The 140,763-nt window shown below is 50.0% G+C and overlaps 6 protein-coding genes across 7 annotated transcripts in view; all 6 read left to right on the top strand.

The window, feature by feature from the left end:
• LOC144274626 (uncharacterized) overlaps positions 1 to 19,713 on the top strand; it is a 223,107-nt gene extending 203,394 nt beyond the window's left edge. Inside the window, exons 2-3 of the mRNA XM_077833613.1 lie at positions 3,417 to 4,881; positions 17,876 to 19,713. Coding sequence (XP_077689739.1) covers positions 3,417 to 4,881; positions 17,876 to 18,985 — 2,575 coding nt within the window. The 3' untranslated portion in view covers positions 18,986 to 19,713. The remainder of the gene's footprint in view (positions 1 to 3,416; positions 4,882 to 17,875) is intronic.
• Positions 19,714 to 25,679: 5,966 nt separating this feature from the next.
• LOC144274151 (uncharacterized) lies at positions 25,680 to 31,236 on the top strand. The gene is made up of 2 exons (XM_077832795.1): positions 25,680 to 25,809; positions 30,338 to 31,236. Exons 1-2 carry the CDS (start codon positions 25,680 to 25,682, stop codon positions 31,234 to 31,236), a joined length of 1,029 nt encoding a protein of 342 aa, XP_077688921.1.
• Positions 31,237 to 45,926: 14,690 nt separating this feature from the next.
• LOC144274589 (uncharacterized) lies at positions 45,927 to 48,667 on the top strand. Its single transcript, XM_077833508.1, has 2 exons — positions 45,927 to 46,031; positions 46,338 to 48,667. Exon 2 carries the CDS (start codon positions 46,397 to 46,399, stop codon positions 48,200 to 48,202), a length of 1,806 nt encoding a protein of 601 aa, XP_077689634.1. The 5' UTR covers positions 45,927 to 46,031; positions 46,338 to 46,396; the 3' UTR covers positions 48,203 to 48,667.
• A 7,549-nt stretch (positions 48,668 to 56,216) lies between these two features.
• Positions 56,217 to 98,796, top strand: LOC144274769 (uncharacterized). The gene is made up of 7 exons (XM_077833853.1): positions 56,217 to 56,365; positions 63,826 to 63,913; positions 64,442 to 64,568; positions 68,236 to 68,349; positions 68,667 to 70,244; positions 87,299 to 88,625; positions 95,755 to 98,796. The coding sequence occupies exons 3-7, from the start codon at positions 64,442 to 64,444 to the stop codon at positions 97,736 to 97,738; spliced, it is 5,130 nt and encodes a 1,709-aa protein (XP_077689979.1). The 5' UTR covers positions 56,217 to 56,365; positions 63,826 to 63,913; the 3' UTR covers positions 97,739 to 98,796.
• Positions 98,797 to 114,989: 16,193 nt separating this feature from the next.
• On the top strand, positions 114,990 to 128,887 carry LOC144274498 (uncharacterized). Its single transcript, XM_077833354.1, has 7 exons — positions 114,990 to 115,013; positions 115,412 to 115,613; positions 116,166 to 116,279; positions 116,568 to 116,813; positions 117,057 to 117,459; positions 117,628 to 119,358; positions 128,151 to 128,887. Exons 1-7 carry the CDS (start codon positions 114,990 to 114,992, stop codon positions 128,542 to 128,544), a joined length of 3,114 nt encoding a protein of 1,037 aa, XP_077689480.1. The 3' UTR covers positions 128,545 to 128,887.
• On the top strand, positions 125,058 to 128,233 carry LOC144274499 (zinc finger protein 250-like). 2 transcript variants are annotated; one of them, XM_077833355.1, is made up of 5 exons: positions 125,058 to 125,068; positions 125,945 to 126,032; positions 126,564 to 126,690; positions 127,213 to 127,326; positions 127,641 to 128,233. In XM_077833355.1, exons 2-5 carry the CDS (start codon positions 126,009 to 126,011, stop codon positions 128,105 to 128,107), a joined length of 732 nt encoding a protein of 243 aa, XP_077689481.1. In that variant the 5' UTR covers positions 125,058 to 125,068; positions 125,945 to 126,008; the 3' UTR covers positions 128,108 to 128,233. The 2 variants fall into 2 exon arrangements, with proteins under 2 accessions (XP_077689481.1, XP_077689482.1); XM_077833356.1 differs by lacking the exon at positions 125,058 to 125,068 and adding an exon at positions 125,740 to 125,785.
• Positions 128,888 to 140,763: the final 11,876 nt, after the last annotated feature.

Genomic DNA, 140,763 nt, shown 5'->3' with positions numbered 1-140,763 from the left:
CTGTCCTTCATGCCCTGGGAGATTTTGACAAAGGTTTTGGCATTTCGAAAACTGGAACGTAGTTCTGACAGCACGGATTCCTCTCCCCATACAGCAATCAGATCCCGTACCTCCCGTTCGGTCCATGCTGGAGCTCTTTTGCGATTCTGGGACTCCATCATGGTCACCTCTGCTGATGAGCTCTGCACTCACCTGCAGCTTGCCACGCTGGCCAAACAGGAAATTGAAATTCAAAAGTTCACTGGCCTTTTCCTGTCTACCTGGCCAGTGCATCTGAGTTGAGAGTGCTGTCCAGAACGGTCACAATGGAGCACTCTGGGATAGCTCCTGGAGGCCAATACCATCTAATTGTGTCCACAGTACCCCAAATTCGACCCGGCAAGGCCAATTTCAGCACTAATCCCCTTGTCGGGGGTGGAGTAAGGAAATCGATTTTAAGAGCCCTTTAAGTCGTGAGGACGGGTGCAGGGTTGAATCGATTTAAATTAAATCGACCTCAACTCCTAGTGTAGACCAAGGGACAAAGACAGACTTTCTGCCTAATGGCTTGTGTTTACAAGGTATTCCCAAGACTGTCTAGAAAGCATTACACCCTTCACAGTGTTTTGTGTGCATTAAATGTTTGTTCACTATAGAATCATAGAATATCAGGCTTGGAAGGGACCTCAGGAGGTCATCTAGTCCAACCCCCTGCTCAAAGCAGAACCAATCCCCAATTTTTGCCCCAGATCCCCAAATGGCCCCCTCAAGGATTGAACTCACAACCCTGGGTTTAGCAGGCCAATGCTCAAACCACTGAGCAAATGCCCATGGGAACAGGACAGTAATCAGTTCTCCACGGCAGAGGGAAGGTGATAGAAACAGAGAGTGAACAGACTGGAAGGGGCAGCAGGAACAGTAAGTGGGGAGGGAGGTTCCCAGCTCCCAGCCCTGCCCAGATCCATTCCCTGCACACCCTGGGCAGACTGACTCTCCTGGAAACAAGGTGAGGAGCTGACAGAGCAAAAGCCACTTCCTGTCCCAGACGAGTCCCCGCACGGCTGGGGGGATGCGCTGCCCTCTGGGCCAATGTCAGGGGGATCCCCAAAATGGCTCCTTTGATTCTGCTCTTTTTCCAACATTCTGCTCAGAGATGCTGTTATGAGGAGGGTTTAATGGTGTCCTGGTGGGGTTAGTTCTGCTGGGAGGGGCCTTGCCTGGGTGGTAGTAAACTAACTGGGTTTCTTCCCAGCATGGCAAAGTCCAGAGAGTCTGTCTCCAGGGAGAGAGCCTTGGGGGAATCAGGCTGTGACATGGACTCAAGCCCCTTCTGAAACCTCCCCCATCGCGCCTCTCGCCCCAACAGGCTAAAGAATCACATCTACATTTCGCTCCAGATTGTCCTGTCTTCCGGGAGACGAGGAAGAGAAATGGCTGTGATGGAGCCAGCTCAGGTAGGGGATTTTCAGGGAGCTGCGGTGGGGAGGGGTGCTGCAGATGAGGAGGGGCAGGAAACACACAGGGTGAGGTAGGGAGGGGACAGGGTGTCATAAACCTGCCATGATACGTTCAACCCGGGACCTGATTTTCTGAACAGGCCCATTGGCGGGGGGGAACATTCCCCCATTTCTAAACCAGGAAATGCCACCCTGGGCAGGGCTGCGAAAACTGACCAGACTCCCAGTGCTGGAGCCTAAACCAACTTGGAAGAGGCTGCTGTGAAATACGAAGGGAAGCTTTTGGAGTTCCTGTCCCCGGCTCAGAGCTCTGCTTCCTGTATCAGCCTGTGTCTGGCAGGCGTGTGGTAAATGAGAAGACCGTGCCCTGCTCCATGTGCGGGGGGAACAAGGTGTCTGGCTGGTCTGAGACCTGGGGTGAGATTCTGTATCTCTGGCCTTTGTTGTTTCAGATGCCGGTGACCTTCGAGGAGGTGGCTGTGTATTTCACCCAGGGGCAGGGGGCTCTGCTGGACCCCGCTCAGAGAGCCCTCTACAGGGACGTCATGCAGGAGAACTATGAGACGGTGACCTCGCTCGGTAAGGGTTTCCTGTCCCCTCAGTTATTAGAAGATGCAGGGTCTGCATATCTGAATCTAGACAGGTTCTTCCCTGGTCAGTTAGATCGGAGGGGAATGGGCTCCATAATGCACAGCTGCTGTGTGAGAGAAACTTGCATCTCCGTGCCCTCTCCAATGGGACTAACTTAATGGACATGCTAAACCATCACCACCCCTCCAGCTTTCAAAGGGGCAGAAGCCGTGTATTGTCCTATCTATATTGTTTCTCATTTCCCCACAGAATCCCTGGTCACCTCCCTCCTTGGGAATAGCTCCAGCCATGGGGAATGCTCTGGGCTCTGCAGGTTTAGAAATAGGAATGGATTTAACATTAGAACTCTGTGTGTATCAGCAAGGCCCACAGAGTGCACAGATCCTGGAAACTCCTAGTGAGGGCATGACAATTCTCCTCACCTCCCCAGACATCTGCCTCTCCCAAGGGGGTTCTGTGACCATGTTCCCGTCCTCTTGAATTGCATGATCCCCCATCACAGACACAGGTTCAGCTCATGGAATGCCCTTTGTGTCAGAAAAAGAAAAGGAGGACTTGTGGCACCTTAGAGACTAACCAATTTATTTGAGCATAAGCTTTCGTGAGCTACAGCTCGCTTCATCGGATGCATTGTGTCAGACGCTCTCTCAATCCTCTATGCACCCTGATCTGGTCTGATTTCACCCCCTGTGCAGGATTTCCCATTCCCAAACCTGAGCTGATCGCCCAGCTGGAACGAGGCGAGGAGCCGTGGGTCCCAGATCTCCAGGCCTGCAAGGAAAGAGAGATCCTGAGAGGCACCCGCACAGGTGAGGACTGACACAGAAACCATCTGGGGAATAAAGGAAAAAGCTGAGCATCCCAAAATGTGGTGTGAGTGAGTGCCCCCAGTTCTTCCTCATCTCACCCAGGGCAGGGCTGTAGTCAGCAGATATCGCTCATGACTTGCTACCCATCCTGTTAGCTGCAGGAGTTTACTTCCCAACTTTTCTTCCCTGTGAGTGTTTGGGTGGGAAGTGGAGGCAGAATCCAATTGCTCAGTCTTCACAGCATTAGCATGTTGGGTTTTCCCTCTGTGCTATTCCTCTTTCTCCCCAGCACAATGACTCCTTTCTGGATTGTCTCTCTCCCAGCAGGTGATGAGCGAGGGAGTGAGAACGAGGAGGGGAATCATCATGAGGATGTTCCTAGGGAAGTGGAATCACAAGGGACCTTTGTGGGAAGATCTGAAGGGAATTTTTCCCAGTGCTTGGAACAGGGAGAAGCCTGGGGAAATTGGCACAGGTCAGAGAGGCTGCTGGGAAACCACCCAAGGAAAAAAGTGGATGAATCTATTATATGTGGGGGAGGAGACAAGGATCCCACAGCCCAGCAGACAAATCCCAAGGAAGAGAAACCCTACCACTGCCTGCAGTGTGGGAAAGGATTCATTCTGAGATCACAGCTTGTTACACATCAAACAATCCATAACAGCTCAGACTTTAATACCCATGGGAGAATCGACACAGGAGAGAGACGCTATCAATGCCTCAAGTGTGGCAAATGTTTTAATTGGACGTCAGCACTTATTACACATCAGGCAACCCACATGGGAGAGAGACCCCATAAGTGCTTGGAGTGTGGGAAAAGCTTCAGTAACAGCTCAAATCTTACTAAACATCGGAGAATCCACATGGGAGACAGACCCTATAAATGCCTCGAGTGTGGGAACTGCTTCAGTCAGAAGACCACCCTTATTATGCATCAGAAAACCCACACAGGAGAGAAACCCCATAAGTGCTTGGACTGTGGGAAAAGTTTCACACAGAGATCAGCCCTGAGTACACATCAAACAATCCACACAGGAGAGAGACCCTATAAATGCCTCGACTGTGGGAAAAGTTTCATTCAGCGCTCACACCTTCTTCGACATCTGAGAATTCATACTGGGAATAAACCTCATAAATGCCTCCACTGTGGGAAAAGTTTCATTCAGAGAACAAACCTTATTTCCCATCAGACAATCCACACAGGAGAGAAGCCCTATAAATGTTTGGACTGTGGGAAAAGCTTCAAGAACAACTCCTACCTCACTAAACATCGGACAATCCACACGGGAGACAGTCCCTATAAATGCCTCCTCTGTGGGAAAAGTTTTGTTCTCAGTTCTGACCTGATTGTGCATCAGAGAATTCACACAGGAGAGAAGCCCTACGTATGCTTGGACTGTGGGAAAAGCTTCAAGAACAACTCCTACCTTACTAAACATCGGAGAATGCACACAGGAGAGAGACCTTATAAATGCCTCGATTGTGGGAAATGTTTCAGTCAGAAGTCATCCCTTAGTACCCATCACACAATCCACACTGGAGAGAGACCCAATAAATGCTTGGACTGTGGGAAAAGTTTCACCCAGCGATCAGCCCTTGTTATACATCAGAGAATCCACACAGGAGAGAGACCCCATAACTGCTTGGACTGTGGGAAAAGTTTCACGCACAGATCAGCCCTCCTTAGACATCAGGCAATCCACACAGGAGAGAGACCCCATGAGTGCTTGGAATGTGGGAAACGTTTCATTCAGAGATCAACCCTTATTAGACATCAGGCAGTCCACACAGGAGAAAGACCCCATGGGTGCTTGGATTGTGGGAAATGTTTCACCAACAGATCATCCCTTATCAGGCATCAGGCAATCCACACAGGCGAGAGACCCCATAAGTGCTTGGACTGTGGGAACAGTTTCATTCAGAGATCGAACCTTATTATACATCAGAGAATCCACACGGGCTATAAACCTCATAAATGTCTGGCCTGTGGGAAAAGTTTCAGGAAGAGCTCGTACCTTACTAAACATCTAAGAACTCACAAAGGTGTGGGAGACCCCAGGAACAGCTTGATTGCGGAAAAAGATTCAATCCTAGCTCACACATCAGTGATCCACAAAACGGAGCGACCTTAAACATGGGGGAAGCTTCATTTGGTGCTCCCGGAGTATCAGACATCCGCGAATCCGCACAGGGAAGAAACCGCTGAGATGTTCTCAGTGTGGAAAATGCTCCAAGAGGAGCTAACACCACAGTGGACATCAGAGACGCCCCCACACAGCCAGGAAATTCTCTGAGTGCCCTGACTGGGGCTGGCCATGGAGACAAACCCATTTCCTCATTTCCCACACACATCAGGGACGTTTGGCTTCCAAGGATCCAGCAGCCCATTGCTGGGGTGAGGATCCAGCAGCAGCTGAGCATCAGCTGGTCAATGACCTTCTGGCTCTGCCTGGTCTAAGCAAACCCCAGGCAGAGGAGAAGCCCCCATCAGCCCCTCCTCCCTGCTGCAGCCTTGGCTGCTGAGCTGATGGGCCACAGGTGGGGGAAGGGAGAGAGAGAAACTCCTCCAGACACTCCCCCTGCCTGGCTGAAGTTCCCCCCGCTCCTTTCCCCTCCCAGACGGGATCCACCTGCCATGGCGATGAGGAGAAGGACACTTGGGCCAGGCCCTACCTTCACTCTAGACAGCTGTCCCCACCCCCCATCTTCCACCAGCCCCTGGGCTGGGCTCTCCCACTTACCTGGAGCTGTTCACTCCCCTGGGGGCTGGTAACGCCTCCCCTCCCCAAATCCCCCAGGGTGCTGGGTTCTGGGGGATCAAATATTGAGGGACCAGGGTGATGGATTCTGGGGTAGGAAACTGGGGATTGAATGGTTGGGGCTGGTGGAGCTGGGAAGCAGGGGGAGCTGGGTGCTGGGGTATTGAGTGTTTGGGTTTCATGGATAAGGGACGAGGGAGAGCACAGGGGTAGAGAGGTGCCTCTCCTCACAAGCCCCCTCTGCCCCTTCCCCCTGCCCCCTCTGCATTCAGACAGCGCCGCTGAGAGGGGCTGATTCCCACAGGGCCTTTTGTGGAAGGCCTCGAGATCCCACATCTGCCTCCGCAGCATCAGCCTCTGAGCGTCTGTCTATGGTAGAAAATGTGATCGGGATCAGCCAGAGTATCTCTATGACCCTGCACCAGATTTTGTGGTGTAAACTGTGTGACACTGGCCGACCAGATGCCAGCTCCTGCCAGAGCCCTAGGCCAATTCACTTGTGTATTAGGCTAGATTAAAGAGATGGTTAAATGTATGAGTGTATTTGGTGTTTAAACTTCATGAAAAGCAATGGGATGTTACTTGCATTGTTTTCACTTAACTATATCTTGTTATAATGTAGTAGTGAATATTTTGCATTGCGTATACCCCTGTAACGAAATAACCCATCAAATGCGGAAGAAGCCTTGTGGAATGCAAATGAACTTTAAAAGAAAAAAGCTAATTTCAACGCAAGTGGGCATTGTGTGTTATGACCGGAGATCAAAGACTCAAAATGCGTTCCTCACTCTCTGTCATCAGAGGAAGAGCCAACGTGGGTAGTGACCCTGTCAGCCTGTTTTTTGTGAGAAGAAGCTATAAGTATGGATTTAAAGAAAGATCCTGGATCTCTGGACTGTTTGGACTCTTACAGGGAAGTGTATCAGATACAAAGCTGAGACCCCAAGGGATAATCTGGATGCTCTGAAAAGACTTTTGGGAAACTGGCAGTTTATTACATCACTGCCACCCTTTGGAATAACAAAGTGTGACTCACCTGGGCATGCATCTTACCTGCTTTAACCTCTCCATAACTCTCACTTCCTTTTCTTAGCTAATGATCCTTTACTTAATTTACTATAGAACTGGCTACCAGCGTTGTCTTTGGTGTAAGATCTAGGATACCAATTGCTCTGGGGTAAGTGCCTGGTCTCTTGGGACTGGGAGCGACGTGATGTGATTTTTGGTGTAAGTGACCTTTCATCACAAAGTCCAGTTTCTCTGGGTGGCAAGACAGACTGGAGAGTCTAAGGGGACTGTCTGTGAGTCTAGGGTAAGACTGGGATAGTGATCCAGGAGTTCACATTTGTCACTGGCTTGGTGAAATCTAATTACAGGATGAACCAGCAGCTTGGGGGGGTGTCTGCCCGGTTTTCTGCCAGTCTGCCTGGAGGTCAGCATGCCCAGTTGTGAACCACTCCAGACAGTGTGACAAACTCACCTGGAGCATTTTATGTCTTCGGATCTCTCCCCCTCGCCCTCCCTCATTAGCAGTGATCATTAGTCCCTGAGTTTCCCCTGTGGGGCTGGATTGTCTCATTCCCAGATAGTCTCACATTACTCCAGGCCCTACTGAAAAGCATTTAGTGTTCGTACATTTTCTCCCTTATGGGCCAGAATTAAAAAACATGTTTAAAGAATGGGAGCAGGGACAGTGAAATGTGGTGTTTTAGCTTCTGTGCTATTTCAGGGTGATGGGGTGAGACTGAGGGATTCCCTCCTTCCCCCAGCACCGTCACACTCCACTCTCAACAGAGCAGCTTCTGTCCCAGCAATGGAGAGTTTTATCCTGTCCCAGTTCTACCCCTCCACCTCCTACGGTGTCATTTACCACCCTGTCCCTGGCTCTCCATGCCTTGGAATCACAGTTTTGATGTCTATGATCCTAAGTCAGATCCCTGAGGGCTGGAGAAAGAAGGGTCACAGACCTGGAAGGGAATCCAAATGAACCTCAAAGCACATTTTGACCTTTCTGATCTTATATCCCCATTTGCCTTTCTTGGTAAAATTGCTTCCAGTTTTTGTCTGGGCTAGTCCATATCATTTGTAGACGGGAAGCTGGTTTGTGAGGTTTTGGTCTATTAAGATGATGCAAAAACTTTTGTAACTAACATGACCAACTGTGGTCGTGGTCATGTGGTCATGAGGTGAGAAGTCAAGCAGGTTTAGCCCCTTTAGAAGAAAATGGGTTCACTTATTGTCTGGATTTTGAGTCTTCAGATTCTCTGGAACTTCACTTTCTCACCCTGTATTGTGGCTTTTTCTCTGTTCCCGAAGACCTTTTGGTCACATACAGTAACTCCTCCCTTAAAGTCGTTCCGGTTAACGTTGTTTCATTGCTGATTAATTAGGGAACATGGTCGTTTCAAGTGGCTCAAGGCTCCCTTATAAAGTTGTTCGGCAGCTGCCTACTTTGTCCACTGCTTGCAGAAAGAGCAGTCCGTTGGAGCGAGCTGGTGGGGGCTTGGAACCAGGGTGGACCAGCAGCCCCCCATCAGCTCCCCGCTCCCCTAAGTTCCCTGTGTGGCAGCCGTCCAGCAGGCTATCAATTACCTGGAGTTCAGCTGTCCCTCCCCACATTGCCATGTGCTGCTCCTGCCCTCAGCCTTGGAGCTGCTCCCGGAAGCCTCCTGCTTGCTGGGCGGGGAGGGGGTTGGGGAAGAGGGGGGCAAATGTCAGGTTGTCCCCCTCCCCCCTGTTCTTGCCCCCCGCTTACCACATCTCTACACAGCTGGGGCAGGGACACAACAGGGCTCAGGACGGAGGGAGCTTGCTGGCAGCAGTTGCTGTCTCAACTTGCTGATCTACTTAAAAAGGCAATGTACTTAGAGTGGGGTCAGTGTACTTAAAGGGGCAATGCTCATCTCTCACACACAGTGTGTGTCTCTGTCTGCCATGCTGTGTCTCTTTCCTCCACTTGTGCTGCCTTGTAGAGTGTGAGGCTACATTAACAACAATGTGTTAACCCTTGAGGGCTCAGCCGAGTGCTAGTTCATCATTTAGCAGTAAGGCATTCCCTGGGAAATATCCCACCCTCTTCCACCCTCTAACTTCACCACCTCAACCAAGCTTCACAATCATCGTTGCTGTGCATAATATTAAATGGTTTGTTTAAAACATATACTGTGTCTGTATGTGTGTGTATATATATATATATATATATATATATTATATTATATAAAATACAGTCTTTTGTCTGGTGAACAAATTTTCCCTGGAACCTAAGCCCCCCCCTCCCCCATTTACATTAATTCTTATGGGAAAATTGAATTAGCTTAACATCGTTTCGCTTAAAGTTGCATTTTTCAGGAACATAACTACAACATTAAGCAAGGAGTTACTGTATTTGGATATTCAGATTTGCTGAAGGCTTCATGGGGCAAATTTTCATTTGCCAGAACAGTCCTTTTCAATTTAATTTTGAACTTTTTCTACCCTTATCGTGTGATTTTTTTTCTTTGAACAATGACAGTGAACAAAGGCTGAGGGTGTGAGCTAGATTCACACTCCCAGAGGCAGACACTGAAATGGGGAAGCAAGTTACTGCCTGGTCCCTGCAGTGATGTGAGACACAGTCAGGAGGGGTAGAGGGTGGCAGATGGAGATGAACAGAGCTGAGAAACTGTTGGGTTTGTTCCTCAGAGCCAGGCAGCTGAGGCTGAGAACTGTGAACTTGCCGCATCAAAGCCAGAGAGAGACAGGAATTATCCTGCAAGTGTTGGGTCAAGCCCTACCTGAATTGTATAATGTTGTGAGTCCTGCCCAAGAGGAATGTTGTGTGGAGGGGGCAGCATCTCCTGATTGCTGAGAAGACAAGGCTGGGCCGAGACGAGAAGGCCAGGGATGTCAGGGGACCTGGGCAGCTTTGAAGCCAGGCAGACTCACATCGTGGAAGCCAGAGGGAGATGAGGAGCCATAGAGACCAGCTGCTCACCCCTCCCCATCTACCACTGTGCCCTGTGCGGGGACGATAGCAACTGTCTCTGCCCCACTCAGCTCACACTGCATCCCTCTAACTTGAGCTCTTTGGATTCCCTGCTTTCGGGGTGTTTGCTTTTGTGATGGGTTCTCATCATTCTTCATGGCTTCTCGGCACTTTTCTCCCCATGTGTAGATGTTGCTCGTGCATGGGGGAGTTGGGTGGAGCAGTGGGCTGGGCTGGGACTGAACTGGGCTGGGCTGGGGGTGGGGAAAGAATCTGTCTTTTGCTTGTCCGTTTAAATAATAAAGTAGAATTTAGTTTCTCCCACTCCCGGTCTCCGTTGTTTTGCATGAAATGGCTGCCAACTGCAGAGGTAAGGTGAAAGGTTAAAGCAATGCAGACGTGGTCTGGAATGGAAATGCACAGGGAGGTCACCCAGCCAACCTCATCCCTGCCTTGTCACAGGCTCCTCAAACTCCCCTTAGAGATAAAACTCTCTTAAGTCTTGTGCCCCTCTCCCTGACCCCAGTACAAATCAGGAACACTTTGACAGCTCATGGGCTCATCCCCTTCTCCCTCACCCAGGTGCTAGGCAGGAGTAATTCCACTAGGCCACATGACCTGTCTACACCAGTGTGAAGTTGTTGTGAGGGGAGAATCAGATACTGGCCTCTAGGTCTGTTTGCAGGAGACACACTCACACATTGTGCGATGATGATTCTGATCGCTGAGCTGGGCTTCAGCCCAGTGCCCCTGTTCTCACAACCTCACCACCTGCCTACTTCTAGCTCAGTCCCATTGCAATCACTGGGGCTAGGGGCTGAAAGACTGGAAATGGGAGGAAATGTTATAGCTGAAAACCACACACGTGTGTTTTGAAAGCTTAATGTTAATAGGATCTGCTTCACTCTCCTGCTTGGACATTTTCTCTGGAGATCCCAGGGACGTAAAGGAGCAAGCGTTACCATCTTGGCTGCGAATCCCCACTGTGACTATCTACACCAGTGGTTCTCAAACTATGGGGTGGGCCTCCCATGGGAGGCACGACCTGTGTCTCTGGTGGGGGTTTTTAAGAGCACCGGCTGTCCGCCCCGGGTGGCTGCGGCTCACGACGGAGGGCTATGCACATCTGGAAGGCGGGGATAAAAGGGACAGCTGGAGCTGTGCCACTCAGGCTCGGGCTCTCCTCCCTGCCCTATCCCTCACCTGGAGGAAGAGGGGCTCGGGCTGTCAGCTCCAGGTGGAGCAGCAGCAGAGAAATCAGGGTGGCAAGGGGGTGATAAGTCTGCTGTGAACAGCGATATTGAGGAATATCACTTTTCACGTGGCCACCCTTCCTTCTGTGCTGCTTCTGGCACTGGTGCTGCCTTCAGAGCTGGGCACCCGGCCAGCAGCCGCTGCTTTCCGCTCTGCCTTCAGAGCTGGGTGTCGGTATACGTACTTGGGAGGGTGGGGGCGTAATGTCCACGGACACAAAGAAGGGGGCCCGAGGAAATAAATTGGAGACCCACTGGTCTATGCTCTTATGGTCCCCGCTTTTACAAAATGATGATAAATCTTGCACAAAGTATGTCTTGTGAGGAGGGATAGTTCAGTGGTTTGAGCACTGGCCTGCTAAACCCAGGGTTGTGAGTTCAATCCCTGAGGGGGCCATTTAGGGATCTGGGGCAAAAATTGGGGACTGGTCCTGCTTCGAGCAGGGGGTTGGACTAGATGACCTCCTGAGGTCCCTTCCAACCCTGATATTCTATGATCCTCTGAAAAGTCATTGTCTGTTGAATATTATTGTCCTGTTAAAATGTGTGTGTCAATATTATGTATGGAGTTATGAGGTTTTGTTATATGTTTGTTACTGAAACATGCTGTAAACCAGGGGTCTCAAAGTCCCGGCTCGTGGGCCATCTGCGGCCCAAGAACCTCCCCACTGCGGCCCACAGAGGAGAGATGCCGGCAGACACGCGGCTGGCAATGTCTGCTGTAGGCACCGCCCCCTGCAGATCCCATTGGCTGCGGGAGAGGGACAGTGACACCATCACTCGTCACCGGGCAGAGTCAGCCATGGAGGCAGCATCACTTTTTCCCACAATGAATATAAACAGGTCCAAATATCAGACACAACTCTCTGATGCCCACCTCGCTGCAGTCCTGACAGCTTCAACGGCCCGGTCACCGAGGCCAAGCAGCCACAAACTGACAGAACTGAAGCGTTGCCAGGTGTCTTGAAAACACTACAAACTCCGGCATGCGAAGAACTGTATAAAGTTGTACGACAGTTTTATTATTTCTAAGAAATTTGAAATCAAAGCCACAATACAAACGTTGTCTTTTCTGAACACCATCTTCAGTGACATTATTGGCCCACTGGGAAGAGTTGAGGACTGGCCCTGGCCCTAAGGTAAATTGAGTTTCAGATCCCTGCTGTAAATCTTGAAAACGCCCACAGATTCGCTCCTGAGAGCCAGGTGTTCGGTGGGCATTAATTGCTTAGCCAGCCATTCACCAGTGGAGTAGGGGGAGTTGTGAACAAGAAATTTACAATTCACCTGAAGGATGGTTGGAAGCTCACATGTGACACAGACTGATTGTTGCCTGCCCCCTACATCTGGGGATGAACCTCAAAGAGAAGAGTGGTATAAAAGCACAAGGGAGAATTGCCTCCATTTTCACCTCTCCTCTCCCATCTTTACAGAAGGCAACAAGATGGCTTGAAAGACAAAAACAGGAGCATTGAACTGGGGAGGGCGGACCAAGGCTGGAAGGAAATCGGTCTGGGATTTAAGATGCGTGTTTACCTTTTATTTTTGCGGTAATCAATTCCAACCTTTTACGCCTTTGTCACTTGTAACCACTTAAAATCTACCTTTCTGGGGTTGATAAACTTGTTTTATCTAAACCAGTGTGTTTTCATCGAAGTGTTTGGGGAATTTCACTTCAGAGAACAAGGCTGTTGTCTGATCAGCATCCTTTGTGGAGATGACAAACTAACTAATGAGCTTGTACAGCACAGTGAAAGGACTGGACACTACGAGACTCATGTTTCTGTGGTGCAAGGCCGGAACTAGGGAACTGGCTGATGCTGCTCTGTAGTTTACTTCATGAGCGGCTGGCTAGTGGCACTCAGTCCTGTGTAGCTGGGAGTGACTTTGAAGGCTTGTGGCTGTGTGGGAGAAGAGCCTGGAGGGGTTTCTTGTTCACACAGGGAAGCAGTGTGAAAGATGCCCTGGGGTGGAGAAATCAGCAGTTCAACAGTCCCAATTGTACCCTGGGGTATGCCTGACACCTGCTGTCCCCTGGGACTCAGCATGACACCATTGGGCTCTCATCAGCCTGATGCTGAAAGACGACCTGAGCAAGGCTAACCAGAGAGGGGGAACCAGTGGACATCCTCAACTCCACCGACTTTGGCTAAATCCTGAACTTCCCCCTGGGATATGAGACTTGGGGGTCTGCTGTCACCCTTCCCCTCCCGCATCATTTCCCTTCCCCACCTTACTTCTCCTCTCTCTCCTTTTGCTTTCTGGCTCAGCCCGTCCAGTCAACGCCACCTTTTGCACCAGTGCTGGTGGCCTGTGACGGGAGAGGCAGCTCAAATAAAGCCTTAACCTGCCCAAAGCGAGAAGTTTTCCAAGTCTCACAGGGGCTGATCAGCTGGTGGCCTGTGCCCGGGTTTCTCCTGCAGGGAGGCTGCAAGTGAGACTGAGCCCTGGCAACAGAAGCCTCTGTGCAGGATGTCCCCTTAATGCTGAGAGAAGCTGGCCAAGCGCAGGCGAGGTGGGGGCCCCGGGAGGCAGGGTCTGGGGCAGGGGGCTGCAGCGCGGTGGGTTGATCGCTAGGACCCAGGAGCGGCTGGGGGGCGGCTCTGGGGGGAGGATCGTGGGGCTCAGCCCCGGCCCAGGAAGTGACTCGCAGCCGCTGCGGGGACTCTGGCTCCCGGCGAGATCCCCGAGCCCCGGCGGCTGGTGCTGGGAGCCCGGAGCCCGGGCTGCAGCCGGGAGAGGGGAACCTCCAGCCGGGCCCTGCCCGCTGCTCCCCGGGAGCCTCTCCCAGGGCAGAGCCCCCAGCCCGGCCAGGGCCCCTTCCCGGCCCGGCCCCTGCCCCGGGGGGGCCCCGCTCGGAGGGAAGGTAAGAGAGACCTGCCCCCGCCCCGGGAGCGGTGCTACCCGGGCTGCAGGGGGCGGTTTTGTCCCCAGGCTGCTCCCCGCGGAGCTGGCTGCGATTCCCTGCCCTGGTTCCGGGAAAGCTGCCGCCAGCTCCCGGTGTGTGCGGGGCGGGGGGAGCCAGCCCGCACCGTGCTGGGGGCTGGGACAGCGACATGTGTGGGGCAGAGGCGGGGGAGCCGGGAGGGGACGGGAGGGGGCGGGTGTGGGCAGAAGGGGATTGAGGGGGGAACAGGGATGCGTTAGGCGACAGAAGGTCCGGGATGGGGACGCAGGGGGTAGGCTGGGGGGCAGGGAGGATGGGGCGATGCAGGGGAATCGGGGGGAGGAGGGGATTATGGGGCTGAGGGGAACGAGGCTGGAAGAGAAGGAAAATGTGACTGGGGGGCACTGCGAGGGAAAGGGGGGAGGTGGGGAGGGGACGGTGAGAGCAACAGGAGACAGGCCTGGGGAGGGGAGCGCCCGGGGGCAGGGAGCAGGCAGACGGGTGGGGAGAAATACAAGGCAGCTCCCCGCCCCATGGGGTAGGACAGGGTGGGGGGCTGCCCCTCCCAGCAGCCAGACGGACATTTTTTCCTCTAAACTGGTCAAACTAACATTGTGCTGGGCGGGGGCAGGAGACTATCCTCTCACGGCTCAGAAACTACAGGGCAAATATCCAGCCTCCCCCCAGTTTGTTAAAGACACACCCGTGCTGGTGGGGTCTGTCTCCTGAGCGTTCGGGGCTGCCCAGGGCCCTGGTCTGATTTCCAGGCAGGATCCAGATCTCAACCACACCGGAGTCAGACCGGAGTCACTGCTGGCTCTGAGCATGGATGGGCCAATGGGATCTGCCTCCGCCTGCCTGTCCCTGGGGGCTGCAGGGGCAGGACAGGGAGGCTCAGGCATGAGCTGCTGCCACCAGAGGGCTCCGGGTCTGGCTGAGGGAGAGGAGGAGGCTGGCCTGTGGGTCTCTCTGCTCAGGATACAGCTCTGGAGTGGAGCTCCCTGGGTCAGAAGCTGCTGCCTCCTGCATTTAGACCTGAGAGCCCAGACTGAGACGCTGCTTGTTACCCAGCAGAGGAGAGACCTTTGTTAAAGCCCCTCTGTGCCCAGCCCAGGTGGGGAATTTCTCCGGTGGCTGGAACCAGGCCCTGGGGCAGCCCCGGGCTCTGACGATACCAGCCCCTGAGCTGCAGCCTGCAGGTGATGGGGAGACCCCGGGAACAGGGCTGAGGCCGGGCAGGAAAGTGACTCTGCACAAAGGGCCACTTTCCAGGACCTGCTGGTGAGTTTGGCCTTTGTGGGGAGGGGGCTCCCTGTGTGTCTGCGAGTCCCAGAGCTGCTGTGCCCATGGACACAGCCAGGTTCAAACCCCTGTTAGCCATGGCAGTGGCTGATCTGCCTAATGAGAGCAAAGGCACATGTCAATGGGGGAGTCATTTGTTCTCCCAGGGCGAGGGAAGATGATAAAAAGGGAGAAAGGAGAGACTGGAAGGGGCAGCAGGAGCAAGAAGTGGGGAGGGAGGTTCCCAGCCCTGCCCAGATCCATTCTCTGCATCCCCCTGGGAAGACAGACTCTCCTGGGAACAAGGCGAGGAGCTGAAGGAGGAAAACCAGTTCCTGACTCCGCTGAACACCACATGACTTGGGGGAAGAGTGGGAGTTAGAGGGGGTGACACGACAATGTCAGGGGGTGACATGAAAATGTCAGGAGAAATCCACCAAAGTAGCTCCTTTGAGTCTGCTCTTTTTCCAGAGTTTGGCTCAGAGATGCTGTTACGGGGAGAGTTTAAAAGTACCCCGATGGGTTTAGTTCTGCAGGGAGGGGCCTGGCCTGGGTGGTAATAAACTAGTTGGGTTTCTTCCCAGCGTGGCAGAGTCCAGAGTGCCTCGCTCCAGGGAAAGAGCCTGGGGGGAATCGGGGTGAGAAATGGACTCAAGCCCCTTCTGAAACCTCCCCCATCACCCCTCTTGCCCTGACAGGCTGAGGAATCACATCCACATTTCGCTCCGGATCGTCCCCGTCCCGTCATCTGGGAGACAGGAAAGGGAAATGTCTGTGATGGAGCCAGCTCAGGTAGGGGATTTTCAGGGAGCTGCTGGCAGCGGGAGGGAGAGGCAGGGAGGAGACAGGGTGTGAGAAACCAGCTGATTTTCTGAACAAGCCCATTGGCGGGGAACATTCCCCCATTTCTCAAACAGGAAACAAACCCCTGGGCAGGGCTGGGAACATTTCCAGTGCCAGAGCCTGGACCCACTAGCCAGAGGCTGCTGTGAAATACAAAGGGAAGCTGTCGGGATTCATGTCCCCTGCTCAGAGCTCTGCTACCTATATCAGCCTTTGGCTGGCAGGCATGTGGTAAATGAGAAGACTCTGCCCTCCTCTGTCTGCTGGGGAGGACAAGGAGCTCTCACCTTCTCCCCACCCCCTAAAGCCTCCTGGCTGCTTTGAGCAAGGTGTGGGTGAGATTCTGCTACTCTGGTCCTCCCAGAGCTTCCAAGATGTTTTTCTTTTTCTTTCTTCCTTTCCCATGTGACTAGCTGGATTGTGGCTGGGGCAGCAGGTGCTGAGAGGGGGACTCCTGTTGTTTCAGATGCTGATGACCTTCGAGGAGGTGGCTGTGTATTTCACCCAGGGGCAGGGGGCTCTGCTGGACCCCGCTCAGAGAGCCCTCTACAGGGACGTCATGCAGGAGAACTACGAGACGGTGACCTCGCTGGGTAAGGGATTCCCGTCCCCTCAGTTATTAGAAGCTGTGAGGTCTGCTTTTCTGACTCTGGTCAGGTTCTTCCCTGGTCAGTTAGATTGAAGGGGAATGGGTTCCATAATGCACAGCTGCCGTGTGAGAGAGACTTGCACCTCCATACCCTCTCCAACGGGACAAGGGTGTCAAAATCTAATGGACATGCTAAACCCTCCCCACCCGTCCAGCTTTCAATGGGGCAGAAGTTGTTCATCGTCCTCTCTGTATTGTTTCTTCTTCACACACAAAATCCCTCTTCACTTCCCTTCTTGAGAATAGCTCCAGCCCTGGGGAAGACTCTGGGCTCGGCAGGTTTAGAAATAGGCAGGGGTCTAACTCCAGAGCTGTGTGTGCATCAGCAAGGCCCCAGAGTGCACAGATCCTGGGAACTCCTTGTGAGGGCATAACAATTCCCCTCACCTCCCCAGACGTCTGCCTCTTCCAAGGGGGCTCAGGGACCATATTCCTGTCCTGATGGAGTCCATGTTCTCCCAGCAGAGCATGGCCACAGGTTCCACTCACGGAATGTCCTGTGTGACAGACACTCTCCCAATCCTCCATGCACCCTGATCTGGTCTGATTTCACCCCCTGGGCAGGATTTCCCATTCCCAAACCTGACCTGATTGCCCAGCTGGAACGAGGGGAAGAGCCGTGGGTGCCCGATCTCCAGGCCTGCAAGGAAAGAGAGATCACGAGAGGCACCCGCACAGGTGAGGACTGACACAGAAACCATCTGGCAAATGAAGGAAAAAGTTGAGAATCCCAAAAATATAGTGTAAGAGCCCTCAGTTCTTCCTCATCTCAGCCAGAGCAGGGCTGTAGTCAGAAGATATCATTCACACGATTCCACCCAGCCTGTTAGCTCCAGGAGTTTCCTTCCCATCTTTCCTTCCCTGTGAATGTTTGGGTGGGAAGTGGAGGCAGAATCCAATTGCTTAGTCTTCACAGCGTTAGCGTGTTGGGTTTTCCCTCTGTGCTATTCCTCTTTCTCCCCTGCACAGTGACTCCTGTCTGGATTGTCTCTCTCCCAGCAGGTGATGAGCGAGGGAGTGAGGAGGAGGAGGGCAATCATCATAAGGATGTTCCTGGGGAAGTGGAACCACAAGGGACCTTTATGGGAAGAGCTGAAGGAAATTCATCCCAGTGCTTGGAGCAGAGGGAAGCCTGGGGAAATTGGCACAGGTCAGAGAGGCTGCTGGGAAACCAACCAAGGGAGCAAGAGGAGGAATCTATTAAATGTAGGGGAGGAGATAAGGATCCCACAGCCCAGCAGACAAACCCCAAGGAGGAGAAACCCTACCACTGCCTCAAATGTGGGAAAGGATTCATTCTGAGACCACACCTTCTTACACTTCAGACAATCTATGCTGTAGAGAAACCACTTCAATTCTTGGACCATGGGGAAAGCTTTAATAACCATGGAAGAAGCCACAAGGGAGAGAAACCCTATCAATGCCTCGAGTGTGGGAACTGTTTGAATCAGAAGTCAGCACTGATTACACATCAGATAAGCAACACAGGAGGGAGACCCCATAAGTGCTTAGAATGTGCAAAAACTTTCATGCGGAGGTCAGACCTTGTTAGACATCAGGCAATCCACACAGGAGAGAGACCCCATAAGTGCTTAGACTGTGGGAAAAGTTTCATACGGAGGTCAGACCTTGTTAAACATCAGGCAATCCACACAGGAGAGAGACCCCATATGTGCTTGGACTGTGGGAAAAGTTTCACACGAAGCTCATCCCTTCTTCAACATCAGGGAATCCACACAGGAGACAACCCCCATAAGTGCTTAGACTGTGGAAAAAGTTTCATATGGAGGTCAGACCTTGTTAAACATCAGGTATTCCACACAGGAGCGAGACCCCATCTGTGCTTGGACTGTGGGAAAAGTTTCATTCAGAGGTCAGACCTTGTTAAACATCAGACAATCCACACAGGAGAGAGACCCCATAAGTGCCTGGATTGTGGGAAAAGTTTCATACGGAGGTCTGACCTTGTTAAACATGAGGCAATCCACACAGGAGAGAGACCCCATAAGTGCTTGGACTGTGTGAAAAGTTTCATATGGAGGTCAGACCTTGTTAATCATCAGGCAATCCACACAGGAGAGAGACCCCATAAGTGCTTGGACTGTGGGAAAAGTTTCATACGGAGATCAGCGCTTGTTAATCATCAGGCTACCCACACTGGAGACAGACCCCATAAGTGCTTGGACTGTGGAAAAAGTTTTATTCGGAGGTTTGACCTTGTTAAACATCAGTCATTCCACACAGGAGAGAGACCTCATAAGTGCTTGGACTGTGGGAAAAGTTTCATACAGAGGTCAGATCTTGTTAAACATCAGGCAATCCACACAGGAGAGAGACCCCATAAGTGCTTGGACTGTGGGAAAAGTTTCATACGGCGATCAGCCCTTGTTAGTCATCAGGCAATCCACACAGGAGAGAGACCCCATAAGTGCTTGGACTGTGGGAAAAGTTTCACACAGATATCACACCTCACTAAACATGAGAGAATCCACACAGGATCTAAACTTCTGTGACACATGGCTAGAAAGGGTTAAGAAACTTTCAGGCTAATTGACCCAGATTCAACCTTTAGAGACACATTCGAAAAGTGTGTAAATGGTATTGATGGCTATTCCACGTTAGATAGACTATAACTCTGAAATGTAAACTTGTATTGTTAAAGAATTGGAAGAAGATGGTAACTGTAGTAGTCTATATTTACCTATATCTTGTTAGAGATTAACAGTATAATCAAACGGTTCCTGTCTAGAGCTCTATTCTGTTAATTTAGAGATCAAAGGGAAATATTAACATTTAGATGAAATTTGTGTGTCGTAATGTCATTGCCTCTTTTTTTATTTCTGGTAAACTCTCTATGAACTGCTTTATGGATAAATGTCTTACGTTAATGCCTATAATTAATTACCGTTGATGTTTAGGAACTAGACAGTTACTTCAACAGTCTATCGTTCACCCAAGGGCTGCGTGCTGACCGGAGGCTGCAAAAATCTCTTGAAAAGCTTTTGGGACCTGATCCTTTTCTCTCAGATCTTTGTTAGCTTTATGTGGGGGGGTGGGGGGCGTTTGATTCGTAAGACTGAGATCTTCCGTCCCATCCTCACTGCCCTGATAGTGAACATTTGGACATTGGACTAGAACGTGATTAAATGATTCTGAGAAGGATTCTTTGCAATTCTAAAACACCATCTCTACTATGAAACGGCACTAAGGACTCTAGGCATGTCTGTATGTATAATGAGCTTTTAACCAATACATTCTCTCTTTTCTTCTTTTAATAAATCTTAGTTTAGTTAATGAGGATTGGCTGCAAGTGTGTATTTGGGTGAGAACTGAAGTATTCATTAACTTGGTGGGTGATGTGTCTGATCCTTTGGGATTTATAGAACTTTTTATCTGATGAACCAGATTTTCTGTAATCCCTATCATATTTCACTGGGCTGTCTGGGAGGGAACCCAAGGCGGGGTTGCTTTAAGGGAGCCGTGCTTTGGCCTCTGTGTAGCCGGTAAAGCGTTGTAGAAGCTGTTTTGTTGCTGGCTTGGTGAATTGAAGTATTGGAATATCCACCAATTTTGAGGATTGTCGGCCCCATTCTTTACAGTTTGCCTTAATTGGCTCCCAAGGATCCAGCTGTCTAAGCAAACCCCAGGCAGAGGAGGAAAAGCCCCGATCAGACTCTGCAGCCCTGGCTGCTGAAGTGATGGGCCACAGGTTGGGGAAGGGAGAGAGAGAAACTCCTCCAGCCCCTCCCTCTGCCTGGCTGAAGTTCCCCCCTCTCCCTTCCCTTCCCAGCCGGGATCCCCCTGCCATGGCCATGAGGAGAAGGACACTTGTGCCAGGCCCCACCTTCACTCTAGACACCTGATCCCAACCCCCATCTTCCACCAGCCCCTTGACTGGGCTCCCCCACTTACCTGGAGCTGTTCCCTGCAGGGGGAGTGTCCCTGGGGCTGGTAACTCCTCCCCTCCCCGAATCCCCCAGGGCGCTGGGCTCAGGGATTAAATGGGGGAGGTGATCAGCTGTTTCCTGCTGTCGAGGACTTGAACCCCAGTCGGCAGGGTTTGTTGTCTGACCGGAGAGAGACAGGCAACATCAGCAAGGTCTGAACTCAAAGCTCTTTATTGAAGAGTGCGCACAACAATAGAGAGCAGCCCGTCTCCGAAGAGAACCAGCCAGCCTCGAAGTAAAACTCATAGGTTTTTATAGACAGTCCCGTCGCGTCACAGATTTATTCATAAAGCAGCCCACCCCTCCCCATGTTAGTTGAAATTGGTAAAAATGCTAAAGAAAAAGAAGTTTTACTTTGAGGCTGGCTGGTTCTCTTTGGAGACGGGCTGCTCTCTGTTTTTGTGTACACTCTTCAATAAAGAGCTTCGAGTTCGGACCTTTCTGGTGTTGCCTGTCTCTCTCCGGTCAGACAACGAACCGTGCCGTCTTGGGTTCGAGTCCACAACAATTTGGCGACTCCGCCGGGACCCGTCTGACTCTCCGGCGTGGGGTCAGACTCTAAAGCAACGCAGCGCACATCTTCTGGTTTCGAGGAGCCTTGCCAGTGATCTGATCCCTGCATCGGCGATAAGGCGTGTTCTGTGAACCAGCAGGAGCCCATAGAAATCCAGCAACGTCCACCTACCGGTTGACTAGGCTCCAGATTCAGGTCTTCGGGGTTTGAGTCTCTGGAGGAGGTCTTCAGGGTTCGAGTCCCTGGAGAGGTAAGCGATCGCTTGATAATAAGAGTTGGGGATTGTGGGTTTGAGTCCCCTTTCCACCTAGGATGGGACAATTTGGCAGTAAATGCCAAGGGGACGTCCCGTTGTCTCTGATACTCAGAGATTGGAAGGGAATCTCTGGAACTACTGGTTTAACTAAATCAAAAATGAATAATTTATGTCAGGTTCAATGGCCAGCTTTCACCACTCATTTGTCCCTGACTAAAGATTGGCCAGCCTATGGAACTCTTTCCGCAGACAGGATGAATTCCTTAAGAGATATTTTGGTCGATCTTAGACCGGGACAAATGGATTATTTGTTTGTATGGTATAATTATAAGCCAAAAGAAGGACGTCCTCTTTCCTCCTCCTTTTCTTATTCATCTCAGGGGTTTCCAGCCCCGCTCTGTGCTATGCCTGCTTCTGCCCCTCCTCCGGCTTTCCCTCGGCTTTCTGACCTATGCCCAGGACCAGTTGCAAGCCTTAAGAAAGGACTTCCAGGCAGAAAAGGAATCACTGGCTAAGCAAGTACCAGTCCTTCAGAGACTTGTCAAAATTTAACCTTTTGTGCTCAGCATATGCTGTAACAACAGTGTGTCTGCCATAAGAGGAAATTATATAGTTAAACCGCCAATTGGCCGTGCATTCTGTCCAGGTGACAAGCCTCACGGGGGAGGACTCGGGTAGCCCTTTTGAGTGAGAATATTTAAAAGAAGAGACCAGGAGGGCTGGGGGCTAGTTAAGAAGCCCACCCTCCTTGTGAAATTAGTAGTGGAACAAAGCTGGTGCTCATGGAAGGGACAGTTCAGAGAGAAAAACAGGATCGGGCCCAAGCGGGCAGGCAACAGATAGAGAGATTGGAAAACAGGTTAGAAACTTGGAGGGCGTAGTGAAAAAAGAGGAGTAAATAATTACAGGAATGGGAAACGTAAATCCCAGAATAATACCTGGAATGGTAAAATCTGAGTTGATTGGGGTGTCGTTTTGGAAAATAAGCAAGTGATTTAAGGAAAGAAAGTGAGAAGTGAACTCTGTAGTTGCTGGAGGGAATTATGCTAAAGAAAAAGAATTTTTGGTTTCTTTGCAGCCATTCTGAAGGGAAAATGGGCCTTTTTTTCAAAGAAATGTCTGTAAATAAATCCAGGCAAAGAGACTATGTGATTGAAATCATTTGGCTCTGAAAAATTTAGTCAAATTAGCTAAAAGAACATAAGGGGTTTTATTGGAACTTAACCGCCCAAATGTACAAAGGAATGTAAATATATAGTGCTACTTAATTAAGATCCTATTAGACTTTAAGGGGCTACAATGGTTGGTGTTTTCCTTTTTAGAGTTGTGTGTTGTGAAAACAGGAGTTAAAAGTAAAAGGCAATCAAAAGTCTGGTAAAGTTTATTGTGCCCTTTTTAAAGTAAAAGTCTTTAAGCTGTGGATCCAAAAGCAAGCCGGAAAGCATTTGTTTTAATGTAAATTACCTAACTGATAAAGCCACTGAAACCTGGGCTGCCTATGAAACAAATACAAGAAAATATGGGTAATTCCTCTGTTTTGCCTGCAATTAACAAGGGTATTTGTATAAAAAGGAAATATTTTAAGCAATGACTGACTGCCCAAAAGGGGTAGATCTGTGTTCTTTTTGTCTTTCAGAAAATCAGAGAAAACTGATGCCAGCTGAAAAGCAATTCAACATCTCATGAATTTACAGGCACAATAGGAATTCTGTTCTGTGTTCTATGTCCTGTCTTGTGGTGTTTTGTCTTGTGGCCAGAATTGCTGTGTTTAATTTTTCATAGGACAGTTTAGTTTAAAACTAAACAGAAGGGTTAAATCAAAATGCAGATGCTTGTTTTATTCAACTTGGAATACAAAGTGTTTGGATAATATCAGGAAAGTGTGATATACTAAAGTTTAATACATTTGCTTAAGAAAGAAAAATAAATTTCATTGGCCAGATCTTTTAATTGAAAAAAATTGTTGTTAAAATTCACACACCAACAGTCTTTGGAAGCAAGGACATGAAAGTTTAACCCACTCCCCATATTATACATGGGATCCTTCTGGCTGCCTCAAATTTCTAGCCAGGCTGAGGAGGGAGGAAAGCTATTGGACACCAGAGGTTGTACCAAGTGGACTCCTCAAAAGTGGGTGTGCTTGTCCTGGCTTGTTGCTCCAAAGCTCCGTAATAAAGTCATTTTCCTCGAAGGGTGTATGTGGCATACATTGAACAGTAAGACGAAAGTGCTGTATAATGGGCAATGTATATGTGTTCATTTTTGAACAAAGGTGTGTGAGTGGAAAATGAAAGTTTCCTTTGCAGGTTAATAGAAGCCAAGAAGGGGAGAAGGAAAAGAACGGAAGACAAGCTAATTCAACGCTGTAGCTGGCAGGCTCGGTCCAAAGATAAGACGCTGGCCTGCCCAAGGACACCACTCACCGCTAGGATTTGGCTGACAGCCAAGAAAGAGGGGGGCTTGAATGTGCCCAAGCAGCTGTGAGATCTGCAAAACACTGCCAGACATTAATGAAATGTGTTAGGTCTCTGTAGTTACAGGTGAAAGAAGTCCTACTCCAAGGATCCTGAGCAAACCTGCCATTTGTTAAAACCGGGTGACTGAGTCTACATAAAGGTCCATCAATGAAAGACTATTCTGGCCCCGTGCTGGAAAGGCCCTTATTAAGTCCTGCTAACTACCAACACTGCTGTGAAGTGCCAAGGACTGACTGCCTGGACCCATGATTCTTACTGCAAAAAGACCCCTCCACCTCCAGATGACTTCACTTCGACTACTGGTCAGCCTGTCCCTCCTTCTGGGTTTTTTTCTTTCCTCCTTTTGGACAGCGGGGGAAAGGACAAGGTGAAGTGCTAGTAACCTCTCCCTTGTCCACTGACAGAGCTAACCTGTATTGCACCGCTAGGGAACCTGACCTGGAAAAAGGTTCCCCAGAAGCAGACGGCATCGGACTTCGAGGGAGCCACGCACGTTCACCCCACCGTGAACCGGGTGAATCAGAAGCAGACGACATCTGTGCTCAAGACAAATGGACTGCCACCCCTTTGGGCGACCTGAAGCTCCAGCTGCAGCTAAAAAAACCTTGAGTTGGTGGTGTCCTCTCAGGGAAAGATGGCCCCGTTCTCTAAGCTGTGTTTTTGTGTTTTTAATCTGTTTAGTATTTGTTACCTTTCTTTTCTGGTGGTACGGGGAGTTGAGACTATAGAATCACACAGTTCTAACACATTTATACGTCTTGCCCATGAAATGAAATCTCGTATGCCAGCCCTACAAAACACTTCATGCTGCATGTGCTCATTAATACCAGCAGACAGCCAAAAAGGTCTTCCCATGGTTCCTATTCCCTTTAGTGCAATGAATATGACCTAGACCCCGTCCTGAAAAAATTCTTCAGGTAATTGAAATATTACCTGTGCTGATACCGGCATCTCTGAAAGCAGGTATCTAATAGTTTGGAAACGAGTTGGTCAATGGTGCCTCTTGAAAGAAGGGAAAATAGCTTTGGGTAATAGTGAGTGCAAAGCCTACTTTAATGGCACTCATTTTGGGAGTAAGAGAGGTCCTAATATCTCTCTCCTGGATGGGGCAACCTCTTGTACCTCCGCGTGGCATAGTTTCACGGATGACAAGTGCAGTCTGCATGGGGAAGAACACTTTTTGTATAAAGGTCACAAATTGATTGAGCATTACGTTATAAATTGTACACTTGGGTATAACCTGCCAACTCATACTATGTGTTTATGTTCCTCGAATGCCTCCGTGGCTAAATTCTCCCTCCTCCCATCTTGGACCGGATGGTACGAACTTATTAATAATACCTGGTCCAAAGTCACTCCTACCCTTTTTGGAGTATACTGGGTGTGTGGTAACAAGGCATACCTAGCCCTCCCTCCTTCATGGAGTGGATCCTGCTATTTGGCTTGGTTAGAACCACCTGTAGTTTATCGCGCACATCTTCCTACAGGGAAAATCAGATATGTAAGAGGGGCTGAGGAAGATGTTATGGACTCTCGCCCCCTTACTTGGCGTGCCCTAAATGATTGGATGGGTGCTTGTGCGGGATTCGTCTTTGCCTGTGGAGGTGCCATCTGGTGTATTGGAGAAGGAGTCATGAGACTTCAGGGAGTGTTGGAGATGATGGCAAATACTATTGCCAATGCCTTGGTAGATTTGGCAACGAAACAAAAAAAACTAAGGCAGATGGTTCTCCAGAACCGCTTGGCTTTAGATATTTTGCTGGCCTCTCAGGGAGAAACATGTGCATTAATTGGACAAGAATGCTGTGTATATGTTCTGGATGTTTATAACGCCACCTGGGAAAGAGCAAACCACCTTATACAAGTTGCAAAAGACCATGGAGGAGAGCGGGTTGACTCGTGGTGGAGCAATTTGTTCAATTGGGTTCCAGACATAGGTGGCTGGCTACATAACTTGCTTCGCAGTGCTGTTGTAATTGTTTGTGGCCTAATAGTTTTGTATGTTATGCTAAGATGTGGCTGTTGGATGGGTACCAAGTTGTGCCCTACCAAGCAGTGAATATTTCTAACTCACTACTCACAGTGGCCAGTGTGTCTCAAGAGTTCCCTTACAGCACTCTGGGGACAAAGTTGGGACTGTTAGGTGAGAATAATTAAACATGAAGCAGTTATGCCAACCTAACCAAAGACAGGCCAATAAAGGTTGCTGGGAAAGTCCCTGAACGAGATAAGTAGAATGAAAGAATACTTGTTTAAGTTGCAGGGAGTGAGATAAGGGGAGACCTGCATTCCTGCATTTTTGTACCAGATGTTCTGAGAAAGGTTTGTTTAGATAAGGAGACACACTGTTTCCACTCACTGTTTCTGTTCTATGTCTGTTCTTAACTCCTCGTCTCCTGTTTGACAACCATACTGATAAGAAAGTTTGGTGAGGCATTATGACTTGCTAAAAGCTATATACAATAGGGGGATAGGTATGCATGCATAATAGAGAAAGAGAACTTTTAACTAACATGGGGGGGGTGCTTAATGAATAATCTGTGACGCGAGGGAACTGCCTATAAAAACCTACTAGTTTTACCTAAAGAGGCAGCCGGTTCTCATTGGAGACGGGCCACTCTCTATTGAGTAGTGCACGCAACAATAATGAGCTTGTGTTTGGACCTTGCTCTCTGCGGTCAGACAACGAACCGTGCCGTCTGGGGTTCGAGTCCTCGACACTCCCAAGATATTATTTGGTTGGTTTTTTTCCTCAAGACAGACTCATGGTCTGGGGGCTCTGATTCTTGAGTGTTGGGGGCTGCCCAAGCCCCGGTCTGATTTCCATGCAGGATTCAGATCTCAGCCACACCGGAGACACTGCTGGCTCTGAGCCTGGCAGGGGGTGAATGTGGATAGGCCAATGAGATCATAGAATCATCATAGAATATCAGGGTTAGAAGGGACCTCAGGAGGTCATCTAGTCCAGCCTCCTGCTCAAAGCAAGACCAGTCCCCAATTTCTGCCCCAGATCCCTAAATAGCCCCCTCAAGGATTGAACTCACAACCCTGGGTTTAGCTCAATGCTCAAACCACTGAGCTATCTGGCCCCCCAGGGATCCTCTTCTATATTTTCCAAGCCGTTCAGTCCTTGTTGAAAAAGAGTATAATGAAGCCAGTCTTTTTTCGTACTTTTCCAACCTATTATACTTTCAGGTACAAGTATTTTATCATTGTATATGCTTTTAAAGTGTGTATTAATGTTGCAATTTCAATTCAACTTTCCAACCAATGACTAAATTGGCAACACTGCATATAACTAGTTGACCACTGTGTGTGGGGGGGAGGGGAGAGAACTTGGGGGTGTCTGTGTAGGGAAGTCCCTATTTCACTGAATTAAGTCTCCTGCAGCACCTTAGTACGTTACATCAGACAGAGAGGAGCTGTAGTGACTTGTCATTGGGATGCCCGTGCCTTTGAGAACCCAGCCCTGGGAAGCCCATGCTGAGAGGCGCTGTCTGTGAGAGGAGAAATAAAAAAGCCCCTCTCCTCTCCCCCCCCCCCCCACCACCCTATTTTGCAAAAACTACCAGCAGGACAGTGGGGTGGGGGGAGGTATTGTTTCATATTCTCTGTGTATATATAAAGTCTGCTGCAGTTTCCACGGTATGCATCTGATGAAGTGAGCTGTAGCTCAGGAAAGCTCATGCTCAAATAAATTGGTTAGTCTCTAAGGTGCCACAAGTACTCCTTTTCTTTTTGCGAATACAGACTAACACGGCTGTTACTCTGAAATCAGTCCACCAGGGTAACTGTTCCCCCTCTGACCCTGCCTGTGCCAGGGTTTTACCCTCTGGCAGGGCCTCACCCCTCAGCTTAATCCCAGCTCCTTCCCCCGCAGATTTTGCCCTTCAGCCGCTATCCTAACGCTGCTTCCAGCTGCTTGACACCCCCCCGCCCCGACCAATGAGTTTTTGCCCCCTGCTCAGAATCTGGCCAACACACACACACCCTGATTTGCCCCCCTTTTTAAGCCCTGTAAAAAGCAGTCTGCAGAATCTTATGGCTAGTAAAGGCTGGGTGAAGGGCAGTGACTTCAGCAGATGTTACTGAGCATGCTCGGTTCTTGTGAACACACTCAGTACACCCTAAGTAGCAAAATCCTACAGGGAGCAGCTTCTCCTACTACATATGGCAGGAAAGTGACTCTGCACAAAGGGCCCCTTTCAGGAACCTGCTGCTGAATTTGGCTTTTGTAGGGAGGGGCTCCCCGTGTGTCTGTGAGTCCCAGAGCTGCTGCCCCCATGGATACAGCCAGGTTCAAATCCCTGTTAGCAGTGGCAGGATCTGCCTAATGAGAGCAAATGCCCACTCAATGGGGCAGTCACCAGTTCTCCCAGGGAGAAGGAAGATGATAAAAAGGGAGAGTAGAGAGACTGAACAGGGTAGCAGGAACAGTAAGTGGGGAAGAGAAGTCCCCAGACCTGCCCAGATCCATTCCCTGCATTATCCTGGGCAGACTGACACTCCTGGGAACAAGGGGAGGAGCTGAGAGAGGAAAAGCCAGTTGCTGACTATCTTGAATCACTGCGCTGCTTATAGAGTTGGGGGACAGGTGCTGCCTTTGGGGATGGTGTCAGGGGGAATCCCCAAAACTGGCTCCTTTGATTCTGCTCTTTTTCTAACATTTGGCTCAGAGATACTGTTACTGGGAGAGTCTCAAAGTGTCCTGATGGGTTCAGTTCTGCTGGGAGGGGCCTGGCCTTGGTGGCAATAAACTAACTGGGTTTCTTCCCAGCGTGGCAAAGTCAAGAGCATCTGACTCAAGGGAAACAGCCTGGCGGAATCGGGGTGTGACATGGACTCCAGCCCTTTCTGAAACCTCCCCCATCGCCCCTCTCAACCCGACAAGCTGAGGAATCATCCAGATTTCGCTCCAGATCAACTCATCTTCCAGGAGACAGGGAAGGGAAATGGCTGTCATGGAGCCAGCTCAGGTAGGGGATTTTTCAGGGAGGTGCTGGGGGCGGGAGGGTGCTGCAGGGAGGAAACAGAGTGTGATAAACCTGCTGATTTTCTGAATAGGCCCATTGGCAGGGGGGAGCTTTCCCCATTTATGAAACAGGAAACAGGGCTTGGAACATTTTCCAGACTCCCAGTGCTGGAGCCTGAACCCACTAGCCAGAGGCTGCTGTGAAATACAAAGGGACGCTGTTGGGATTCCTGTCCCGGTCCCCGGCTCAGAGCTCTGCTTCCCGTCTCTGCCTGTGGATGGCAGGCGTGTGGGAAATGAGTAGACCCTGCCCTGCTCCCTGTACTGGCTGGAGGGGCGGGACAAGGAGCTCTCACTTTCTCCTCACCCCCTGAAGCCACATGGCTGCTATAGGGTGGGAGAGGGATTCTGCTTCTCTGGCCCTCCCAGAGCTGCTGCTGCTTCTTTTTTTTCTTCCTTTCCCGTGACTAGTGGGATTGTGGCTGGGGCAGCAGGTGCTGAGTGGGGGACTCTTGTTGTTTCAGGGGCCGGTGACCTTCGGGGAGGTGGCTATTTATTTCACCCAGGGCCGGGGGCTCTGCTGGACCCCGCTCAGAGAGCCCTCTACAGGGACGTCATGCAGGAGAACTACGAGACGGTGACCTCGCTGGGTAAGTGACTCCTGTCCCCTCGATTATTAGAAACTGGGGGGCCTCCGTGTCTGAATGTGGTCAGTTTCTTCCCTGGTCAGTTAGATCAGAGGCGAATGGGTTCCATAATGCACAGCTGCCATGAGAGAGACTTGCATCTCCGTACCCTCTCCAGTGGGACATGGGAGTCAAAACCCAATGGACAAACTGAACTATCCCTACACCTCCAACCTTCAAAGGGGTAGAATTCATTCATTGTCCTGTCTGTATCGATTCCCAGTTGCACACAGAATCCTTATTTACCTCCCTCCTTGGGGCTAGCGCCAGCCATGGGGAGGGCTCTGGCCTCTGCAGGTTTAGAAATGGGCAGGGGGTTAACTCTAGAGCTGGGTGTGCGTCAGCAAGGCCCACAGATTGCGCAGATCCTGGGAACTCCTAGTGAGGGTGTAACAATTCCCTCACCTCCCCAGATGTCTGCCTCTCCCAACGGGGCTCAGCAACCCTGTTCCCTTTTTCTTGGATTCCACATTCCTCCAGCACAGCACCAGGACATGGAATGTCCTTTGTGCCACGCAGTCTCTCAATCCTCCATGCACCCTGATTTGGTCTGATTTCACTCCCTGTGCAGGATTTCCCATTCCCAAACCTGACCTGATCTCCCAGCTGGAACAAAGGGAGGAGCCGTAGGTCCCAGATCTCCAGGCCTGCGAGGAAAGATAGATCCTGAGAGGCACCCGCACAGGTGAGGGCTGACACAGAAACCATCTGGGGAATGAAGGAAAGAGTTGAGACTCCCCAGAATGTGGTGTGAGGAAGCACCCTCAGTTCTTCCTCGCCTCTGCCAGCGCAGGGCTGTAGTCAGCAGATATCGCTCATGCCATTCCGCCCAGCATCTTTGCTCCAGGATTTTCCTTCCCAACTTTCCTTCCCTGTGAGTATTTGGGTGGGATGTGGAGGCAAAATCCAATTGCTGATTCTTCGCAACTTTAATGTGTTGGGTTTTCCGTCGGTGCTATTCCTCTTTCTCCCCTGCACAATGACTCCTGTCTGGATTGTCTCTCTCCCAGCAGGTGCTAAGAGAGTGAATGAGAATGCGGATCGTAATCCTCATGAGGATGTTCCTGGGGAAGTGGATGAATCTATTATATGTGGGGGAGGACACAAGGATCCCACAGCCCAGCAGAGAAATCCCAATGAAGAGAAACCCTATCAGTGCCTCGAATGTGGGAAAGGATTCATTCTGAGATCACAGCTTGTGACACATCAGACAATCCATACTGGAGAGAAACCCCTTCAATGCTTGGACCGTGGCGAAAGCTTCAATAATCGCTCAGACCTGAATAACCATGGGAGAAGCCACACAGGAGAGAAACCTTCTCAATGCCTCGAGTGCAGGAAATCTTTCTACTGGAAGTCAGCACTAATTACACATCAGAGAGGCCACACAGGAGAGAGACCCCATAAGTGCTTGGACTGTGGGAAAAGTTTCATATGGAGGTCAGACCTTGTTAAACATCAGGCAATCCACACAGGAGACAGACATTATAAGTGCCTCAACTGCGGGAATGGTTTCTGTTGGAAGTCAGACCTTATAACACATCAGAGAATTCACACAGGAGAGGAACCCCACAAATGCTTGGACTGTGGTAAAAGTTTCACACAGAGATCTGCCCTTGTTTCATATCATACAATCCATGCAGGAGAGAGACCCCAGAAGTGTTTGGACTGTGGGAAAAGTTTCAGACACAGATCAGTCCTTGTTTCACATCTGAGAACCCACACAGGAGAGAAACCCCATAAGTGCTTGGACTGTTGGAAAAGTTTCACACAGATATCAGGCCTTGTTAAACATGGGAGAATCCATACAGGAGAGAGACCCCATAAGTGCCTGGACTGTGGGAAAAGTTTCACACAGAGATCACACCTCATTAAACATGACAGAATCCACACAGCATCTAAACTTCTGTGATCCATAGCCAGAAAGGGTGAAGCAACTGGCAGGCTAATTGATCCAGATTCAACCTTTAGAGCCATGCTTCGTAAGTGTATAAATGGTATTTAGGGCCATTCCATGTTCTATAGGCTTGAGCTTTGAAATGTATATTTGTATTCCTAAAGAATTGGAAGAAGATCGTAACTGTAATAGTCTCTGTTTACCTATATCTTGTTAGAGGTTAACAATATAACCAAACGGTTCCTCTCTAGGGCTGTATTCTGTTAATGTGGAGATCAAAAGGAAAAATTAACATTTAAATAAAACTTGGGTGTAATAATGTCATTGTCTGCATGTCTCTGTAAAGTTTGTGGTAAACAGTCTATGAACTGCTGAATGGATAATCACTTTATGTTAATCCATGTAGTCAGTTGCCGGTGATGTTTAGGAAATACAAGGTTCCTTCAAAAGCCTATTGTTCACCCCAGGACTACGTGCTGTCGAGAGGCTGCAAAAATCTGTGTGAAAGCTGTTGGGACGTGATCCTTTTCTCTCAGAACTTCTTAAGCTTTATTCGGGAGGAGTTTGAGTCGTAAGACTGAGATCTCCAGTCCCCTCTGGACTGCCCTGATATTGAACATTTTGACATTAGACTAGAACCCGATGAAATGATTCTAAAAAGGACTCTTCAATTCTAAAGCACCATCTCTGCCATGAAACTGGCCTAAGGACTCTCTTCGTGTCTGTATGTATAATGATCAAGACTCACTCTTTTAATACGTTTTACTTTTGTTAATCAGAATTGGCTGTAAGCATGTATATGGGTAAGAACTGAAGTATTCCTTAACTTCTTGGCTAATGTCTCCGATCCTTTGGGATTGGTAGAACCTTTTAGATGATGAACAAGATTTTTCACTAATCCGCATTATATTTAACCGGGCTGTCTGGGAGGGAGCCCAAGGCTGGGTTGCTTTAAGGCAGGGGTAGTCAATAGGCAGTCTGTGGGCCAAATCTAGATACCTGGATGCTTTTAAACGGAACCCTGAAAATTTAGTATTTATTATTACTGTTGTGGGTTTTTTTATTATTATTTTCTCTGGAGTGTGGACCTTGTCTATACCTTGACAAAGAAATTTTGACCTTGACAAAAAAGAATTGACTACCTATGCTTTAAGGGAACTGTGTTTTTGGCTTTTGGGAAACCAGTAAGATATGCATAGAAGGTGTTTTATTGCTGGCTTGGTGAATGTAAGTATTGGAATATCCACCCGTTTTGGGGATTGTCTGCCCCATTCTTTGCAGTTTGTCCTAACGGATCAAGCTCAGCATGCTCCCCTAACCCCTCTGGGAGCCTGCTCAGAATTTCATAAATGCCTTGCCTCTGGGAAAAGTTTAATTCAGCTATCGCACCTCATTAAACATCAGAGAATCCGCAAAGATGTGAGAGACCCTAGGAATAGCTTGACAGTAGGAAAAGATTCAATCTGAGCTCACACACCAGTGATCCAAACAATGGAGAGAACTTGAATGTGGGGGAAGCTTCATTTGGTGCTCCCGGAATATCAGGCATCTACAAATCCACACAGGAAAGTAACCTCTGAGATGTTCTCAGTGTGGAAAATGCTCCAAGTGACGGTAACCCCACATTGGACATCAGAGACTCCTCTGCACAGCAGGGAAATTCTCCGAGTGCCCTGACTGGGGCTGGCCAGGGCGACCAACCCATTTCCTCATTTCCCACATACATCAGGGGTATTTGGCTCCCAAGGATTCAGCTGCCCATCACTGGGGTGAGGATCCAGCAGACGTCAAGCAGCAGCTGGTCAGTGACCCTCTGGCTCTGCCTGGTCTAAGCAAACCCCAGGCAGAGGAGGAGAAGTCTCAATCAGCCCATCCTCCATGCTGCAGCCCTGACTGCTGAGCTGATGGGTCACAGAAGGGAAGGAAGAGAGAGAAACTTCTTCAGCTGCTCTCTCTGCCTGGCTAAAGTTCCCCCCTCTCCCTTCCCCTCCCAGCCAGGATCCCCCTGCCATGGAGATGAGAAGGACACTTGGGCCAGGCCCCCCTTCACTCTAGACACTTGTTCCCACCTCCCATCTTCCACCAGCCCCTGGGCTGGGCTCCACCACTTACCTGGAGCTGTTCCCTGCAGGGGGAATGTCCCTAGGGGCTGGTAACTCCTCCCCTCCCCAAATCCTCCAGGGTGCTGGGCTCCAGGGGATCAAACGTTAAGGGACCAGGCCAATGGATTCTGGGGATTGAATGGTTGGGGCCGGTGGAGCTGGGTGCTGGGAATATCGAGTGTTTGGGGATCATGGGATAGAAGCGAGGGAGAGCACTGGGGTAGAGAGGTGCTGGCTGTCCTCACTCTCCCCTTCTGCCCCTTCCCCCTGCCCCCTCTGCATTCAGACAGCACCACTGAGAAGGGCTGATTCCCACAGGGCCCTTTGTGGGAGACCTGGAGATCCCACCTCTGCCTTCGAGGGTCTGTCTATGGTAGGAAATGTGGTCGGGATTAGCCAGCCCATCTCTGTGACTCTCCACCAGATTTCCTATTGTAAACACTCCCTGAGCATCTTATGCGTAGGGCTAAGATTTTGTCATGGATATGTTTAGTAAAAGTCATGGACAAGTCACGGGATCAATGATCAGGGGGGCAGCTCTGAGCCACCGCGGGCTGCGTGGGGACTCCAAGGCTCCGAGCCAAACGGGGTGAAGTCACGGAGGTCTCTGGTAGTCACAGATTCCGTGACTTCCGTAACAAAATCGTAGCCTTACTTATGTGTTCTGACGCCCTCCCAACTATCGGAGTGATTGTTAGTCCCTAAATTCCCCCTTTGGGGCCAGATTGTCTCATTCTCAGATAGTCTCAGATTACTCCAGGCCATGCTAAAAAGCATTTACTGTTTGTACATTTTCTGTCTTATTATGGAGCAGAATTAACTAGATGCTAAATAAATGGGGAGCAGGGACAGTAAACCGTGGTGTTTTAGCTTCTGTGCTATTTGAGGGTGATGGGGTGAGTCCAAAGGATTCCCTCCTTCTCCCATCCCTCGACACTGTCCCAGCAATGGACAGTTTTATCTTCTCCTCAGTCTACCCCTCCGCCTCTCAAGGTGTCACTTACCATCATGTCCCTGGCTCTCCATACTGAGGAATCACAGTTTTGATGTCTGTGATCCTAAATCAGACTCTGGAGGGCTGGAGAAGGAAGTGTCACAGACCTGGGAGTGGGTGGGGAAATCCCAATGAACCTCAAAGCAGAATTTGACATTTCAGATCTTATAGCCCTCTTTCCACCTACTGGTAGAGTTGCTTCCAGGCTTTTTCTAGGCTGAGTCCAGATCTTGGTCCAGGGTTTTTTTTGTCTTTCTTTTTCTTTTAATACAGTGCTGCTAAAACTTTTGCAACTAATACAACCAAATAATGAGGAGAGAAGTGAAGCTGGTTTTGCTACTAAAGAAAAAATGGGTACATTTATTTTCTGGATTTGAATCTTGAAGGATTCTCTGAGAACATGAAAGTGTCTTATAGCTCACCCTGGATTGTGGATTTTTCCCTCTTCATGAAGGCCGTTTGGTCACATGCATTGATATCAGTTGAGTTTGACAGAATGTAACTCAGATTTATTGAGAACTTCATGAGACTAATGATAGTTCGCCAGAATAGTATTTTTTTAGATTTTATTTTATTTTAATCTTTATCTAACCCTTTGTTATGAGTTTTTTTTGGTGGGGTTTGAACAATGATCATTATCTCACAGCACAAACGCTGATGGTGCAAACTAGATCCACACTCCAAGAGGAAGAGATTGAAACAGAAATGAAGTTACTGCCTGATCCCTGCAGTGATGTGAGATACCGTTGGGAGGGAGAGAAGGTTGGAGCAGGGGGAGTGGGGGAACAGAGCTGGGAAAATGCTGGGTTTGCTCCTCAGAGCCAGACAGCTGGAGCTGAGAACTGTGAACTTGCTGCATCAGAGCCAGAGAGCCACTAGACTTGGCCTGTGAGTGTCATGGGAAGCTGCCCCTGAACTCTAAAGGACCAAGAACAACACCGCAAACAAGGATTGGGGGAGGGGGCAGTGTTTCCATATTGCTGAGTTGCCGAGGTTAGGTGCAGGCAGGAAGGGAGCCGGGGATGTCAACAGACCTGGGCAGCCTTGAAGCCAGGTCGACCCCCATTGCTGAGACCAGAGGGAGATGAGGAACCTGACAGCCCAGCTGGTCTCCGCCTCCCCCTCACCGCAGTATCCTGTGTTGGGATGACAGAGACTCTCTTTGCCCCACTCCACCCAACACTGATCCCTCTTGTGACTAACCCCTGCTCTCCATGTTCACCACTTGTGTAGGGTTCTGATATATTGTGCACAAAGTGTGCCTGGTGTGGGATCGCTGGAAAACTCATGATCTGCTGAATATTGTGCCGTTGAAATGCGTGTAACACCACTGCATGTAGGGTGAGATTTCACTGTACGTTTGTTACTAGGGTGACCATATTCCAGGTGCCCAAAAAAAGGACACCGCTGAGGGGTGGGAACTGGGGGGATGGGGAGCTGTGGGTTAGAGGGGTTGTGGTGGGGGTATTCATAAGGTGAGGGCAGTGTCAGTCACTGTCACAGTGGCAGGGTGCTTGAACAAGCCCACAACACCGTGACAGCTATCAGTCAGGACCTATCTGCAGGCCGCCCTCCTCAGGGCCGGGGCCTGGGTGGGTGGGATCCGGCAGCAATTAATCAGCTGCAGGTGTGCAGGGGAATGAACCAACCAGCTGTGGGTGCAGGGGAGGAGCCCAGTTGGGTAGCTGACCAATCAGGGCTGTTTCTGAGCTACAGCGTGTCTGCTCTGCAAAACCCCCGGACATTGGCTGTTATGGGGAAATTGCTCGGACAGAGAGAGCAGGCTAAATAAAGAGGCTCTGTCTGGTAAATCCCAGACATACGGTAACCCTATTTGTTACTGAAATATGTCATAGTTCTGGGGAACACCCACAGACTAGCTCCTCAGAGATGACAAAGGACTGGCCGTCGGTATTAGAAAACTATTATCTGGCCATCCACCAAGAGGAAGAAAGGGGTAAACAAAGACACGTGCAATTTATCTGTAGGGCCATAGGCGCTGACTCCGTGGAAAAATTGCTCTGCACCCACCGGCAGCCAAGCTCCCCTCACCCCACCTCGCCTCCGCCTCCTCCCCTGAGCACGCCGCGTCCCCACTTCCCCTCCCAGCGCTTGCCGCTGCAAAACAGCTGTTTCATGGCATAACAAGCTCTGGGAGGGAGGGGAGAGGAGGCAGGGCCGGGGTGGGGATTTGGGGAAGGGGTTGGAATGGGGGAGAGGGTGGGGCAGGGGCAGAGTGGGGTCAAGCACCCACCAGCGCCAGCAGAAGTTGGCACCTATGTGTAGGATGCTTTAGAGCTCACATATGCCATGGAGTTGCCTGATTCCCTGACCCAGCAAAGACCTTGCCAGTATAAAGGGTCAGAGTATAAGAAGGGGGGGAAGGCCTCTGGCCATCTCCCCTCCCCCATCTCTACTGAGGGCAGCAAGATCCCTTGAAAGGCAATAGGAGCATCATTGAGCTGGGGGAGTGGTCCGAGCTGGAAGGCTTTCCAATGAGCATGGACTGCTGAAAGCTTTTGGGTGAGAGAAATCCTTTTGCTTGTAAGGGTACGTCTATACTCCAAACCTAAATTGACCTATATTAGGTTGACTTACAGACACCACAGTAATGACTGCTGTAGCCAATGTTCACACTATCCTGCTTGGGTCGCTAGGGTGCGTCCTCACGAGGACCGCTTCCATCGACCTAAGAGGGGAAGTGTGGGGAGCTGAGAGCCTGGTCCCTTCTGGCTGCCCCACAAGCTCTGGGTGGGCTTTTCCCCCAAAAGAGTGGAGGAAGCCACCCGGGGCTTCTCCCCCTCCCTGCATCATTCCCCTCCCAGATTGACACCAGACCATTGATAACTACTCTGAGTGCAGTCTTTAGTTGTGCACCCACCTTACAGTAATTTATATAGACCAACAAATTCCTCCCTGCTGGTCAGAACTGAGTCTAACCCAGCTGTCCCATGGTTAGTTCCCCCACCATCAGAAAGCAGAAGTTGTCCCCGACGCATTCCCAGCACTTATTGCATATTGGGTGCTGTTAGGGTGGCCAGTCAAAAAGGGGACCTGACACTTGTCTGGTCAGATCTACTGACCGGACACCCAAAGTCTAGTTACTGCGGGCGGGGAGGCACCAGGTCATCACCCCCATCAGCCCCTATTCAGCCGGGCAGCTGCATCTCCCAGCCCTGACTCCACAGGCAGTCCCTCCTAACCTGGACAGGGAGGGAGGAAGAGGAATGGATTGGGGAGGAGCCCCGGGGGATGAGGCAGGACCTTGGGGAGACTAGGTAGGGTAGGGGTGGGACCTTGGGGAGAAGAAGCAGGGCCGGAGAGGTTCTGGCACCCTCCTGTAGTATCTGGTTTTAAAATATTACCTGGTTGGCAACCCACGTTGCTGGCTGAGAGGCTGTGAAAAATATTAACCAACATATAAATATAACTTTTAACAGCAGCAGAGTTACTAGCTAACAATAAATAAATTACAATTATTTTGATGTGTATCTGAGTAAGGGGAATGTTGGCCCCTCACTGAAACTTAGTTGGGGGGGCTTTGGTTGGCCCTCTCCCAAAAGAAAGAGGAAGGGCCAGTGAGAAATAAATACCTTGAGATTAGTCCCAAGGGCCACTGGGGAGAGACTAACGCTCTTGGTCAGTCTCTTTAGCAGGGCAGGCCGGCCAATGAGGGAGTCAGGAGCCCATCCTCTGTGTGAGCTGGAGCTGCTTGCCAGAGAAGGGCAGAGCTAAGGGGAGAGCAGCAGCCTGAGCTGTGCCGGGAGCAGAGCAGCACCAGCTAGAAGCAGAGAGGAGCAGCCCAGGGAGCTGAGCTGGAGGCAGAGGGAAGCTGGAGCCGTCCAGAGCCAGGTGCCATGAGCAGATGGGGAAAGTGAGGGAGACCCCAGGCAGAGGGAACAACACAGAGAGACGCCCCCAGCCAAAGGGCCTTGAAGGCCAGACTGGAAGGGGGATTGTAACCCCGACAGGAGGGGCCTGACCCTGGGAAGAAGGGTCCTGCCACCTAGAGCCTGAAGGCACGTGTCCACTGTCAGAGCAAATGTTGGACCCACCGCATCTCTGCAGCACAGACAGGGCCTGAGGAGGAGGCCAGGGATGTGGGAGGAACAGACTGTGAACTGCCCTGGCATTCCAGAGATGCTGGTTGTGGTTCCCCCGTGCTCAGAGCCGGGTGACGTGTTTTCCTTTCGCTTTTCCCATTTTTTCCCCTTAATTTTTTTATTACTTGCTGTTTAATAAATTGCATTTGTTCTGAACTCTATACAATGCTGAGTGGAGACATCAGGGAAGTGTCCGGAGTGAAGAGAGCACCCTGGACTGGGGATACAACACCCTAGCCCAGGGGTTCTCAAACTGCAGGTCGGGACTCCTCAGGGGGTCTCGAGGTTATTACATGAGGGGTCGCAAGCTGTTAGCCTCCACCCCAAACTGTGCTTTGCCTCCAGCATTTACAGTGGTGTTAAGTATATAAAAAAGTATTTTTAATGTATAAGGGGGGTTGCACTCAGAGGCTTGCTGTGTGAAAGGGGTCACCAGTCCAAAAGTCTGAGAACCCCTGCCCTAGCCTCTGTCCTGAGTGATGGCAACAAGATTGGGGATGTAGCCCCCTCAGAAACCTTGGGTCCAGCATCATCAGGATTACAGAGACTAGAGTGGAAGGGGAGCCCTGGAGGTCAGACAGGCTCTGAGTGAAGGGAGTGGGAGCGAGGACTCAGATCCTTCTGCTATTTAATTCCACTGGGGTGGTGTATAAGCCAGGAAAGTGCAGGGAGGCTGCAAGCGAGACTGAATGCTGACTGAGACGTTTCTATGCAGGATGCCCCCTTAATGCTGGGAGAAGCTGCCGGAGTCCAGGAGTGGTGGGGTGCACAGGGCGCAGGGGGACTTCGGCCTAAATCCTGGAGCGTTTATCACTAGGACCCAGGAGCAGCTGTGGGGAGCGATCGCGGGGCTCAGGCCGGGCCTCAGGAAGTGACTCGCAGCCGCTGCGGGGACTCTGGCTCCCGGCGAGATCCCCGAGCCCCGGCGGCTGGTGCTGGGAGCCCGGAGCCCGGGCTGCAGCCGGGAGAGGGGAACCTCCAGCCGGGCCCTGCCCGCTGCTCCCCGGGAGCCTCTTCCAGGGCAGAGCCCCCAGCCCGGCCAGGGCCCCTTCCCGGCCCGGCCTCTGCCCCGGGGGGCCCCGCTCGGAGGGAAGGTAAGAGAGACCCGCCCCCCGCCCCGGCACCCCGGGCTGCAGCGGGAGGGTTTGGGCCCGGGCTGCTCCCCGCGGAGCCGGCTGCGATTCCCTGCCCCGGGCCCAGGAAAGCTGCCGCCAGCTCCCGGTGTGTGCGGGGCGCAGGGGGCAGAGGGGGGTGAGAGCCGGGGCACAGGCCCTGCCAGGCCGTGCGGAGCGGGAAACCCGGGAATAGGGTGGGGCAGAGGGGATAAAAATTCCCCCAGATGGGCTGAGCCAGCTGCAGTGGTTGGAAAAAAATAAGTGGGGGAGAGGCGTTTTCCTGCCCCGCTTCCCTAGGATTTTAGCTCCCATTTCCCAGGGCCGTGTCCTTAAAGGCCCAGTGCATCGCAGAGCCTGGACAGGGCCGCTCTCCCCCCGGTATAAGATGTAACTGAGCTGCTAAAAGAGACTTGATCCAGTGAAATATTTACAGACACCGCCCCAGATCTCACTGTCACACCTGCTTCAAGTGTTTAAAAAAATCCAGGTCTCAGTTCCTGTGTCTGCCTAAAGCTCCTAGCCCCTGTCCCTGTTCCCCTGAGTTTCATTCCTTTGGAATCCAGTCTGGGCAGTTTCACTCCTTTACACTAGTTCCTTCTGAAAATATTCTTTGTATTACTCTGAGCTCTTCAACTTCATTAGCGTTGTGCGGAGGGACGTCATTGTGCCATGGAATACATCTTTTTAATGGCAAATACTCATGGGAAATATGAATAGTTGCGAGTAGCTTCAGCACTCACATCTCACGGGACACCGTGACAGTTCCTGTTTCTATTGCAATAGTGTAATTTGAGGGCAGTGCTGACTGATTTAATAGGCTGGTCTCAAAACTCATCACATGAGTGAAGTGAGCTTAATATGTGTTTGTTACACCTGCCAGACTGTGCCTCACACCTTTGTGAGCATGGCAGTCACAGACACACTGATATGGCCATCCCCATGTACGACAGGGGTAACAGACAATGCTGTAAAAAGAACGAGGAGTACTTGTGGCACGTTAGAGACTAACACATTTGTTTGGGCATAAGCTTTCGTGGGCTAAACCCACTTCATCAGATGCATGCAGTGGAAAATACAGTAGGAAGATATATATATACAGAGAATATGATAAAATGGGGGTTGCTATATCAGCTCTAACAAGACTAATCAATTAATGTGGGCTATCAGCAGGAGAAATTAAAAGTTTGTAGTGATAATCAGGATGGCCCTTTTCAAACAGTTGACAAGAAGGTATGAGTAACAGTAGGGGGAAAAATTAGCATGGGGAAATAGTTTTTAAGTTCGTGACATGACCCATCCACTCCCAGTCTTTATTCAAGCCTAGTTTAATGGTGTCCAGTTTGCAAATTAATTCCAGTTCTGCAATTTCTCACTGGAGTCTGTTTTTGAAGATTTTTTGTTGAAGAGTTGCAACTTTTAGGTCTGAAATTGAGTTACCAGGGAGGTTGAAGTGTTCTCCAACTGTTTTTTGAATGTTATAATTCTTGATGTCTGATTTGTGTCCATTTATTCTTTTGCACAGAGACTGTCCAGTTTGGCCAATGTACATGGCAGAGGGGCATTGCTGGCACATGATGGCATATGTCACATTGGTAGATGTGCAGAGGAACGAGCCTCTGATGATATGGCTGATGTGTTCAGGTCCTATGATGGTATCCCTTGAATAGATATGTGGACAGAGTTGGCAATGGGCTTTGTTGCAAGGATAGGTTCCTGGGTTTGTGTCTTTGTTGTGTGGATGCTGGTGAGTATTTGCTTCAGGTTGGGGGCTGTCTGTAAGCAAGGACTGTCCTGTCTCCCAAGATCTGTGAGAGTGAGGGATCGTCCTTCAGGATAGGTTGTAGATCCTTGATGATGCGTTGGAGAGGTTTTAGTTGGGGGCTGAAGGTGATGGCTAGTGGCATTCTGTTACTTTCTTTGTTGGGCCTGTCCTGTAGTAGGTGACTTCTGGGTACTCTTTGGGCTTTGTCAATCTGTTTCTTCACTTCAGCAGGTGGGTATTGTAGTTTTAAGAACGCTTGAGAGAGATCTTGTAGGTGTTTGTCTCTGTCTGAGGGGTTGGAGCAAATACGCTTGTATCTTGGAGCTTGGCTGTAGACAATGGATCGTGTGGTGTGGTCTGGGTGAAAGCTGGAGGCATGTAGGTAGGAATAGATGTCAATAGGTTTCCGGTATAGGGTGGTGTTTATGTGACCATCGCTTATTAGTACTGTAATGTCCAGGAAGTGGATCTCTTGTGTGGACTGGTCCAGGCTGAGGTTGATAGTGGGATGGAAATTGTTGAAATCATGGTGGAATTCTTCAAGGGCTTCTTTTCCACGGGTCCGGATGATGAAGATGTCATCAATGTAGCGCAAGTAGAGTAGGGGCATTAGGGGATGAGAGCTGAGGAAGCGTTGTTCTAAGTCAGCCATAAAACTGTTGGCATACTGTGGGGCCATGCGGGTACCCATAGCAGTGCCGCTGACTTGAAAGTATACATCGTCCCCAAATGTGAAATAGTTGTGGGTGAGGATGACGTCACAAAGTTCAGCCACCAGGTTTGCCGTGACATTGTCGGGGATACTATTCCTGACGGCTTGTAGTCCATCTTTGTGTGGATGTAGAAGCCCTCTACACCAACATTCCATAGTGGCCAGGATGGTGTTTTCTGGAAGATCACCAATACGTTGTAGTTTCCTCAGGAAGTCAGTGGTGTCTCAAAGGTAGCTGGGAGTGCTGGTAGCGTAGGGCCTGAGGAGAGAGTCCACATAGCCAGACAATCCTGCTGTCAGGGTGCCAATGCCTGAGATGACGGGGCGTCCAGGAATTCCAGGTTTATGGATCTTGTGTAGCAGATAGAATACCCCAGGTCGGAGTTTTAGGGGTGTGTCTGTGCAGACTTGTTCCTGTGCTTTTACAGAGAGTTTCTTGGGCAGATGGTGTAGTTTCTTTTGGTAACCCTCCTGCTGATAATAGCCCACCTTAATTGATTAGTCTCATTAGAGTTGGTATGGCAACCCCCATTTTTTCATGTTCTCTGTATTCCTACTGTATTTTCCACTGTATGCATCTGATGAAGTGGGTTTAGCCCATGAAAGTTTATGCCCAAATAAATGTATTAGTCTCTAACGTGCCACAAGTATTCCTCGTTCTTTTTGCTGATAAAGACTAACACGGCTACCACTCTGAAACCTGAGACTAAGTTACATTTCCCTGGCAGTGCCTAATTACAAGGCAAATATTCACAGGCAGCCCCCTCCCTTCCTGCGCACACACACACTGCTCCAAGCTTACACTGGATTTATTAAAAAAAAAAAAAAGAAACTCATGATCTTTGGGGCTCTGATTCCTGAGTATTAAGGGGTTGCCCTGGGTCTTGCTCTGATTTCCATGCAGGATTCAGATCTTAGCCACACCGGTGTCACTCCTGGCTCTGGCACGGTGGCGAGTGTGGATGGGCCAGTGGGATCAGCCTCTGCCTTCCTGTCCCTGGGGGCTGCTGGGGGAGTCCAGGGCAGCTCATTCTTCAGGTGTTGCCCCCAGAGGGCTCAAACTATTGCTAAGGGGGAGGGGTTTACACTGCAATGGGGGGAAATCCCCCAAAGTGGCCCCTTTGATTCTGCTCTTTTTCTAGTATTTGGCTCAGAGATGCTGTTACTGGGAGGGTCTGAAGAGCCTGGGGGGGAAATCGGGGTGTGACATGGACTCCAGCCCCTTCTGTAACCTCCCCCATTGCCCCTCTTGCCCCAACAGGCTGAGGAATCACATCCACATTTCGCTCCAGGTTGGCCCCTCTTCCAGGAGACAGGGAAGGGACATGGCTGTGATGGAGCCAGCTCAGGTAGGGGATTTTCAGGGAGCTGCTGGGTGGGGGTGGGAGAGGCAGGGAGGAGACAGGGTGTGAGAAACCTGCTGATTTTCTGAGTAGGCCCATTGGCTGCTGTGAGACACAAAGGGAATCTGTTGGGATTCCTGTCCCCAGCTCAGAGCTCTGCTTCCCGTCTCAGCCTGTGGATGGCAGGCATGTGGGAAATGAGAAGACCCTGCCCTGCTCCGTGTGCTGGGGGGACCTTCTCCCCAACCCCTGAAGCCTCCTGGCTGCTCTGACGGGTAGGGGTCTGATTTTGCTACTCTGGCCCTCTCAGAGCTTCGAGTTTTTTTTCCTTTCCCATGACTAGTGGGATTGTATCTGGGGCAGCAGGTGCTGAGTGCGGGACTCTTGTTGTTTCAGATGCCGGTGACCTTCGAGGAGGTGGCTGTGTATTTCACCCAGGGGCAGGGGGCTCTGCTGGACCCCGCTCAGAGAGCCCTCTACAGGGACGTCATGCAGGAGAACTACGAGACGGTGACCTCGCTTGGTAAGAGATTCCGCTCCCCTCGGTTATTAGAAACCATGGGTCTGAGTGTTGGATTCTGATCAGGTTCTTCCCTGGTCAGTTAGATCAGAGGCAAACGGGTTCCATAATGCACAGCTGCCGTGAGAGAGACTTGGATCTCCGTACCCTCTCCAATGGGATACAGGTGTCAAAAGCTAATGGACATGCGAGCTCATCCCCATCCTCCAGGTTTCAAAGGGACAGAAACCTCCAGGTTTCAAAGGGACAGAATTCATTCATTGTCCTGTCTGTATTGATTCCCAGTCAGACACAGAATCCCTGTTCACCTCCCTTCTTGGAAATAGCTCCAGCCATGGGGAGGGCTCTGGGCTCTGCAGGTTTAGAAATAGGCAGAGGTTTAATGCCAGAGCTGGGTGTGCGTCAGCCAGTCCCCCAGAGAGCACAGATCCTGGGAACTCCTAATGAGGGTGTAAAAATTCCTGTTGCCTCCCCAGACACCTGCCTCCCCCAGGGCAGCTCAGTGACCATGTTCCTTCCTCTTAGGTTCCATATTCCCACCCGCACAGCACAGGGACAGGTTAATTTCACACAGCGCCCTTTGTGACAGACACTCCCCTAATGCTCCATGAACCCTGTGCGAAGGGTTCAGTCACAGAGACCCTCTTGGGACTGTTAGTTCCAGCAGACATCTTGGGTGATAAGCAGGGGTCTCCTCACCACAACCGAAAGCTTCCTTGTATAGATTTGGCAAAAGGCGGGAGTCCTTTGTTCCAGCTTGACTCCCTTCCCCATTCTTTATGGAAAAGTCCACGGTTTAAAAGGTGACATGGTCACTGTGACAGGGTTGGGACTCACCACCTCAGCGCCTCCTGCTGTTCACTCTGGGAATTAGCTCAGTTCATGCGGAGCGCCCTCTGCTGGTGGTGTCCCGTCCGTCTCTCTCCCAAGATTGGTGTTTCAACCCGCTTTGCTCCCAGCTTGCCGGGTTTTCTTCAAGACACTGCCCTCTGACAGTGCCCACTGCTCCACTCTCACCCCCTTTCAGGGGTTTGATGTTATCAGCAGTCCTTCTCTTCGCCCCAGCCACAATGGCCAACTCCACTCCAAGGTCTAACTTCGTTTGGCAGGGGTCTGGTGCAGTCCGTGATGGCCGCTCCAAACGGCCAGGTGGAAGTGCAAGAGGGGGACCCAGGCGCACCCTCTACTCTGGGTCCCGACCCAGGGACCCTTTGGCAACAGCCTTCCTACCTGCCCTCCTTCTCTCCCTTTGCCCATCTCTCTCCCTGGGCTGTTTCCCCTTCGGCCCCTTTGCACTGGCTAGGCCCTTTTTCTCAGGGCCCGGCAGGTACCGGGCAGGAGTTCCCTTCTGCCTTGCCTTGCCTTGCCTTGCCTTGCCTTGCCTTGCCCTGCCCTGCCCTGCCCTGCCCTGCCCATCTCCTCATGCAGGAGATAGACCTTCACCCTCTGAAGACCTGAGAGAGATTGCCTGCTCCTATCCTGAGCAGCCTTTAAAAAGGCCTAGCCTAGCCCTGATTGGCTGGCTGTAATACTGGCCCTGATTGGCTCTCTAACAGGCCCTCCGTGATTGGCTGCCGCCTTGCACAGCCGCTCTGGCCTGTTGTAGCTCAATCTGGCCTGGTGGTGGGGCACAATCCCACCACAGTCACATGCCTCTGTAAGATACTAGTCTCCATTTTTCATGGGCTGATCCTCACCTACACAGGAAGATTTAAAGGTAAACAAAACCATTCTCAGCCCATTGTTCTGGATAAATGGAGCAAACAAGATCCTAAAGTATCATTAATGACCCTCACTTAGAATAATCACAATAGGACCTTAGATTTGTACTTCATATTCCTAACTTTAAATATAAGAGTGATACATACATACAAATAGGAAAACTATATTCGGTAGATTACAGCTTTTCCAATGATGCCTTACATGGGACTTTTTGCATAAAGCATGTTACAGTTATCTCATATTCATATTGATAAGCATATTTGCAGAAAGCATATGGAACACCCCGTATCACCCTGATCTGGTCTGATTTAACCCTTGCGCAGGATTTCCCATTCCCAAACCTGAGCTGATTGCCCAGCTGGAACGAGGGGAAGAGCCGTGGGTGCCCGATCTCCAGGCCTGCAAGGAAAGAGATATCCCAAGAGGCGCCCACACAGGTGAGGACTGACACAGAAATCATCTGGGGAATGAAGGAAAAAGTTGAGAATCCCGAAAATGTAGTGTAAATAAGGGCCCTCAGTTCTTCCTCCTCTCACCCAGGGCAGGGTTGTAGTCAGCAGATATCGCTCATGCCATTCCACCCAGCCTCTTAGCTGCAGTAGTTTCCTTCCCTGTGAGTGTTTGGGTGAGAAGTGGAGGCAGAATCCAATTGCTCAGTCTTTGTGTTGGGTTTTTCCTTGGTGCTATTCCTCTTTCTCCCCAGCACAATGACTCCTGTCTGGATTGTCTCTGTCTCCCATCAGGTGCTGAGCGAGTGAGTGAGAATGAAGAGGAGAATCATGGTGCAGAAGTTCCTGGTAAAATGGAACCAAAGGAGACCTTTCTGGGAAGTGCTGCATGGAATTTTTCCCAGTGCTTGGAACAGGCAGATGCCTGGGGAAATTGTCACAGGTCAGAGAGGCTGCTGGAAAACCACCCAGGGAAGAAAGTGGATGAATCTATTAACTGTGGAAGACGTAACGAGGATCCCAGAGTGCAGCAGACAAATCCCAAAGAAGAGACACCCTGGGACTGCCTGCAGTGTGGGAAAAGATTCATTCTGAGCTCACAGCTTGTAACACATCAGACAATCCATACTGCAGAGAAACCCTCTCAATGCTTGGACCGTGTGGAAAGCTTCAATAACCCCTTAGACCTTAATAACCATGGGAGACGCCACACAGAAGAGAAACCCTCTCAATGTCTCGAGTGCAGGAAATGGTTTTTTTGGAAGTCAGAACTAATTACACATCACACAAGCCAAACAGGAGATAGAACTCATAAGTGCGTGGACTGTGGGAAAAGTTTCAGACGGAGGTCAGCCCTTTTTAAACACCAGGCATTGCACACAGGAGAGAGACCCCATAAGTGTTTAGTCTGTGGGAAAAGTTTCATATGGAGGTCAGACCTTGTTAGACACCAGGCATTGCACACAGGAGAGAGACCCCATAAGTGTTTAGTCTGTGGGAAAAGTTTCATACGAAAGTCAGACCTTAGTAAACATCAGAGAATCCACACAGGAGAGAGACCTCACAAATGTATGGACTGTGGGAAAAGTTTCATACAGAGATCAGACCTTGATAAACATCAGAGAATCCACACAGGTGAGAGACCTCACAAGTGTATGGACTGTGGAAAAAGTTTCATACAGAGGTCAGCCCTTGTTAAACATCAGAGAATTCACACGGGAGGGAGACCCCATAAGTGCTTGGATTGTGGGAAAACATTCAGAATCACATCAGCCCTTGTTTTACATCAGAGAATCCACACAGGAGAAAGCCCCCATAAGTGCTTAGACTGTGGAAAAAGTTTCATATGGAGGTCAGACCTTGTTAAACATCAGAGAATCCACACTGGAGAGAGACCTCACAAATGCATGGACTGTGGAAAAAGTTTCACACAGAGGTCAGACCTTGCTAAACATCAGCGAATCCACACAGGAGAGAGACCTCACAAGTGTATGGACTGTGGAAAAAGTTTCATACAGAGGTCAGGCCTTGTAAAACATCAGAAAATCCACACAGGAGAGAGACCCCATAAGTGTTTGGACTGTGGAGAAAGTTTCAGAATCACATCATCCCTTGTTTTACATCAGAGAATCCACACAGGAGAAAGCCCCCATAACTGCTTAGACTGTGGAAAGAGTTTCAGACGGAGGTCAGAGCTTGTTAAACATCAGGTAATCCACACAGGAGAGAGACCCTACAAGTGCTTAGACTGTGGGAAAAATTTCGTACGGAGGTCAGACCTTATTAAACATCAGGCAATCCACACAGGAGAGAGACCCTACAAGTGCTTAGACTGTGGGAAAAATTTCATACGGAGGTCAGACCTAATTAAACATCAGGCAATCCACACAGGAGAGAAGCCTCACAAGTGTTTGGAATGTGGAAAATGTTTCACACACAGATCACATCTTCTAGCACATCATAGGATCCACACAGGAGAGAGACCCCATAAGTGCTTGGACTGTGGGAAAAGTTTCACAAACAAATCAGCCCTTGTTTCACATCAGAGAATCCACACTGGAGAGAGACCCCATAAGTGCTTGGTCTGTGGGAAAAGTTACACACAGAGATCACACCTCACTAAACATGAGAGAATCCACACAGGATCTAAACTTCTGTAACACATGGCCAGAAAGGGTTAAGCTACTTGCAGGCTGATTGACCCAGATTCAACCTTTAGACACATGTTAGAAATGTGTGTAAATAGTAATTAGAGCCATCCACATTAGATACGATAGAGCTTTGAAATGTAAACTTTTATGGTTAAAGAACTGGAAGAAGATAGTAATTGTACTAGTCTATGCTTACTTACATTTTGTTAGAAGGTTAACAGTGTAACCAAAGGGCTCCTGTCTAGGGCTGTATTTTGTTCAATCTGAGATGGACAGGAAATATTAACAAATAGAGATCACTTGGGTGTAATAATGTCATTGTCTACATGTCTCTGTAAAGTTTGTGGAAAACTGTCTGTTAACTGCTTTATGGATATTTACCTTATTTTAATCCATGTAATTAATTACCTTATGTTTAGGAAATAGAAGGTTACTTGAAAAGCCTATTGTTCACCTGATGAAGGGATTCTGAAACAGTCTCTCTTAATTCTAATGCACCATCTCTACAGTGAAACTGACCTAAGGACGCTATTCATCTCTGCATGATCTTTACCCAGGCACTCTGTCTTTTCTTGTAAGAAATCTTAGTTTAGTTACACACTGACAGCCAGTTCCTGTTATTTCGATCAGAACTGAAGAAATCATTACGTTGCTGGGTGATGTGTCTGATCCTTCGGGATAACTTAGGCTTGAATAGAGACTGGGAGTGGTTAAGTCATTATGCAAGGTAACCTATTTCCCCTTGTTCTCTCCCCCCCCCACACACACACACACATTCCTCAGACGTTCTTGTTAAACCCTGGATTTGTGCTGGAAATGGCCCACCTTGATTATCATATACATTGTAAGGAGAGTGATCATTTTAGATAGCTATTACCAGCAGGAGAGTGGGGAGGGGGGAGAAAACCTTTTGAAGTGATAAACATCCATTTTTTCATGGTCTGTGTGTATAAAACATCCTCACTGCATTTTCCACTGTCTGCATCCGACGAAGTGAGCTGTAGCTCACGAAAGCTTATGCTCAAATAAATTGGTTAGTCTCTAAGGTGCCACAAGTCCTCCTTTTCTGATTGGTAGAACCTTTTATATGATGAAGAAGATTTTCAGTCTTCCCCATCACGTTTAGCTGGGCTGTCTGGGAGCGAGCCCAAGGCTGGGTTGATTTAAGGGCGCTGTGCTTTGGCCTCTGTGTAGCCAGTAAGGTATTGTAGAAGCTGCTTTGTTGGTGGCTTGGTGAATCTAAGTATTGGAATAGCCACCAGTTTTGAGGATTGTTGGCCCATTCTTTGCAGTTTGCCCTAATTGAGTAATCTCTGTGTGTCCTCCCCACAGGACCCTGGTCACAAGTTCAGAAATGCCTTGCCTGTGGGTAAAGTTTCATTCAGCTACCGCACCTCATTAAACATCAGAGAATCTACAAAGGTGTGAGATATCCTCAGAATAGGGGCGCTGGGTGCTGGGGCTATCGAGTGTTTGGGGATCATGGGATAAGAGGCGAGGGAGAGCACCGGGGTAGAGAGGTGCTGCCTTTCCTCACTCTCCCCCTCTGCCCCTTCTCCCTGCCCCCTCAGCATTCAGACAGCACCACTGAGAGGGGCTTGTTCAGAGCTGGACGGCCGTATATCTACTTGTGAGATTGGGGGGGGGGGGTTAAATGACGACCGACACAAATAAGGGGGACCTGGTGAAATAGATTTGAGACCCACTGGTCTACGCTATTTTGGTCCCCACTGTTACAAAATGATGATAAATCTTGTACAAAGTACAAGCCGTGTGAGGTGTCCTATGGAAAGTGATGGTCTCCTGCATATTTTTGTCCTGTTAAATCGTGTGCATCAACATTGTGTTTGGAGGTGTGAGATTTTGTTATGGGTTTGTTACTGAACCATGCTGGAAATCTGGAAAATGCCCACAGACTAGTCCTCAGAGCCAGGTGCTAAGTGGCCATTAATTGCTTAGCCGGCCATTCAGCAGCAGGAGTGGGGGGTTGGGAACTAGAAATCTATAATTCACTCGAAGGACGGCTGAAAGCTCACATATGCCACAGCACAGACTGATGGTCACTATGAGAGTTTGCTCTATGTTTGCAAAGCTGGAAAACACCCACAGACTAGCTTCCCAGAGACAATGGTACTGACAAACCAGCTAGGTGCTAAGTGGCCATTTATTGCCATTCACCGGCTGTGGAGCTGTGAACAAGAGAACTGTGAACTGCCTGCAACAGCGGGTGGGGTGAGAAAAGCTGTTTCCTTCCAATCTTCTTTAGGGTGGTAAAGTTTGGGATTTAAAATGTGTGTTTACCTTTTATTTTTTGTTGTAACCAATTCAGACCTTTTACGCCTTTCTCACTTGTGATCCCTTAAAACCTATCTGGCTCTAGTTAATAGACTTGTTTTTATCCTAACTGGTGTGTTTTCATTTAAGTGTTGGGGGGATTTCACTTGAGATAACCAGGGTGTTTCCTAATCACCATCCTTTGTTGGGATGAGGAACTAATGAGGTTGTACCCCACAATTGATACCAGTCAGCCCTGTGTTCTTTGGGAACCAGGGCCCAGTATCCAGCCTGCCTGACTCATGAAAGGACACCCCCCACCACCACCAGCCTCTGCTTCAACCAAAACGGATCAGAGACAAGACTTGCAGAGGGCAGTGAAGGGTGGGGGGATACACACCTAGACCCCTCCTGACAAGATTAAGGCAACTCCCCTAGCCTCATCTGCATGAAAGATGGGACAGGGAGGCATCTCCATTAGCATACAGAATGGAGACCAGAGATTCCAATGCAAGAACCGCACTGAACTCTGGGACCAGAGGAGCAAGGAAGCACTGCATCATGGGGGATCTCTGCTCCATATGTTAATGATCCTACACCTGCACACGCCCAGCTCAGCAGTTATTGGACCAATTCTAGTAATAAATCCTTCATTGATATCCAGAATACTGAAGCAGCCTAATTGCATTGTGAGCTCCCTGGAAGGAACACCACCCATAGCCAAGAGTGATCAGCTCCTATTGTCTAGCCTAAAGAAAATGCTTGAGTCATCGGTTTGCCCATAAACAAATCTAGTGTTTTCCCTTGAACTATTGTATTTTTCCTACAAAAACCCCATCTCACGCTCCAGTCAGTGTTCTGATGCATGGATCCAATCTCTGCAACAGTTCCACTGGGACTCCGTCTTCTCCTGACTGATCGTGCTGGGGGCTCTGCCTGTCTCCAGCACTCAGGACCCTGAGCTACCCGCAACATCTGGGAACCCCGACCAGTTCAAGTTTCATGGAAATGGTGAGATTCTCTCTCTCTCTCTCTCTCTGTTTTCTTTTCTACCTCAGCCAGGTATAGTTTTCTGTATATAACTTTTGTAGCCTTTAATAATGTAACTGTCTTTGTTTGTTTAGGCTCTCTTTGTGTAGTTATCACTATTATTCAATAAATAACTTTTATGGTTAAGCTGGTTGCTTCTCTCTCTCTCTCTCTCTCTCTCTCTCTGAACTTTACTCTTTTGTGTTTTTAGCTTCCCCATTTACCCTGCAGCAACGCTCGTCTTACCTAAGCTAGGTTTCAGAGTAGCAGCCGTGTTAGTCTGTATCCGCAAAAAGAAAAGGAGGACTTGTGGCACCTTAGAGACTAACCAATTTATTTGAGCATAAGTTTTCGTGAGCTACAGCTCACTTCATTGGATGCATTCATGGGTTACTACGGGTACAATAGTGATGTGAAAGTGGGGATAGGGACGTGCTGAACCTGTGACATATGAGGGTGGCAGCTTGGAAGTGCGGCTTGATCTGGTCCACTCAGACTTGCTCTGTTAATGTGTGTGTGTGTGTTCTTCCGGTTCTGGGGCTGGAGGAGCCCAGCCCTTGGGAACCTAGGCCCTGCAGGATAGTTCCATTGGGAGGGGACTTGCAGAAGGGAATCATAGAATATCAGGGTTGGAAGGGACCTCAGGAGGTCATCTAGTCCAGCCCCCTGCTCAAAGCAGGACCAATCCCCAATTTTTGCCCGAGATCCCAAATGGCCCCCTCAAGGATTGAACTCACAACCCTGGGTTTAGCAGGCCAATGCTCAAACCACTGAGCTATCCCTCCCCACCCCATGGAGAAGTAGAACTCCATATAAAAACACAAGCTGTTCATTGATAGAATTACAGAACCCCCCGCCCCAGAAAAGTAATGCTGATAAATGAGCATACCCCAAAGTAACGGGCACATCTGGTAACAGCGTACGGACTGGACAGTAGAAGACGCTCAGCCGGGGTGCAAGGCTGGAAGTAGAGAACTGGCTGGTGTTGCAATGGCCTTTAATTCATCACTGGCTGGCAAGTCGTACTCAGTGCTGCATAGCTGGGAGTGACTTTGAATCTGTTGGCTGGCTGGGTGTGAGCAGAGTGTGGAGGGGTCTGTTGTTCACTCAGCGAAGCAGTGTAAAACATGTCCTGGGACAGAGAATTAAGCAGGTCAACAGTCCACACTGTACCCTGGGGTATGTCTCACCCACCATCTCCTGGGACCCAGCATGGCCCCACTGGTCTTTCATCATTCAGCTCATCTTTCAGCATGAGAACAGGGCTAATCGGAGAGAGGGAACCAGCCAACATCCTCAACTGCACTGGCTTTGGCTAAATGCTAAACGCCCCCGGGATAGGAGATTGGGGCTCTGCAGTCAGCCTTCCCCTCAGGCCTCATTCTCCTTCCTCACCTTGCTTCTGTCTTTCCTGTTGCCTTCTGTCTCCTACAAGTCTCCTACCTTAGTCAGTCGAGACAGCACCACGTTTTGCAACAGTTCAGCTTGCCTGTGACTGGAGAGGCAGCTCAAAGCAAAGCCTTAAGCAGCCCAACACAGAGAGAAGTTTTTCAAGTCTCAGAGGGGCTGATCAGCTGGCAGGCCGTGCCCGGGATTCTCCTGCAGGGAGGCTGCAATTGAGACTGAGCCCTGGTAGCAGAAGCTTCTACTCATGATGCACCCTTAATGCTGAGAAAAGCTGCCCACCTGTAACCATGCCTTTGTGGGTAACAGCTGAGAATACCAAATTCAGGTCACACTGCTGAGAAACAGGATAAATACACCCCAAAATGCTGTTGGTTTTTCTCCCAAAAGATATACCAAAAGAAGTTTGACTGTTAAACTCACAGTTAGTTTTCCAAACATTTTTATAGCTCTACGCATTCTTTTAACTTTGCCAGTTTCCGTAGCGAGTGGGGAACATAGCTTCTCAAAGTTAAAATGGATCAAAACATATCTGCGTTCAACAATAGTGCAAGAGAGACTTGTTGGACTTGCCATAATGATAATAGAGCATGAAATAGCTGGAAAACTGGACCTAAAAGAACTAGTGACTGAATTTTCAAAACTTAAAGCAAGAAAAGTCATGTTTTAAGAGCACAGAGTGTTTTTTATTTGGAGTGTTTTGTAAATACAGGTTGAAGTTCATTGAAGAGTTTTCTTATTTCTTTCTACATTGGATGTGGTGGTGATGGCAGTTAAAGCAGGATAGGGCAATGGATGATTTTGAATTTGTAATAATAAAAATTATAATTAACATTTTAATGCATTTTTATTTGAAATAGGACTGAAATATCATCTATCTCTCCTGTACAAATCTATTCTGAAAATTTCGTGTCTCTGTTTTATCTGATCTCAGAAACATTGGTTGGACAGATGGACGGACGAACAAACCGAATAGTTTTAAAAAAAACCAATGCTTAAAAACATTAAAGGGAAGAAAGGGGAAAAATGTTTCCCAGTTTACCAAAAGCTGATTGCATGGTTCGCCTAGGGCACCAGTTGCTGGCAGCTAGTCTAGGGCCGCTTCTGAAGAGGACACCCTGTGCTGGGTTTGCCTGATTCCCACCTGTCCTGCTGTGAGCCAGCTGGGCTGAGGTCGGGGGCAGGTAGGTGAGCAGCAGTGTCTGGAGAGACCCCAGTTTCAGGGGGCTGTTGGATGAGGAGCTGAGCCAGGTGATTCATCTGGAAGCAGGGGTACCCCACTCCGCCCCTCCCCTGCTCAGCTGCTCCTGCCTTTGCCCTCTTCCTCACTGGAGCCCCTGGCCACTCTGGGCTGGGAGCCCCTCCTGTCTGCTGTGTGTTTGAAGTCAGGGTGTCACCGCCCACCTGGGTACTGGTCTCCAATGCGCTGGGGTGACGGCACAGGGGGATCTGTGGGTGCTGCAGCCTCCCTGGGTCTGGAGCTGCTGGCAGCTGCTCGTGTCTGAAGGGGCCTTCAGGTTCCTAACTCAGACTGGTTTCTTAAAGAGACAGTGCACTCCTACACTCGCTCAGGCAGACACATGCTCCCCCACCCCCCACCCCCCACCCTGGGGCTCCCTGCCTCCAGGTTACTTCCCACCTGGGCTGTGCTATGAGGCAACAGCAGCTGTTGCTCTCCTGCCCTCTGGGGAAAGTGACCTGGAGGCAGGGAGCCCTGACGGGGCTCCTGACTCCCCGGCCTCACAGGGTGGAGGAGCAGCAGGTCAGCGAGCAGCGATGCCCGCTGCCTTACGCATCCAGGGCAGTTTCCCCACGTGGGGGCAGGAGGGGGATGCGGGGTTAGGGTGAGGGGAGACTCAGAGTGCAGGGGTTAGGGGTGCAAGAGGGGAATGCAGGGACTGGGGTGAGGGGCACGCACAATGGAGGGATTAGGGGTGCAGGATGGGTACAGGCGTTGGGGTGGAGGGGGAAAAGTACAGAGGTTAGCAGTACAGGAGAGGGGAGGGCTTGGGGTGAAGGGGGCATGCACAGAGCAGGGGTTGGGGTGACGGGGCACGGTACAGGGTTGAGGGTTACATTAGGGGGCAGGAGCAGGGGTTAGGGTAAAGGGGCGATTGTATAGGGGTTAGGGGCACTGGAGGGGAGTGCAGGCATTGGGGCGAAGGGGGAACGCACAGAGCGGGAGTTGGGGTGCAGGAGGGGGCAGGGGTTGGGGTGAAGGGCAATGCACGGTGCGGGGTGCACAAGTGGGGAATGCAGCCTGCATTCCCCAAGCGCTGCACTGTGCATTGCCCTTCACCAGGAGTTAGGGGTACAGGAGGGGGCAGGGGTTAGTGGGGAGCCAATGGAGGGCACCAAATGCAAGTTTGCCAGGGTGTCATTTTCCGGTGCGCAAGGCGGTGGGTTGATCGCTAGGACCCAGGAGCGGCTGGGGGGCGGCTCTGGGGCGAGCGATCGCGGGGCTCAGCCCGGCCTAGGAAGTGACTCGCAGCCGCTGCGGGGACTCTGGCTCCCGGCGAGATCCCCGAGCCCCGGCGGCTGGTGCTGGGAGCCCGGAGCCCGGGCTGCAGCCGGGAGAGGGGAACCTCCAGCCGGGCCCTGCCCGCTGCTCCCCGGGAGCCTCTCCCAGGGCAGAGCCCGCAGCCCGGCCAGGGCCCCTTCCCGGCCCGGCCCCTGCCCCGGGGGGCACCGCTCGGAGGGAAGGTAAGAGAGACCCGCCCCCCCCGTCACCCCCGGGCTGCAGGGGGAGGGTTTGGCCCTGGGCTGCTCCCCGCGGAGCTGGCTGCGATTCCCTGCCCCGGGCCCGGGAAAGCTGCCGCCAGCTCCCGGTGTGTGCGGGGGGCAGAGAGGGGACTGGGACTCGCACGGGGTGGGGTGGGGTTGGGGGGCAGAGAGGGGGAGGCGGTGGGGGGGACATTAGGGGATTGAGGGGGAACGGGGATGCTTTAGGGGACAGAAGGTGGGTGATGGGATGGGGGGCAGGGAGGTTGGGGCGATGCAGGGGGATCGGGGGGAAAGATTGTGGGGCTGAGGAACGGGGCTGGAATGGGGGGAAGATGTGAGGGAAAGGGGGGATGTGGGGAGGGAAGGCTGTGGGGAGACTGGCGGGGGAAGGGAGAATGGGGGGGACGACACAAGGCAGCTCCCCCGCCCCATGGGGTAAGGGAGGGTGAGGGACTGCCCAGTCCAGCAGCCAGCTGGGATTTTTTTTCCCTGTAGCTGGTTAAGCAGCCATGGGCGGGGACTAATGTCTCAGGGCTCAGAAACTATTTGGCAAATATCCAGACCCCTGCCACGCTCCCCTCCCCTCCTTCCAGTGTATTATTGTCAGACACACCCGTGCTGGTGGGGTCCGTGTCTCCTGAGTGTTGGGGGCTGCCCAGGGCCCTGGTCTGATTTCCCTGCAGGATCCAGATCTCAGCCACACCAGAGTCAGACCGGAGTCACTGCTGGCTCTGGCAGAGGGTGAGTGCGGATGGGCCAGTGGGATCCGCCTCTGCCTGCCTGTCCCTGGGGGCTGCAGGGACAGGACAGGGAGGCTCAGACATTAGCTGCTGCTATCAGAGAGCTCCAGTTCTGGCAAAGGGAGAGGAGGAGGCAGGTGTGTATGTCTCTCCCTGCTTGTGTGATTACTGCTCTATGGTATTTTTTACTAAGGATAGATCTACAACCCTGAGATTGATTGGCAACCCCAAGAATTCAAACCGCAAGAGTTATGTATCCAAAAGTCTATAAATAAGGAAATCAATACATTTTGTTTCTTTTATTACCTTTTTGTGTCTGAGCCTTTGGGGTGCACTCGCTTTACAGTTTTACTGCTATCACTTCCAAGGGATCCATATACCTAGAATGGTTGTACAATCCTATAACGTTCGATGCCATTTTACACTTCTGGGAACATGTGATTCCCCACCACAGTCTTGCAACTGAAAATTGATTTTAAAACCTTATTTCCGTAAATATCCCCCTATCCTGCACACTCGGAAGTGCCCACTTGACTTTTCTATAACTTCATTTATTGCGTGGATCGATGTGGATTTTTCTAGCGCATCATTTATACTTTTAATTCCCTGTTTTAAGTTCACAGCCTTTTATGGATGCTACGTTTTTGTTGTGATGCATTTCAGGGCTATTGTTCCTTCTGGCACATGTACTGATTTGTACGGCCAAAGTTAAAGAATTTTTAAACTGAATTGTTCAGTTTTTCCTTTGCATTGGTCAGGCCGGGGGACACACTGTGCTGACCTCACCCCTTCCTTTATGTTTCTGCAGTGGAATAGCTAATGCAGGTTAGCTACCCCATGGGAAAAACACCCATTTTCTTATAGACACAGACAGTGCTGCTGACTCTGATGTTAAATGACCCATTATTGTTCATGGGCTGAAAACTGTGATACTGATTGTGTCTCTCCTGCTTCTGCTCCTGTGCCAGGCACTGCATCTGCATGTCTGTGCCCATTTGTGGAGGCATCATGGAAATAAAATTAAAACATGTAAAACTAAAGGAAGTAGCAGAGACTTCTCCCCACCACCACCTATTTCCCATGTTCCCTTCCCTTTACTTCTTCAGGACTTTTCTGCATGGTCTGATGCTAAAGGTGTGAAGTTAATGCACATAAATTCCAATGCTTAAAAAGCCTCTGTGGACACTTTCCTTCAGAAGTCAGGTGGCCTTAATTTTGAGGGTGGCAGTCAGGGCAGCCACAGACAAGTGCAGGAGACCTTCCCCTCAGCGCTGGAAATCATCAGGTCTTTGATCTCATCTTTGATCTCTTCTTAAACATTTTTAAAGTTTCATATCGTCCTGGTGTAACCCACATGCAATTTTTCAAGTCCAAAGAGAAGGCGCGAAGCAGCAGGGCGCTCATCTCGTCTTCCCTGAGTTTTGCCTTGTGTAGAAACGGCATGACGATATTTCACAGCTTTGTCAAAATTTCATTAAAGGGGTTCAGGTTGAAATGTAAGGTGATCTCGCTCCACCTCTCTCTCCTGCAAAGGAGAGGACATCCTTCATGAGCAGGAGAGCGAAGGCCGGATAGTTTCATGGCAGATCCTGCTGTGCTATACAGGGATCCCCTTTATAAGCAACACAGACCAAGTAGGGGCACTCTTGTCCCATGAGAATGACCTGATTGATCCACAGTTTTGGTGCTTTAAACTCTAAAGACTTCTTTGATCTCAGCCTCTCCATTCTCGCTAACCACAGGGCCGTTAAACTATATCTCTTACTAACTAGGCACTGCCAGGAAAATGTAACTTACAAAGGCAGCATTGTCTGTCGTACTTGAGGATGGTCATGTCAGTGAGACTGACTGTGATGCTCTTAAAGGTGTGAGGCAGTCTGGCAGATGTAACAAAAATATACTAAACTCACTTCACACATTTTAATGTTGTGTCTCAGCACATGTGCAGAGCTCAGGGCCAATCTCCTGGTACAGAAGCATCAGAAACCGGGTGGGGCAGTTACCAGACATGCTCTGTATTTGTTTCCAAAGCTGCATTGAATGTTTTCATTGTAGGCCAGCCACCTGGCACGGCCACTCCCTCTTTACTCACCTGAGAGCGAAGGCAATTAGAGCTTGGAGGGGAGATAGGTGTTTACGACAGCCACACGTCAAAGAGTCACAGTCTCCATGCCCTGGGTCCGCTCTGAAAGAATGGAGCCAGGCAAGGCTCTAGTGCAGTGTCTTCCCCCCTTGGGGCACACTCTCACTAGGGCAAGAAGCCTCCTGGGTCTGACCTCATAGTGTTCAGCTCCCCTGTTCACACCGTGAGCTCCCCGCAGGGAGTCCACCTGGATGGGACACTTGGGGAAGCCTGAGATGCCCCTCACGGGCCTTCCAGCCTACCTCCCCCATCAGCCATGACTTTCAGCCAGTTTGGAAAACAGAAGGGTTTTTTAGTCACTGGGAGCACAGTGTAGAACAGATATTGTTAGCACGGAATTCGGGAAGATGCAGAAAAGTCCATCTTGGGGGGAATCTAGCTTTGGGCTTTCCCTGCTGAGTCCCCAAACTGGAGACTGACCAGCTTCCCAACGCCCAGCCTCAGTCAAGCCTAGTTACCCTCCTCTGTGTTTTGCCTCTTTCCTGAGCAAACAGGTCAGCTAGCCTCTCCCCTCCTGCTGTTCTCCAACACCTTCGGCTGGCTCCTTGTAGGGGACAGGCTCCATCCATCACTTGCCAGGATACAGAGTGTCAGCCATTCTCTATGCCCAGGCAGCCAGTCTGCAGCCACCCCTGCCCTCTAGGGGTCTCCACAATGATCACACATCCTTATCCCTCCAGCTTGATATGAGAAACTGAGGCACACACACCGTATTCAGAGAAAACATTAAGAACACTCCCATTTCCTCACAACCTGGCATATCAGTGGACTGCTTGGCGCAAGAGCATGCTCGTCTCTGCTGTGTGGGAAGGGTTTGCTGACGATGCTGAGAAGTGTTTTGAAAGGAAGGAGACCCAGATGTTCTTCACGTCCGAAGGACCCTGGGTTCTTCTGCTTCATATGGCCATGTTACAGAGACTGCAGGTAGGGTGACCAGACAGAAAGGGTGAAAAATCAGGACAGAAGGTGGGGGGTAATAGGTACCTATATAGGACAAAGCCGTAAATAGTGGGACTGTCCCTATAAAATCGGGACATCTGGTCACCCTAACTGAGGGCTAGATTCACAGTGGCACACAGGCACCCAAACCCCAGGCTAAGCACATAAGTCTGGCATTAGGTGCCAAAATCCCAATTTAGGCTCCACGGAAACATACAAAATTCCTGACAAACCCCGCAGATGCCAAAGCTCACTCAGCAGTAGCTATGTTTTCAGGGTAGAAGCTCCCTGGGGAGCCTTAGTTTCTGCCTCTGAGCATGCGCCCTGCTGCCTTCTCCGGGTCATCTGGACCTAGAGATTGGTCACGGCTACCGTTAGGAAATTGTGCTCGTGGCCGTTTGGGATGTGATGCCAGTGGGGAGCCCCAGGGATAAGGAGGACGTGAGAGGTTTTGCCAGCAACCCAGTGGTGGGTTAACGTTGCCTGAGAAATAACCGCAGTGATTAACAGGGACAATTCCATGCACGGAAGCCTGGCTGGGGCAGACATAAGGAGACTTTGTCTAGAGACCAGTGTCGGGTTAATCGGACCCTGCAAATCACCAGAGAGAACCCGGTGGCAAAGCACTGACAAGTGACACCTCCATGACCAGGCCCAGGGCTAGTAACCAGCGAGCCTGGTGTGGAGCCAAGAGACCCTGTCTGCCAAACTCCTGCCTGATCCAATGTCTCACCAGAGCAAATCACGCACGGAGTCAGTATCACTGCAAAATGTGTCCCCTGCTGTTCTCTCTAGGACCGGGACCCCCTCACTCCTGAATCCCTGTTGGTATTGGGGACTCTCTGGAACAATCAGGGAGCTCTATAGAAATGCCCCTTCTCCCCCGTCCCCAGGATCTGGATGTCTCCTTTCTGTCCTCCCATTGGCTCAGTGGCTTTTCTGGATGATGCCCCCATAGTGCTGTGACCAGGGGACGTGGAGGCTCTGAGGGGCAAGGTTTGGGGCAGGGAGGTTTCAGTGCAATGGGTTTTTTGCTAGGGCACAAAAGGATCTGGAGTGGTGTGGGGAGTGTTACCTGTGCACTTTAGGGGCACCCACCTTTACCCAATTCCTCGGGCTCAGGGTGTACTCTTTGCAGGACCTTTTACCAGCCTTACAGAATAACATCCTTATTCCCTCTTTATTGACGATTACCAGGCAGAATACACATGCTAAGCATACAGTGCTATACTCTCCAAACCAAGGCGAACTTCCCTATTGGCCAGGCAAGGTCAGTCTGCTCTGGTCTGGATTCTGGTTGAGGCACGTCAGGGTCATGCGGAGGGTTCTTAGCAGCTTTGATCTTAGGCTGTGTCTTAGAGGTGAGTACTTCTTCTTCGTCGTCTTCTTCTATATTCTTTTGTTCTTTCTCCTTCTTGGACCCCAGTTTCTACAGTGAAGCTTGAGTCCTGCTTAGCTAGACCTTAACCAATCATTTTACTAACCAATCCTAAGATATTGTAACAAAATTCTCTAACCAATCATCCTCCTTCCCCTTAATTAATTTCCACCTCGCAAAATTAACTGTTTATCAGACAGAAACAATCAAAGAACCAGACAGAGCTCATCCAGACAAATGGAAGAGAAGTGGGGACCATAAAGACAAAACGATAAATTAGGGTATCCCAGCCAGAACTGCTGAGAAGTGATCTCTTGCCAGACAGGATGCCATCAAACTAAGTTTTCTTTAACCATCTTAAGATCTGTTTCTTTATCTGGTGATAGTGGGGGCTATTAGGACGGTGTCTCCTTCTTAACAGCCTGGTATTACAGTGTTTTAATGTAATTTAGATGGAATGTGAGGATGTGACTTCCTCCTTCTTAGCTCATGGCTGCTGCTCTCCTAACATGGCTGCTGACAAAGGCCTTAGGCCTCACAATATGGCTACGGGAAAAAGCCTGACCATACAGGAGCAATCAGTGGAGTCCCTCATTCCCAGCAGCGGGAAGGGAATCACACTCGCTGCAGTCACTGGTCACGGCTGTGCGGAATCCCCGTTTCTTGCAAAATCCCAGAGCCCTGGCTGCAAACAGGAGAGGTTTATATTGTAAGGCAGGAACGTTCTCACTGCTCCCTAGGAGCCTCTCCCAGGGCAGAGCCCCCAGTCTGGCCAGGACCACCCCCTTCCTAGATCCCAGCCTCTCAGTTCCCAGGGAAGGCACTGCTTGGAGGGCAGAGAAGAGAGACCTTCCCCTCACCTTCCTCCAAGGAGTGGTGCTTCCCAGTTACAAACTGGCTGCAGGGGAGGAGGCTAAAGAGGAGCAGGGGGATGTGTGAGCAAGAGGGGGAACAGGGATGTGTGGGGGCAGAAGGTGGGTGAAGGAGGATGCAGGGGACAGGATGGGATAGGGGCAGGGAGGATGGGGCAATGCAGGGGAGTCAGGTTGCAGGGAGAGAATTATGGGACTGAAGGGAACCAGGATGGAATAGATGGAAACTCTGAGGCGGGGATACTGCAAGGGAAAGGGAGGATGTGGGGAGGGGAGGCTGGAGGGAGAAGGTGAGAGCAAGAAGCTGGCTGGGAAGGGGAGAACGAGGGAGAAGGGAGAGGGGTGGGGAAAGATAGAAGAGTAGCTCCCCCGCCCCAAGGGTTAGGAGATGGGGAGGAACTGCCCCACCCAGCAGCCAGAGGGGAACTTTATTCATTGAACTAGTCAAGCAAGCATAGGGAGGTGAGAGGGGTCTAACCCCTCAGGGCTCAGAAGCCACAAGGCAAATACCCACAGGCAACCCCTGTCCCTCCTGGGCACAAACCCTGCTCCCAACCTATTATTTGATTTAAAAGTAAAAAAAAAAGCACAGCCATGATCTCCGGGGGTCTGGATTCTGAGTGTTTGGGGTCTGCCCAAGGCCCTGGTCTGATTTCCTTTCAGGATTCAGATCTCAACCACACCGGAGTCACTGCTGGCTCTGGCCAGGTGTGAGTCTGGATGGGCCAATGAGATCATAGCATCCTGGAAGATTAGGGGTGGAAGAGACCTCAGGAGGTCATCCAGTCCAATCCCCTGCTCAAAGCAGGACCAACCCCAAATAAATTATCCCAGCCAGGGCTTGGTCAAGCTGGGCCTTAAAAACCTCTAATAATGGAGATTCCACCATCTCCCTTGGTAACCCATTCCAGTGCTTCACCGCCCTCCTAATGAAATAGTGTTTCCTAATATCCAACCTAGACCTTCCCCATTGCAACTTGAGACCCTTGCTCCTTGTTCTGTCATCTACCACCACAAAGAACAGCCGAGCTCCATCCTCTTTGGAACCCCCCTTCAGGTAGTTGAAGGGTTGAAGGCTCCTATCAAATCCCCCCCACCCACTCTTCTCTTCTGCAGATTAAATGAGCCCAGTTTCCTCAGCCTCTCCTCGTAAGTCATGTGCCCCAACCCCCTAATCATTTTCATTGCCCTCTGCTGGACTTTCTCCAATTTGTCCACATCCTTTCTGTAGTGGAGGGACCAAAACAGGACGCAATACTCCAGATGTGGTCTCACCACTGCCAAATAGAGGGGAATAATCACGTCCCTCGGTCTGCTGGCCATGCTCCTACTAATACAGCCCAATATGCCGTTGGCCTTCTTGGCAACACTGTTGACTTCTCCCCAGCTTCTCGTCCACTGTAATCCCCAGGTCCTTTTCTGTAGAACTGCTGCTTAGCCTGTTGGTCCCCAGCCTGTAGCAGTGCATGGGATTCTTCCATCCTAAGTCCAGGACTCTGTCCTTGTCCTTGGTGAAATTTCTTTTGGCCCAATCCTCCAATCTGTCTAGGTCCCTCTGGACCCTATCCTCCATCATTAGAGGTGATGCTGAGAGGGGCTCCCTGTGTCAACGAGTCCCCGAGCTGCTGCCCTCAGTGACATAGCCTGGTTCAACCCCCTGTTAGCAGTGACAGTGGCTGAGCTGCCTGATGAGAGCAAAGGCTCAAATCAACGGGGCAGTCACCCGTTCTCCCAGGGAGAGGGAAGATGATAGAAAAGGGAGAGAGAAGAGACTGGAGTGGGCAGCAGGAGCAAGAAGTGCAGAGGGAGATTCCCAGCTCCCAGCCCTGCCTGGGTCCGCTCCCTGCATCCCCTGGGCGCACAGACTCTCCTGGGAACAAGGCGAGGAGCTGGGAGAAGACAAGCCAGTTGCTGACTCTGCTGAACCCTGCACAACTTAGGGAGAAGGGGGAGATCTAGGGGGGGTTACACTACAATGTTGAGGGAATCCTCCAAAGCGGCTCCTTTGATTCTTGCATTTGGCTCAGAGATACTGTTACTGTTACGTAAAGATCCCAATGGGAACGGGGATGTGACATGAACTCCAGCCCCTTCTGTAACCTCCCCCATCGCCCCTCTCGCCCCCACAGGCTGAGGAATCAGGTCCACGTGTCTCTCCAGATCATCCCGTCTTCCAGGAGACGGGGAAGGGAAAAGGCTGTGATGGAGCCAGCTTAGGTAGGGGATATTCAGGGAGCTGCTGGCCGGGGGGAGGGAGAGGCAGGGAGGAAACTGGGTGTGACAAACCTGCTGATTTTCTGAGTAGGTCCATTGGTGGCAGGGAAGGAGGCGACATTCCCATATTTGTCAAACAGGACACAACCCCCTTGTCCATGGCTGGGAACATTTTCCAGACTCCCAGGGCTGGAGCCTGACCCCACTGGCCAGAGGCTGCTGTGAAATACGAAGGGAAGCTGTTGGGATTCCTGTCCCTGCCCCGGCTCAGAGCTCTGCTTCCCGTCTCAGCCTGTGGCTGGCAGGTGTGTGGGAAATGAGAAGACACTGCCCTGCTCCGTGTGCTGAGGGGGACAAGGAGCTCTTACCTTCTCCCCACCCCCTGAAGCCTCCTGGCTGCTCTGAGCAGGGTGGGGGTGGGATTCTGCTACTCTGGCCCTCCCGCAGCTTCACTTTTTTTCCCCTTTCCCATGACTAGTGGGATTGTGGCTGGGGCAGCAGGTGCTGAGTGGGGGACTCTTGTTGTTTCAGATGCCGGTGACCTTCGAGGAGGTGGCTGTGTATTTCACCCAGGGGCAGGGGGCTCTGCTGGACCCCGCTCAGAGAGCCCTCTACAGGGACGTCATGCAGGAGAACTACGAGACGGTGACCTCGCTGGGTAAGGGATTCCTGTCCCCTTGGTTATTAGAAGCTGTGGGGGGTCTGCGTGTCTGAATCTGGTCAGGTTCTTCCCTGGTCAGCTAGATCAGAGCTGAATGGGTTCCATAATGCACAGCTGCCATGCGAGAGAGCCTTGCATCTCCATGCTCTCTCCAGTGGGACGTGGGTGTCAAAACCCCATGGACAAGTTAAACCATCCCCACCCCTCCAGCTTTCAAAGGGGCAGAATTCATTCACTGTCCTGTCTGTATCGATTCCCAGTCACACACACAATCCTTATTTACTTCTCTTCTTGAGAATAGCTCCAGCCATGGGAAGGGCTCTGGGCTCTGCAGGTTTAGAAATAAGCAGAGGTTTAACTCCAGAGCTATGTGTGAGTCAGCAAGTCCCCCAGAGTGCACAGTTCCTGGGAACTCCTGACGAGGGCGTAACAATTCCCTTCACATCCCCAGACACCTGCCTCTCCCAGTGACCAAGTTCCCAACCCCTTTGGTTCCACGTAGCTCCAGAAGAGCACGGGGACAGGTTCCACTCACAGAATGTCCTCTGTGACAAATTTCAGAGTGGTAGCCATGTTAGTCTGTATCAGCAAAAAGAACGAGGAGTACGTGTGACACCTTAGAGACTAACAAATTTATCTGAGCATAAGCTTTCATGGGCTAAAGCCCACTCCATCAGATGCATGGAGTGGAAAATACAGTCGGCAGATAGATAAATACAGAGAACATGAAAAAATGGGGGTTGCCATACCAACTCTAATAAGACTATCGATTAAGGTGGGCTATTATCAGCAGGAGAAAAAAACTTCTGTAGTGATAATCAGGATGGCCCATTTCAAACAGTTGACAAGAAGGTGTGAGTAACAGTAGGGGGAAGATTAGCATGGGAAATAGTTTTTAGTTTGTGTAATGACTCATCCACTCCCAGTCTTTATTCAAGCCTAATATAATGGTGTCCAGTTTGCAAATTAATTCCAGTTCTGCAGTTTCTCATTAGAGTCTGTTCTTGAAGTTTTTTTGTTGAATAATTGCAACTCTTAGGTCTGTAATTGAGTGTCCAGGAAGGTTGAAGTGTTCTCTGACTGTTTTTTGCATGTTATAATTCTTGACGTCTGATTTGTGTCCATTTATTCTTTTACGTGGAGACTGTCTGGTTTAGCCAATGTCCATGGCAGAGGGGCATTGCTGGCACATGATGGCATATATCACATTGGTAGATGTGCAGGTGAACGAGCCTCTGATAGCGTGGCTGATGTGATTAGGTCCTATGATTGTGTCCCTTGAATAGATGTGTAGACAGAGTTGGCAGCGGGCTTTGTTGCAAGGATAGGTTCCTGGGTTTGTGTTTTTGTTGTGTGGTGTGTGGTTGCTGGTGAGTATTTGCTTCAGGTTGGGGGGCTGTCTGTAAGCAAGGACTGACCTGTCTCCCAAGATCAGTGAGAGTGAGGGATTGTCCTTCAGGATAGGTTGTAGATCCTTGATGATGTGCTGGAGATGTTTTAGTTGAGGGCTGAAGGTGATGGCTAGTGGCGTTCTGTTACTTTCTTTGTTGGGTCTGTCCTGTAGTAGGTGACTTCTGGGTACTCTTCTGGCTCTGTCAATCTGTTTCTTCACTTCAGCAGGTGGGTATTGTAGTTTTAAGAATGCTTGAGAGAGATCTTGTAGGTGTTTGTCTCTGTCTGAGGGGTTGGAGCAAATGCGGTTGCATCTTAGAGTTTGGCTGTAGACAATGGATTGTGTGGTGTGGTCTGGGTGAAAGCTGGAGGCATGTAGGTAGGAATAGCAGTCAGTAGGTTTCCAGTATAGGGTGGTGTTTATGTGACCATCGCTTATTAGCACTGTAATGTCCAGGAAGTGGATCTCTTGTGTGGGCTGGTCGAGGCTGAGGTTGATGGTGGGATAGAAATTGTTGAAATCATGGTGGAATTTCTCAAGGGCTTCTTTTCCATGGGTCCAGATGATGACGATGTCATCAATATAGCACAAGTAGAGTAGGGATGTTAGGGGATGAGAGCTGAGGAAGTGTTGTTCTAAGTCAGCCATAAAAATGTTGGCATACTGTGGGGCCATGCGGATACCCATAGCAGTGCTGCTGACTTGAAGGTATACATTGTCCCCAAATGTGAAATAGTTGTGGGTGAGGACAAAGTCGCAGAGTTCAGCCACCAGGTTTGCCGTGACATTATCGGGGATACTGTTCCTGATGGCTTGTAGTCCATCTTTGTGTGGAATGTTGGTGTAAAGAGCTTCTACATCCATAGTGGCCAGGATGGTGTTTTCTGGAAGATCACCGATGGATTGTAGTTTCCTCAGGAAGTTAGTGATGTCTCGAAGATAGCTAGGATAGCTACTGGAGTGTAGGGCCTGAGGAGAGAGTCTACATAGCCAGATAATCCTGCTGTCAGGGTGCCAATGCCTGAGATGATGGGGCGTCCAAGATTTCCAGGTTTATGGATCGTGGGTAGCAGATAGAATACCCCTGGTCGGGGCTCTAGGAGTGTGTCTGTGTAGATTTGTTCTTGTGCTTTTTCATGGAGTTTCTTGAACAGATGGTGTAGTTTCTTTTGGTAACCCTCAGTGGGATCAGAGGGTAATGACCGGTAGAATGTGGTGTTAGAGAGTTGTCTAGCAGACTCTTGTTCATATTCCAACCTATTCATGATGACAACAGCACCTTCTTTGTCAGCCTTTTTGATTATGTTGTGAGAGTTGTTTCTGAGGCTGTGGATGGCGTGTGTTCTGCACGGTTGAGGTTACGGGGCAAGTGATGCTGCTTTTCAACAATTTCAGCCCGTGCATGTCGGTGGTAGCACTCTCTGTAGAAGTCCAGTCTGTTGTTTCAACCTTCAAGGGGAGTCCACACAGAATCCTTCTTTTTGTAGTGTTGGTAGCAAGGTTTCTGTGGGTTAGTATACTGTTCAGAGGTGTGTTTGAAATATTCCTTGAGTCGGAGATGTTGAAAGTAGGATTCTAGGTCACGACAGAACTGTATCATGTTCGTGGGGGTGGAGGGGCAGAAGGAGGGGCACCGAGATAGGACAGATTCTTCTGCTGGGCTAAGAGTATAGCTGGATAGATTAACAATATTGCTGGGTGAGTTAAGGGAACCACTATTGTAGCCCCTTGTGGCATGTAGTAGTTTAGATAGTTTAGTGTCCTTTTTCCTTTGTAGAGAAGCAAAGTGTGTGTTGTAAATGGCTTGTCTAGTTTTTGTAAAGTCCAGCCACGAGGAAGTTTGTGTGGAAGGCTGTTTTTTTATGACAGTCTCCAGTTTTGAGAGCTCATTCTTAATCTTTCCCTGTTTGCTGTATAGGATGTTGATCAGGTGATTTCAGTTTCTTTGAGAGCGTGTGGCACAATCTGTCAGCATAGTCTGTGTGGTAAGTAGATTGTAATGGATTTTTTACCTTCATACCTTTTGATATGATGTCCACCTGTTTGCATTTGGAAAGGAAGATGGTGTCTGTCTGTATCTGTACAAGTTTGTTCATGAATTCGGTGGATTTCCATTTGATACTGGTAAATGCACTGCCTTGCCTTGCTTATGGTTCAATAAATTTGTTTGTCTCTAAGGTGCCACAGGTACTCCTCGTTCTTTTCTCTGTGACAAATACTCTCTCAATCCTCCATGCACCCTGATCTGGTCTGATTTCACCCCCTGCGCAGGGTTTCCCATTCCCAAACCTGACCTGATCGCCCGGATGAAACAAGGGGAAGAGCCGTGGATGCCCGATCTCCAGGCCTGCGAGGAAAGAGAGATCCCGAGAGGCCCCTGCACAGGTGAGGACTAACACAGAAACCATCCGGGGAATGAAGGAAAAGGTTGAGAATCCCAAAAATGTAGTGTGAGTGAGTTCCCTCAGTTCTTCCTCATCTCACGCAGGGCAGGGCTGTAGTCAGCAGATATGTCTCATGGCTTTCCACCCAGCCCGTTAGCTGCAGAAGTTTTCTTCCCAACTTTCCTTCCCTGTGAAAGTTTGGGTGGAATGTGGAGGAAGAATCCAATTACTCAGTCTTTGTGTTTGGTTTTCCCTCAGTGCTATTCCTCTTTCTCCGCAGCACAATGACTCCTGTCTAGATTGTCTTTCTCCCATCAGGTGATGAGAGAGTGAGTGAGAAGGATGAAGGGAATCAAGATCAGAAAGTTCCTGAGGAAGTGGAACTACAGGGGACCTTTGTGGGAAGAGCTGAAGAGAGTTTTTCCCAGTGCGTGGAACAGGGAGAAGCCTGTGGAAATTGGCAGAGGTCAGAGAGGCTGCTGGGAAACCACCCAAGGCAGAAAGTGGATGAATCTATTAACTGTGGGGGAGGAGACAAGGATCCCACAGCCCAGCAGACAAATCCCAAGAAAGAGAAACCCTGCCACTGCCCCAGATGTGGAAAAGGATTCATTCTGATATCACAGTTTGATACAAATCAGAAAATCCATACTGGAGAGAAATCCCTTCAATGCTTTGACCGTGGGGAAAGCTTCAATAACTGCTCAGACCTTAATAACCATGGGAGAAGCCACATGGAAGAGAAACCCTATCAATGCCCTGAGTGCGGGAACTGTTTAAATTGGAAGTCAGCACTGATTACACATCACGCAATCCACACAGGAGACAGAGTCCATAAGTGCTTAGAGTGTGGAAAAAGCTTCATACAGAGGTCAGGCCTTCTTAAACATCAGGCAGTCCACACAAGAGAGAGATCCCGTAAGTGCTTGGACTGTCAGAAAAGTTTCAGAAACAGATCAGCCCTTCTTAAACATCAGGCAATCCACACGGGAGAGAAACCCCATAAGTGCTTAGACTGTGGGAAAAGTTTCATATGGAGGTCAGACCTTGTTAAACATCAGGTAATCCACACAAGAGAAAGATCCCATGAATGCTTAGACTGTGGGAAAAGTTTCATACGTAGGTCAGACCTTGTTAAACATCAGGCGATTTATACAGGAGAGAGACCGCACAAGTGCTTAGACTGTGGAAAATGTTTCATACGGAGGTCAGACCTTGCTAAACATCAGGCAATCCACACAGGAGAGAGACCCCATAAGTGCTTAGACTGTGGGAAAAGTTTCATATGGAGGTCAGACCTTCTTAAACATCAGGCAATCCACACAGGAGAGAGACCCCATAAGTGCTTAGACTGTGGGAAAAGTTTCATACAGAGGTCAGACCTTCTTAAACATCAGGCAATCCACACAGGAGAGAGACCCCATAAATGCTTAGACTGTGGGAAACGTTTCATACAGAGGTCGGACCTTGTTAAACATCAGGCAGTCCACACAGGAGAGAGACCCCATAAGTGCTTAGACTGTGGAAAAAGTTTCATATGGAGGTCAGAACTTGTTAAACATCAGGCATTCCACACAGGACAGAGATCCCATAAGTGCTTAGAGTGTGGGAAAAGTTTCCTACGGAAATCAGACCTAGTTAAACATCAGGCAATCCACACAGGAGAGAGATGCCACAAATGCTTAGAATGTGGAAAAAGTTTCACACAGCGATCACATCTTATAATACATCAGAGGATCCACACAGGAGAAAAACCCCATAAGTGCTTGGACTGTGGGAAAAGTTTCACAAACAGATCAGCCTTTGTTTTACATCATAGAATCCACACAGGAGAGAGACCACATAAATGCTTGGACTGTGGGAAAGGTTTCAAACAGAGATCACACCTCATTAAACATGGGAGAATCCACACAGGATCTAAACTTCGGTGACACATGGTCTGAAAGTGTTAACTTTCAGAATAATTGACCCAGATTCTACTTTTAGTGCTGTCTTAGAAATGTGTGTAAATGGTAATTAGGGCCATTCCGCATTAGATAAGCTAGAGCTTTGAAATGTAAACCTGTATGGTTAAAGAACTGGAAGAAGATAGTAATTGTAATAGTCTATGTTTATTTGCATCTTGTTAGAATATACTGTAACAAAGTCACCAAAAGTTTTCTGTCTTCCACTGTATGTTGTTAAATCTGAGATGAATAGGAAATATTAACATATAGATAAATCTTGGGTGTAATAATATCATTGTCTATATGTCTCTGTAAAGTTTGTGGTAAATTGTCTATGAGTTGCTTTATGAATAATTACCTTATATTAATCCATGTAATTAATTTCCACTGAGATTTAGGTAAGAGAAGGTTACTTCAAAATCCTATTGTTCACCCAAGGGCTGTGTGCTGTCAAAAGGCTGCAAAAATCTGAATATGGGATATGATCTGGGACATGATCCTTTTATCTCAGTTGTGCTTAAGCTTTATTTGGGGTGAGTTTGAGTTATAAGATGGAGATCTCCAGTCCCAGCTGGACCGCCCTGATATCGAACATTTGGACATTGGACTATACCTGATTAAATGATTCTGAAACAGACTCTTTGCAATTCTAATACACCATCTCTACAGTGAAACTGACCTAAAGACTCTATTCATCTCTGCATGATCTTTTAACCCATACACTCTCTTTTCTTGTTGTAAGAAATCTTAGTTTAGTTAATAAGAACCGGCTGTAAGTGTTTATTTCGGTCAGAACTAAATAATTCATTAACTTGCTGGGTAATGTATCTGATCCTTTGGGATTGGTAGAAAGTTTTACGTGATGAAGAAGATTCTCAGTAAGCCCCGTCATGTTTAACTGCGCTGTATGGGAGGAAGTCGAAGGTTGGCTTGCTTCAAGAGAACTGTGCTTTGGCCTCTGTGTAGCCAGTAAGGTATTGCAGAAGCTGCTTTGTTGGTGGCTTGGTGAATCTAAGTATTGGAATAGCCACCAGTTTTGAGGATTGTCAGCCCATTCTTTGCAATTCGTCCTAATTGAGCAATCTCAGTGTGCCCCCCACCTCCCGGGACCCTGGTCACAACTTCATAAATGCCTTACCTGTGGGGAAGGTTTCATTCAGTGACCTCACCTCATTAAACATCAGAGAATCCACAAAGGTTTGAGAGACCCTAGGAACAGGCTGACTGCAGCAAAAGATTCAATACAAGCTCACACATCAGTGATCCACACAGTAGGCCCAGCTCAAAGATCAGTGATCCACACAACAGAGAGATCTTGAATATGGTGGAAGCTTCATTTGGTGCTCCTGTAGTATCAAGCATCAGGAAATTTGGCCAGGGAAGTAACGTCTTAGATGTTCTCAGTTTGGAAAATGCTGCAAGTGGAGCTAACTCCATGTTGGACGTCATAACAACATAAGAACGGCCACAGTGGGTCAGACCAAAGGTCCATCTAGCCCAGGATCCTGTGTGCCAACAGTGGCCAGTGCCAGGTGCCCCAGAGGGAATGAACGGAACAGGTAATCGTCAAGTGATCCATCCCCTGTTGCTCATTCCCAGCTTCTGAGAAACAGAGGCTATGGACACCATCCCTGCCCGTCCTGGCTAATAGCCATTGATGGACCTATCCTCCATGAATTTATCTAGTTCTTATTTGAACCCTGTTATAGTTTTGGCATTCAAAACATCCTCTGGCAAGGAGTTCCACAGGTTGACTGTGCGTCATGTGAAGAAATACTTCCTTTTATTTGTTTTAAACCTGCTGCCTATTAATTTCATTTGGTGACCCCTAGTTCTTGTGTTATGAGAAGTAGTAAACAACACTTCCTTATCTGTTTTCTCCACACCAGTCATGATTTTCTAGATCTCAATCAAATTTCCCCTTAGCCATCTCTTTTCCAAGCTGCAAAATCCCAGACTTATTAATCTCTCCTCATACGGAAGCTGTTCCATACCCCTAATAATTTTTGTTGCCCTTTTCTGAACCTTGTCCAATTCCAATCTATCTTTTTTTGAGACGGGGCGACCACATCTGCCCGCAGTATTCAAGATGTGGGAGTAACATGGATTTATATAGAGGCAACATGATATTTTCTGTCCTGTTATCTATCCTTTTCTTAATTATTCCCAGCATTCTGTTTGCTTTTTTGACTGCCGCTGCACATTGAGTAGATGTTTTCAGAGAACTATCCACAATGACTGAGATCTCTTTCTTGAGTGGTAACAGCTAATTTAGACCCCCTCATTTTATATGTATAGTAGGGATTATGTTTTCCAATGTGCATTACTTTGCATTTATCAACATTAAATTTCATCTGCCATTTTGTTGCCCAGTCACCCAGTTTTGAGAGATCCTTTTGTAGCTCTTCGCAGTCTGCCTGGGTCTTAACTATCTTTAGTAATTTTGCATCATTTGCAAATTTTGCTCCATCACTGATTATCCCTTTTTCCAGATCATTTATGAATATGTTGACTAGGACTGGTCCCAGAACAGACCCCTGGGAGACACCGCTATTTACCTCTCTCTATTCAGAAAATTGACCATTTATACCTACTCTGTTTCCTATCTTTTAACCAGTTACCAATCCACAAGAGAACCTTCCCTCTTATCCCGTGGCAGCTTAGTTTGCTTAAGAGCCTTTGGTGAGGGACGTTGTCCAAGGCTTTCTGAAAATCTAAGTGCACTATATCCACTGGATCCCCTTTGTCCACATGCTTGTTGACCACCTCAAAGAATTCTAGTAGATTGGTGAGGCATGATTTCCCTAGATGTTGACTCTTCTTCTATATGTCTGACAATATTGTTCTTTATTATAGTTTCAACCAGTTTGCCCAGTACCGAAGTCAGGTTTACAGGCCTGTAATTGCCGGGATCACCTCTGGAGCCCTTTTTAAAAATTGGTATCACATTAGCTATCCTCCAGTCATCTGGTACAGAAGCTAATTTAAATGATAGGTTGCAGACTACAGTTAGTAGTTCTGCAATTTCACATTTGAGTTCCTTCAGAACTCTTGGGTGAATCCATCTGGTCCTGGTGACTTATTGCTGTTTAATTTATCAATTTGTTCCAAAATCTCCTCTAATGATACCTCAATCTGGGACAGTTCCTCAGATCTGTCACCTAAAAAGAATGGCTCAGGTTTGGGAATCTCCCTCACATCCTCAGCCATGAAGACTGATGCAAAGAATTCATTTAGTTTCTCTGCAATGGCCGTATCGTCCTTGAGTGCTCCTTTAGCACCTCAATTGTCCAGCAACCCCACTGGTTGTTTAGCAGACTTTCTGTTTCTGATGTATTTAAAAAATGTTTTGCTATTACTTTTTGAGTAACTGTTCCTCAAATTCTTTTTTTGGTCTGCCTTATGTATTTTTACACTTCATTTGCCAGTGTTTATGTTGCTTTCTATTTTTCTCACTAGGATTTAACTTCCACGTTTTAAAGGATGCCTTTTTGCCTCTCACTGCTTCTTTTACTTTGTTGTTTAGCCACAGTGGCTCTTGTTTGGTTCTCTTTTTATGTTTTTAAATTTGGGGGGTATACATTTAAGTTGAGCTTCTACTATGGTGTCTTTAAAAAGTTTCCATGCACCTTGCAGAGATTTCACTTTTGGCACTGTACCCTTTAATTTCTGTTTAACTAATCTCCTCATTTTTTTGTCGTTACCCTTTCTGAAATTAAATGCTACAGTGTTGGGTGGCTGTTGTATTTTTCCTGCCACAGGGATATTAAATTTAATTATATAATGGTTACTATTACCAAGTGGTCCAGCTACATTCACCTCTTGGACCAGATCCTGTGCTCCACTTAGGACTAAATCAAGAATTGCCTCTCCTCTGGTGGGTTCCAGGACCAGCTGCTCCAAGAAGCAGTCATTTAAGGTGTCAAGAAACTTGATCTCTGCATCCCGTCTTGAGGTGACATTGTACCTAGTCAATATGGGGATAATTGAAATCTCCATCAGAGACTCCTCCCCACAGCAAGGAAATTCTCTCAGGACCCTGACCGGGCCATAATGACAAACCCATTTCCTCATTCCCACACATATCAGGGGCATTTGGCTCCCAAGGATCCAGCTGCCCATCACTGGGGTGAGGATCCAGCAGCAGCTGAGCATCAGCTAGTCAGTGACCCTCTGGCTCTGCCTGGTCTAAGCAAACCCCAGGCAGAGGAGGAGGAGCCCCCATCAGCCCCTCCTCCCTGCTGCAGCCCTGGCTGCTGAGCTGATGGGCCACAGGTGGGAGAAGGGAGAGAGAGAAACTCCTCCAGAAGCTCTCTCTGCCTGGCTGAAGTTTCTCCTCCCCCCCACCCCCCACCGCCGCCCTTTCCCTCCCAGCCGGGATCCCCCTGCCATGGCGATGAGGAGAAGGACACTTGGACCAGGCCCCACCTTCACTCCAACCCCCCATCTTCCACCAGTCAAGTCTGGGCTCCCCCACTTACCTGGAACTGTTCCCTGCAGGGGGAGTGTCCCTGGGTGCTGGGTTCTGGGGGTTGAAATATTGAGGGACCAGGGTGATGGGTTATGGGGAGGACACCAGGGATTTAATGGATAGGGCTGGGGACCTGGGACTATTGAATGTTTGGGGATCATGGGATAAGAGGAGAGGGAGAGTACAGGGGTAGAGCGGTGCTGCCTTTCCTCACTCGCCTCCTCCACCCTTTCTCTCTGGCCCTTCTGCAGTCAGCCAGCACCCTGAGAGGGGCTGATTCCCACAGGGCCTTTTGTGGGAGGCCTGGAGATCCCATGTCTGCCTATGCAGCATCAGCCTTTGAAGGTTCTCTGGTATGTGGTTGAGATTAGCTAGCCCTTCTCTTTAACAGTCCACCAGTTTTTTCTGGTGTAAACTGTGTGACGCTGACAGACCAGGTGCCAGCTCATGCCAGAACCCTAGGCCAATTCATAGAATCATAGGACTGGAAGGGACCTCGAGAGGTCATCACATCCAGTCCCCTGCACTCATAGCAGGACCAGCACCATCCAGAATATCCCTGACAGGTGCTTGTCTAACCTGCTCTTAAAAATCTCCAATGATGGAGATTCCACAATCTCCTTAAGCAATTTATTCCAGTGCCTAACCACCCTGATAGGAATTTTTTCCTAATGTCCAACCTAAACCTCTCTTGCTGAAATTTAAGTCCATTGCTTCTTGTCCTATCATCAGAGGTTAAGGAGAATAATTTTTCTCCCTCCTCCTTACAGCAACCTTTTAGGTACTTGAAAACGGTTATCTTGTCCCCTCTCAGTCTTCTCTTTTCCAGACTAAACAAACCCAGTTCTTTCAATCTTCCCTTGGAGGTTGTGTTTTCTGGACTTTTAATCATTTTTGTTGCTCTTTTCTGGACTTTCTCCAAATCCTTCCTGAAATGTGGCACCAGAACTGGACACAATTCTCCAGCTGAGGCCTAATCAGCGTAGTGTAGAGTGGAAGAATTACTTCTCATGTCCTGCTTACAAGACTCCTACTAATACATCCCAGAACGATGTTTGCTTTTTTTGCAACAGCGTTACACTGTTGACGCATATTTAACTTGTGGTCCACTATGACCCCTAGATCCCTTTCCGCACTACTCCTTCCTAGGCAGTCATTTCCCATTTTGTATGTGTGCGTCTGATTGTTCCTTCCTAAATGAAGTACTTTGCATTTGTCCTTATTGAATTTCATCCTAATTACCTCAGACCATTTCTCCAGTTTGTCCAGATCATTTTGAATTTTCATCCTATCCTCCAAAGGTCTTGCAACCCCACCCAGCTTCGTATCATCCGCAAACCTTATAAGTGTACTCTCTACGCCATGATCTAAATTGTTGATGAAGACATTGAAAAGAAGTGGACACAGAACTGATCCCTGCGGAACACCACTCGTTATGCCCTTCCAGCATGACCATTGATAACTACTCTCTGGGAGGTTTCAGAGTAACAGCCGTGTTAGTCTGTATTCGCAAAAAGAAAAGGAGTACTTGTGGCACCTTAGAGACTAACCAATTTATTTGAGCATAAGCTTTCGTGACCTACAGCTCACTTCATCGGATGCATACTGTGGAAATGAATGCAGGTGAAGTTATGAGAATTGTGTTGTATGCTTGTCAGCAATACATGCTGTAAATTTGGAAAGCGCCCAGATGCTAGCTCTCCAGAGATAATGACATGAGAGGTAACCAATACCCCAGTGGATGCTAAATAGATATGACCAGCCATTGTCCAGCAAAGGAGTTACAATTCAATGACTCACCTGCATAAGGCCACAGGAGGGATATTGCTCAACCATGTCTGGGCCAGCAACGCCCACCAGACATGCATGTCCATGTTCATGTGCATCCGCAAATCCGCACAGGGAAGAAACCTCTGAGATGTTCTCAGTGTGGAAAATGCTCCAAGTGGAGCTAACACCATGTGGGACATCAGAGACCCCGTCTCACAGCCGGGAAATTCTCTCAGGGCCCTGACTGGGGCTGGCCATGTTCACGAACCCGTTTCCTCATTCCTGCCCACATCAGGGGCATTTGACTCTCAGGGATCCAGAAGCCCATCGCTGGGGTGAAGACTCAGCAGCAGCCGAGCAGCAGCTGGTCAGTGACCCTCTGGCTCTCCCTAGTCTAAGCAAACCCCAGGCAGAGGAGGAGAAGTGTCAATCAGCCCCTCCTCCCTACTGCAGCCCTAGCTACTGAGCAAATGGGCCACAGGTGGGGGAAGGGAGAGAGAGAAACTCCTCCAGCTGCTCCCTCTGCTGGCTGAAGTTCCCCCCCTCTCCTTTCCCCTCCCAGCCGGGATCCCTCTGCCATGGCGATGAGGAGAAGGACACTTGGGCCAGGCCCCACCTTCATTCTAGACAGCTGTCCCCACCCCCCATCTTCCACCAGCCCCTAGGCTGACCTCCCCCACTTACCTGGAGCTGTTCCTTGCAGGGGGAGTGTCCCTGGGGGCTGGTACCTCCTCCCCTCCCTGAATCCCCCAGGGTGCTGGGCTCTGGGGGATCAAACGTTCACTGACCAGGGCTTTGGGTTTTGGGGAGGATGCTGGGGATTGAATGGCTGGGGCTGGTGGAGCTGGGAAGCTGGGTGCTGGGGTATCAAGTGTTTGGGGATCATGGGATAAGAGGTGAGGGAGAGCACAGGGGTAGAGAGGTGCTGTCTCTCCTCACTCACCCCCTAGGCCCCCTTTCCCCTGCCCCCTCTGCATTCAGACAGCTCCACTGAGAGGGGCTGATTCCCACAGGGCCTATTTTGGGAGGCCTGGAGATCCCACCTCTGCCTCCGTAGCATCAGTCTCCGAGCGCCTGTCTATGGTAGGAATCGTGGTCGGGTTTAGCCGGCGCATCTCTGTGACCCTGCACTGGGTGTCTGAGTATAAATGCACCGTGAGCATCTTATGTGTAAGGCTAAGAGATTATCCTGGATGTTTTTAGTAAAATCAGGGACGGGTCACAGGCAATAAAGCTAAATTTGCAGAAGCCTGTGATCTGTCTGTGACATATACTAATGATATCCATGACAAAATGGGGAGGGAGGAGGCTCCAGCACCCATGGCTGCTGTGGCTCTGGAGTCCCATGGTATCTGGGCAGCTGGGAGGGTCTGGTAGAGGGCTGCCGAGGCCCCATGGCTGAGAGCCTCAGAGGCCCCCAACACCACTCGTGACAGCTAGGAACTGCAGGACCCCTATGGCCTGCAACAGCCCCGAGCTCTGGTGGACAGCTCTTGGCTGCAACAGTTGGCAGGGGGACCCTGCACCTCCTTTCTGCCATGATCTGAAGCCACTGAGGTCTCTGGAAGTCACAGATTCCATGACTTTCTGCGAGCTCCATAGCAAAATTGTAGCCTTACTTATGTGTTCTGACCCTCTCTCATTAGCACAGTGATTGCTAGTCCCTGACTTCCCCCTTTGGGGCCGGATTGTCTCATTCTCAGATAGTTTCACGTTTTTCCAGGCCATGCTGAAAAGCATTTACTGTTTGTACATTTTTCCCTTTATGGGCCAGCATTAACTAGATGCTAAATAAATGGGGAGCAGGGACAGCAGAATGTGGTGTTTGGGCTTCTGTGCTATTTCAGGTCAATGCGGTGAGTCTGAGGGATTCCCTCGTTCCCCCCTCACCATCATCCTCCACTCTTGACACTGTAACATCTGTCCAAGCGATAGAGAGATTTATCCCATCCCTGTTCTACCGCTCCACCTCCCAAGATGTAACTTACCACTGGGTCCCTGGTTCTCCATGCTCAAGAATCACAGTTTTGATGTCTAGGATCCTAAGTCAGACTCCGGAGGGCTGGAGAAGAAAGTGTCATAGACCTCAGAGTGGGTGGGGAAATCCCAATGAACCTCAAAGCACAGTTTGACCTTTCAGATCTCAGAGCCCTGTTTCTACCTATTGGTAAAATTGCTTCCCGGCTTTATCTAGGCTTAGTACAGATCATTTGTAGATGGGAAAGTTTCTCTTTCTTCTTCTTTTATTATAATGATGCTAAAACTTTTGCAACTAATACAACCGAATAATGAAGTGAGAAATAAAACCGGTTTGGCCACTTCAGAAGAAAATGGGTGTTTATTTTCCTGATTTTTGAATCTTGAAGGATTCTCTGAGATTTCTCTTTATGAATGTGAAAGGTTTTTATAGCCCACCCTGGACTGTGGGTTTTTCTCTTTTCGTGAAGGCTGTTAGGTCACATACTTTGATACTAATTTAGTTTGACAGGATGTAGCTCAGATTTATTGAGGACTTCACGAGACAAATGATCATTTGACAGAATAGTCCCTTTTTAGATTTTATTTTATTTCAAGCTTTATCTAATTCTTTGTCATGAGATTCTTTTGTGTGGTTTGTACAACGACAGTGATCAGTATCTCTCAGCAGGAACACTGATGGTGCAAACTAGATCCACACTCCGAGAGGCAGAGACTGAAATGGAAATGAACTTACTGCCTGATCCGTGCAGTGATGTGAGATACCCTTGGGACAGGGAGAAGGTGAAGGGGAACAGAGCTGGGCAACTGCTGCGTTTGCTCCTCAGAGCCAAAAGGCTGAGGCTGAGAATTGTGCACTTGCTGCACCAGTGCCAGAGAGCGACTAGACTTGACCTGTGTCATGTGAAGCTGGACCTGAAATCTAAAGGCCCAAGAGAAATGATGGGAGGAGCGAGCAGCATCTCCCTATTGCTAAGATGCTGAGGTTGGGCGCAGGCAAGAAGGGAGCCGGGGATGTTAGGAGACCTGGGAGGTTTGAAGCCAGGCCGATCCCCATCACTGAGGCCAGACGGAGATGAGGAACCTGACAGCCCAGCTGGTCACACTCTCCCCATGTCCCGCCGTGTCCTGTGTTAGCATGACAGAGAGTTTCTTTGCCCCACTTACCCATCACTGCATCCCTCTTGTGACTAACCCCTGCTCCCCATGTTCACCACTGCGTAGGGTTTGGATATGTTGTGTACAAAATGTGCCTGGTGAGGGATCATTGGAAAACTCAAGATCTGCTGAATATTGTGCCATTGAAATGCCTGTAACACCAGTGCATGTAGAATGGTGAGATTTTAATGTATGTTTGTTTCTAGGGTGACCGTCTTCCAGGTGTCCCAAAAGAGGACACTGATTGGGGGTGGGAGCTGGTGGAAGGGGGGTGTTGAGTTAGGGGTGCTGGAGGGGGTGAGGTGGGGGTACTCATGAGGTGAAGGCACTGTTGGCTGCTGTCTTAGTGAAAGGGGGCTGGCAACAGCTTTCAGTCAACGCTGACCTGCAGATCCCTCCCCTGGGTTGGGAGCCTGGGCCTGGCTGGGCGGGATCCTGCAGCAATCAATCAGCTGTAGATGCAGGGGCATGGACCAATTGGGAAGTGACCAATCAGGGCTGTTTCTGAGCTGCAGTCTGTCTGCTCTGCAAGGCCACCCCCCTCCCCCCATCCCCCTGGACATTTGCTGTTATGGGAAAACCCCGCCCAGCAGGCTCAAAGGAGAGGATCTGTCCAGAAAAACCCAGACATATGGCAATGCTTTTTGTTCCTGAAATATGTCATAGCTCTGGGGATTGTCCCACTCAAACTCCTCAGAGACGACAAAGGACCTACCGTTGGTGTTAGAAAACTCTTATCTGGCTATCCATTACCAACGGGAAGAAGGGGGTAAACAAAGAAACAAAGAAATTTATAATTCATAAGAATGTAAGAACAGCCATACTGGGTCAGACCAAAGGTCCAACAAGCCCAGTATCCTGTTCTCTGACAGTGGCCAATGACAGGTGTCCCAAAGGGAATGAACAGACAGGTTATCATCAAATGATCCATGCCCTGTCACCCAATCCCAGGTTCTGGCAAACACAGGCTAGGGACACCATTCCTGCCCATCCTGGCTAATAGCCATTGATGGACCTATCCTCCATGAATCTATCTAGCTCCCTTTTGAATCCCATTATAGTATTGACCTACACAATACCCTCTGGTAAGGAGTTCCAGAGGTTGACAGTGTGTTGCGTGCAAAAATACTTTCTTGTGTTTGTTTTAAACCTGCTACCTATTAATTTCATTTGGTGGCCCCATGTTCTTGTATTATGAGAAGGAGTAAATAACACTTCCTTATTTACTTTCTCTACACCACTCATGATTTTATAGACCTCCATCATATCTCTCCTTAGTCGCCTCTTTTCCAAGCTGAAAAGTCCCAGTCTTATTAATCTCTCCTCATACGAAACCGTTCCATACCCCTAATCATTTTTGTAGCCCTTTTCTGAACCTTTTCCAATTCCAATCTATCTTTTTTGAGATGAGACAACCACATCTGCACTCAGTATTCAAGGTGTGGATGTACCATGGGTTTATAAAGTGGCAATATGATATTTTATCTATCCCTTTCTTGATGATTCCCAACATTCTGTTGGCTTTTTTGACTGCCGCAGCACACTGAGTGGATGATTTCAGAGAACTCTCCACAATGACTCCCAGATCTCTTTCTTGAGTGGTAACAGCTAATTTAGACCCCAACATTGCATATGTACAGTTAGGATTATATTTTCCAATGTTCATTACTTTGCATTTATCAACATTAAATTTCATCTGCCATTTTGTTGCCCAGTCACCCAGTTTTGTGAGATCCTTTTGTAGCTCTTCGCAGTCTGCCTGGGACTGAACTATCTTGAGTAGTTTTGTATCATAGGCAAATTTTGCCACCTCACTGTTTACCCGTTTTTCCAGATTGTTTATGAATATGTTAAATAGGACTGGTCCCAGAACAGATCCCTGGGGAACACCACTATTTACCTCTCTCCATTCTGAAAACTGACAATTTATACCTACCCTTTGTTTCCTATCTTTTAACCAGTTACCAATCCATGAGAGAACATTCCCTCTTATCCCATGACTCCTTATTTTGCTTAAGAGCCTTTAGTGAGGGACCTTGTCAAAGGCTTTCTGAAAATCTAAATACGCTATATCCACTGGATCTCCTTTGTCCGCATGCTTGTTGACCCCACAAAGAATTCTAGTAGTTTGGTGAGGCATGATTTCCTATACAAAAACCATGTTGACTATTTCCCAACAAATTATGTTAATCTATGTGTCTGAAAATTTTGTTCTTTACGATAGTTTCAACCAGTTTGCCCAGTACTGAAGTGAGGCTTACTGACCTGTAGCTGCCAGGGTTACCTCTGGAGCCCTTTTTAAAAATTGGCAGCCTTTTTTAAAAATTGGCATCTCATTAGCTATCCTCCAGTCATTTGGTACAGAAGCTGATTTAAATGATAGGTTACAGATGACAGTTAGTAGTCCTGCAACTTCACATTTGAGTTCCTTCAGAACTCTTGAGTGAATACCATCAGGTCCTGGTGACTTATTACTGTTTAGTTGATCAATTTGTTCCAAAACCTCCTCTAATGACACCTCAATTTGGGATAGTTCCTCAGATCTGTCACCCAAAAAGAATGGTTTGGGAATCTCCCTCACATCCTCAGCCATGAAGATTGATGCAAAGAATTCATTTAGTTTCTCTGCAATGGCCGTATCGTCCTTGAGCATCCTTTAGCATCTCCTTTAGCATCTTGATCGTCCAGTGGCCCCACTGGTTGTTTAGCAGGCTTTCTGCTTCTGATGTGTTTATTACTTTTGGAGTCTTTGGATAGCTGTTCTTCAATTTTTTTTATTTTTTTCTTTGGTCTTTCTCATTATATTTTTACACTTCATTTGCCAGAGTTTATGCTCTCTTCTATTTTCCTCATTAGGATCTATCTTCCACTTTTTAAAGGATGCCTTTTTGCCTCTCACTGCTTCTGGAGAGAGAGCAGCAGCGGTGCTGAGGCAGAAGGAAGCTGGAGCAGTCTGGAGCTGGGTGCAGTGAGCAGCTGAGGGGTACGAAGGGGGGACCCTGGGCAGTGTGGGATGACATCATGTTTTCCTTTCCCATTTTTTCCTTAATGTTTATTACCCACTATTTAATAAATTGTATTTGTTCTGAACTCTGTACAATCAGGGAAGTGTCTGGAGTGAAGAGAGCACCCCAGACTGGGGATCTGACACCCTAGCCTCTGTTCTGAGTGATCACAACAAGATTGGGGGTGAAGGTCCCTCAGGAATCCTGGGCCCAGCCTTGTTGGGGTTTCAGGGACTAGCGTGGAAGGGAAGTCCTCGAGGTCAGGCAGGCCTCGAGTAAAGGGAGTGGGAGCCAGGACTCAGATCCTTCTGCTATTTGATTCCATTGGGGAGGTGTATAAGCCAATGAAGTTCCCCACAATACCAGGAGTGTTCCCCAGCCTCCCTTACTTCTGTGCCTATTTATTGGTTTCTCGTAAAGTTAATTAGGATTATAGGAGGAAGTGAGCGAGCAGATCGAGGGACGTGCTCGTCCCCCTCTATTCGACATTGGTGAGGCCTCATCTGGAGTACTGTGTCCAGTTTTGGGCCCCACACTACAAGAAGGATGTGGATAAATTGGAGAGAGTCCAGAAAAGGGCAACAAAAATGATTAGGGGTCTAGAACACATGACTTATGAGGAGAGGCTGAGGGAGCTGGGATTGTTTAGCCTGCAGAAGAGAAGAATGAGGGGGGATTTGATAGCTGCTTTCAACTACCTGAAAGGGGGTTCCAAAGAGGATGGCTCTAGACTGTTCTCAATGGTAGCAGATGACAGAACGAGGAGTAATGGTCTCAAGTTGCAGTGGGGGAGGTTTAGATTGGATATTAGGAAAAACTTTTTCACTAAGAGGGTGGTGAAACACTGGAATGCGTTACCTAGGGAGGTGGTGGAATCTCCTTCCTTGGAAGTTTTTAAGGTCAGGCTTGACAAAGCCCTGGCTGGGATGATTTAACTGGGAATTGGTCCTGCTTCGAGCAGGGGGTTGGACTAGATGACCTTCAGGGGTCCCTTCCAACCCTGATATTCTATGATTCTATGATTCTAAGTGTCAGAGCGGCCACCAGGGAGAGTTGTTGGCCACACTGTGAGGCCACCAAATTTGGTCGTGAGAATCCCTGGGCTAGATGCTCACGATGGTCCCCGTCTGACCTTAGAGCCTGTGAGTCCAACAGATGCCAGACAGAGAGAGGCCAAGCGCAGGTACTGGGTTTATCGCTAGGACCCAGGAGGAGCTGGGTGGGAGCGATCGCTGAAGTCCCTCATTCCCCGGCCGCAGGAAGTGACTCGCAGCCGCTGCGGGGACTCTGACTCTCAGGCTCCTGGTCAGATCCCCGAGCCCCGGCGGCTGGTGCTGGGAGCCCGGAGCCCGGGCTGCAGCCGGGAGAGGGGAACCTCCAGCCGGGCCCTGCCCGCTGCTCCCCGGGAGCCTCTGCCAGGCCAGAGCCCCCAGCCCGGCCAGGGCCCCTTCCCGGCCCGGCCCCTGCCCCGGGGGGGCCCCGCTCGGGGGGAAGGTAAGAGAGACCCGCCCCCCCCTTGCAGCGAGCCCCCCCGGTCACATCTGGGCTGCAGGGGGAGGAGGATAAAGAGGGGCCGGAGGCGGGTGCAGGGGATGCCGGGGGCAGGCTGGGATGGGGGCAGGGGTGCACGGAAGGGAAGATGGGGCAATGGAGGAGGATCGGGGGACTGTGGGGCTGAGGGGAGCGAGGTCGGGAATGGGGGAAGACGTGAGTGGGGGGCACAGCGAGGGAAAGGGGGGATGTGGGGAGGCGGGCGGGGGGAGATGCCCAAGCAGCTTCTCTGCCCCGTGGGACACGAGGTGGGAGGGGCGGAGAGAAGCTCTTTTCCTGGAACTGGTCAAACCAGCTTTGGGAGTGATCAGGGGACTAACCCCTCAGAGTGCAGAAGCTACACGGAAAAAACCCAGCCTCCCTCCCCCTCCCCCACGACACACACACCCGGCTCTCAGTGTATTATTGTCAGACACCCCTGTGGTGGTGGGGGCTGCCCAGGGCCCTGGTCTGATTTCCCTGTAGGGTTCAGATCTCAGCCACACCAGAGTCAGACCGGAGTCACTGCTGGCTCAGGCAGGGGGGTGCGTGGATGGGCCAATTGGGTTAAGCCTCTTCCTGCCTGTCCCTGGGGGCTGCCGGGGGAGTCCAGGGCCGCTCAATCTTCAGGTGATGCCACCAGAGGTCTGCAGGAATTGTTAAGGCAGAGGGGTTTACACTGCAATGGGTGGAAATCTCCCAAAGTGGCCCTTTTGGGTCTTTCCTTTTTTTAGCATTTGGCTCAGAGATGCTGTTACTGGGAGGGTCTGAAGAGTCTGGGGGGAATTGGGGTGTGACATGGACAGAGGACCCTTCTGTAACCTCCCTCTCACCCTGACAGGCTGAGGAATCACGTCCACGTTTCACTAAAGATCGGCCAGTCTTCCAGGGGACAGAGAAGGGAAATGGCTGTGTTGGAGCCAGCTCAGGTAGGGGATTTTCAGGGAGCTGCTGGGCAGGGGAGGGAGGAGACAGGGTTTGATAAACCTACTGATTTACTAAATAGGCCCATTGTGGCAGGGAAAGAAGAAGGGGACATTCCCCCATTTCTCAGGCAGGATATCACCACCTCGGCAGGGCTGGGAACATTTTCCAGGCTCCCACTGCTGGAGCCTGACCCCACTTGCCCAGGGCTGCTGTGAAATACGAAGGGAAGCTGTCGGGATTCCTGTCCCTGTCCCCGGCTCAGAGCTCTGCTTCCTGTATCAGTCTATGGCTGGCAGGCGTGTGGGAAATGAGAAGATCCTGGCGTGCTCCGTGTGCTGGGGCGGACAGGGAGCTCTCATCTTCTCCACCCCCTGAAGCCTCCTGGCTGCTCTGAGCAGGGTGTGGGTGGGATTCTGCTACTCTGGCCCTCCCACATATTCACGTTTATTTTTCCTTTCCCATGAGTAGTGGGATTGTGGCTGGGGCAGCAGGTGCTGAGTGGGGGACTCTTTTGTGTTTCAGATGCTGGTGACCTTCGAGGAGGTGGCTATTTATTTCACCCAGGGGCAGGGGGCTCTGCTGGACCCCGCTCAGAGAGCCCTCTACAGGGACGTCATGCAGGAGAACTATGAGATGGTGTCCTCGCTGGGTAAGGGATTCCTGTCCCCTCAGTTATTAGAAGCTGTGGGGTCTGCATGTCTCAATGTGGTCAGGTTCTTCCCTGGTCAGTTAGAACAGAGTCGAATGGGTTCCATAATGCACAGCTGCCACGTGAGAAATACATGCATTTCGGTGCCCTCTCCACTGGGACATGTGAGTCAAAACCCAATGGACAAGCTAAACCATCCCCACCCCTCCAGCTTTCAAAGGGGCATAAATCCGCATTGTCTTGTCTGTGTTGTTTCTTGGCTGCACATACAATCCCTGTTCATCTCCCTCCTTGGGAATAGTTCCAGCCATGGGGAGAGCTCTGGGCTCTGCAGGTTTAGAAAGAGGCAGGGTCTTAAGTGCAGACCTGTGTGTGAGTCAGCAAGGCCCCCAGAGCGCACAGATCCTGGGAACGCCTAGTGAGGGTGTAGTAATAATTCAACTCACCTCCCCAGACAACGTCCTCTGCGCAAGGGGGCTCAGTGACCCTGTTCCCATCCTCTTGGATTCCACGTTCCTCCAGCAGAGCACAGGGACAGGTTCCACTCACGGAACGTCCTTTGTGACACATCCTCCACCAATGCTCCATGCACCCTGATCTGGACTCATTTCACCTTCTGCACAGGATTTCCCATTCCCAAACCTGAGCTTATCGCCCGGCTGGAACGAGGGGAAGAGCTGTGGGTGTCCGATCTCCAGGATTTCAAGGACAGAAGGCTTCTGAGATGCACCAGCACAGGTGAGGCCTGACAGAGAAATTCCATCTAGGGAATGAAGGAAAAAGTTGAGAATCCCAAAATATGATGTGAGTAACGCCCTCAGTTCTTCTTCATCTCACCGAGAGCCGGGCTGTGGTCAGCAGATATTGCTCACGCCATTCCACCCTTCCTGTCTCTCCTTCCTTGCAAGCGTTTGGGTGGGATCTGGAGGCAGAATGCAATTGCTCAGTCTTTGTGTTGGCTTTTCCCTCAGTGCTATTCCTCTTTCTCCCCAGCACAATGACTCCTCTCTGGATTGTGTCTCTCCCAGCAGGTGCTGAGCGAGGGAGTGAGAAGAAGGAGGGGAATCATCATGAGGCAGTTCTTGGGGAAGTGGAACCACAGGGGACCTTTTTGGGAAGAGCTGAAGGAAATTTTTCCCATTGCTGGAATCAGGGAGAAGCCTGGGGAAATTGGCAAAGGACAAAGAGGCTTCTGATAAACCAACCCAGGAAGAAAGTGGAAGAATCTCTTAACGGTGGGGGAGGAGACGAGAATCCCAGAGAGCAGCAGACAAATCCCAAGGAAGAGACACCCTGGCACTGCCTTGAGTGTGGGAAAGGATTCATTGTGAGATCACAACTTGTTACACATCAGACAGTCCATACGGGAGAGAAACCATTTCAATGCTTGGACAGTGGGGAAAGCGTCAATAAGTGCAAAGATCTTAATAATCATGGTAGAAGCCACACTGTAGACCAGCCCATTCAATGCGTTGAATGCGGGATATGTTTCAGTTCAAAGTCAGCACTAAATTCACATGAGAAAAGCCACACAGGAGAGAGACCCCATAAATGTTTGGACTGTGGAAAAAGTTTCAGATGGAGGTCGGCGCTTGTTAATCATCAGGCAGTCCACACAGGAGAGAGACCCCATAAGTGCTTTGATTGTGGGAAAAGTTTCATATGCAAGTCATATCTTGCTAATCATCAGGCAATCCATAGAGGAGAGAGACCCCACAAGTGCTTTGACTGTGGGAAAAGTTTCATACGAAGGTCAAACCTTGTTCAACATCAGGCAATCCACACAGGAGAGAGACCCCACAAGTGTTTGGACTGTGGGAAAAATTTCATACAGCGGTCAACCCTTGTTAAACATCAGGCAATCCACACAGGAGAGAGACCCCACAAGTGTTTGGACTGTGGGAAAAGTTTCAAGCGGAAGTCAGACCTTGTTAATCATCAGGCAATCCACACAGGAAAGAGACCCCATAAGTGCTTGGAGTGTGGGAAAAGTTTCACATGGAGAGCAGGCCTTTTTAATCATCAGAGAATCCACACAGGAGAGAGACCCCATAAGTGCTTGGACTGTGGGAAAAGTTTCAAGCGGAAGTCAGACCTTGTTAATCATCAGGCAATCCACACAGGAGAGAGACCCCATAAGTGCTTAGACTGTGGGAAAAGTTTCACATGGAGGTCAGACCTTGTTATTCATCAGGCAATCCACACAGGAGAGAGACCCCATAAATGCTTGGATTGTGGGAAAAGTTTCATTCAGAGGTCACACCTTGTTAAACATCAGGGAATCCATACAGGAGCAAGACCCCACAAGTGCTTGCACTGTGGAAAAAGTTTCATAGAGAAGTCACACCTTCTTAATCATCAGGCAATCCACACAGGAGAGAGACCCCACAAGTGCTTGGACTGTGGGAAAAGTTTCATACAGAGGTCAAACCTTGTTAAACATAAAACAATTCACAAAGGAGAAAGATCCCATAAGTGCTTGCACTGTGGGAAAAGTTTCAAGCGGAAGTCAGACCTTGTTAGTCATCAGGCAATCCACACAGGAGAGAGACCCCACAAGTGTTTGGACTGTGGGAAAAGTTTCACATGGAGGTCAGACCTTGTTAATCATCAGGCAATCCACACAGGAAAGAGACCCCATAAATGCTTGGACTGTGGGAAAAGTTTCATACAGAGATCACACCTTGTTCAACATCAGGCAATCCACACAGGAGAAAGACCCCACAAGTGCTTGGACTGTGGGAAAAGTTTCACTTGGAGATCAGCCCTGGGTTATCATCAGAAAATCCATACAGGAGAGAGACCCCACAAGTGCTTGGACTGTGGGAAGAGTTTCATACGGATGTCTGACCTCATTAAACATGGAAGAATCCACACAAGATGTAAACTTCTGTGATGCATGGCAAGAAAGGGTTAAGCATCTTGTATGTAATTGACTGAGATTCAACTTTTAGAGAGAGATTTTAAAAGTGTTTCCACCTTCATAAGCTAGAGTTTGAAATGTAAACATGTTAAAGACTTGGAAGAGGGGTAACTGTCATGGTCTATGTTTAGCTATATCTTTTTAGAGGTTAACAATTTATGCAAAGGGTTCCTGTATTTTGCTAATTCAGAGATTATACCCATCACCCATGTCACCTGCCCCATTCCAGCTCCCTCTCCTTGAAATCACTGAGGTTAGGGGCTGAAGGATGGAGGGAATGTTTATAGCTGAAATCACTGAAATGTGTTTTGCAAGGTTAATATCAGTGAGATCTGTTCCTCTCTCCTGCTCGGATATTTTCTCTGGGGATCCCGCAGACAGAAAGGAGCAGGTGTTACCATGTTGGGTTCCAATCGCAACGGTGACTGTCTACACTAGTAATTCTCAAACTGTGGGGCACGTCCTCCCAATGGAGGCACAGGAATATGTCAAGGGAGGCATGACCTCCAGCTGGGACTCTTGAAGAAGGAACTGGCGTATCTGGGAGGTGGGGATAAATGCTCAGGCTCTCAAAAGCCAAGTGGAGCAGCAGGGCAGAAGTCAGGGTGGCAAGGGGGTGATAAGTCTGCTGTGAACAGTGATATTGAGGAATATCACTTTTCACTCGGTCACCCTTACTTCTGTGCTGCTGCTGGAGGCCTTCAGAGCTGGGCGCATCGCCAGCAACGACTCTGCCTTTAGAGCTGGGTGGCCATATATGTGCTTGTGAGGGCGGGGGCGGAAATGACCACACACACAAAGAAGGGGGGGCCAGTGAAACACTTTTGAGAACCACTGGTCTACACTCTTATGGTCACCACGATTACAGAAGGATAAATCTTCTCCAAAGTATGTCTTGTGAAGTATCCTAGGAAAAGTCATTGCCTGCTGAATATTATTGTCCTGTTAAAATGTGTCTATCAGCGCTGTCCATGGAGCTCTGAGAGTTTGCTGTATGTTTGTTACATGCTGGAAAGCTGGAAAACGCCCACAGACTCACTCTTTAGAGACAATGGTACCTGCAGACCAGCTAGGTGCTAAGTGGCCATTAATTGCTTAGCTGGCCATTCACCAGCTGTGGAGCTGTGAACAAGAGAGTTACAATTCACCAGAAGGACGGCTGGACCCTCACTTTGGCCACAGATTGATTGTTGCCTGCCCCCTGGCTGGAGCTTGAACCTCAAAGAAGAGAATGGTATAAAAGCAGAAGGGAGAATTGCCTCCATTTTCACCTCTCCTCTCCCATCTTTACAGAAGTCAAGGATATGCCTTGAAAGGCCACAGGGGCCTTGGACTGGGGAGGATGCACCAAGGCGGGAAGGAAATCCCTCCTGGGTACGAAGAACTGTGAACCGCTTGCAATAGCGGGCAGGTGCGAAAACCTGCTTGCTTCGCATTTTCCTTAGATTGGTCAAATTTAGGATTTAAAATGCATGTTTTAATTGTATAGATTTAACTAGTTCTGACCTTTCACATCTTTCTCCCTTGTGATCCCTGAAAACCTCCTTGTTCCAGTTAATGAACTGATTTTAGTGTTTTGTCTGGACCTGTGTGTTTTCCTTGAAGTGTTTGGGGGGTTTGATTTGAGAGAACAAGGCTGTGGCCTAATACGACCCCCTTTGTGGGGGGTGGGGGGATGACCCACTAATTATTGAGTTTGTCCAGCACAGTGAACAGACTGAGCAGTCCAAGATGCAGATTCCCAGGGTGCAAGGCTGGGAGTAGAAAAGTGGCTGATGTTGCTGAGTCCTTTAGTAACTTCATGAGTGTCTGGCTAGTCACAGTCAGTACAGTGCAGCCAGGAGTGAGTTTGAATGCTAGTGGCTGTGTGTGAGCAGAGCGTGGAGGGGTTTGTTGTTCACACAGCGATGCAGCAGGGTGGATTTGATTTAAATGATGATTTAAATCACTAGTCTGGAAGACTCGATTTAATCATTGTATTCTACAGAAAAGTGCATTCTTGGTTTTTATAATCTTAATAGATATTGTACACAACTCAGAGATAGATGTAGGTTGCATTTTTAGAAGGTACACACTATACATTTTAAAACTGATTTATTTTGAAAACTTTTCAGGTTAGTTTTACAGCCATATCAGACAATGAATGATTGTTTGGTTATTTCATTACATTTATTTGCTTTTGGTTATTTCATTGTTTGGTTATTTCATTCATGCCACGCGGTGGAGGAGAACATCACCAGACAGATGTTTAAATTGTTTTATTTCATTAAAACAACTACGATAAGTATTCTGGATTTTTTCTTCAACAGCAAAGATATAATATTTTAACAGAAAAGCATATGTCCATCGTTTCTCACATTTATGTCCAGACTTCTTCTCCTTGTCCAGATCTATTCTGCCTCCAACAGTCTTCTATTCATTCAACTTTTTGAAACTTTGCAGTTTTGGAGAGAGGGAAGGGATAGACTCTGTGTACAGAAATTTGCAGGGGGACAATAGAGGTGAGGTCTGTTATTTCTCACCTCTCTATATTAATTTATTTTAAAACATTCTGGCTGTTAACAAGCATGTTACCTCTGGAGACACAAAGCCACAGTTTGAGAACTGGGAAACTAAGCATCTCTGAGGGGGTCTTCTAGACTGAGCACTGAGTCCCATGGGGTAGATGGAAAGATTAACCTAAGTAATCTATACAGAAGCCTGTGGAACCCCATAAAATTGGGTCCCTAATCCATCAACTATTGGAACTCATGTACAAATCTTTTCTTAAACATTCCATGAATATATTGTCTCATACTATAGAATTAGAATTTACAATCCCTATTCCATGATGAGATACCTTTGAGCTACAATGTATCTTAATTAAACATATCTTTAGATAAGGTTTTTCCTCAAAAAGCATTTTATCAAAAAAAAAAATCAAATTTAAATAAAAACACTGATTTTTGTTTAACTCATTGATTTTTATCCAGCCTGGGAAGCAGTGTAAAAGATGCCCTGGGATGGAGAATTAAGCAGTTCAACAGTCCAGATTGTACCCTGGGGTACGTCTCACACCCGCTGTCTCCTGGGCCCCAGCATGGCACTGTTGGGCTTTCATCATCCTGATCTTGAAAGACACGCTCAGCAGGGCAAACCAGAGAAGGGGAGCCAGCGGACATCCTCAACTCCACTGACTTTGATTTTGGCTAAATCCTGAACTCCCCCTGGTACGTGAGCAGCTGCTGGGAGCTTCGGGCCCTTGAAATCAGGGCAGGAGCAGTAGCTGCAGCGGCAGCCGGGACCCCCGGGGCTCCAGCGGCGATTTAAAGGGCCCAGGGCTCCGCTGTGGTACCGGTGGCCGGAGCCCTTCACATCACCGGCCTGGGGAAGCTGCCCCCTGCCGGTGCAGTCAGCGGTGTCCCGGCTCTTGCCCAGTCCGCCAGACTGGATCAGACCGGCTTACTTTCACCTCTGCCAGTGGTCTAAACAATTATGCCACCCCCACTTCTGCTCTCTCTCCTTTTGCCTTCCCTCGCTCCCCCCTGCAAATCTGGCCCAGTCAGCTCAAACAACCAGAGGTTTTGGGCCAGTAGCCGGTGACCAGAGAGGCGGTGAGAGCAAGGCCTCTGCCAGCCCAATATGGAGAGAAGTTTGCGGCAGACGGGCTGATCAGCCAGCGGCCGGTGCCCGGTCAGTCCTGCAGGGAGGCTGCGAGCGAGACTGAATGGTGACAGGGGAAGTTTCTAGGCGGGATGACCCCTTACTGCTGGGAGAAGCTCCCCGAGCCCAGGGGCGGTTGGGCCCCCAGGGGGCAGGGGCTGGGCAGGGGGCTGGATTACTGTGGGTTGATCGCTAGGACCCAGGACCGGCTGCGGGGCGGCTCTGTGGGGAGCGATCGCGGGGCTCAGCCCGGCCCAGGAAGTGACTCGCAGCCGCTGCGGGGACTCTGGCTCCCGGCGAGATCCCCGAGCCCCGGCGGCTGGTGCTGGGAGCCCGGAGCCCGGGTTGCAGCCGCGAGAGGGGAACCTCCAGCCGGGCCCTGCCCGCTGCTCCCCGGGAGCCTCTCCCAGGGCAGAGCCCCCAGCCCGGCCAGGGCCCCTTCCCGGCCCGGACCCTGCCCCGGGGGGCCCCGCTCGGAGGGAAGGTAAGAGAGACCCTCCCATCCCCCCCTTGCAGCGGCCCCCCGGTCACATCTGGGCTGCAGGGGGAGGAGTATAAAGAGGGGCCGGTGGCGGGTGCAGGGGATGCCGGGGGCAGGCTGGGATGGGGGCAGGGGTGCACGGAAGGGAAGATGGGGCAATGGAGGAGGATCGGGGGACTGTGGGGCTGAGGGGAGCGAGGTCGGGAATGGGGGAAGATGTGAGTGGGGGGCACAGCAAGGGAAAGGGGGGATGTGGGGAGGCGGGGGGGGGAGATGTCCAGGAAGCTTCTCCGCCCCATGGGACACGGGGTGGGAGGGGCGGAGAGAAGCTCTTCTCAGGTTTCTGAGTGATCACGCACTAACCGCCCAGGGTGCAGAAGCTACAAGGAAAAAACCCAGCGCCCCCACAGACCTGGCTCTGAGTGTGTTATTGTCAGACACCCCTCTGGTGGTGGGGTCTCTGTGCCCTGAGTGTTGGGGGCTGCCCAGGGCCCTGGTTTGATTTCCCTGTAGGGTTCAGATCTCAGCCACACCAGAGTCAGACCGGAGTCACTGCTGGCTCAGGCAGGGGGTGCGTGGATGGGCCTAGGATCAGCCTCTTCCTGCCTGTCCCTGGGGGCTGCCGGGGGAGTCCAGGGCAGCTCAATCTTCAGGTGACGCCACCAGAGGCCTCCAGCTATTGGTAAGAGAGAGGGGTTTACACTGCAATCTGGGCCAGACTCCCAAATTGGCCCTATTGGTTCTTCCCTTTTTTTAGCATTTGGCTCAGAGATGCTGTTACTGGGAGGGTCTGAAGAGTCTGGGGGGAATCGGGGTGTGACATGGACAGAAACCCCTTCTGTAACCTCCATCTCGCCCCTACAGGCTGAGGAATCAGGTCCACGTTTCACTAAAGATCGGCCAGTCTTCCAGGGGACAGAGAAGGGAAATGGCTGTGATAGAGCCAGCTCAGGTAGGGGATTTTCAGGGCGCTGCTGGGCGGGGGAGGGAGGAGACAGGGTTTGATAATCCTACTGATTTACTAAATAGGACCATTGTGGCAGGGAAAGGGGGAGGGGACATTCCCCCATTTCTCAGGCAGGATATAACCACCTCGGCAGGGCTGGGAACATTTTCAGGCTCGCAGTGCTGGAGCCTGACCTCACTTGCATGGGGCTGCTGTGAAATAGGAAGGGAAGCTGTCGGGATTCCTGTCCCTGTCCCCGGCTCAGAGCTCTGCTTCCTGTCCCAGTCTGTGGCTGGCAGGCGCGTGGGAAATGAGAAGATCCTGGCGTGCTCCGTGTGCTGGGGCGGACAGGGAGCTCTCACCTTCTCCACCCCCTGAAGCCTCCTGGCTGCTCTGAGCAGGGTGGGGGTGGGATTCTGCTACTCTGGCCCTCCCATAGCTTCACGTTTTTTTTTCCTTTCCCATGAGTAGTGGGATTGTGGCTGGGGCAGCAGGTGCTGAGTGGGGGACTCTTGGTGTTTCAGATGCCGGTGTCCTTCGAGGAGGTGGCTATTTATTTCACCCAGGGGCAGGGGGCTCTGCTGGACCCCGCTCAGAGAGCCCTCTACAAGGACGTCATGCAGGAGAACTACGAGACGGTGACCTCGCTGGGTAAAGGATTCCCGTCCCCTCAGTTATTAGAAGCTGTGGGGTGTGTGTGTCTTAATGTGGTCAGGTTCTTCCCTGATCAGTTCGAGCAGAGGCGAATGGGTTCCATAATGCACAGCTGCCATATGAGAAATACATGCATTTCGGTGCCCTCTCCACTGGGACACGGGAGTCAAAACCCAATGGACAAGCTAAACCATGCCCACCCCTCCAGCTTTCAAAGGGACGTAAATCCGCATTGTCTTGTCTGTGTTGTTTCTTGGCTGCACATACAATCTCTGTTCATCTCCCTCCTTGGGAATAGCTCCAGCCATGGGGAGAGCTCTGGGCTCTGCAGGTTTAGAAAGAGGCAGGGTCTTAAGTGCAGACCTGTGTGTGAGTCAGCAAGGCCCCTGGAGCGCACAGATCCTGGGAACGCCTAGTGAGGGTGTAGTAATAATTCAACTTACCTCCCCAGACAACGTCCTCTGCGCAAGGGGGCTCAGTGACCCTGTTCCCATCCTCTTGGATTCCACGTTCCTCCAGCAGAGCACAGGGACAGGTTCCACTCACGGAATGTCCTTTGTGACAGATCCTCCACCAATGCTCCATGCACCCTGATCTGGACTCATTTCACCTTCTGCACAGGATTTCCCGTTCCCAAACCTGAGCTTATCGCCCGGCTGGAACGAGGGGAAGAGCTGTGGGTGTCCGATCTCCAGGATTTCAAGGAGAGAAGGCTTCAGAGATGCACCAGCACAGGTGAGGCCTGACAGAGAAACCATCTAGGGAATGAAGGAAAAAGTTGAGAATCCCAAAATATGATATGAGTAACGCCCTCAGTTCTTCTTCATCTCACCGAGAGCAGGGCTATGGTCAGCAGATATTGCTCACGCCATTCCACCCTTCCCGTCTCTCCTTCCTTGTAAGTGTTTGGGTGGGATGTGGAGGCAGAATCCAATTGCTCAGTCTTTGTGTTGGCTTTTCCCTCAGTGCTATTCCTCTTTCTCCCCAGCACAATGACTCCTCTCTGGATTGTGTCTCTCCCAGTAGGTGCTGAGCGAGGGAGTGAGAACAAGGAGAGGAATCATCATGAGGCAGTTCCTGGGGAAGTGGAACCACAGGGGACCTTTTTGGGAAGAGCTGAAGGGAATTTTTCCCTTTGCTGGAATCAGGGAGAAGCCTGGGGAAATTGGCACAGGTCAGAGAAGCTTCTGATAAACCAACCCAGGAAGAAAGTGGATGAATCTATTAATGGTGGGGGAGGAGACGAGAATCCCAGAGAGCAGCAGACAAATCCCAAGGAAGAGACACCCTGGCACTGCCTTGAGTGTGGGAAAGCATTCGTTTTGAGATCACAACTTGTTACACATCAGACAGTCCATACGGGAGAGAAATCATTTCAATGCTTGGACAGTGGGGAAAGCTTCAATAAGCGCAGAGATCTTAATAACCATGGGAGAAGCCACACTGTAGACAAGCCCATTCAATGCGTTGAATGCGGGAAATGTTTCAGTTCAAAGTCAGCACTAAATTCACAGGAGAAAAGCCACACAGGAGAGAGACCCCACAAGTGCTTGGACTGTGGGAAAAGTTTCAAGCAGAAATCAGTCCTTGTTAGTCATCAGGCAATCCACACAGGAGAGAGACCCCACAAGTGCTTGGACTGTGGGAAAAGTTTCATACGAAGGTCAACCCTTGTTCAACATCAGGTAATCCACACAGGAAAGAGACCCCATAAGTGCTTGCAGTGTGGGAAAAGTTTCACATGGAGATCAGACCTTGTTATTCATGAGGCAATCCACGCAGGAGAGAGACCCCATAAATGCTTGGATTGTGGGAAAAGCTTCATAAAGAGGTCACACCTTGTTAAACATCAGGCAGTCCACACAGGAGAGAGACCCCATAAATGCTTGGATTGTGGGAAAAGTTTCATACACAGGTCAGACATTGTTAGACATCAGGCAATCCACACAGGAGCAAGACCCCATAAGTGCTTGCACTGTGGGAAAAGTTTCAAGCGGAAATCAGACATTGTAACTCATCAGGCAATCCACACAGGAGAGAGACCCCACAAGTGCTTGGACTGTGGGAAAAGTTTCACAGCGAGGTCAAACCTTCTTAAACATAAAACAATTCACAAAGGAGAAAGATCCCATAAGTGCTTGGACTGTGGGAAAAGTTTCACAGCGAGGTCAAACCTTGTTAATCATCAGAGAATCCACAGAGGAGAAAGACCTCACAAGTGCTTGGACTGTGGGAAAAGTTTCACTTCGAGATCAGCCCTTGGTTATCATCAGAAAAGCCACACAGGAGAGAGACCCCACAAGTGCTTTGAATGTGGGAAAAGTTTCAAGCTGAAATCAGTCCTTGTTAGTCATCAGGCAATCCACACAGGAGAGAGACCCCACAAGTGCTTTGACTGTGGGAAAAGTTTCAAGCAGAGGTCAGTACTTGTAAAACATCGGGCAGTCCACACAGGAGAGAGACCCCACAAGTGCTTTGATTGTGGGAAACGTTTCAAGCAGAGGTCACACCTTGTTAAACATCAGGCAATCCACACAGGAGAAAGACCCCACAAGTGCTTGGACTGTGGGAAAAGTTTCAGATGGAGGTCAGACCTTGTTATTCATCAGGCAATCCACACAGGAGCAAGACCCCACAAGTGCTTGCACTGTGGGAAAAGTTTCAAGCGGAAATCAGGCCTTGTTAGTCATCAGGCAATCCACACAGGAGAAAGACCCCATAAATGCTTGGACTGTGGGAAAAGTTTCAGAGAGAGGTCAACCCTTGTTAAACATCAGGCAATCCACACAGGAGAAAGACCCCACAAGTGCTTGGACTGTGGGAAAAGTTTCACTTGGAAATCAGCCCTTGGTAATCATCAGAAAATCCATACAGGAGAGAGACCCCATAAATGCTTGGACTGTGGGAAAAGTTTCACAGAGAGGTCAACCCTTGTTAAACATCAGGCAATCCACACAGGAGAAAGATCCCATAAGTGCTTGGACTGTGGGAAAAGTTTCAAGCGGAAGTCACACTTTGTTAATCATCAGGCAATCCACACAAGAGGAAGACCCCATAAGTGCTTGGACTGTGGGAAAAGTTTCACATGGCGGTCACACCTTGTTAATCATCAGGCAATCCACACAGGAGAAAGACCCCACAAGTGCTTGGAGTGTGGGAAAAGTTTCACTTGGAAATCAGCCCTTGGTTATCATCAGAAAATCCATACAGGAGAGAGACCCCACAAGTGCTTGGAGTGTGGGAAAAGTTTCATACGGACATCAGACCTCGTTAAACATGGAGGAATCCACAGAAGATGTAAACTTCTGTGACTCATGGCAAGAAAGGGTTAAGCAACTTGTATGTAATTGACTCAGATTCAACTTTTAGAGAGAGATTTTAAAAGTGTTTCCACCTTCATTAAGCTAGAGTTTGAAATGTAAACATGTTAAAGACTTGGAAGAGGGGTAACTGTAGTGGTCTATGTTTAGCTATATCTTTTTAGAGGTTAACAATTTATGCAAAGGGTTCCTGTATTCAGAGATTATACCCATCGCCCATGTCACCTGCCCAATTCCAGCTCCCTCTCCTTGAAATCACTGGGGTTAGGGGCTGAAGGATGGAGGGAATGTTTATAGCTGAAATCACCAAAATGTGTTTTGCAAGATGGCCATATATGTGCTTGTGAGGGTGGGGCGTAAATGACCACACACACAAAGAAGGTGGGGCCAATGAAACACATTTGAGAACCACTGGTCTACACTCTTATGGTCACCACGATTACAAAAGGATAAGTCTTCTCCAAAGTATGTCTTGTGAAGTATCATAGGAAAAGTTATCATGTGCTGAATATTATTGTCCTGTTAAAATGTGTCGATCAGCACTCTCCATGGAGCTCTGAGAGTTTGCTGTATGTTTGTTACATGCTGGAAAGCTGGAAAACACCCAAAGACTAGCTCTTCAGAGACAATGGTACCTGCAGACCAGCTAGGTGGCCCTTAATTTGCTTAGCTGGCCATTCACCAGCTGTGGAGTTGTGAACAAGAGAGTTACAATTCACCAGAAGGACGGCTGGATGCTCACTTTGGCCACAGACTGATTGTTGCCTGTCCCCTGGCTGGAGCTTGAACCTCAAAGAAGAGAATGGTATAAAAGCAGAAGGGAGAATTGCCTCCATTTTCACCTCTCCTCTCCCATCTTTACAGAAGTCAAGGATATGCCTTGAAAGGCCACAGGGGCCTTGGACTGGGGAGGACGCACCAAGGCGGGAAGGAAATCTGTCCTGGGTACTAAGAACTAACTAGTTTTGACCTTTCACATCTTTCTCCCTTGTGATCCCTGAAAACCTCCTTGTTTCAGTTAATAAACTGATTTTAGTGTTTTGTCTGGACCTGTGTGTTTTCCTTGAAGTGTTTGGGGGATTTGACTTGAGAGAACAAGGCTTTGGCCTAATCTGATCCCTTTGTGGAGGGGGGATGACCCACTAATTATTGAGTTTGTCCAGCACAGTGAACAGACTGAGCAGTTTAAGATGCAGATTCCCGGGGTGCAAGGCTGGGAGTAGAAAACTGGCTGATGTTGCTGTCTTGTTTAGTAACTTCATGAGTGTCTTGCTAGTCACACTCAGTACAGTGCAGCCAGGAGTGAGTTTGAATGCTAGTGGCTGTGTGTGAGCAGAGCATGGAGGGGTTTGTTGTTTACACAGCAATGCAGCAGGGTGGATTTGATTTAAATCACTAGTCTGGAAGACTCGATTTAATCATGGTATTCTACAGAAAAGTACATTCTTGGTTTTTATAATCTTAATAGATCATAGAATCCTAGAATATCAGGGTTGGAAGGGATCTCAGGAGGTCATCTAGTCCAACCCCCTACTCAAAGCAGAACCGATCCCCAATTAAATCGTCCCAGCCAGGGCTTTGTCAAGCCTGACCTTAAAGACTCCTAAGGAAGGAGATTCCACCACCTCCCTAGGTAACGCAGTCCAGTGTTTCACCACCCTCCTAGTGAAAAAGTTTTTCCTAATATCCAGTCCAGCCCATACTTCTTTAACTTGCTGACAAGAATACTGTGGGAGACTGTGTCAAAAGCTTTGCTAAAGTCAAGAAACAATACATCTACTGCTTTCCCTTCATCCACAGAACCAGTAATCTCATCATAGAAGGCGATTAGATTAGTCAGGCATGACCTTCCCTTGGTGAATCCATCCTGACTGTTCCTGATCACTTTCCTCTCGTCTAAGTGCTTCAGGATTGATTCCTTGAGGACTTGCTCCATGATTTTTCTGGGGACTGAGGTGAGGCTGACTGGCCTGTAGTTCCCAGGATCCTCCTTCTTCCCTTTTTTAAAGATTGGCACTACATTAGCCTTTTTCCAGTCATCCGAGACTTCCCCCGTTTGCCACGAGTTTTCAAAGATAATGGCCAATGCCTCTGCAATCACAGCCGCCAACTGCTTTAGCGCTCTCGGATGCAACGCATCCGGCCCCATGGACTTGTGCACGTCCAGCTTTTCTAAATAGTCCCTAACCACTTCTTTCTCCACTGAGGGCTGGTCACCTCCTCCCCATGCTGTGTTGCCCAGGGCAAGGAGAACTGCATGGAACCAAGACCTCCTGGGTTAAGTATCTAGAGATAAGAAGGGAAATACCTTCCTCCGCCTCCTTCGGCAAGGGATATTGTTTTACGGAGGGAGGCGGCCCATCCCTTACCTGCAGACTGACTGGAGTGGCTGATTTAAGGAGGCCCACGTCGGTGGAACTCACGCTCCACAAATTGGGTGGGACGCTGGAGAATTCTGTGGGGAGATCGGGAATCGGGGTTACTGAGGCCAAAGAGAAGCAACCGCCGAGTCCGGGACAGACATGTGAAGCCCCTCGTGGGCATAATATATGTGGGCTCTCAGCTTGCTTAGCATGTCCCACCCAAGGTTAGCAGGGCCTTCTGGCATAACAACAAATCTCTGTGACAACTTTAAAGAACCCAGCTCCACAGGGACGGGGCAGGATAGGGGACCCGGGCACAGGTCGCCCTCAATATCCTGCACCCAAACCTTGGTATTAGAAAGAGAGCCCGGAACAAAAGTTAAAGTGGAAAGGGTGGCTCCGGTATCCACCAAAAAGGGTACAAACCGTTCCACAATTTACAAGTAAATATGCGACTGCAATCCAAGATTCCATTCCAACTCTCCCACGGCTCCCAAAATCTCTGCCTCTAGTCACTGGGGATTAGCGAAGTCCTGGGAAGCGTTAGGGGGAAAGGAGGAACTGGTCACCGGCTGATCCTGCCAAGGAGCCCCTCGTGGAAGCAGGGGGTATTCCCTCTTCCAGTGCCCTGGTTGCTTACAATAATTACAGTTCCCGTTCCTTGTCCCACCACAGCCTCCTCCACATCCTGTCCCACGTCCGCGTCCCCTCCCCCTTGTATTCCCGTGTCCCTGCCAGTGCTGATTCCCCAAGGGAACCTGCCATGCGGCTGCCAACATACTTACTTCCTCCTTCTTTTGCTTACATTTTTCCTTAGCTTTCTCCTCGTCCCTACCATTAAACACAAAAGTGACCAGGCGAACTACTTCGTTTAGGGCTTTCCCTGGCAATCGGGAACATGTTTAGTTAAATACTTCTTTATGTCCGGCGCCGCTTGATCGACAAAGTAAGAGACCATCATCATGCGGCTAACCTCGGCTTCTGGCTCCACCCCTCCCACATACATTCTAACCTGCTTAAACAAGCTGGCCAAACATACAGATGGATGCTCGTTTAGGTCTTGCTGGCACTCTCTAATTTTTGACCAATTTGCCGTCTCACTACCCGCCCTACGGATGCTCTCCAGGAGCCCTTCCCGGGCAGCTGAGAGGCTGGCCCGACCATTGAGGTCGTTAGGATCCCAACCTGGATCGGCTTCGGGCCAAGGGGTGCGATTCTCAGCGTCCCCGCCCAACGCTGATTGGCGTCTAGAATAGAATACTTCTCGTCAGGGGTAAATAGGGTTTGCAAAATAGCCTGGACGTCTGCCCAGTTAGGGTTAAATGCCGTAAGGACTGAACGGATAGTCTGTAGGACTCTTTCCGGATCGTCGCGCAACCTCGGCATCTGTGACTGCCAGGTGACCAGGTCCCCAGGCCCAAAAGGGCGGTGGACGTGACCATAGTGACACGGTCATTGCTCGTCGCAACGGGCTGTTTATTGGGTTCTTGAAGCGCAACAGGGGGTAGGGTTACAGGCGGCTATAGAGGGGCAACAGGAGGAGGAGTAGCGGGAAGAGACGGAGGAGGGAAAGCAGCATAGGGCGGAGCGGAACCTGCAAGCGGCATGCAAACCTTAGATCTGGTACCAGAGCCCAAAGTCGAGGGGCGCCCCTTATCTCGGGCGTATGCCCAATTATCCCATACATACCAATAATCCATTTCAGCTGGATGCTTGTCCTCCAGCTGTTGTCTAAGGCAGGTTAATTCATCCTGTGCAAAAGTTCCGTCGGGTGGCCATCCAAAGGGCGTCTGAATAGTCAGCGCTGGCCAGTAGACTTTATACAAAATTACAGTTCTCCTTTCACCTAACCCAGGGGTGCCAGAAATATTTTTCCAATTCCCGAGAATCTCAGCCAAAGGGGTTCCCCTGCTCACACTCTGCCCAGAGCCCATTCCAGGGCTACCAAAAGAACGCCTCAGGTGCCACCTTATCACCTAAGCGACGGCCCACATGCCCGTTCCTCCGAGTTCTTGAAGGTGAACTCACCTGGTGCCAGCTGGAGTTGTCTGAGGGAAGGAGTGCGGCTTCGCTTACTAGGGCGAGCCTAGAGTCCCAAACTGTTACGAATTATTCCAGTTAGGACATGTACAGTTTGTTTCTAGGCTGAGGCAACCAAATAAAGACAGACTGCAGAGTGTCTCAGCGTTTGTAGGTTTCTTACGCTCGAGCGTGGCACCGCTCCGTTAAGCAGAGCGGGACCCCGATTGCAGGTTACACAAAGATTCTATACTGTTGGCAAAACATCCTGCCTGTGTGCCTTGGGGGGCCTAACCCAAAAAACAGGCCTTCTCCTTATCTATCACCAATCCCCTGCAGCCACCTTCCCCCTGCAAAAACGCTAAATTAGCAGCTATTTCAGGCATGTCGGCTGGTTCCTGTCTCCTTTGTTTCCCTTCTCTTGAAACTGTCCAGCTGTCCACCCTGAAGGATCCTTCCTTCCTTCCTTGGTACGTGATGTGCTCGCTTCTAGTTAATAGCCGAGAGGAAACCCAAAATGGAGTCACATATGCTAACTAGCTTAATTTCCCCTAATAATTATGAACAGGAGGCTGCCACGCACCTTTCCTACAACTTTCCTATGACAAGATAACTGGTTCTGTGGATGAAGGGAAAGCAGTGGACGTAGTGTTCCTTGGCTTTAGTAAAGCTTTTGACATGGTCTCCCACAGTATTCTTGTCTGCAAGTTAAAGAAGTATGGGCTGGACGAATGCACTATAAGGTGGGTAGAAAGTTGGCTAGACTGTCAGGCTCAATGGGTAGTGATCAATGGCTCCATGTCTAGTTGGCAGCCAGTATCAAGTGGAGTGCCCCAAGGGTCGGTCCTGGGGCCGGTTTTGTTCAATATCTTCATAAATGATCTGGAGGATGGTGTGGATTGCACTCTCAGCAAATTTGCGGATGATACTAAACTAGGAGGAGTGGTAAATACGGTGGCAGGTAGAGATAGGATACAGAGGGACCTAGACAAATTGGAGGATTGGGCCAAAAGGAATCTGATGAGGTTCAACAAGGATAAGTGCAGGGTCCTGCACTTAGGATGGAAGAATCCAATGCACCGCTACAGAGTAGGGACCAAATGACTAGGCAGCAGTTCTGCGGAAAAGGACCTAGGGGTGACAGTGGACGAGAAGCTGGATATGAGTCAACAGTGTGCCTTTGTTGCCAAGAAGGCCAATGGCATTTTGGGATGTATAAGTAGGGGCATAGCCAGCAGATCGAGGGACGTGATCGTTCCCCTCTATTTGACATTGGTGAGGCCTCATCTGGAGTACTGTGTCCAGTTTTGGGCCCCACACTACAAGAAGGAGAGGCTGAGGGAACTGGGATTTAGTCTGCAGAAGAGAAGAAGAGGGGAGATTTGATAGCTGCTTTCAACTCCCTGAAAGGGGGTTCCAAAGAGGATGGATCTAGACTATTCTCAGTGGTAGCGGATGACAGGACAAGGAGTAATGGTCTCAAGTTGCAGTGGGGAAGGTTTTGGTTGGATATTAGGAAAAACTTTTTCACTAGGAGGGTGGTGAAACACTGGAATGCGTTACCTAGGGAGGTGGTAGAATCTCCTTCCTTAGAAGTTTTTAAGGTCAGGCTTGACAATGCCCTGGTTGGAATAATTTAATTGGGGATCGGTCCTGTTTGAGCAGGGGGTTGGAATAGATGACCTCCTGAGGTCCCTTCCAACCCTGATATTCTATGATTCTATGCTTCTATGATTCTAATGCTCCTATCCTTCCTGTGAAAAAGCCAAAACCGGGCCCAGATGGGCGCCCAGTTTATTGGTTCTTTCAAGATCTGCGTGAGATAAATAGTTATGTTATAACCCCCCACCAAGTGGTCCCTGATCCGAGTACTATCCTGACACTGATTCCCCAGTCGGCCAGTGGTGTCCTATTGCAGTACCTAGGGGATCGCCCACGCCCCATAGTTTACTATTCCCTACCTTAGGACCCGGTCATTCGGGGATCGGTCTCCTGTGTGCGGTCCCTTGCCGCTGCAGCCCTAATGGTGGAACGGTCATGCCCTATTTTTCTGGGGCACCCTTTAACTGTCTGGGTCCCCCACGAAGTTGAGGTTCTCTTAAAACAGCATACAACGCAAGCGCTGTCTCCGCAGTGGGCCCACAAATAGGAGCGGATTCTGCTGGATTCAACTATTGGGGTCTCGAGACTCCATCAGGACTTCTTGTTTTCTTGTTACTTGGACTTATATTTGTTGTCCTGTTTTGTGCATGGTACATGGGAGGATGCAAATACTGGTATGGGTGGCCTGTGGAATCCCCTCTCTATTCTCGAGTTCGGTACACGGATGGGAAAGCAACAGCTTCCTGGATTTAACCCATGCTATAGCACAGGGGGTTAACCGAATGCGGTGTTGGGTCTGTATTCATACCCTCACGTACATAGGTCAGGGAATCCCGTTGGTAAGGGAGACTATCCCTCTCAACCGAACCCTCCTGGTGGGATTATGGACAGACACTCCATTTAACTGGAATGTTACAATCCAAACTTGGTCTGTTGATATGGTGGCCCAGGGTAGTTATGCTTTATGTGTGTCATGACGTAAGAATTTCGAAAATACAGTTTTTGTGGGTAACTTTGTAGTGTCCAATGATACCACCCACATTAGCTCTGGTGCGGCAAGTCCCCCCAAGTATTCCAGGGCGCCATGGCCGGTCCCTGAGGGATCAGGCTGGTTCTGGTTGTACAACCACACGGCTTATAAGGTCCTCCCGGCAGGTTCATGTGGTACACGCACCTTAGTACCCGCTGTTACAGTACACCAGGCCCTAGCCCAGGGGGAAATTGGGAACCTGGTATGGAGGAACCGAGGAAATGTCCCATCAAATCCTCTCTCTGAACGGCCTACAGGCTTTCACTCCTTTGTTCGTTGGTTTTTGCCCTGGGTGGGGGTGAGTGAATTGGAAAAGGCTACAGTTAATATTTCTGCAGCCTTAGAATTAATGGCAAATGCCACTGCAGACGCCTTGTCTACCCTTCAAATGGAGCAAAAAGAAATGGAGTACTTGTGGCACCTTAGAGACTAACCAATTTATTTGAGCATGAGCTTTCGTGAGCTACAGCTCACTTCATCAGATGCATACTGTGGAAACTGCAGCAGACTTTATATATACACAGAGAATATGAAACAATACCTCCTCCCACCCCACTGTCCTGCTGGTAATAGCTTATCTAAAGTAATCGTCAGGTTAGGCCATTTCCAGCACAAATCCAGGTTTTCTCACCCTCCACCCCCCCACACAAATTCACTCTCCTGCTGGTGATAGCCCATCCAAAGTGACAACTCTTTACACAATGTGCATGATAATGAAGTTAGGCCATTTCCTGCACAAATCCAGGTTCTCTCACTCCCTCACCCCCCTCCAAAAACCCACCCCCATACACACACAGACTCACTCTCCTGCTGGTAATAGCTCGTCCAAACTGACCACTCTCCAAGTTTAAATCCAAGTTAAACCAGAACATCTGGGGGGGGGGGGGGTAGGAAAAAACAAGAGGAAATATCTTGTTTTTTCCTACCCCCCCCCCCCAGATGTTGTGGTTTAACTTGGATTTAAACTTGGAGAGTGATCAGTTTGGACGAGCTATTACCAGCAGGAGAGTGAGTCTGTGTGTGTATGGGGGTGGGTTTTTGGAGGGGGGTGAGGGAGTGAGAGAACCTGGATTTGTGCAGGAAATGGCCTAACTTCATTATCATGCACATTGTGTAAAGAGTTGTCACTTTGGATGGGCTATCACCAGCAGGAGAGTGATTTGTGTGGGGGGGTGGAGGGTGAGAAAACCTGGATTTGTGCTGGAAATGGCCTAACCTGACGATTACTTTAGATAAGCTATTACCAGCAGGACAGTGGGGTGGGAGGAGGTATTGTTTCATATTCTCTGTGTATATATAAAGTCTGCTGCAGTTTCCACAGTATGCATCTGATGAAGTGAGCTGTAGCTCACGAAAGCTCATGCTCAAATAAATTGGTTAGTCTCTAAGGTGCCACAAGTACTCCATTTCTTTTTGCGAATACAGACTAACACGGCTGTTACTCTGAAACCTTCAAATGGAGGTGACTCAGTTATCTCAGCCCCACACTGCAGAACCCCTTAGCCTTAGACTATCTCCTTGCAAACCGGGGGGGAGCGGGGGTTGTGCTCTTGTTAACTCAAGCTGTTGTGTGAATCAACACAGCAGGGTAGAAGTCAATATCCACACCCTTATGCAGCAGGCCACCTCACTTCACCGTGTCACCCTTGACGACACCAGTACCGGATTCCACCACATGCTCCTCTCTCCACACATCACCTCCTGGCTGCCAGACTTGGGGGCTTGGGGAAGGCGTATTTTGTACCTCCTTCTTATGGCTGGTTCTCTTTTTGTATTACTTTTGTATACCTACAATGCTGTAGTATGAGCTGCCGGCAAATTTTAATCTTGCATCGAGGTTATTCTGCCCCGATATAGTTTACTGACGTATATAACAAAAGGAAGGACTGTCAGGGGCAATCAACCTAGTTAGCATATGTGACTCCATTTTGGGTTTCCTCTCGGCCATTAACTAGAAGCGAGCACATCACATACCAAGGGAGGAGGATCCTTCAGGGTGGACAGCTGGACAGTTTCAAGAGAAGGGAAACAAAGGAGACAGGAACCAGCCGACATGCCTGAAATAGCTGCTAATTCAGCGTTTTTGCAGCGGGAAGGTGGCTGCAGGGGACTGGTGATAGATAAGGAGAAGGCCTGTTTATTGGGTTAGGCCTCCCCCACCCCATCCCCCGCCCCGAGGCAGACAGGCAGGATGTTTTGCCAACAGTATATAATCTTTGTGTAACCTGTAATCGGGGTCCCGCTCTGCTTAAGAGAACGGTACCACGCTCGAGCGTAATAAACCTACAAACTGTGAGACACTCTGCAGTCTGTCTTTATTTGGTTGCCTCAGCCTAGAAACGAACTGTACGTGTCCTAACTGGAATAATTCGTAACAGTTGCTGTGAAATATGAAGGGAAGCTGTCGGGATTCCTGTCCCCGTCCCCGGCTCAGAGCTCTGCTTCCCGACTCAGCCTGTGGCTGGCAGGCGTGTGGGAAATGAGAAGACCCTCCCCTTCTCCGTGTGCTAGGGGGACAAGGCGCTCTCACCGTCTCCCAGCCCCCGGAGCCTCCTGGCCGCTCTGAGCAGGTGCCTGTGGGATTCTGCTACTCTGGCCCTTCACTCTTTTCTTTCTTTGCCATGATTAGTGGGACTGTGGCTGGGGCAGCAGGTGCTGAGCGGGGGACTCTTGCTGTTTCAGATGCCGGTGACCTTGGAGGAGGTGGCTGTGTATTTCACCCAGGGGCAGGGGGCTCTGCTGGACCCCGCTCAGCATCGGATGCGTTCTGACCAGTGTTCCCTCCGTTTTTACGTCCAAGTGCGGAATGAATTTGGTTCTACGCACCAGTATGTGACACATCATCTCCATATTGGCGCACAGAACAAAATTCACGGGGTGGGGGTGGGGCCGAGGGATTCGGAGTGTGGGAACTGGCTCAGGACTGGGACAGGGATGAGGTGCAGGGGGTGAGGGCTCTGGATTCAGGTGCGGGCTCTGGGATGGGGCTGGGGATGTGGAGGTTGACGTGTGAGAGGGGGTTCAGGGCTGGGACAGAGGCATGGGGTGCGGAGGGGTGAGTGGTCTGGCTAGGCATGTGGGGGTTGGGACTGGGGATGAGGGGTTTGGGGTTCAGACTGCAGTGGAGAGAGGACTCCCCCAGCCCTCTCTCACCACAGGAGTTTGGGGCCAGGTCAGAGGCAGCTCTCCCCAGCCACGGCGGCTCCTGTGGTCCTGGGCCGGACTGAGGGAGGGGTTCCTCTCCCCAGCAGCTCCAGTGGACCTGGGCCAATCCTGGGGAGGGGCTCCTCTCCCTGCCTGCCTCCACGGCCCTCCATAGCCTGCAGTGCAGCTGCGTAGCCTGCCGGGAACACAGTTTCTGAACCCCGACCTCCCGTTAGCAGAGTGATTGCTAGTCCCTGAGTTCCACCTTCGGGGCCAGGTTGTCTCATTCGCAGATAGTCAAGCATTTACTGTTTCTACATTTTATCCCTTATGGGCCAGAATTAACCAGATGCTAAAAAGGCGGGGGAAGGGACACTAAAATGTGGAGTTTTCACTTCTGTGCTATTTCAGGGCAACGGGGTGAGTGCGAGAGATTCCCTCCTTCCCCTCTCACTGTCATGCTCCTCTCTCCACACAGCAGCCTCTGTCCCAGCCACGGAAAGTTTAACCTGCCTCCGTTCTATCCCTCCATCTCCCACGGTGTCACGTACCACCCTGTCCCTGGCTCTCCATGCTTAGGAGTCACAGCTTTGATGTCTATGATCTTAGTCAGACTCCGGAGGGCTGGAGAAGGAAGTGTCACAGACCTGGAATTGGCAGGGAATTCTCAATGAACTTCAAAGCACAGTTGGACTTTCAGATCTTATAGTCCCGTTTCCATCTATTGGTAAAATTACTTCCCGGCTTTTTCTAGGTTTGGTCCAGATCATTTGTAGATGGGAAGGTTGTTTTCTCTTTCGTTCTCTTTCTTTTATGATGATGCTAAAACTTTTGTAACTAATACAGCCGAATAATGAGGCGAGAAGTGAAGCCGGTTTAGCCACTTGAGAAGAAAATGGGTAAATTTCTTCCCCTGATTTTGAGTCTTAAAGGATTCTCTGAGATTTCCACCAACAGGAAGAAAGGGGTAAACAAAGAAACTTACAATTCATCTGTAGCACAGTGTGTAGCTCACTGATGCCACGGAGTTCCCTGACCCCATGACCCAGCAAAGACTTTTCAAGTATGTAGGATCCGAGTACAAGAAGCGGGAAAGGGGTTCTGGCCCCATGTCTACTCAGGGCAGCAAGATCCCTTGAAAGACAACAGGAGCATCATTGAGCTGGGGAAGTAGTCCGAGCTGGAAGGCTTTCCAATGAGCATGGACTGCTGAAAGCTTTTGGGTGAGAGAAATCCTTTTGCTTGTAAGGGTACGTCAACACTGCAAACTTAAGTTGACCTGTATTTGGCTGACTTATAACCACTCCAGTAATGACTGCGGTAGATGATGTCCACACTGTCCTCCTTGGGTCGGTGGGGTGCGTCCTCACCAGGAGCACTTCCACTGACCGAGGAGGGGCAATGTGGGGAACTGAGAGCCCGCTCTGCCAACCAATGAATTCTTTCCTGCTGGTCAGAACTGAGTCTAACCCACCTGTCCCCTGGTTCCTTCCTCCACCATCGGAAAGCAGAACTTGTCCCTGATGCGTTCCCAGCACTTCTGGCACAGTGGGTGCTGTTAGGGTGGCCAGGTGCCCGGTTTTCAACCATGAAGTCCAGTGGAAAAGGGGACCTGACAGTATCCGATCACATCTACTGACCGGACAGCGAAAGTAGAGTTACTGCGGGTGGGGAGGCACTGGGTCATCACTCGCATCAGACCCGACTCAGCCGGGGCTGCCTCCTACCTGCACTGGGCAGCTGCAGCTCCCAGCCCCGGCTCCACAGACAAGCCCTTCCTGACCTAGGCAGGGAATGGGGAAAGAGAAGTGGAGGGCGGGTAAACCCTTGGAGGAAGAGGTGGAGTCGGAGCAGGGCCTTGGAGGGAAGAGGTGGGGCAGGGATGGGACCTTGGGGGGAAGAGGCGGGGCAGGGGAGGTTGCAGCACTCCGACTTGAGTGTCCATTTTTAAAATATTCCCAAATTGGCAACCCGAGTCGCTAGCTGAGAGGTTGAGAAAATTTTTAGCAAACATAGAAAAAAACATTTCAAAAGCAACATTTTTAGCTTTTTCACAGCAGCGGATTTACCAACTGCCAATAAAGAAACTATGATTTTCATGTTTATAGGAGTAAGGGGATTGTTGGCCCCTTACTGAACCTTAATGGGTGGGCCATTAGTTAGGCCGTCTCCTAACACCAAAAGAAAGGGGAAGGGCCAATGAGAAATGAAGACCCTGAGACTGACAGGGGTGGGGGCGGGAGCGGAGGGGGGGCAATGCTGTAGGTCAGCCTGATTGACAGGGCAGGCAGGCCAATGAGGGAGTCAGCAGCCAGGTCCTCTCCTTTGTGTCAGCTGGAGCTGGCTGGGCAGAGCAGAGCAGGAGGGCTGGGCTGGGCTGGAGGCAGAGGGAAACTGGAGCAGGCGGGAGCAGTGAGCGAAGGGGACCCTGGGCAAAGGGCCCAGGGCAAGGAGAGGCCCTCAGCCAAGAGGCCTTGCAGGCCAGACTGGGTGGGGGATCATAACCTTGACAGGAAGCAGCTGACGCTAGGAAGAAGGGTCCTACTACCTAGAGCCTGAGGCCAACACCAGAGTTAGTGTCCAACCCTGGGCATGCCTGCAGGACAGTCAGGGTCTGGGCAGGAGGCCTGGGACGTTGGAGGGACAGACTGTGAAGTGCCCTGGCATTCCAGAGAGGGTTGTTTGTGGTTCCCCCCGCACAGAGCGGGGTGTCATGTTTTCCTTTCATCTTTCCCACTTTTCTCTTTATTTTTGTATTACTTGCTGTTTAATAAATTGTATTTGTGCTTAACTCTGTGCAATGATGAAGGAAGCATCCAGAGTGGAGAGAACACCCCACAATGGGGACAGCTGTCCTGAGTGATCACAAGATTGGGGGTCCAGCGCCTCAGGAGCCCTGGGCCCAGCCTTGGGGTTAGGGGTCCAGAGTGGAAGCGGGCGGGGGGGACAGGGGTCCTCGAGGTTATGCAGGCCTCTGGGTAAAGGACTCAGATCCTTTTGCAAGCCAGTATTCCACCCTCTTGCCTCTGTGCATATTGATTGGTTTCTAGTAAAGTTAATTAGGATTCTATGGGAAAGTGTCAGAGCGGGCACCAGCGAGAGTTGCTGGCTACACTCTGAGGCCACCAAATTTGGTGGTGAGAACCCCTGGGCAAGATGCTCATGATCGTCCCTTGTGCCTCGGAGCCTGTGAGTGTAACAGGAGCAGGGCACAGGGATGCTGAGCCTTTGGTGAGTTGATCGCTAGGACCCAGGAGCGGCTGAGGGGCGGCTGTGGGGGGAGCGATCGCGGGGCTCAGGCCCGGCCGCAGGAAGTGACTCGCAGCCGCTGCGGGGACTCTGGCTCCCGGCGAGATCCCCGAGCCCCGGCGGCTGGTGCTGGGAGCCCGGAGCCCGGGCTGCAGCCGCGAGAGGGGAACCTCCAGCCGGGCCCTGCCCGCTGCTCCCCGGGAGCCTCTCCCAGGGCAGAGCCCCCAGCCCGGCCAGGGCCCCTTCCCGACCCGGCCCCTGCCCCGGGGGGCCCCGCTCGGGGGGAAGGTAAGAGAGACCCGCCCATCCCCCCCTGCAGCGGGCCCCCCCGTCATATCTGGGCTGCAGGGGGAGGAGGATAAAGAGGGGCCGGAGGCGGGTGCAGGGGATGCCGGGGGCAGGCTGGGATGGGGGCAGGGGTGCACGGAAGGGAAGATGGGGCAATGGAGGAGGATCGGGAGACTGTGGGGCTGAGGGGAGCGAGGTCGGGAATGGGGGAAGACGTGAGTGGGGGGCACAGCGAGGGAAAGGGGGGATGTGGGGAGGCGGGCGGAGTGAAGCTCTTCTCAGCTTTGGGAGCGATCAGGGGACTAACCCTTCAGGGTGCAGAAGCTACACGGAAAAAAACCCAAACCCCCCTCAACCCCCCACCCCCACGACAAACAACCCGGCTCTGAGTGTGTTATTGTCAGACACCCCTGTGGTGGTGGGGTCTGTGTGCCCTGAGTGTTGGGGGCTGCCCAGGGCCCTGGTCTGATTTCCCTGTAGAGTTTAGATCTCAGCCACACCAGAGTCAGACCGGAGTCACTGCTGGCTCAGGCAGGGGGGTGCGTGGATGGGCCAATTATGTAAGGGAGCAGTATGACTGCTCAGAGCTCCGGTACAAAACTGTAGAAAAACCTGAGTGTCTCTGGATTAAGTTTAGAAGTGTGAGCAACAAGAGTGATGTAGTGGTGGGAGTCTGCTATAGACCACCGGACCAGGGGGATGAGGTAGATGAGGCTTTCTTCCGGCAGCTCACGGAAGCTACTAGATCGCATGCCCTGATTCTCATGGGTGACTTTAATTTTCCTGATATCTGCTGGGAAAGCAATACTGCGGTGCATAGACAATCCAGGAAGTTTTTGGAAAGCGTAGGGGACAATTTCCTGGTGCAAGTGCTAGAGGAGCCAACTAGGGGGGGCGCTTTTCTTGACCTGCTGCTCACAAACCGGGTAGAATTAGTGGGGGAAGCAAAAGTGGATGGGAATCTGGGAGGCAGTGACCATGAGTTGGTTGAGTTCAGGATCCTGACGCAGGGAAGAAAGGTAAGCAGCAGGATACGGACCCTGGACTTCAGGAAAGCAGACTTCGACTCCCTCAGGGAACGGATGGCCAGGATCCCCTGGGGGACTAACTTGAAGGGGAAAGGAGTCCAGGAGAGCTGGCTGTATTTCAAGGAATCCCTGTTGAGGTTACAGGGACAAACCATCCCAATGAGTCGAAAGAATAGTAAATATGGCAGGCGACCAGCTTGGCTTAACGGTGAAATCCTAGCGGATCTTAAACATAAAAAAGAAGCTTACAAGAAGTGGAAGGTTGGACATATGACCAGGGAAAAGTATAAAAATATTGCTCGGGCATGTAGGAATGAAATCAGGAGGGCCAAATCGCACCTGGAGCTGCAGCTAGCGAGAGATGTTAAGAGTAACAAGAAGGGTTTTTTCAGGTATGTTGGCAACAAGAAGAAAGCCAAGGAAAGTGTGGGCCCCTTACTGAATGAGGGAGGCAACCTAGTGACAGAGGATGTGGAAAAAGCTAATGTACTCAATGCTTTTTTTGCCTCTGTTTTCACTAACAAGGTCAGCTCCCAGACTGCTACGCTGGGCATCACAAAATGGGGAAGAGATGGCCAGCCCTCTGTGGAGATAGAGGTGGTTAGGGACTATTTAGAAAAGCTGGACGTGCACAAGTCCATGGGGCCGGACGAGTTGCATCCGAGAGTGCTGAAGGAATTGGCGGCTGTGATTGCAGACCCATTGGCCATTATCTTTGAAAACTCGTGGCGAACCGGGGAAGTCCCGGATGACTGGAAAAAGGCTAATGTAGTGCCAATCTTTAAAAAAGGGAAGAAGGAGGATCCTGGGAACTACAGTCAGCCTCACCTCAGTCCCTGGAAAAATCATGGAGCAGGTCCTCAAAGAATCAATCTTGAAGTACTTGCATGAGAGGAAAGTGATCAGGAACAGCCAGCATGGATTCACCAAGGGAAGGTCATGCCTGACTAATCTAATCGCCTTTTATCATGAGATTACTGGTTCTGTGGATGAAGGGAAAGCAGTGGATGTATTGTTTCTTGACTTTAGCAAAGCTTTTGACACGGTCTCCCACAGTATTCTTGTCAGCAAGTTAAGGAAGTATGGGCTGGATGAATGCACTATAGGGTGGGTAGAAAGCTGGCTAGATTGTCGGGCTCAACGGGTAGTGATCAATGGCTCCATGTCTAGTTGGCAGCCGGTGTCAAGTGGAGTGCCCCAGGGGTCTGTCTTGGGGCCGGTTTTGTTCAATATCTTCATAAATGATCTGGAGGATGGTGTGGATTGCACTCTCAGCAAATTTGCGGACGATATTAAACTGGGAGGAGTGGTAGATACGCTGGAGGGGAGGGATAGGATACAGAAGGACCTAGACAAATTGGAGGATTGGGCCAAAAGAAATCTGATGAGGTTCAATAAGGATAAGTGCAGGGTCCTGCACTTAGGACGGAAGAATCCAATGCACCGCTACAGACTAGGGACCGAATGGCTAGGCAGCAGTTCTGCGGAAAAGGACCTAGGGGTGACAGTGGACGAGAAGCTGGATATGAGTCAGCAGTGTGCCCTTGTTGCCAAGAAGGCCAATGGCATTTTGGGATGTATAAGTAGGGGCATAGCGAGCAGATCGAGGGACGTGATCGTCCCCCTCTATTCGACATTGGTGAGGCCTCATCTGGAGTACTGTGTCCAGTTTTGGGCCCCACACTACAAGAAGGATGTGGATAAATTGGAGAGAGTCCAGCGAAGGGCAACAAAAATGATTAGGGGTCTAGAACACATGACTTATGAGGAGAGGCTGAGGGAGCTGGGATTGTTTAGCCTACAGAAGAGAAGAATGAGGGGGGATTTGATAGCTGCTTTCAACTACCTGAAAGGGGGTTCCAAAGAGGATGGCTCTAGACTGTTCTCAATGGTAGCAGATGACAGAACGAGGAGTAATGGCCTCAAGTTGCAGTGGGGGAGGTTTAGATTGGATATTAGGAAAAACTTTTTCACTAAGAGGGTGGTGAAACACTGGAATGCGTTGCCTAGGGAGGTGGTGGAATCTCCTTCCTTGGAAGTTTTTAAAGTCAGGCTTGACAAAGCCCTGGCTGGGATGATTTAACTGGGAATTGGTCCTGCTTCGAGCAGGGGGTTGGACTAGATGACCTTCAGGGGTCCCTTCCAACCCTGATATTCTATGATTCTATGATTCAATTGGGTTAAGCCTCTTCCTGCCTGTCCCTGGGGGCTGCCGGGGGAGTCCAGGGCAGCTCAATCTTCAGGTGATGCCACCAGAGGTCTGCAGGTATTGTTAAGGCAGAGGGGTTTACACTGCAATGGGGGGAAATCTCCCAAAGTGGCCCTTTTGGTTCTTCCCTTTTCTTTAGCATTTGGCTCAGAGATGCTGTTACTGGGAGGATCTGAAGAGTCTGGGGGGAATCGGGGTGAGACACGGACAGAAGCCCCTTTTGTAACCTCCCTCTCGCCCCGACAGGCTGAGGAATCAGGACCACGTTTCACCAAAGATCGGCCAGTATTCCAGGGGACAGAGAAGAGAAATGGCTGTGATGGAGCCAGCTCAGGTAGGGGATTTTCAGGGAGCTGCTGGGCGGGGGAGGGAGGAGTCAAAGTTTGATAAATCTACTGATTTACTAAGTAGGCCCATTGTGGCAGGGAAAGGGGAAGGGGACATTCCCCCATTTCTCAGGCAGGATATAACCACCTCGGCAGGGCTGGGAACATCTTTCCAGGCTCCCAGCGTGGGATTTGAGAAGATCCTGGTGTGCTCCGTGTCCTGGGGCGGACAGGGAGCTCTCACCTTCTCCGCCTCCTGAAGCCTCCTGGCTGCTCTGAGCAGGGTGTGGGTGGGATTCTGCTACTCTGGCCCTCCCACCGCTTCATGTTTTTTTTTCCTTTCCCATGAGTAGTTGGATTGTGGCTGGGGCAGCAGGTGCTGAGTGGGGGACTCTTGGTGTTTCAGATGCCGGTGACCTTCGAGGAGGTGGCTATTTATTTCACCCAGGGGCAGGGGGCTCTGCTGGACCCCGCTCAGAGAGCCCTCTACAAGGACATCATGCAGGAGAACTACGAGATGGTGACCTCGTTGGGTAAGGGATTCCCGTCCCCTCAGTTATTAGAAGCTGTGGGGTCTACGTGTCTTAATGTGGTGAGGTTTTTACCTGGTCAGTTAGTGCAGAGGCGAATGGGTTCCATAATGCACAGCTGCCATGTGAGAAATACATGCATTTCGGTGCCCTCTCCACTGGGACACGGGAGTCAAAATTCAATGGTCAAGCTAAACCATCCCCACCCCTCCAGCTTTCAAAGGGGCATAAATCCGCATTGTTTTTTCTTGTCTGTATTGTTTCTTGGCTGCACATACAATCTCTGTTCATCTCCCTCCTTGGGAATAGCTCCAGGCATGGGGAGGGCTCTGGGCTCTGCAGGTTTAGAAAGAGGCAGGCTGAAGTCGAGACCTGTGTGTGAGTCAGCAAGGCCCCCAGAGCGCACAGATCCTGGGAACGCCTAGTGAGGGTGTAGTAATAATTCAACTCAACTCCCCAGACAATGTCCTCTGCATAAGGGGGCTCAGTGACCCTGTTCCCATCCTCTTGGATTCCACGTTCCTCCAGCAGAGCACAGGGACAGGTTCCACTCACGGAACGTCCTTTGTGACAAATCCTCCATCAATGGTCCATGCACCCTGATCTGGACTCATTTCACCTTCTGCACAGGATTTCCCATTCCCAAACCTGATCTTATTGCCCGGCTGGAACGAGGGGAAGAGCTGTGGGTGTCCGATCTCCAGGATTTCAAGGACAGAGGGCTTCGGAGATGCACCAGCAAAGGTGAGGCCTGACAGAGAAACCATCTAGGGAATGAAGGAAAAAGTTGAGAATCCCAAAATATGATGTGAGTCACGCCCTCAGTTCTTCTTCATCTCACCGAGAGCAGGGCTATGGTCAGCAGATATTCCTCACACCATTGCACCCTTTCCGTCTCTCCTTTCTTGTAAGTGTTTGGGTGGGATGTGGAGGCAGAATGCAACTGCTCAGTCTTTGTGTTGGCTTTTCCCTCAGTGCTATTCCTCTTTCTCCCCAGCACAATGACTCCTCTCTGGATTGTGTCTCTCCCAGCAGGTGCTGAGCGAGGGAGTGAGAAGAAGGAGGGGAATCATCATGAGGCAGTTCTTGGGGAAGTGGAACCACAGGGGACCTTTTTGGGAAGAGCTGAAGGGAATTTTTCCCCTTGCTGGAATCAGGGAGAAGCCTGGGGAAATTGGCACAGGTCAGAGAGGCTTCTGATAAACCAACCCAGGAAGAAAGTGGATGAATCTCTTAACGGTGGGGGTGGAGACAAGAATCCCAGAGAGCAGCAGACAAATCCCAAGGAAGAGACACCCTGGCACTGCCTTGAGTGTGGGAAAGGATTCATTGTGAGATCACAACTTGTTACACATCAGACAGTCCATACGGGAGAGAAACCATTTCAATGCTTGGACAGTGGGGAAAGCTTCAATAAGCGCACAGATCTCAATGACCATGGGAGAAGCCACACTGTAGACAAGCCCATTCAATGCGTTGAATGCGGGAAATGTTTCAGTTCAAAGTCAGCACTAAATTCACATGAGAAAAGCCACACAGAAGAGAGACCCCACAAGTGCTTGGACTGTGGGAAAAGTTTCAAGCAGAAATCACACCTTGTTCGTCATCAGGCAATCCACACAGGAGAGAGACCCCATAAGTGCTTGGACTGTGGGAAAAGTTTCATGCAGAAATCATGCCTTCTTAAACATAAAAGAATTCACACAGGAGAAAAACCCCACAAGTGCTTGGACTGTGGGAAAAGCTTTATATGGAGGTCAGACCTTGTTATTCATGAGGCAGTCCACACAGGAGAGAGACCCCATAAATGCTTGGATTGTGGGAAAAGTTTCATACACAGGTCACACCTTGTTAAACATCAGGCAGTCCACACAGGAGAGAGACCCCATAAATGCCTGGATTGTGGGAAAAGTTTCATACACAGGTCAGACCTTGTTAGACATCAGGCAGTCCACACAGGAGCAAGACCCCACAAGTGCTTGGACTGTGGGAAAAGTTTCAAGCGGAAATCAGACGTTCTTAAACATAAAACAATTCACAAAGGAGAAAGATCCCATAAGTGTTTGGAGTGTGGGAAAAGTTTCACAGTGAGCTCAAGCCTTGTTAATCATCAGAGAATCCACAGTGGAGAAAGACCCCACAAGTGCTTGGACTGTGGGAAAAGTTTCACTTCGACATCAGCCCTTATTTATCACCAGAAAAGCCACACAGCAGAGAGACCCCACAAGTGCTTGGACTGTGGGAAAAGTTTCACTTGGAGATCAGCCCTTGGTTATCATCAGAAAAGCCACACAGGAGAGAGACCCCACAAGTGCTTGGACTGTGGAAAAAGTTTCAAGGGGAAATCAGGCCTTGGTTATCATCAGAAAAGCCACACAGGAGAGAGACCCCACAAGTGCTTGGACTGTGGGAAAAGTTTCATACTAAGGTCAACCCTTCTTCAACATCAGGCAGTCCACACAGGAAAGAGGACCCATAAGTGCTTGGACTGTGGGAAAAGTTTCATGCAGAAATCTTACCTTCTTAAACATAAAAGAATTCACAAAGGAGAAAAACCCCACAAGTGCTTGGACTGTGGGAAAAGTTTCACATGGCGGTCAGAGCTTGTTAATCATCAGGCAATCCACACAGGAGAGAGACCCCACAAGTGCTTGGACTGTGGGAAAAGTTTCACTTCGAGTTCAGGCCTTGGTAATCATCAGAAAAGCCACACAGGAGAGAGACCCCACAAGTGCTTGGACTGTGGGAAAAGTTTCACTTCAAGTTCAGGCCTTGGTTATCATCAGAAAAGCCACACAGGAGAGAGACCCCACAAGTGCTTGCACTGTGGGAAAAGTTTCAAGGGGAAATCAGACCTTGTTCGTCATCAGGCAGTCCACACAGGAGAGAGACCCCACAAGTGCTTGCACTGTAGGAAAAGTTTCAAGCGGAAATCAGACCTTGTTCATCATCAGGCAATCCACACAGGAGAGAGACCCCACAAGTGGTTGGACTGTGGGAAAAGTTTCATACTAAGGTCAACCCTTGTTCAACATCAGGCAGTGCACAGAGGAAAGAGGCCCCATAAGTGCTTGGACTGTGGGAAAAGTTTCAAGCGGAAGTCACAGCTTGTTAATCATCAGGCAATCCACACACGAGAAAAACCCCATAAGTGCTTGCAGTGTGGGAAAAGTTTCATACGAAGGTCACGCCTTGTTCGTCATCAGGCAGTCCACACAGTAGAGAGACCCCACAGGTGCTTGCACTGTGGAAAAAGTTTCAAGTGGAAATCAGACCTTGTTCGTCATCAGGCAATTCACACAGGAGAGAGACCCCACAAGTGCTTGGACTGTGGGAAAAGTTTCACTTCGAGTTCAGGCCTTGGTTATCATCAGGCAATCCACACAGGAGAGAGACCCCACAAGTGCTTGGACTGTGGGAAAAGTTTCACTTCGAGTTCAGGCCTTGGTTATCATCAGAAAAGCCACACAGGAGAGAGACCCCACAAGTGCTTGGACTGTGGGAAAAGTTTCACTTCGAGTTCAGGCCTTGGTTATCATCAGAAAAGCCACACAGGAGAGAGACCCCACAAGTGCTTGGACTGTGGGAAAAGTTTCACTTCGAGTTCAGGCCTTGGTTATCATCAGAAAAGCCACACAGGAGAGAGACCCCACAAGTGCTTGGACTGTGGGAAAAGTTTCACTTCGAGTTCAGGCCTTGGTTATCATCAGAAAAGCCACACAGGAGAGAGACCCCACAAGTGCTTGGACTGTGGGAAAAGTTTCACTTCGAGTTCAGGCCTTGGTTATCATCAGAAAAGCCACACAGGAGAGAGACCCCACAAGTGCTTGGACTGTGGGAAAAGTTTCACTTCGAGTTCAGGCCTTGGTTATCATCAGAAAAGCCACACAGGAGAGAGACCCCACAAGTGCTTGGACTGTGGGAAAAGTTTCACTTGGAAATCAGCCCTTGGTTATCATCAGAAAATCCATACAGGAGAGAGACCCCACAAATGCTTGGAATGTGGGAAAAGTTTCATACGGACGTCAGACCTCGTTAAACACGGAAGAATCCACACAAGATGTAAATTTCTTTGACACATGGTAAGAAAGGGTTAAGCAACTTGTATGTAATTGACTCAGATTCAACTTTTAGAATGAGATTTTAAAAGTGTTTCCACATTTATGAAGCTAGAGTTTGAAATGTAAACATGTTAAAGACTTGGAAGAGGCGTAACTGTCCTGGTCTATGTTTAGCTATATGTTTTTAGAGGTTAACAATTTATGCAAAGGGTTCCTGTATTCAGAGATTATACCCATCGCCCATGTCACCTGCCCAATTCCAGCTCCCTCTCCTTGAAATCACTGGGGTTAGGGGCTTAAGGATAGAGGGAATGTTTATAGCTGAAATCACCGAAATGTGTTTTGCAAGGTTAATATCAGTGAGATCTGTTCCTCTCTCCTGCTTGGACATTTTCTCTGGGGATCCCGCAGACAGAAGGGAGCAGGTGTTACCATCTTGGGTTCCGATCGCAACGGTGACTGTCTACACTAGTAATTCTCAAACTGTGGGGCACGTCCTCCCAATGGAGGCACAGGAATATGTCAAGGGAGGCGTGACCTCTGGCTGGGACTCTTGAAGAAGGAACTGGCGTATCTGGGAGGTGGGGATAAATGCTCAGGCTCTCAAAAGCCAGGTGGAGCAGCAAGGCAGAAATCAGGGTGGCAAGGGGGTGATAAGTCTGCTGTGAACAGTGATATTGACGAATATCACTTTTCACTCGGTCACCCTTACTTCTGTGCTGCTGCTGGAGGCCTTCAGAGCCGGGCGCATCGCCAGCAGCGACTCTGCCTTTAGAGCTGGGTGGCCATATATGTGCTTGTGAGGGCGGGGGCGTAAATGACCACACACACAAAGAAGGGGGGGCCAGTGAAACACTTTTGAGAACCACTGGTCTACACTCTTATGGCCACCACGTTTACAGAAGGATAAATCTTCTCCAAAGTATGTCTTGTGAAGTATCCTAGGAAAAGTTATCAAGTGCTGAATATTATTGTCCTGTTGAAATGTGTCTATCAGCGCTGTCCATGGAGCTCTGAGAGTTTGCTGTACATTTGTTACATGCTGGAAAGCTGGAAAACGCCCACAGACTCACTCTGTAGAGACAATGGTACCTGCAGACCAGCTAGGTGCTAAGTGGCCCTTAATTGCTTAGCTGGCCATTCACCAGCTGTGGAGCTGTGAACAAGAGAGTTACAATTCACCAGAAGGACGGCTGGATGCTCACTTTGGCCACAGACTGATTGTTGCCTGCCCCCTGGCTGGAGCTTGAATCTCAAAGAAGAGAATGGTATAAAAGCACAAGGGAGAATTGCCTCCATTTTCACCTCTCCTCTCCCATCTTTACAGAAGTCAAGGATATGCCTTTAAAGGCCACAGAGGCCTTGGACTGGGGAGGATGCACCAAGGCGGGAAGGAAATCCCTCCTGGGTACGAAGAACTGTGAACCGCTTGCAATAGCGGGCGGGGTGCGAAAACCTGCTTGCTTTGCATTTTCCTTAGATTGGTAAAATTTACGATTTAAAATGCATGTTTTAACTGTATAGATTTAACTAGTTCTGACCTTTCACATCTTTCTCCCTTGTGATCCCTGAAAACCTCCTTGTTCCAGTTAATAAACTGATTTTAGTGTTTTGTCTGGACCTGTGTGTTTTCCTTGAAGTGTTTGGGGGATTTGACTTGAGAGAACAAGGCTATGACCTAATCCGACCCCTTTGTGGGGGGGGGGGTGATGACCCACTAATTATTGAGTTTGTCCAGCACAGTGAACAGACTGAGCAGTCCAAGATGCAGATTCCGGGGGTGCAAGGCTCGGAGTAGAAAAGTGGCTGATGTTGCTGAGTCCTTTAGTAACTTCATGAGTGTCTGGCTAGTCACACTCAGTACAGTGCAGCCAGGAGTGAGTTTGAATGCCAGTGGCTGTGTGTGAGCAGACCGTGGAGGGGTTTGTTGTTTACACAGCGATGCAGCAGGGTGGATTTGATTTAAATCACTAGTCTGGAAGACTCGATTTAATCATGGTATTCTACAGAAAAGTGCATTCTTGGTTTTTATAATCTTAATAGATCATAGAATCCTAGAATATCAGGGTTGGAAGGGACCTCAGGAGGTCATCTAGTCCAACCCCCTGCTCAAAGCAGGACCGATCCCTAGTTACATCATCCCAGCAAGGGCTTTGTCAAGCCTGACCTTAAAAACTTTTAAGGAAGGAGATTCCACCACCTCCCTAGGTAACGCATTCCAGTGTTTCACCACCCTCCTAGTGAAAAAGTTTTTCCTAATATCCAACCTAAATCTCCCCCACTGCAACTTGAGACCATTACTCCTTGTCCTGTCATCTGCTATCACTGAGAATAGTCTAGATCCATCCTCTTTGGAACCTTCTTTCAGGTAGTTGAAAGCAGCTATCAAATCTCCCCTCCTTCTTCTCTTCTGTAGACTAAATAATCCCAGATCCCTCAGCCTCTCCTCGTAAGTCATGTGTTCCAGTCACCTAATCATTTTTGTTGCCCTCCGCTGGACTCTCTCCAATATTTCCACATCCTTCTTGTAGTGTGGGGCCCAAAACTGGACACAGTACTCCAGATGAGGCCTCACCAATGTTGAATAGAGGGGAACGATCACGTCCCTCGATCTGCTGCCAATCCCCCTGCTTATACATCCCAAAATGCCATTGGCCTTGGCTACAAGGGCACACTGTTGACTCATATCCAGCTTCTCGTCCACTGTCACCCCTAGGTCCTTTTCTGCAGAACTGCTGCCTAGCCATTCGGTCCCTAGTCTGTAGCGGTGCATTGGATTCTTCCGTCCTAAGTGCAGGACTCTGCACTTGTCCTTGTTGAACCTCATCAGATTTCTTTTGATCCAATCCTCCAATTTGTCTAGGTCCCTCTGTATCCTATCACTACCCTCCAGCATATCTACCACTCCTCCCAGTTTAGTGTCATCTGCAAACTTGCTGAGGGTGCAATCCACACCATCCTCCAGATCATTAATGAAGATATTGAAGAAAACCGGCCCCAGGACCTACCCTTGGGGCACTCTGCTTGATACTGTCTGCCAACTAGACATGGAGCCATTGATTACTCCCCATTGAGCCCGACAATCTAGCCAATTTTCTACCCACCTTATAGTGCATTCGTCCAGCCCAAACTTCTTTAACTTGCCGACAAGAAGACTGTGGGAGACAGTGTCAAAAGCTTTGCTAAAGTCAAGGAACACCACGTCCACTGCTTTCCCTTCATCCACAGAGCCAGTTATCTCGTCATAGAAGGCAATTAGATTAGTCAGGCATGACTTGCCCTTGGTGAATCCATGCTGACTGTTCCTGATCACTTTCCTCTCCTCTAAGTGCTTCAGAATTGATTCCTTGAGGACCTGCTCCATGATATTCTACACAACTCAGAGATAGATGTAGGTTGCATTTTTAGAAGGTACACACTATACATTTTAAAACAGCGATTTATTTTGCAAACTTTTGAGGTTAGTTTTAAAGCTAAATCAGACAATGAATGACTGTTTGGTTATTTCATTTCATTTATTTGCATTTGGTTATTTCATTGTTTGGTTATTTCATTCATGCCACCCTGTGGAGGAGAACATCACCAGACAGACGTTTAAATTGTTTTATTTCACTAAAACAACCACGTTAAGTATTCTGGATTTTTTTCTTCAACAGGAAAGATATAATATTTTAACAGAAAAGCATATGTCCATCGTTTCTCACATTTATCTCCAAACTTCTTCTCCTTGTCCAGATTTATTCCGCCTCCAACAGTCTTCTATTTATTCAACTTTTTGAAACTTTGCACTTTTGGAGAGAGGTAAGGGATTGACTCTGTGTACAGAAATTTGCAGGAGGACAATAGAGGTGAGGTCTGTTATTTCTCACCTCTCTATATTAATTGATTTTAAAACATTTTAGTTGTTCACAAGCATGTTACCTCTGGAGACACAAAGCCACAGTTTGAGAACTGGGAAACTAAGCATCTCTGATGGGATCTTCTAGACTGAGCACTGAGTCCCATTGGGTAGATGGAAAGATTAACCTAAATAATCTATACAGAAGCCTGTGGAATCCCATAAAATTGGGTCCCTAATCCATCAACTATTGGAACTCATGTACAAAACTTTTCTTAAACATTCCATGAATATATTGTCTCATACTATAGAATTAGAATTTACAATCCCTATTCCATGATGAGATATCTTTGAGCTATAATGTATCTTAATTAAAAGTATCTTTAAATAAGTTTTTTCCTCAAAAAGCATTTTATCAAAAAAAAAAATCCAATTTAAATAAAAACACTGATTTTTGTTTAACTCATTGATTTTTATCCAGCCTGGGAAGCAGTGTAAAACATGCCCTGGGATGGAGAATTAAGCAGTTCAACAGTCCAGATTGTACCCTGGGGTACGTCTCACACCCGCTGTCTTCTGGGCCCCAGCATGGCACTGTTGGGCTTTCATCTTTCTGGTCTTGAAAGACACGCTAAGCAGGGCAAACCAGAGAAGGGGAGCCAGCGGACATCCTCAACTCCACTGACTTTGATTTTGGCTAAATCCTGAACTCCCCCTGGTACGTGAGCAGCTGCTGGGAGCTTCGGGCCCTTGAAATCAGGGCAGGAGCAGTAGCTGCAGCGGCAGCCGGGACCCCCGGGGCTCCAGCGGCGATTTAAAGGGCCCAGGGCTCCGCTGTGGTACCGGTGGCCGGAGCCCTTCACATCACCGGCCTGGGGAAGCTGCCCCCTGCCGGTGCAGTCAGCGGTGTCCCGGCTCTTGCCCGGTCCGCCAGACTGGATCAGACCGGCTTACTTTCACCTCTGCCAGTGGTCTAAACAATTATGCCACCCCCACTTCTGCTCTCTCTCCTTTTGCCTTCCCTCGCTCCCCCCTGCAAATCTGGCCCAGTCAGCTCAAACAACCAGAGGTTTTGGGCCAGTAGCCGGTGACCAGAGAGGCGGTGAGAGCAAGGCCTCTGCCAGCCCAATATGGAGAGAAGTTTGCCGCAGACGGGCTGATGAGCCAGCGGCCGGTGCCCGGTCAGTCCTGCAGGGAGGCTGCGAGCGAGACTGAATGGTGACAGGGGAAGTTTCTAGGCGGGATGACCCCTTACTGCTGGGAGAAGCTCCCCGAGCCCAGGGGCGGTTGGGCCCCCAGGGGGCAGGGGCTGGGCAGGGGGCTGGATTACTGTGGGTTGATCGCTAGGACCCAGGAGCGGCTGGGGGGCGGCTCTGGGGGGGGATCGCGGGGCTCAGCCCGGCCTAGGAAGTGACTCGCAGCCGCTGCGGGGACTCTGGCTCCCGGCGAGATCCCCGCGCCCCGGCGGCTGGTGCTGGGAGCCCGGAGCCCGGGCTGCAGCCGGGAGAGGGGAACCTCCAGCCGGGCCCTGCCCGCTGCTCCCCGGGAGCCTCTCCCAGGGCAGAGCCCCCAGCCCGGCCAGGGCCCCCTTCCCGGCCCGGCCCCTGCCCCGGGGGGCCCCGCTCGGGGGGAAGGTAAGAGAGACCCGCCCATCCCCCCTTGCAGCGGCCCCCCCCCGCGTCACATCTGGGCTGCAGGGGGAGGAGGATAAAGAGGGGCCGGAGGCGGGTGCAGGGGATGCCGGGGGCAGGCTGGGATGGGGGCAGGGGTGCACGGAAGGGAAGATGGGGCAATGGAGGAGGATCGGGGGACTGTGGGGCTGAGGGGAGCGAGCTCGGGAATGGGGGAAGACGTGAGTGGGGGGCACAGCGAGGGAAAGGGGGGATGTGGGGAGGCGGGCGGGGGGAGATGCCCAGGCAGCTTCTCCGCCCCATGGGACACGAGGTGGGAGGGGCGGAGAGAAGCTCTTCTCCTGGAACTGGTCAAACCAGCTTTGGGAGCGATCAGGGGACTAACCCCTCAGGTCGCAGAAGCTACAAAGCAAAAACCGGGTGTTTCCCCCCCACACACACACACACCCTGCTCAGAGTGTGTTATTGTCAGACACCCCCGTGCTGGTGGGGTCAGTGTCTCATGAGTGTTGGGGTCTGCCCGAGGTTCTCGTCTAATTTCCCTGCAGGATTCAGATCTCAGCCACACCAGAGTCAGACCGGAGTCACTGCTGGCTCAGGCAGGGGGATGTGGGGATGGGCCAATGGGATCAGTCTCTGCCTGCCTGTCCCTGGGGGCTGCCGGGGGAGTCCAGGGCAGCTCATTCTTCAGGTGTTGTCACCAGAGGGCTCCAGCTATTGGTAAGGAAGAGGGGTTTACACTGCAATGGGGGCCAATCCCCCAAAGTGGCCCTTTGGGTTCTTCCCTTTTTTTAACATTTGGCTCAGAGATGCTGTTACTGGGAGGCTCTGAAGAGTCTGGGGGGAATCCCTTCTGTAACCTCCCTCTCGCCCCGACAGGCTGAGGAATCAGGTCCACGTTTCACTAAAGATCGGCCAGTCTTCCAGGAGACAGAGAAGGGAAATGGCTGTGATGGAGCCAGCTCAGGTAGGGGATTTTCAGGGAGCTGCTGGGCGGGGGAGGGAGAGGCAGGGAGGAAACAGGGTGTGAGAAACCTGCTGATTTTCTGAGTAGGCCCATTGCTGGAAGGGGAGCGGTGGAGGGGACATTCCCCCAATTCTCAAACAGGATATAACCCCCTTACCCAGGGCTGGGAACATTGTCCAAACTCCCAATGCTGGAGTCTGACCTTACTGGCCAGAGGCTGCTGTGAAATACGAAGGGAAGCTGTCAGGATTCCTGTCCCTGTCCCCGGCTCAGAGCTCTGCTTCCCGTCTCAGCCCGTGGCTGGCAAGCGTGTGGGAAATGAGAAGACCCTCCCCTTCTCCGTGTGCTGTGGGGACAAGGAGCTCTCACCGTCTCCCAGTCCCTGGAACCTCCTGGCTGCTCTGAGCAGGGTGCCTGTGGGATTGTGCTACTCTGGCCCACCCATAGCGTCACGTTTTTCTTTCTTTGCCATGATTAGTGGGATTGTGGCTGGGGCAGCAGGTGCTGAGTGGGGGACTCTTGTTGTTTCAGGGGCCGGTGACCTTCGAGGAGGTGGCTGTGTATTTCACCCAGGGGCAGGGGGCTCTGCTGGACCCCGCTCAGAGAGCCCTCTACAGGGACGTCATGCAGGAGAACTACAAGACGGTGACCTCGCTGGGTAAGGGATTCTTGTCCCCTCCGTTATTGGAAGCCGTGGGGCCTGTGTATCTGAATTTGGTCAGTTTCTTCCCTGGTCAGTGAGATCAGGGCGAATGGGTTCCATAATGCACAGCTGCCATGAGAGACACTTGCATCTCCGTGCCCCCTCCAGGAGGACATGGTAGTCAAAACCCAATGGACCCCCCTCCCTGGGAATAGCTCCAGCTATGGAGAGGGCTCTGGGGTCTGCAGGTTTATAAAGAGGAGGGGTTTAAGTCCAGAGCTTTGTGTGAGTCAGCAAAGCCCTCAGAGTACACAGATCCTGGGAACGCCTAGTAAGGGTGTAGTAATAATTCAACTCACCTCCCAAATAAAGTCCCCCTGCGCAAGAGGGCTCAGTGATCCTGTTCCCATCCTCTTGGATTTCTCGTTCCTCCAGCAGAGCACAGGGACAGGTTCCACTCACGGAATGTCCTTTGTGACAGATCGTCCACCAATGCTCCATGCACCCTGATCTGGTCTGATTCCACCCTCTGCACAGGAGTTCCCATTTCCAAACCTGAGCTGATCGCCCAGCTGGAGCAAGGGGACGAGCCGTGGGTGCCCGATCTCCAGGCCTGTGAGGAAGGAAGGCTTCTGAGATGCACCCGCACAGGTGAGGACTGACACAGAGACAATCTGGGGAATGAAGGAAAAGTTTGAGAATCCCAAAATAAGGTGTGAATAACGCCCTCAGTTCTTCCTCATCTCAGCCAGGACAGGGCTGTAGTCAGCAGTTATCGCTCACGGCATTCCACCCAGCCTCTTAGCTGCAGGAGTTTGTTTCCCAGCTTTCCTTCCTTGTCAGTGTTTGGGTGGGATGTGGAGGCAGAATCCAATTGCTCAGTCTTTCTGTTGGGTTTCCCTCGGTGCTATTCCTCTCTCTCCCTTGCACAATGACTCCTGTCTCAGTTGAGTCTCTCCCAGCAGGTGCTGAGCGAGGGAGTGAGAATGAGGAGGGGAATCGTCATCAGGAAGTCCCTGGAGAAGTGCAACCACAGGGGCCCTTGGTGGGAGGAGCTGAAGGGAATTTTTACGACTGCACGGAAGAGGGAGAAGCCTGGGGAAATTGGCACAGGTCAGAGAGGCTTCTGGGAAACCTCCCCAGGAACAAAGTGGATGAATCTCTTAACAGTGGGGGAGGAGATGAAGATCCCAGAGCGCAGCAGACAAATCCCAAGGAAGAGACACCCTGGCAGTGCCTTGAGTGTGGGAAAGGATTCATTGTGAGATCACGGCTTGTGACACATCAGACAATCCATACTGGAGAGAAACCCCTTCAATGCTTGGACTGTGGGAAAAACTTCAATAAACTCTCAGATCTTAATAACCATGGGAGAAGCCACACTGGAGAGAAGCCCATTCAATGCCTCGAGTGCGGGAAACGTTTCAGTTAAAGGCAGCATGAACATCACATAAGAAAAGCCACACAGGAGAGAGACCCCACAAGTGCTCTGACTGTGGGAAAAGTTTCATGCAGAGGTCACACCTTGTTAAACATCAGGCAATCCACACAGGAGAAAGACCCCACAAGTGCTTGGACTGTGGGAAAAGTTTCACAGCGAGGTCAAAGCTTGCTAAACATCAGGCAATCCACACAGGAGAGAGACCCCATAAGTGCTTGGACTGTGGGAAAACTTTCATAAGAAGTTCAGAGCTTGTTTATCATCAGATAATCCACACAGGAGAGAGACCCCACAAGTGCTTGGATTGTGGGAAAAGTTTCACATGGAGATCAGACCTCCTTGAACATGGAAGAATCTACACAAGAGAGAGACCCCCACAAGTGCTTAGACTGTGGGAAAAGTTTCAGACAGAGATCATACCTCATTAAAAATGGGAGAATCCACACAGGATGGACGTGGTCCACTCCCAATGACTGATGAGGAGGGGTCAATACCAAGAGAGGGAAATTGGTTTTGTAGTGAGCCAGCCACTCCCATCCCTATTCAGGCCCAAATTGTTGGTTTTAAGTTTGCAAATGAATTGTCGCTCTGGAGTTTCTCTCTGAAGTCTGTTTTTGAAGATTTTTGGTTGAAGGATGGCTCCTTTTAAATCTGTTATTGAATGTCCAGGGAGAGTGAAATGTTCTGCTACTGGCTTTTGTACGTTACCATTCCTGATGTCATATTTGTGTCCATTTATTCTTTTACATAGAGACTGTCCGGTTTGGCCAATGTACGTGGCAGAGGGGCATTGCTGGCCCATGATGGCATAGATCACATTGGTAGATGTGCAGGTGAATGTGCTCCTGATGGTGTTAGGGAAAAAGGGTTTCCCTCCCGTCTAGGGTTGGGGGGGAGCCTTCCCTGGACTTCTGTATTAGCCAAACAAACACAGAGTCAGGACTCTTAGATAAAATGAGGCACTTTAATGCTAGCAAGTACGACAGCTGAAGGGCTCACCAATTCCTACACAGAGGAATTTTCCCAGAGTGGAGGTCTTTGGGTATTTTCCCAGAGTGGTTTTACCTTGGGAGTGCAGTGACCTCTTCTCTACGCACAAGGGGGCCTTAACAAGCAAGTCTGGGCGATGGTTTGGGATCCACTTCCTAAAATCCATGGGTCCCCTGCCCCTTTTTCCCTTTTGGCCGTACCACGCCAAACCATTTTGCCAAGAATCAAGGAGTACTGGAACCGGCAAAATGGGGAACCCTTGCAATGAATGCGAGGAGAAGTGGGAACACACCCAACAGTCACTAACATTCCAGGAGTTGGTTAGATTTTGGGCTAATTGTAAAAACGTGTTTTTGTCCCAACTCCCTAGGGCAAGGTTCCAGGTTAATGCCCGTAACCGTACATACATTGTAAACACTAACAACTACAAACAAAACACAAGGCAGTACAAATTGTAACAGTATAACCAGTGTCCCAGAATTCTGTAACTGCTTCTGATCCCGCTGACCGACCGGTACACAGTTCATGTAGGAGCGGCGGTCGTGATGGCAGTCGTTGGAGACGTTGGAGCAGGAACCTTTTTACAGTGGCTGCAGTGCACCCATCTATCAATGCCCTCGATCTTTACCGCAGTCGGAGTAGTCAGAAGGACTTGAGCAGGGGCCGACCACCGTGGTTCCAGGCAATGTGTGTGTGCACAAGTATCAAGTGGTAAAGGTTGGGCATCCTTTACTTTGGCCCACGCGTCACTTAACGCATCTTGCAACATGCGACAGTAACCCGCCAACTTATCTTGTCCCGCCATTAGCGACGTTTTCACTGGGACAAATCCGTTTGTATTGGCTAGGGGGATTGGCAAGGGTCGGCCAAATAGAATTTCGAACGGTGTCAGCCAGTGTTTCCTATGGGCTGTATTACACTGGTTGGTTAACACTATGGGTAACACTTCAGGCCACTGTAATCCAGTTTGCTCACATAGCTTTGCTAATTGGGTTTTGATCAGCCCATTCGCCCTTTCCACTTTTCCTGAGCTTTGTGGATGATAGGGGGTATGCAAGGCCTGTTTTATGCCTAAGGCTTTCGCTATATGCTGAATAATTTGGGAAGTGAAATGGGGTCCTTGGTCACTTTCCAAACGAGTCATTACTCCAAAGCGGGGAATAATATCCTTGAGGAGACACTTTGCTACGGATACTGCATCTGCTTTTCAGTATCCGTAGCAAAACGGATGTGGGGAACGCCTCAACCCACCCTGAAAAAAGGTCAACCAGGACAAGCAAGTGTTTTCGTCCTGTCACTGGTGGTAAATCCATGAAGTCCATCTGGACCACAGCAAATGGGTACTCAGGTAGTTTGCTATGTCCCATAACTTGTGGTTTGATTGCTCCCTGATGATTATATCGTTGACACAACCCACACTGTGCAGTGACGGCCTTTCCAGCTGCATGGACCCCCGGAGCGAAAAACAATTTCTCCGTCTGAGCCACCAATGCCTATAGCCTTTACAGTTGCAGAAGTAGTAGGGAGGTTGGGGTCCTGTAGAGTACTTCTATCTGCTCCGGTGTCAACTAACATTGAATAAGTTTTTCCTCCCACCACAACGGGAAGTTCCAGATGGTTTGCATCCAGCTGCACTGTCCAAGAAGTGGAGGGGGTTTCCGGCGGGGGGAGCGAGGCATTGTGGGCAGCTAGCTTTCAATCAGTACCTTCTTCTTCTTGCCCCTTTTCCTGAACCCTTTGGTAGGCTTGCATAAGAGGGTCAGCTGACTCGGGGGGGTAATTCGGACACTGGGCAGCCCAGTGTCCCTTTTGCCGGCACCGCCGGCACTCATCTGGCCCTGCCCTCCCGGGCCGTGGCTGGAAGTTCTGACCTTGTGGTTCCCATCCCTGGGTAGAGCTGCCTCCCCTTCCGCCTCTTCCTCGAAAGTCTCCCCTCCTACGGCTGGCGTCTCGTCCCCGAGAGCTGTCTTGGAACCCTTGCAACTGCAGATCAAGAAGCTTTTCGGACCTCCTAGTGTCCAATTCCTTTCTATTCCTCCAAGCATGGGCTGCTAAACCCACCACCTCCTCCAGCGTTTTGTTTTCATAAGCTGGTTGACTACACACATACTTCTGAGCGAATGGTAATAAGTTTTTTACATACTGGCTGATCACTTGTGTTTTTGCTACAGGGGAGGTTGGATCTAAACCGCCATGGTTTTTTGAAACCTTACACAGGCAGTGGAAAAATTCCCCTGGGTGTTCATCGTGCTTCTGAACACATGCATCCACCTTTCCCCAATCATAAACAGGCTTAGACTTCTCCTCTAATGCTTCTAAAATTCGCTTTCTCATATTATCCCACACACAAATGTTTTCCGGAACATCCCAATCCATTTCAGGTTTCCCTTGTGGATATGTCTCCTTGCCTTGTACCGTCTCTCTGGCTTTCTTATACACCGTTGCCTTCTCACCCTCACTTAGTACTTGATTCAAAACCATCTCCACATCATCATAGTTAAAATTATACATTGTGAAAATACCCTTCAACTTTTTAATAAATTCTTCCGGACACTTTCGAAATGGGGGGAAAGTAGCTGACCAATTCATTAGATCCGTGCTGGTAAAAGGGACATACACCATTTGTGTTCCCCCCACACCACTTGGTAGTTGTCGCATAGGCATTTGGACTGCACTAGCCATCACAGCACCAATAACTTTTGCCTGAGGTGTCTCTTGAGAGCGGGTTTTAGCAGGCGTCGCATCACTGAGGTGTCGCGGATCAAGATTTGCCACCTCCCTTGTAGAGGTGCCAGCCTCCTGAGCATCCCCCTGCTCTGTGTCGGATGTGGGTGCATCAGTAGCTAGCGGGAGAGCGGGGCCGCTTCTCTCCCTGTAGCGCGCCCGGTCACTCTCCGGGGACGTGGGTGCGTCGGGGCCGGGCGGTGGTACCCCACCCCATATCCAGGTACATTCTTCCAGTGGTATAGGATCCCCTGCTTCTTTCAATGGGAGTTGGGGATAAATAGACTTTGGTGTTTTTGGCTTCCGGTCAGCATCACCGGATCCTGGATTATAGGGTGGAGGCCGCATGGCTTTAAGTTTTTCTTCCTCAATTCGTAAACTAGTAGTTACACTGGTGCTTTTGCGCCGTTCGGCCTCTATTATCCATACATCTGAATACTTAAGTTGCCGCGGTTTCAAACCATACAGTGCTTTCCGTAATTGAACAACAGTATGTAACTCAAATGTTCCTTCCCCCGGCCAGCGATTTCCTGGCTCTGGATCGTCTTGCGTCATTCCCACCCAAGGACCTTGACACAAAAATATAAACTTATACACAGCTTTGTTGCTATCCGATTGTAAGGCCTTGATATCCCTATCATAATGTTTTAACATATAGCCCAGGGGCGTAGAAGGATCGACAATTCTACTGGACCCCCCTTCTGTCTTTTCCAAAAGACAGAACCCCTGACTGTTGTCTAGACAATCACAAAGGAAAAATTCAGAACTCACCAAGTTCCCACCGGCCGGTGTTCACCAATAGGTTTGGACCCTAGTGCCTTTAGGGATGCCTTATTTAGCCGAAGCAGCGGGTGGAAGCGAGACGGGAAGCCTTCAGGGTTAAAGCAACCCAGGTGCCAGCAAGAAGGATTCAGAGTCCCAACCGTCCACCGGTCTGGAGAAGCGGCAATCCCGGACGAGCCCCCAATTTTGTTAGGGAAAAAGGGTTTCCCTCCCGTCTAGGGTTGGGAGGGTAGCCTTCCCTGGACTTCTGTATTAGCCAAACAAACACAGAGTTAGGACTCTTAGATAAAAAGAGGCACTTTAATGCTAGCAAGTACAACAGCTGAAGGGCTCACCAATTCCTACACAGAGGAATATGGCGAAGCCCAGAACAAAGAACAAGGTAGAGCTTTTATAGCTTGGTTCAACATACTTTGTGATATCTCTTCCAGTTCAAACCGGTCAACCCCTGTTGGTCTGAGTCTTGAGGTATGAACATGGAGGCCCATCTGTATAAGGAATTCCTTCCCCAAACGGGGAGTACAGGTTACACATAGTTCAAATTCTTTCTACCCATAAACATAGGGAAAGGACAGATAAGCATAGAAAAAAGACAGAAGCCTAGCTTTACATGATTATAGGGTTGTTTTCTGGTTCTTTATCAATGGCGTGGCTGTTATGGTTGGGTCCTATGATGGTGTCGCTAGAGTAGATACGGGGACAGATTTGGCAATGGGATTTGTTGCAGGGATTGGTTCCTGGGTTAGCATTTCTGTGGTGTGGTGTGCAGTTGCTGGTGAGTATTTGGTTCAGATTGGGAGCTGTCTGTAAGCGAGGACTGGCCTGCCTCCCACGGTCTGTGAGAATGAGGAATCGTTTTCCAGGATAGGTTGTACATCGTTGATGATGCGCTGGAGAGGTTTTAGCTGGGGGCTGTACATGATGGCCAGTGGTGTTCTGTTATTTCCCTTGTTGGGCCTGTCCTGTAGAAGGTGACTTCTGGGTCTCCATCTTGCTTTGTCAGTCTGTGAGTATTGTAGTTTTAAGAATGCTTGATAAAGATCTTGTAGGTGTTTGTCTCTGCCTGAGGGATTAGAGCAAATGCGGTTGTATCTTGGGGCATGGCTGTAGACAGTGGATCGTGTGATGTGTCCTGGATGGAAGCTGGAGGCATGTAGGTAAGTATAGAGGTCAGTAGGTTTCCAGTATAGGGTGGTATTTATGTGACCATCACTTATTTGCACTGTAGTGTCCAGGATCTCTTGTGTGGACTGGTCCAGGCTGAGGTCGATGCTGGGGTGGAAATTGTTGAAATCCAGGTGGAATTCTTCAAGGGCCTCCTTCCCATGGGTCCATAGGATGAAGATGTCCTCAATGTAGCGCAAATAGAGGAGGGGGCGCTAGGGGACGAGAGCTGAGGAAGCGTTGTTCTAAGTCAGCCATAAAGATGTTGGCATGCTGTGGGGCCATGCAGTGTTGCTGACTTGAAGGTATAAATTGTCCCCAGATCTGAAATGGTTGAGGGTGAGGACAAAGTCACAAATCTCAGCCACCAGGTGTGCCGTGGCCTCATCAGGGATAATGTTCCTGACAGCTTGTAGCCCATCCTTGTGTGGAATATTGGTGTAAAGAGCTTCTACATCCATGGTGGCCAGGATGGTGTTTTCAGGAAGATCACCAATACGTTGTAGTTTCATAGAATCATAGAATCAAAGAATATCAGGGTTGGAAGGGACCTCAGGAGGTCATCTAGTCCAACCCCCTGCTCAAAGCAGGACCAATCCCCAATTAAATCATCCCAGCCAGGGCTTTGTCAAGCCTGGCCTTAAAAACGTCTAAGGAAGGAGATTCTACCACCTCCCTAGGTAACGCATTCCAGTGTTTCACCACCCTCCTAGTAAAAAAGTTTTTCCTAATATCCAACCTAAACCTCCCCCACTGCAACTTGAGACCATTACTCCTTGTCCTATCATCTTCTACCACTGAGAATAGTCTAGAACCATCCTCTTTGGAACCACCTCTCAGGTAGTTGAAAGCAGCTATCAAATCCCCCCTCATTCTTCTCTTCTGCAGACTAAACAATCCTAGTTCCCTCAGCCTCTCCTCATAAGTCATGTGTTCCAGTCACCTAATCATTTTTGTAGCCCTTCGCTGGACTCTCTCCAATTTTTCCACATCCTTCTTATAGTGTGGGGCCCAAAACTGGACACAGTACTCCAGATGAGGCCTCATCAATGTCGAATAAAGGGGAACGATTACGTCCCTCGATCTGCTGGCTATGCCCCTACTTATACATCCCAAAATGTCATTGGCCTTCTTGGCAACAAGGGCACACTGTTGACTCCTATCCAGCTTCTCATCCACTGTCACCCCTAGGTCCTTTTCCGCAGAACTGCTGCCTAGCCATTCGGTCCCTAGTCTGTAGCGGTGCATTGGATTCTTGCGTCCTAAGTGCAGGACCCTGCACTTATCCTTGTTGAACCTCATCAGATTTCTTTTGACCCAATCCTCCAATTTGTCTAAGTCCCTCTGTATCCTATCCCTACCTGCCACCATATCTACCACTCCTCCTAGTTTAGTATCATCCGCAAATTTGCAGAGAGTGCAATCTTCACCATCCTCCAGATCATTAATGAAGATATTGAACAAAATCGGCCCCAGGACCGACCCTTGGGGCACTCCGCTTGATACCGGCTGCCAACTAGACATCGAGCCATTGATCACTACCCATTGAGCCCGACAATCTAGCCAATTTTCTACCCACCTTATAGTGCATTCATCCAGCCCATACTTCTTTAACTTGCTGACAAGAATACTGTGGGAGACTGTGTCAAAAGCTTTGCTAAAGTCAAGAAACAACACATCCACTGCTTTCCCTTCATCCACAGAACCAGTAATGTCATCATAGAAGGCGATTAGATTAGTCAGGCATGACCTTCCCTTGGTGAATCCATGCTGACTGTTCCTGATCACTTTCCTCTCATGTAAGTGCTTCAGGATTGATTCCTTGAGGACCTGCTCCATGATTTTTCCGGGGACTAAGGTGAGGCTGACTGGCCTGTAGTTCCCAGGATCCTCCTTCTTCCCTTTTTTAAAGATGGGCACTACATTAGCCTTTTTCCAGTTGTCCGGGACTTCCCCCGATCACCATGAATTTTCAAAGTAATGGCCAATGCCTCTGCAATCACAGCCGCCAACTCCTTTAGCACTCTCAGATGCAACGCATCCGGCCCCATGGACTTGTGCACATCCAGCTTTTCTAAATAGTCCCTAACCACTTCTTTCTCCACAGAGGGCTGGCCACCTACTCCCCATGCTGTGTTGCCCAGCGCATCAGTCTGGGAGCTGACCTTCTTCGTAAAGACAGAGGCAAAAAAAGCATTGAGTACATTCGCTTTTTCCACATCCTCTGTCACTACGTTGCCTCCCTCATTCAGTAAGGGGCCCACACTTTCCTTGGCTTTCTTCTTGTTGCCAACATACCTGAAGAAACCCTTCTTGTTACCCTTAACATCTCTTGTTAGCTGCAGCTCCAGGTGTGATTTGGCCCTCCTGATTTCATTCCTACGTGCCCGAGCAACATTTTTATACTCTTCCGTGGTCATTTGTCCAATCTTCCCCATCTTGTAAGCTTCTTTTTTATGTTTGAGATCTGCAAGGATTTCACCGTTAAGCCAAGCTGGTCGCCTGCCATATTTACTATTCTTTCGACACATCGGGATGGTTTGTCCCTGTAACCTCAATAGGGACTCTTTGAAATACAGCCAGCTCTCCTGGACTCCTTTCCCCCTCATGTTATTCCCCCAGGGGATCCTACCCATCAGTTCCCTGAGGGAGTCGAAGTCTGCTTTCCTGAAGTCCAGGGTCCGTATTCTGCTGCTTACCTTTCTTCCCTGTGTCAGGATCCTGAACTCGACCAACTCATGGTCACTGCCTCCCAGATTCCCATCCACTTTTGCTTCCCCTACTAATTCTTCCCGGTGAATTGTGAGCAGCAGGTCAAGAAAAGCTCTCCCCCTAGTTGGCTCCTCCAGCACTTCCACCAGGAAATTGTCCCCTACATTTTCCAAAAACTTTCTGGATTGTCTATGCACCGCTGTAGTGCTCTCCCAGCAGATATCAGGATGATTAAAGTCGCCCATGAGAACCAGGGCGTGCGATCTAGTAGCTTCTGCGAGCTGCCGGAAGAAAGCCTCATCCACCTTATCCCCCTGGTCCGGTGGTCTATAGCAGACTCCCACCACAACATCACTCTTGTTGCTCACACTTCTAAACTTAATCCAGAGACACTCAGGTTTTTCTGCAGTTTCGTACCGGAGCTCTGAGCAGTCATACTGCTCCCTTACATACAGTGCTACTCCCCCACCTTTTCTGCCCTGCCTGTCCTTCCTGAACAGTTTATAACCATCCATGACAGTACTCCAGTCATTGAGTTATCCCACCAAGTCTCTGTTATTGCAATCACGTCATAATTCCTTGCCTTCACCAGGACCTCCAGTTCTCCCTGCTTGTTTCCAAGGCTTTGTGCATTTGTATATAGGCACTTGAGATAACCTGCTGATCGCCCCTCATTCTCAGTTTGAGGTAGGAGCGCTCCCCGCACAGAGGTTCCTGCCTGTGCTTCCTCCAGGTATCCTGCTTGCTCACTTACCTCAGGGCTTTGGTCTCCTTCTCCCGGTGAACCTAGTTTAAAGCCCTCCTCACTTCCTCAGGAAGTCGGTGGTGTCTCGAAGACAGCTGGGAGTGCTGGTAGCATAGGGTGTGAGGAGAGAGTCCACATCGCCAGATAATCCTGCTGTAAGAGTGCCGATGCCTGAGATGATGGGGCGTCCAGGGTTTCCAGGTATATGGATCTTGGGTAGCAGATAGAATACCCCTGGTCGGCGCTCTAGGGGTCTGTCTGTGTAGATTTGTTCCCGTGCTGTTGCAGGGATTTGTTCCCGTGCTGTTGCAGGGAGTTTCTTGAGCAGTTGATGTAGTTTCTTTTGGTACTCCTCAGTGGGATCGGAGGACAGTGGCCTTTAGATTGTGGTGTTGGAAAGTTGCCTGGCAGCCTCCTGTTCATAATTGTTAGGGGAAATTAACCTAGTTAGCATAGGTGACTCCATTTTGGGTTTCCTGTCGGCCATTAACTAGAAGCGTGCACATCACGTACCAAGGAAGGAAGGATCCTTCAGGGTGGACAGTCTGGACAGTTTCAAGAGAAGGGAAACAAAGGAGACAGGAACCAGCCGACATGCCTGAAATAGCTGCTAATTCAGCGTTTTGGAGGGGGAAGGTGGCTGCAGGGGATTGGTGATAGATAAGGAGAAGGCCTGTTTATTGACTTAGGCCCCCACCCGAAGCACACAGGCAGGATGTTTTGCCAACAGTATATAATCTTTGTGTAACCTGTAATCGGGGTCCCGCTCTGCTTAAGAGAACGGTACCACGCTTGAACGTAATAAACCTACAAACTCTGAGACACTCTGCAGTCTGTCTTTATTTGGTTGCCTCAGCCTAGAAACGAACTGTACGTGTCCTAACTGGAATAATTCGTAACAGTTGCTGTGAAATAGGAAGGGAAGCTGTCGGGATTCCTGTCCCCGTCCCCGGCTCAGAGCTCTGCTTCCCGACTCAGCCTGTGGCTGGCAGGCGTGTGGGAAATGAGAAGACCCTCCCCTTCTCCGTGTGCTTGGGGGACAAGGAGCTCTCACCGTCTCCCAGCCCCCGGAGCCTCCTGGCCGCTCTGAGCAGGTGCCTGTGGGATTCTGCTACTCTGGCCCTTCACTCTTTTCTTTCTTTGCCATGATTAGTGGGACTGTGGCAGGGGCAGCAGGTGCTGAGCGGGGGACTCTTGCTGTTTCAGATGCCGGTGACCTTGGAGGAGGTGGCTGTGTATTTCACCCAGGGGCAGGGGGCTCTGCTGGAGCCCGCTCAGCATCGGATGTGTTCTGACCAGTGTTCCCTCCGTTTTTACATCCAAGTGCGGAATGAATTTGGTTCTACGCACCAGTATGTGACACACCATCTCCATATTGGCGCACAGAACAAAATTCACGGGGTGGGGGTGGGGCTGAGAGATTCGGAGTGTGGGAACTGGCTCAGGACTGGGACAGGGATGAGGTGCAGGGGGTGAGGGCTCTGGATTCAGGTGCGGGCTCTGGGGTGGGGCTGGGGATGTGGAGGTTGACGTGTGAGAGGGGGTTCAGGGCTGGGGCAGAGGGATGGGGTGCGGAGGAGTGAGTGGTCTGGCTAGGCATGTGGGGGTTGGGACTGAGGATGAGGGGTTTGGGGTTCAGACTGCAGTGGAGAGAGGACTCCCCCAGCCCTCTCTCACCACAGGAGTTTGGGGCCAGGTCAGAGGCAGCTCTCCCCAGCCACAGCGGCTCCTGTGGTCCTGGGCCGGGCTGAGGGAGGGGTTCCTCTCCCCAGCAGCTCCAGTGGACCTAGGCCAAGCCTGGGGAGGGGCTCCTCTCCCTGCCTGCCTCCATGGCCCTCCATAGCCTGCAGTGCAGCTGCGTAGCCTGCCGGGAACACAGTTTCTGATGCCCAACCTCCCGTTAGCAGAGTGATTGCTAGTCCCTGAGTTCCCCCTTCGGGGCCAGGTTGTCTCATTCCCAGATAGTCAAGCATTTACTGCTTCTACATTTTATCCCTTATGGGCCAGAATTAACCAGATGCTAAAAAGGTGGGAGAAGGGACAGTAAAATGTGGAGTTTTCGCTTCTGTGCTATTTCAGGGCAACAGGGTGAGTGCGAGAGATTCCCTCCTTCCCCTCTCACTGTCACGCTCCTCTCTCCACACAGCAGCCTCTGTCCCAGCCATGGAAAGTTTAACCTGCCTCCGTTCTATCCCTCCATCTCCCACGGTGTCACGTACCACCCTGTCCCCGGCTCTCCATGCTTAGGAGCCACAGCTTTGATGTCTATGATTCTAGTCAGACTCCGGAGGGCTGGAGAAGGAAGTGTCACAGACACTTGGAGTTGGCAGGGAAATCTCAATGAACTTCAAAGCACAGTTGGATCTTCAGATCTTAGAGCCCCGTTTCCATCTACTGGTAAAATTACTTCCCGGCTTTTTCTAGGTTTCGTCCAGATCATTTGTAGATGGGAAGGTTGTTTTCTCTTTCGTTCTCTTTCTTTTATGATGATGCTAAAACTTTTGTAACTAATACAGCTGAATAATGAGGCGAGAAGCAAAGCCGGTTTAGCCACTTCAGAAGAAAATGGGTAAATTTCTTCCCCTGATTTTGAGTCTTAAAGGATTCTCTGAGATTTCCACCAACAGGAGGAAAGGGGTAAACAAAGAAACTTACAATTCATCTGTAGTACAGTGTGTAGCTCACTTACGCCACGGAGTTCCCTGACCCCATGACCCAGCAAAGACTTTTCAAGTATATAGGATCCGAGTACAAGAAGTGGAGAAAGGGGTTCTGGCCCCATCTCTACTCAGGGCAGCAAGATCCCTTGAAAGACAATAGGAGCATCATTGAGCTGGGGGAGTGGTCCGAGCTGGAAGGCTTTCCAAAGAGCATGGACTGCTGAAAGCTTTTGGGTGAGAGAAATCCTTTTGTTTGTAAGGGTACGTCAACACTGCAAACTTAAGTTGACCTGTATTAGATTGACTTATAACCACTCAAGTAATGACTGCGGTAGATGATGTCCACGCTATCCTCCTTGGGTCGGTGGGCTGTGTCCTCACCAGGAGCACTTCCACCGACCTAGGAGGGGATTGTGGGGAACTGAGAGCCCGCTCTGCCAACTCCAGCAGCATCTCTCCCAGGAACGTGGCTGCCCTACCAGCTCTGTGTGAATTGCTCCCCATCTAGGCCCCGTTCCCTGCTGGGCTGCCCCCCCGCCCCCACTCCCTCTTCCCCATAAAGAGCGAGGGAGGCCAGCTGGAGCTTCTCCCTCCTCCACCCCCCCCAGCACCATTCCCCTCCCAGTTTGACACCAGACCATAAATAACTACTCTGAGTGCAGTCTTTAGTTGTGCACCCACTTTACAGTAATTGCATCTCGACCAATGAATTCTTCCCTGCTGGTCAGAACTGAGTCTAACCCACCTGCCCCCTGGTTCCTTCCTCCACCATCGGAAAGCAGAACTTGTCCCTGACGCGTTCCCAGCACTTCTGGCACAGTGGGTGCTGTTAGGGTGGCCAGGTGCCCGGTTTTCCACCATGAAGTCCG

This window comes from Eretmochelys imbricata, chromosome 14 (genome assembly GCF_965152235.1).
Source record: "Eretmochelys imbricata isolate rEreImb1 chromosome 14, rEreImb1.hap1, whole genome shotgun sequence".
Lineage (NCBI taxonomy): Eukaryota > Metazoa > Chordata > Testudines > Cheloniidae > Eretmochelys > Eretmochelys imbricata.
This window is presented reverse-complemented; position numbering and strand designations above follow the sequence as displayed.

Bases quoted from the DNA above. Each gene is read 5' to 3' on its own strand.
- LOC144274151 (XM_077832795.1), top strand. From the start codon at position 25,680: ATGTGGCTGTTGGATGGGTACCAAGTTGTGCCCTACCAAGCAGTGAAT. The intron at 25,810-30,337 runs GTGAGAATAATT...CTCTCCCAGCAG, and splicing joins GACAAAGTTGGGACTGTTAG to GTGCTAAGAGAGTGAATGAG.
- LOC144274589 (XM_077833508.1), top strand. From the start codon at position 46,397: ATGGAACCAAAGGAGACCTTTCTGGGAAGTGCTGCATGGAATTTTTCC.
- LOC144274769 (XM_077833853.1), top strand. From the start codon at position 64,442: ATGCCGGTGACCTTCGAGGAGGTGGCTGTGTATTTCACCCAGGGGCAG. The intron at 70,245-87,298 runs ATGGGAGAATCC...CACTAAATTCAC, and splicing joins GAGATCACACCTCATTAAAC to ATGAGAAAAGCCACACAGGA. The intron at 88,626-95,754 runs GTCTGACCTCAT...ATTCGTTTTGAG, and splicing joins GGGAAGAGTTTCATACGGAT to ATCACAACTTGTTACACATC.
- LOC144274498 (XM_077833354.1), top strand. From the start codon at position 114,990: ATGGCTGTGATGGAGCCAGCTCAG. The intron at 115,014-115,411 runs GTAGGGGATTTT...TTGGTGTTTCAG, and splicing joins CTGTGATGGAGCCAGCTCAG to ATGCCGGTGACCTTCGAGGA. The intron at 116,280-116,567 runs GTGAGGCCTGAC...TGTCTCTCCCAG, and splicing joins TCGGAGATGCACCAGCAAAG to CAGGTGCTGAGCGAGGGAGT.
- LOC144274499 (XM_077833355.1), top strand. From the start codon at position 126,009: ATGGCTGTGATGGAGCCAGCTCAG. The intron at 126,691-127,212 runs GTAAGGGATTCT...CCCTCTGCACAG, and splicing joins CAAGACGGTGACCTCGCTGG to GAGTTCCCATTTCCAAACCT. The intron at 127,327-127,640 runs GTGAGGACTGAC...CTCTCCCAGCAG, and splicing joins TCTGAGATGCACCCGCACAG to GTGCTGAGCGAGGGAGTGAG.